Source organism: Saccopteryx bilineata, chromosome 4, assembly GCF_036850765.1.
Source record: "Saccopteryx bilineata isolate mSacBil1 chromosome 4, mSacBil1_pri_phased_curated, whole genome shotgun sequence".
NCBI lineage: Eukaryota > Metazoa > Chordata > Mammalia > Chiroptera > Emballonuridae > Saccopteryx > Saccopteryx bilineata.
In genome coordinates, this window is record NC_089493.1 from 72779462 (window position 1) to 72923640 (window position 144179).

Consider the following 144179-nt stretch of genomic DNA (forward strand, 5'->3'; position numbering starts at 1 on the left):
TCTGCCCCAGGGCTTGGTTATCTTGCTTCTTGGACAACCATCATGCATTGTACTTAGATATAATTTAGCCAACTATCAAGACATGCTGTGCACATAGGAACACACAATTGGTAGACAATCTTAAATGATAACCTGTGATGCTTAAGATCTGATTTCTATGTAACAACAGTTAAAACCAGTTTAATACACTACTTCGGATATATACTCATTTGGTCCTTACAATAAGGTGAGAACTATTGTAATTTCCATTTTATAAGGAAGAAAACCAGGTCACACCGAGAGTAATTGACTTACTCAAGGTCACACAGCTAGTGAGCAGTATGGCTGGGACTGAAGCCCAGGCATTGCAAACTCGCAGGCATTCTGACCCCAGAGTTCTCGTTCATCACCATCACGCTGTGCGGCCTCTCTGAACTCGGAGACCACGTTAGGTTCACAGTACAATCAATGGTCAACTCTGGGCATTTTTTGAGAACTGTTTACATAAAATATGTGTTAAAATTACTGCTAACTGAAGCTAATTTACGTTTGCACTCTGCCAACACAAGCACACACATAGTTTGATACAGATAAGTAATTATCTTTCAGTGCACAACAAATAAGCAATTTGGGCAAAAGTTTTGGGGTAAAAATAAAAAGATATAAAATATAAAAAGGGATTATCACAGTGTCTTGTATGTTAAACATTTGATCACACATATTACTGTTTCCTATTATTAATACATCATATGTCAGTATTATGAATTAATATGCAGTCTTTCCATAAGACTGTCATAGATGTAATTGTTTACTATGAAAATAAGTGGCAGAAATGTAAAATGCTGCCTCTCTCAGGGTGCCCCCTGGCCTTTGGATAGCTCCTTAAAATGACTTACATGACAATTTCTCTATATGCAATATGGATGCTAAAATTTTGTCTTTTTCAACATCACAATAATGTTGGGAGATAAAATAATTTTTAAATTAAAGCCCTTGAAATGACTATTTTAATAAAATACTGTGAGAGTTTCCATAAAAAACCATATTATATTTCACACTGTTACTCTAGGCTCTTCCTAGTAATCTACCATATTGAAGTAGCTTTGATGACCAAGAAGTAGCATATCCAATAAAGGTCATAAATTGATTTCAAGCTCATAAGAAGGGGAACGACTCACTCTCTCGTCTCCCTGTCTGCCCAGAGCCAGCTCCACGTGTGTGACATGAGCAGCCACGCAGACTCTACTCTCAGGAGGTGTGTGTGTGCCCTGCTGTCACTGTTCTGAAATTCTTAATCACTGATGAACAAGGGACCCTGCACTTTCATCCTGCACTAGGACCCACATGTGACAGAGCACCGTCTTCAGTCTGTAATGGCACCTGCCTCACCAGGTGGAGTGGGTTTGCTCGAGGAGAAGCGGCCCCTCCGCAGGTCTAGTGACTCCCACAGGGGGCATAAGCTCAACTTAGAACACAGAACTAATGACAGATTTCCAATAATGATTAGCTTGTTTATTATTACCACAAAGGACACCTATATTCTGGCAAGTGACTTAGTAAAAAACTAAGTTCATTTTGGGAGGGAGGCAGGGAGACCTAATTGGTGTCATAAACACCTGCCTCCACCAGGGAGAAGGGAGTTGGGTGAGATATTGCTGGGATACTGGGTGCTAAGAAGCACGTCCCATGCTCGGCTGCCCCCAGCTGGAACCGGTGGGACAAACGCAGACGGTCATGGGGGCTGCACGTCCTCACGGCCCTCGTCCTGGGTGGGGGCTGCATACAGACCTTCAGTGGACTTCCACCTCATATGTGGAGCTGCGCTTGTTTCATTGCCAGTTGTTTTTAAAAACAGCTTTATTGTGATATAATCCACATACTATGAAATTTATCCTTTTAAAGTACAATTCAACATTTTTTAAAGTAATTCACAGAGTTGTATAATCACCATCGTAATCAATTTTTCAGACTCCCTGCAAGCATTGTCTGAATCTAATGGGAACCTGCACCTTCATGGCTACGATGGTGGCAACTACTGGCCATATACCCAGCAATTCCACTCCTAGGCTTACGCCCAAGAAAAATGTAAACATAAATCCACACAAAACCTTGTGCATGAATATTCATAGTGGCATTATTTATAACAGTACTCACATAGAAAGGAGGAGGACTGCATTGTCCAGTCCTCCTCCCTACCCACCAGCCCCTGACAGTCACTGATCTACTCTGTGTCTCTGTAGATCTGCCTGTCCTAGACATTTTACATAAATAGAATCATACAACATTTGTCTTTTAGTCTCTGGCTTACTTTACTTAGAATAATAGTTTTGAAATCTATCCATGTTGTAGCATGCATCAATAATTTTTACTCCTTTTTATGGCTAAATAACATTCCATTGTATGGATATACCACATTTAACTTATCCATTCATCAGTTGATGGACATTTGGATGGTTTCTATGTGAGTACTGTTATAAATAATGCCACTATGAATATTCATGCACAAGGTTTTGTGTGGATTTATGTTTACATTTTTCTTGGGTGTAAGCCTAGGAGTGGAATTGCTGGGTATATGGCCAGTAGTCGCCACCATCGTAGCCATGAAGGTGCAGGTTCCCATTAGATTCAGACAGATGGTAAAGAAACAGTGGAGCCAAAAACTTGTGGGCTATTCCTTTATTCAAGTCCTGTACCAGCCAAGTAGCAAAACACACATAACTCACAAAGCTTCTGACACATTCTCTGGCTCCACAACCAGGAGAATCTTCTCTGTTTTTTTCTGGAATCAAAGTTAGGTGTTCCATTCCACCAGTCCCAAAGCCTCTTACCTCTGGTTCCCCAGCTTTTCCGTCAGTACTCTGCATTCTCTCTCTTTCCCTGCCATCTTGGCTTCTTTCTTCTCCAGCACACATTAGCAAGACAATGGCCCTTCCCAAGCAGGAAGGTAATTAGCCATTTCACAGATCACATACCTGGAAGCACCAATTTTTAACACTAGAAGTGAACAAACTCAAAAAATACAAATCTTACAAACTCATTTGCCCAACACTGGGTCATATAGTAAAGCCAGTAATTTTTCTACTTATCTACAAAAAGAAGACCCTGCTATCAGAATCACTAAAACTAAACTAGACATTTAATATGAAAATCCTTACGGGTCCATGTTAGATAAGTAGTAACATCTTTTATATTTAGATTCAAAACTTGGAGTCAGATGTGCTGGAAGAGCCATGGCATGAATGGCTTTATAATTAAGTAAACAGAACCCAGAAAAGGTATCATCCCTCTGCCCTCTAGCACAACTAGAGTAGATAATTAAGGATTTTTGCTCCACTTGCCAAAAATTGCATTTGGCATCTGTTCAAAATGATACTCTCTCCTGAGGCACTTTGGGAGGTCTGACCTGGCAGATACTTGCAGAAAAATATGCCGGAAATGAACCATATCCCTGTGTGTGTGCCTAGGAGAGGTTTTAAGAGAAGAGCTTTGGGAAGTTTGATGATCTAAACGGGCCCTTCAGGATTTATTTGTTAAAACCTAATTCCCAAGGTGATGATATGAGGAGGTGGGGCCTTTGAGAGATGATTAGGTTATGAAGGCAGGACCCTCATGAACAGGATAAGAGAGACCCAACTGAGCTCCCTTTCGCCTTTCACTATGTGAAGTTACAAGAAGGCTGCAACCCGAAGAGGCCCTCACCCAACCTTGCTGTAACCTGATCCCAGACTCCCAGCTGCCAGAACTGTGCGAACTGAATTTCTGTTGTTTATAAGCTACTCCATCTAAGGTATTTTGTTATCGCAGCACCAACAGACTGAGACAAAATGGGAGAGCGATTTGAGGAAAGAAGTTATGAAAAATAAGATGAGAACTCCTAAGGCAGTGTTGTCAGATGTTGGAGTGCACATGAATCACCTAAGTGTCTTAGTAAAATGCATATTCTGATGCAGTAGGCCTGGAAAGAGGCTCAGACACTGCACCTCTAACAAGTTCCCAGGAGATGTCAATGCTGCATGTCCATTGACTTGCATGTTGAGTAACAAGGCTCCATGGGACCCTGTGACAGCAGGAAGATAGACTAAGTGGCTTTCTTGACCTTGAGCAGTTCATGGTCCCCAATTTGATATCCTAAATTTGACTCCTGGGTTGTTTTCTAGGTAGGATAAAGCTTATTAGAGCTAAATATTTCACATTTAATAAACTGAGAGAACAGAAAGGAAGATATGAGCACCATAAGCCCAGATCTCTTCCTTATAGAATCAGCAAATCTCCTCTGGTCTTTCAATTCAATTCAGCTCAACAAGTTTGATTAAGTGACCACCTATCTGAAAGTTGGCAGATTTGTGGTATAGTGAAAGGCCGGGGTCAGACCAAAAATCAAGAATAATTGAAAATAAAGTTCAAAAGTGTAGTGTATTCTCCTGAAGAACATTAAGAGGCTATCTAATTTTAAAGCCACAGAATAAAAAGTATTAAAATGTCACTTCCCCAACTTCCCTCTCAGTCTCCCGGACACAACACAATGGCCTTCATGACCTTTATTCTTTGATTTCTCACTACTCTTTCCTCCTGTCTTGTCTACAAAGACTGTATTCTCCTCTCCTCCCTCACCTTTGGGTCAGGTACTAATTGGGTAGACACTGCTTCTCAGACTTTAAAGCACACACGAATCACCTGCGGTCTTGTTAAAACAGATTCTGACACAGTAGAGCGGGAGCAGCCCAAGACTCTGCATTTCTAACATGCATCTAGATCAGGGGTCCCCAAAATTTTTACACAGGGGGCCAGTTCACTGTCCCTCAGACCGTTGGAGGGCCGGACTATAAAAAAAACTATGAACAAATTTCTATGCACACTGCACATATCTTATTTTAAAGTAAAAAAAACAAAACGGGAACAAATACAATATTTAAAATAAAGAACAAGTAAATTTAAATCAACAAATTGACCAATATTTCAATGGGAACTATGCTCCTCTCACTGACCACCAATGAAAGAGGTGCCCCTTCCAAAAGTGCGGCGGGGGCCGGATAAATGGCCTAAGGGGGCCGCATGTGGCCCACGGGCCGTAGTTTGGGGACCCCTGATCTAGATGATGCTGATGTGTGCTCCACTCTGAGGAGCAAGCATTGAATTAGATTCTTAGCTTCTCTGCTTCTTTAATTTCTTCTTTTATTTCTTCTCCCCCTCCTTATCCTTCAAAGTGAGGGGGCAATAAATGCTGATGATATCTTTATCATCTGTAATAGCAATGACAGCGAATGCTACTTTTCTAAGGTTGGTAATACTATATGGAAGGCCTAGCACAGTGCAGACACCTGGTAGATGCTCAAATCATAATAGTTTATTTTATTCCACCCTTCTAGATGCCTTCTGGAGTCCTAGGCAGGCAGTTTTTGTAAGTGCAAGGGATAAATAAGCATTAATGATTGATATGAGAAGATATCCACAAAACGGATTTTCCCCCATTAAAACAGAAGCACACACTATGTAACTAATCACTGTGAGAAAGTACAACTATGTTGACTTAGAAACTGCATGAATTTGGGGTGACATCTTTTTAAGTTCAGGTCAGAATTTCAGGGAAACATAAAGAACCTCACCAAACTTTATTCCCTATCGAATATTAAGCTATTAAAGACTAAGGTAAGGAAAGTCAGATATTACCCACACAGCTTCTAGCCCTCGGTCTAAAGCTGAATTCTTCAGGTATCTGAATGTTTCTGATTCCCAACTGCCTTGCTTTCTTTGTGGTATGAGTACAAATGAAAAATGGGGTGACTGGTTGTGTAGCGGGGTGTCCACAGGCCTGAAGACCTTTATTTCCAATGGAGGAGACATTCTGACCTCTCGTTTAGGGTTCCTCAAGGCAGAAAGTCCCGAGACTTCAGTGATACCCAGTCATGAGTCTAATTTTATCAGGGACACTGGGGATCAAGATTCTTATATTATCGAATAGAGCACAAAAAGTCAAGCTAGCATAATTCTCAAACAAAGAGGGACTTTTAACAAGAAAGTTGCAGACATTACACATTCTCATTTCTCGTTGCACTCTGCTGTCCATCTTCTGGGAAAGAGGCACACAGACCATGGGGTAACTTGCTTAGAACAACAGACAATTGTCACAGTCTGTTTATTCCAACTGCTTCTGATGGGAAGGAAAATGGTTACATGGTGAAGTCAGAGGGTCTCGAGCACAGTCGGGGATTTTCCTCAGGATCTCCCACAAGGACTGGTATGTAATTGGAAGCATGATGTAAAGAAGAAAACTTGCTGGGTTATCCAGATCCCAGTCGCATCACTGCGTCTGTGACTGAGCACACTCTTTTATTTAAAAAATAATTTTTTTAAAGTGGTGAGCTGGACATAGAGCTTCAGTATTAACACAGATGATGAGGATGCAGAAGAAAGTAGAGAGGGTGCTTTGTCTTCTTCTTTTTTTTTTTTTTATATCTATAAATTTCTAAAGTTTTGACTTTTTTTTTTTTTAATAAATTTTTTTTAATGGTAATGGATGACATTAATAAATCAGGGTACATATATTCAAAGAAAACATGTCTAGGTTATTTTGTCATTAAATTATGTTGCGTACCCCTCGCCCAAAGTCAGATTGTCCTCCGCCACCCTCTATCTAGTTCTCTGTGCCCCTCCCCCTCCCCCTAACTCCCTCCCTCCCTCCCATGTCCTCCCTCCCCCCACCCCTGGTAACCACCACACTCTTGTCCATGTCTCTTAGTCTCATTTTTATGTTCCACCAATGTATGGAATCATGTAGTTCTTGTTTTTTTCTGATTTACTTATTTCACTCCGTATAATGTTATCAAGATCCCACCATTTTGCTGTAAATGATCTGATGTCATCATTTCTTATGGCTGAGTAGTATTCCATAGTGTATATGTGCCACATCTTCTTTATCCAGTCTTCTATTGAAGGGCTTTTTGGTTGTTTCCATGTCTTGGCCACTGTGAACAGTGCTGCAATGAACATGGGGCTACATGTGTCTTCACGTATCAATGTTTCTGAGGTTTTGGGGTATATACCCAGTAGAGGGATTGCTGGGTCATAAGGTAGTTCTATTTGCAGTTTTTTGAGGAACCACCATACTTTCCTCCATAATGGTTGTACTACTTTACAGTCCCACCAACAGTGAATGAGGGTTCCTTTTTCTCCACAGCCTCTCCAATATTTGCTATTACCCGTCTTGTTGATAATAGCTAATCTAACAGGGGTGAGGTGGTATCTCATTGTAGTTTTGATTTGCATTTCTCTAATAACTAATGAAGCTGAGCATCTTTTCATATATCTGTTGGCCATTTGTATCTCTTCCTGGGAGAAGTGTCTGTTCATGTCCTCTTCCCATTTTTTTATGGGATTGTTTGTTTGTTTGTTGTTGAGTTTTATGAGTTCTTTGTAAATTTTGGATATTAGGCCCTTATCTGAGCTGTTGTTTGAAAATATCAGTTCCCATTTAGTTGGCTGTCTGTTTATTTTTATATCAGTTTCTCTTGCTGAGCAAAAACTTTTTATTCTGATGTAGTCCCATTCATTTATCTTTGCCTTCACTTCTCTTGCCATTGGAGTCAAGTTCATAAAATGTTCTTTAAAACCCAGGTCCATGATTTTAGTACCTATGTCTTCTTCTATGTACTTTATTGTTTCAGGTCTTATATTTAGGTCTTTGATCCATTTTGAATTAATTTTAGTACACGGGGACAGGCTATAGTCGAGTTTCATTCTTTTGCATGTGGCTTTCCAGTTTTCCCAACACCATTTGTTGAAGAGGCTTTCTTTTCTCCATTGTATGTTGTTGGCCCCTTTATCAAATATTATTTGACCATATATATGTGGTTTTATTTCTGGGCTTTCTATTCTGTTCCATTGGTCTGAGTGTCTATTTTTCTGCCAATACCATGCTGTTTTGATTATCGTGGCCCTATAATATAGTTTAAAGTCAGGTATTGTAATGCCCCCAGCTTCATTCTTTTTCCTTAGGATTGTTTTGGCTATTCGGGGTTTTTTATAGTTCCATATAAATCTGATGATTTTTTGTTCCATTTCTTTAAAAAATCTCATAGGGATTTTGATGGGAATTGCATTAAATTTGTATATTGCTTTGGGTAATATGGCCATTTTGATTATATTTATTCTTCCTATCCAAGAACAAGGAATATTTTTCCATCTCATTGTATCTTTTTCGATTTCCCTTAACAATGCTTTGTAATTTTCATTATATAGGTCCTTTACGTTCTTTGTTATGTTTATTCCTAGGTATTTTATTTTTTTTGTTGCAATCGTGAAGGGGATTATTTTTTTGAGTTCGTTTTCTAATATTTCATTGTTGGCATACAGAAAGGCTATGGACTTTTGTATGTTAATTTTGTATCCTGCGACCTTACTGTATTGGTTTATTGTTTCTAATAATCTTTTTGTGGAGTCCTTCGGGTTTTCGATGTATAGGATCATATCATCAGCAAAAAGTGATAGCTTTACTGCTTCTTTTCCGATATGGATGCCTTTTATTTCTTTGTCTTGTCTGATTGCTCTGGCCAGAACTTCTAGCACCACGTTGAATAAGAGTGGAGAGAGTGGACAACCCTGTCTTGTTCCTGATTTAAGGTAGAAAGTCCTCAGTTTTATGCCGTTTAATAGGATGTTGGCTGATGGTTTATCATATATGGCCTTTATCATGTTGAGATATTTTCCTTCTATACCCATTTTGTTGAGAGTCTTAAACATAAAATTGTGTTGTATTTTATCAAAAGCCTTTTCTGCATCTATTGATAAGATCATGTGGTTTTTGTTCTTTGTTTTGTTGATATGGTGTATTACGTTAACCGTTTTGCGTATGTTGAACCATCCTTGAGATTCTGGGATGAATCCCACTTGATCATGATGTATTATTTTTTTAATATGTTGTTGTATTCGGTTTGCCAGTATTTTGTTTAGTATTTTAGCATCTGTATTCATTAGAGATATTGGTCTGTAGTTTTCTTTCTTTGTGCCATCCTTGCCAGGTTTTGGTATGAGGGTTATGTTGGCCTCATAAAATGTGTTTGGAAGTATTGCTTCTTCTTCAATTTTTTGGAAGACTTTGAGTAGAATAGGAACCAAGTCTTCTTTGAATCTTTGATAGAATTCACTAGTATAACCGTCTGGGCCTGGACTTTTATTTTTGGGGAGGTTTTTAATAGTTTTTTCTATTTCCTCCCTGCTGATTGGTCTGTTTAGGCTTTCTGCTTCTTCATGACTCAGTCTAGGAAGGTTGTATTGTTCTAGGAATTTATCCATTTCTTCTAGATTGTTGTATTTGGTGGCATATAATTTTTCATAGTATTCTACAATAATTCTTTGTATATCTATGATGTCTGAGGTGATCTCTCCTCTTTCATTTTGGATTTTATTTATTTGAGTCCTGTGCCTTTTTTCCTTGGTGAGTCTTGCCAAGGGTTTGTCAATTTTGTTGATCTTTTCAAAGAACCAGCTCCTTGTTTTATTGATTTTTTTCTATAGTTTTTCTGTTCTCTATTTCATTTATTTCTGCTCTGATTTTTATTATCTCCTTTCTTCGGCTGGTTTTGGGTTGTCTTTGTTCTTCTTTTTCTAGTTCCTTAAGGTGTGAAGTTAAGTGGTTTACTTCGGCTCTCTCTTGTTTGTTCATATAGGCCTGAAGTGATATGAACTTTCCTCTTATTACTGCTTTTGCTGCATCCCAGAGATTCTGATATGTCGTATTTTCATTTTCATTTGTCTGTATATATCTTTTGATCTCTGCGCTTATTTCTTCTTTGACCCATTCATTTTTAGAAGTATGTTGTTTAGTTTCCACATTTTTGTGGGATTTTCCCCCTCTTTTTTGCAGTTGAATTCTAGTTTCAAGGCTTTATGATCAGAAAATATGCTTGGTACAATTTCAATTTTTCTAAATTTGCTGATATTGTCTTTGTGGCCCAACATATGGTCAATTCTTGAGAATGTTCCATGTACACTAGAGAAAAATGTATAGTCTGTCGCTTTGGGATGAAGTGTCCTGTAGATGTCTATCATATCCAGGTGTTCTAGTATTTCGTTTAAGGCCACTATATCTTTATTGATTCTCTGTTTGAATGACCGATCTAGAGCCGTCAGCGGTGTATTGAGGTCTCCAATTATGATTGTATTTTTGTTAGTTTTTGTTTTAAGGTCAATAAGTAGCTGTCTTATATATTTTGGTGCTCCTTGGTTTGGTGCATATATATTAAGGATTGTTATGTCTTCTTGATTCAACTTCCCCTTAATCATTATGAAATGACCATTTTTGTCTCTGAGTACTTTTTCTGTCTTGTAGTCAGCATTATTAGATATGAGTATTGCAACGCCTGCTTTTTTTTGGGTGTTGTTTGCTTGGAGTATTGTTTTCCAGCCTTTCACTTTGAATTTGTTTTTATCCTTGTTGCTTAGATGTGTTTCTTGTAGGCAGCATATAGTTGGATTTTCTTTTTTAATCCATTCTGCTACTCTGTGTCTTTTTATTGGTAAGTTTAATCCATTTACATTTAGTGTAATTATTGACACTTGTGGGTTCCCTACTGCCATTTTATAAATTGCTTTCTGTTAGTTTTGTATCTAGTTTGATTCTTCTCTTTTGTTTTTCTATCATTTGTTTTTGTTTGTTTGTGTTCCATACTTCTTTCCTCAGTTGCTACCTTTTTTAAGTCAAGTGTTTTTGTGGTGGTTTTTTCAAGGGTGGTTACCATTAAGTAATGAAAAGGGTACCTACCATATTCATTGTAGTACCTAACTTATAAGTATTTCTGCACTTCATTGTCCTTTGCTACTGTTAATCTCCATCCTCTCCCCCCTTTTTTTCCTTTGTTGTCACAGTTTAAGTTTGGTTTTATTGTGTTCTTGGTGGAGCTGTTACTTGTGGTGTTCTTTTCTTTTGTTCTTTGAATCTGGTTGGAGAACCCCCTTTAGTATTTCCTGGAGTGGGGGCTTTCTGTTGATAAATTCTCTCATCTTTTCTGTATTTGTGAATGTTTTTATATCTCCTTCATACTTGAAGGATAGCTTTGATAGGTATAGTATTCTTGGCTGAAAGTTCCTCTCTTTCAGGGCTTTAAATATTGGGGTCCACTCTCTTCTAGCTTGTAGAGTTTCTGCTGAGAAGTCTGATGATAATCTAATAGGCCTTCCTTTATATGTTGTACTCTTCTTTTCCCTGGCTGCCTTGAGAATTTTTTCTTTGTCATTGGTTTGTGTCATCTTTATTATGATGTGCCTTGGAGTGGGTTTGTTGGGGTTAAGAAAACTCGGTGTTCTGTTTGCTTCTTGAATTTGAGGCTTTAGTTCTTTCCACAGGCTTGGGAAGTTCTCGTCTATTATTTGTTTGAGTATATTCTCCATTCCATTTTCTTTCTCTTCTCCCTCTGATATACCTATTATTCTTATGTTATTCTTTCTGATGGAGTCAGACAATTCCTGTAGGGCTTTCTCATTTTTTATTATTTTTGAGTCTCTTTCTTCTTCTCTCTGTTGTGCCTCAAGTTGTTTGTCTTCTATTTCACTAATCCTATCCTCAATCTGGGCTATTCTGTTAGCTAAGCTTGTTACCTCGTTTTTCAGCTCGTGAATTGAGTTTTTCATTTCTGTTTGATTTGTTTTAATAGTTTCAATTTCCTTGGTAATATATTCTTTGTGTTCATTGAGTTGTTTTCTGATCTCCCTATATTGCCTTTCTGTGTTTTCTTGTATATCTCTGAGTATTTTTAAGATTTCTATTTTAAATTCTCTGTCATTTAGCTCCAAGGCTTCCAATATGTTAAGTCTTTTCTCCATAGATTTTTCCACATCTATTTGTGTTACCTCTCTTTCTTTTGTATCCATAATATTTGATTTCCTCTTTCTTATTGGCATCTGAGGGTGGTCTTGTTGATAGCACTAATTAGAATTAATAAAGAGTAAAAAGTAAAAAATAAAAATAAAAAAAGGTAAAACACCCCACAAAAAAAAACAGTAATAATTTATTATTTCCCCCTTTTTTTCTTTCTTCTCTTTCCCTCCTCTCCCCTCCTCAGGGAAATATCGTGCCTATAATGGAGGGCCTGATTTGGGGTGAAGAGTTCAAGGGGCAAAAAAAGGGAGTAGTGACCTACTAAATGCAAAAAAAAAAAAAAAAAAAAAGGAAGAAAATTTTAAACAAGCATAAGATGATTTGCTTGTAAGTGATGGTCAACTAAGAGATATAATGAGAGGGATAAGAGGGAACCAGAAAAAAGGACCAAAAGAAGAATAATAAAGAAGAAAAAAATAAAAATAATAAGTAAAAATCTGTTGTATTAAGTGGAGCGAAGACTAAATACAATGGAGACCTTGGGTTGGGAGGACCCAAAATGCCACAAAAATAAACAAACAAGAAAAAAACAAAAACAAAAGCAAAAAAGAAAAATAAAGCCAAAAAAAGCCTTGAGTCCCAAATTAACTAATTTGTTCGTGATTGAGGATTAAATGGGAGGAAAGTAAAATGAGAAAAGAAAAAACGAATAGAAAGGAAAAAATAAGAAAAAGAGAAAAACGAAGGAAGAAATAAAAAAGGAAGAGAAAAAAACAAAATAAAGCAAATCAAAAAAAAAAACAAAAGAGGAGAGAGTGAGAGTTAAGTGTTTTGGAGTATAACCTTAAAGGAGGGTGAGGATGAAGAAGAGAAATAAAATGTAACAGTTATGGGTAGTGTAGTTCAAGAAAAGGGAAGCATAAGATGGGCAGAGAATAGAAGGACCGAGGTGGAGGAAATAAAGGCAATAAGATAGAAGAAACAAACAACAACAACAACAAAATTAGTGGAACAAGTTGTAAAGTCTGTGGATTTTTCTTGATTTTGAGAGATTAACTTCTTTCTTTTTCTTTTTTCTCCCTCTTCCTGGTCAGTGACTCTGTACCCCAGGCTCTGCCCCTGTGTCACACTTAGGTAGGGATTTGCAGTTGATGGGATTCTATGGCAATGTCATATAATTGGCTTTAGTCTTGCTGGTAGTCAAGGCTTGTTGGCGTTTGCAGGGTCCAACGATGAGAGAGTTTGCTTTCCTGGATTCTCTCTCCTAGTCCCCCCTTCCTGAATTAGCAGCCTGGTGATCCAGCTATAAGGCTGCAACTGCTTCTGCCTGGGTAGTAAGAGGCTCAAAGAGCTGGGAAATCCCCACTCTATCCCCACTCAGTGCAAGGCTTTGAGAAAGGCTCTGGCAGTCAGGGCCTCCAGTGTAATCAGGCGGGGGTGGGAGTCAATTGTTGTCAAGGTGACTGTTCAGCGCCTAGCATTCAGTTGGACCTCTCAACCCAGGCTTTCCACACTTTGTAGCCTGTTTTGGCTGGGAAGAAGAGGCACTAGTCTCTGCTTGCGACTAGTGTAGTATAGATCTTATTATCTGCCAAGTCCCTCTTGTTAGCGTTTATCCCTGAATATGGAGGCTCTATCAATCAGAAGTTGCCCCCGCCCCTTTAGCGAGAGGCACTAAAAAATATCACGCCTCTTGTCTTGGGTCGCTGAACTGAGAGAGATCTTATCAATTAGAACCGAGGGTGCGCAGATTTCATGTGTTAAGCTAATTTCAGTGATTGGGTCGCAGCTGTGCTCCCGAAGGTATTTTAGGCTGCCTGCGCGCGCCCCTCCCCCAACGCTTCATTGTTAGCTTGAATGGCTGGGTGAGGTGCCCCGCCCCCGGAGAGAATCTCCCAAGTAGAAGACCACCCTGGTGCCTCTCCCGCTCGCCCTGCCGCTGGTGGCTGAATCGCACCAGGCGCAGGATAATGGGGCACCCTGGGTGTGCGGAGGATAATGGGGCACCCTGGGTGTGCGGGCCAGTAAGGCGCTCTGGGCGTGTGGAATGCCCAGGGCACGCGCGCGAATGGGGTGCTTCGGGCACCGGTGGCTGGCGACTCTCACTCGCAGTGCGCCGGCCGCTGGGAACGTTAGCGGTGCTCGCTCTGCAACCGGAACGGGTGCACGCCCGCGGCTGCACACGGCTGCCGAGTGTGGGCTGACTCACCACAGGCGCACTCCCTCGCGGCTTGAATGAACGTCGCTGCGGTAGCTTCTTCCACACCTCGTCTCTCAGATTCAAGTGATAACAGTCCTTTCGCTTTCAGTTTGTGTGGAACTCCGGAATGCTCCGAGGATAAATTTTTCTGTTTCTAGTTGATAAATTTGTTGTGATTTAGGGGAGATCTGTCGGACGCACTGCTCATGGCGCCATTTCCGTGACGTCACTCTGCTTTGTCTTAAATCAGAGTTAGATGATATCACCTGCTGTATAAGGTTGAATCTCTATTTGATGAGTTCTATCCACTATGAGGCTGTTCCTTAGAGAGAAAGACAAGGTCTTAGGTTTCTTAAAAGTGAAGGAATTAAGAGCTACAGATTGGTAGTTACAGACTAGTCATGGGGATGTAAAGTACAGCATAAGGAATTTAGTCAAAAATATTATAATAACTATGGTGTTAGATGAGTACTAGATTTATCAGTATAATCACTTTATAAATCATACACGTGTCCAATACTGGGTTGTACACCTAAAACTAATATACTATTATATGTCAAACTGTAATTGAAAAATTAAAATATCATAAAATAAATAAAAATATTCTTAGGAGTCTTGGCAATTCCTAAACTATTCATTTTTTTATTATTTTAAAAATATTCACATACTTTGGGGGTATCATTTAGATAACTTTAATTGGATCATCCTAAGAAGTACCCAGATGGGAGCCCAGACTCTTGACTCTTCAACTAAATGCTCATGTGTCCTTGGGTACTTAGTTCAAATTTTTTAGACCTTTATGCATGAGAAAAAGATTAGTCTCTATTGCTGTTTTCAAATGTGTATTATGTGGAATAAGTGTCAGGCAAAAATAGGATTAATTGATCAAATATATATGGATGATGCTGAGTTAGGGCTAGTTTTCTCTGTTCTTGGAGTCTTTAATATGCTGATACACACATACTGGCATTGTAACCCTCCAAAAAGAGGTGAGAGGATGTTGTTTTCTGAAAAATATTTGACCACAGAGCTCTCTCCTTTGATCTTCCTCCCATTTTAGTAGCATCCTTTGGGACTTATATGAGAATGAACACGTTTTAGGAAATGATGGTCTAAATAATCTATATTTTATTTAACAGTTATTTTGCAAGGAAATTGGATAGTACTTCTCAAGTTGCCAACCTGGAGACCCTTTTCATGATCATGGTATCTCCCCTGCCAGGTAAGTATGGAGAAACTTTTCAGAAACTTTATACATGCATTAAAAAATTCCATTCCTCTCAGCTTTTTCATTGACCTAATATGAATTTGATGTCAATCATAAAACATGAATGAGTCCAATACTTTTATGTGCTGCATCTGAAATGAGTTTATCAGGCTCTAGAAACTGCTCTATTAATTTGTTGACCAAGAGAACATTTCTGCAGTTTAAACATTAGCTCTAAATATACTTGATCCAATGTTTTAGGCTGTTTTAGGAACATCAGATTGATTTCATGGCCAAGTCTATTACTACTCAAAAACTTCTTTTGAAAATGGTTCAGTAAAAAAAATAAAAAGAAAGAAAGAAAATGGTTCAGGAAAATAAAGATTAGACTTCACACTGGCTGTTTCAAAGAACATACACCGAGTATGCTGAAGTTCCTCAGAGACCACCATCTTGGTGGATTACAGAAGCGCAGAAGGGTCCAGCCAGGACAATTTCTAGTGGAAGAAATTGTGAAAGAACTTGGGTATTTGTCCTCAGAGGGTATCTCATTGTCTATGTGGGAAGAAGTGCTAGTCACAAACAGGTTATTACAGTAATTCAAACAGTGATGACTAACCATCTATTCATTTTAATTTCTTGGGTAATTGGTTACATCTATTAGCAGTCAGTCACATATTTAAAAGACTTTTCTCCATAAAAATCTTTCCTCTTGGGTGTGATGGTCAGCTAAGCCAGTAAGCACAGAGGATTTTGCCAACATCTTATATCAGTGATTTCAGACAGTTCAGGGATTGGCCATAAATATATACTTCCCCAAACAAGGTCTACAAAGGGACTCCTACTATTTTCTGACAAAAAACAATGCCAGAATGGTGTGTATTTTGCAATTAATTATATTTCATTGTTCAGCACAGCTTTATATCATTTACTTTGCTGTATTCACAATACCCTCAGAACACTGCAAATAGCGGGTTAATGTGCCATTTCAGAAGGGCTTGAGCAGCTGAGGCTAGCTTAGAGTTTGCAATAAAAGAGATCCCTTCTGAGAGCATGAGACTGATTTTTATGTGCCTTTCACATTTTCAACTTGGATTTAGCTAGACTACAAAATATTTACATTTTTCACAACGAACAAGTTCATATTTTGACAGATTGAACGTAAAGAGACTCCCCACTGTTTTTCGGTTTTCAAAAAACTGTTCAAACACCTACTTTTCTCTTACCACCACTATCACCACCGCTGCAGTCTAATAATCTACCTTTTGGAAAAGCAATCTGATGTGATCCATTCACAAGCTGAGGCAAAAAATGTGCTAGTGTGTCATCATAGAGAAGAATGATTTAATTCATATGATTCCTCCAGGGATAACAAAAATCAGTTCTAAAATGACAAAAAAGCACCGTTTTGGAGTTCTTTGTTGCTGAAAGTAATGCCACATTCATTTAAAATGTGTGTGATTCACGCAAAACTCACTTTGTAGACCTAACTGCCCATTACTTGAGCCCAGACTCTACAATTATACAACATTGTCAAAGGGAGAAATAGATAATGGATTTATTGTCTACAAGATCAGAGCAAGGGATTATAATACTTTATTTCATTCTTGAAGGTTAAACTTTTATTTCAGTGACTATAACATGCTATAAGAATTTTTAAGTTTTAACCTTTTAATAAATTATTAAAGATTTCAAACCCAGAACATAACACAATAGATATGTATGAACTATCCAGAATATACTTATATTAACATTTTTCTATGTTTCTTCAGATATGCCTTTTTCAAAGAAATGCTATGTTATAGATACAGTCAAATGCCTTCCACTGTTCCCCTCCTTCTCTCTGCAATGATGGCTTCTCCCTTGGAGTTGAATTGTATCACTGCAATTGTGTATTTTGAAATTTTACTATATATGTGTGTATGTCCCCAAATAATATCTACTTTTATTTTCTTACTTATTTAAAGGTTATACTAGTCTACTTTTTTAAAGCAACTTTGAGATAAATATTCCTACAAGATACAATTAATCAATTTGATGTGTACAAAATAATGATATTTTTAGTATATTCACAGATATTTGCAGTCATAATCAGTCAACTTTATAACATTTAATTACTTCAAAAAGAGACACCGTACCCTTTAGTTATCATTCCCTGTTCTTTAATGAAGCCTCCCCTACCCCACTAGTTTCTGTCTCTATTGATTTGACTATTCTGAACATTTCATATCAATGGGACCATATAATATGTGGCCTTTTGTGACTCGCTGCTTGAACATAGAGTAATGTTTCTAAGTTTTGTCCATGTTACAATTGTTCATTATGTGGATAAACCACAGTTTGTTTATTCATTCATCAGTTGATGAATGTATGAGTGGTTTTCATCTCTTGGCTGTTATAAACAATGTTATGAACATCCATGTATATATCATGTGGACAGATATTTTCATTTCTCTTGGGCATATTCCTAGGACACAAGATAGTTTTCCGATACATGCAGCTCTAGCTCATTGTAACTGCAGTAATTGTGCTGCTTTGTATTAATAAACCTTGGTTTATTTCTTTCTTCTCCTGCTAAAGGACAATTTGGTGGTGTTTGTTCCTTGCTTCTTCTGCTCACAGTTCTGTCCTTATAGATCCTTTCTTGTGCATGCACAAGGACATGCCAAGAAAAAACCTCCACAGGTGGAGGGTGAGCACATCTGGAATCTTTCTTTAATTTTTCTTTTTTCTTTTTTATTAATTTTTAGAGAGGAGAGAGAGTGAGAGAGAGAGAGAGAGAGAGAGAGAGAGAGAAGGGGGAGGGAGGAGCAGGAAGCATCAACTCCCATATGTGCCTTGACTAGGCAAGCCCAGGGTTTTGAACCGGCGACCTCAGCGTTCCAGGTCGACGCTTTATCCACTGCACCACCACAGGTCAGGCGGAATCTTTCTAATTGTTGACAAACAGTTCTCCAACATTGCTGCAAACATTTTCACATTTACCAACAAGATATAAATATTCTTATTTCTCCACATTTCCCCCCAAATCCGTGTTATCTGACAACTCTTATGTTGTGAGTGTGATGGGTGTGAAATGGTGTTTCATTAGTTTGCTTTAAAAATGCAATACACATTTCTCCGGTTATTAGAGAAGTTGCGTCCATTGCTATGTCTACCTTGATCATTCCCATTTCCTCTGCAGTAAATTGCCTTTTCATGGTCCTTGTGTTTTTTATTGTATTATAGTTTTTCTCATTCATTTGTAAGATCCCTTTTAGATATTAATTTTGTGTTATATAAAGACTGCAACATCTTCTGATCAAAATTATTTTCCCCAACTTTTGAAAAAAATATTTTTTTCAACTTTATTGAAATATATAATTAACATCTGTATTGTGTAAGTTTAAGGTGTACAATGCAATGATTTGATATGCATATATTGCAAAATAATTGCTATGATATGATTGAGTAACATATTCATCATTTCACATAATTTCCTATGTGTGTGTGTGTGTGTGTGTTAAGAACATTTAATATCTACTCTCTTGACCACTTCCAAATATAAATACAGTATTGATAACTATAGTTACCATGCTGTTTATTAGATTGCCAGACTTATTCTTCTGATAACTGGAAGTTTATACACTATGACTGACATCTTCCCAGTAAGAGGTGGATTAAGGTTGGTTGAGGCCCCAGGTGCAGAAGAAAATATTGAGCCCCTTATAAAAAAGAGAGAGACAGGGAAAATTAAAATACATGTTAACCATATTTTTAAATAAATAAAAAATATTATGTACTATTAATGTTAAAATTGCACATACAAAACCAAACTTGGTGTCATTAGAAAAAAGTGTAAGTTGGGGTTTTGCAGGGCCCTTCAGAAGTCGGGGCCCAGGGTGCACGCCTGGTGTGCCTGCCGTTTAAATCCACCTCTGTTCCCAGTCCCCTCCCCCTGCCACCAGCTTCCAAAACACTATTCTATTCTGTTTCTATGAGTTCAGCTTTTTCAGGTTTCATATAAGTGACATCATGGGGTACTAAGCATGAACCCTCAAGGTCCATCCATGTTCTCTCAGATGTTTCCCAACTTTTAAAATGCTTCTTATCACACATCGGTTTTAATTTTTAATACCAAATTCTCAGTTTTTCCTTTATAACATATATTTTGTATCTTAGTTTAAAAATTATCTCCTATTACAATTTTATTATTCTGTGTTTTTTTAATGCTAGGTTTTGCTTTTTTTACATTTAAGTTCTTAATTCATTTGATATTGTGTGCATATATTATCAAGGAATGAGTTAGGACTTTAATTTTACCTTATTCTATAAAGCCATCTATTTATATATCTAATTGTCCTAGTATCATGTATTAAATAGGCTATCCTTTTCTAATTGACTTGAAATGCTTCATTTGTCATACTTCAATATTGTGTGTGCAGGTGTGTGTGTGTAAATGAGGGAAGAAGGGAGGAAAAAGAGAGGAAGAGGGGACAGGGAAGGGAGAGGTTATTTCTGGGTTCTCTATTCTGCTCAATCTATCACTGTGCTAAAATCGTATTATTTACTTTAGCTTTTTTTTAATGTTTGACTTAGTTTAATGATAAGTTGCATCTCTGAATATATTTTAGGAAGAGTTTATATACCAACCAAGAATCCTTAAAGGAAGGTATTATCTGAGGTGAATTACAGAAATCTGTATAAGTGAACACATCTAGAAGAGAACTGTTTTTCTAATTATTAAACAAAAAAGTGCATTTCCTTACAGAAATGTAAAAAAATTATTTAATATATATTATATAATATATACACTGTACATATTATATTAATGTATAAGTTATATATAGATAAAAAAGCTGACAATTATTTCCAAATTTTGAAAATCATTCAATGGATTGGGTTCTCAACACAACAAATCAAACAAATACCTTAATGCTCATATCATACTTCAAGAATCACACAGACTGTTTACAACCCTCCTCCCCAAAAACTGAAACTCAGAGGCATTCTTAAGCATCACAGAAATATGCAGAGGCATGACACATTTGCTGACTGTATTGTAATAAAAAACTGTCTAAAGAAGCAGGTCCATTTTTGTCATAAGGTTTTACCCTGTGTACTTTAGCTTTATAGTCTTACAATCTAAGAAAGTAAATCCTTCCTATTTCTCTTCCTTTCTTCTTCATCTTCAAAATGACCATTTTGATCTTTTGCTATTTCCCATACTATATATATATATAGAATCAAATTATGGTTGTTAATGCTCACTTGTTAAGTTCCAGAAAAAGCCTGCTGGTGTTTTTATGGTAATTGTTTTAAATTAGGATTAATTTAGAGAAAACTGATTAACTTTAGACCTTCCTGAGATAAGTATACAATCTAAAGTTCAAAGTTGTAACCATTAAAAAAAAATAGAGATGGAATATATAACTTCCAAACTACTACAAAGGAAAAGGAAATAAAAAACCAAAGGCTAGTAAATTGGCATATTAGCAATCACCTACTATCTTTTGACGTGTTATTGTGCTTATTATTTTACTAGCACCTTTATTTTACAGACCCTACAAATTATCATTGGGATGAAATTAAGGAGGAAAAAGAGGCAAAGAAAAAATATGGTAAATTAGAAGAACAAATATTGTGAAAGAAACGAAGTCAGTAATCATAATTATTATAAGTGAAATAAATTCACCAGTTACAAGTTAAAACCCCTCAGACTGGACGCTTCTGGCTTTATTCCAGAGTCTGGGTCCCTATTCCCCTCTCACTTGGTTCAGGGGCCCTGCCTCCCACCCCGCGCAGAGCATTCCCCTCTCACTTGGTTCAGGGGCCCTGCCTCCCACCCCGCGCAGAGCATTCCCCTCTCACTTGGTTCAGGGGCCCTGCCTCCCACCCTGCACAGAGCATTAGGAGGCCCCCCTCAGCCCCACTCTCACAGTCCTGACCCAAGACGTACTTCCAACTCCTGTTTGACCTTTATTTGGGCAACTTGGTGTTCTTCTTCTTCCTTGTGAGTGAATTGCACATTTAAAATTTTTATTTCCTTGTTTATTTATGTATTTTTTGCAGCATTTCCCAAGGCTTTATAGCTGGAGGACTGTCATAGTATCTTCATTTGCTACCTTTCCATGGCCTCTCCTCCCACAGCAAGGTTTTACTGGCTAGCCTGGCCCTGCAGCAACATAGCCTATAAAGTCCTTAAAATACAGCAAGTTCTAAATGATTCAAGTTGATAGAACACATAGGTTGGCCAAACAACAGACACTGGAGAATTTGTGTGTAGTAGTGAGGGTTCTACAGAGAAACAGAACCAATAGGCTATAGATAGCTATGTAAGAGATTTACCATAGAAATTGGCTCACACAATTACGGAGGCCACAAAATCCCATGATCTTCTGTGTGGAGCTGGAGAACCAGAAAAGCTGGTGGCGTAATTCAGCCTGTAGACCCAGGTCTCCAGTCCGGGGACAGGAGAAGATGGATGTCAAGTTCACCCTTCCTCAGCCCTTTTGTTCTAGTCAGGCTGCCAACAAATTGAATGCTGTTTATTCACATGGGAAGAGCTTTATTCACTTTATTTTAATTCTGTCTACCACTTCACATGCTAAACTCTTCTGGAAACTTCTTCACAGACACACTTGGAAATAATGTTTTACCTGCTATCTGGGCATTCCTGAGAATAGTCGAGTTGACACATAAAATTAGCCATCACAGCATGATTCACCATTTCTAGAAATTATTTCTAAAACTATACCGCTCAGTAGAAAATATAATTATTGTTTAGTGAAACAGATGCAAAAATTTCTTCTTCATGGCCTCAGTAGTCAAAAAAAAAAATCATTCAAACGGTGTAGTATGGGGAATATAGGCTGCGAGGATCTGTTTATTGAAAACGTTGGCATTGATCAGCTCTCCAGCTGTTCAAACACAATGAGATGTGTTTCTCATCACTATGTATTTTGATATTTATTTTGAGAATAAAAAATTCTGATATATAAATAGCTATATAGAGAATATGTTCTTTATTTATGAAGATTTATTTTGTTTCCCATCACTATGAGGAAAGAATGTGGCTGAGTCAACACTGTGCCACATCCTGAATTGCTGGTCCAGGAAAAGATGAACACCATGAGAAAGGTGGATGCACACTCTGCAAACCTTCCTGGCAAAGCCAGTCCCTCTGCTGGGCAAGACTCACACCTGCTAGTTTAGAACCCTGGTCGGGGCCCTGGCCAGTTAGCTCAGCGGTAGAGCGTCGGCCTGGCGTGCGGGGGACCCGGGTTCGATTCCCGGCCAGGGCACATAGGAGAAGCGCCCATTTGCTTCTCCACCCCCACCTCCTTCCTCTCTGTCCCTCTCTTCCCCTCCCGCAGCCAAGGCTCCATTGGAGCAAAGATGGCCCGGGCGCTGGGGATGGCTCCTTGGCCTCTGCCCCAGGCGCTAGAGTGGCTCTGGTTTCGGCAGAGCGCCGCCTCGGAAGGGGCAGAGCATTGCCCCCTGGTGGGCAGAGCATCACCCCTGGTGGGCGTGCCGGGTGGATCCCGGTCAGGCGCATGCGGGAGTCTATCTGACTGTCTCTCCCTGTTTCCAGTGCGGCTTGCGAGCTACATGTGGCTCTTTGGCCCCTTAAGTGTGGCTCTTCCACAAAATACCACGTGCAGGTGCTACCTCGATAAGGAATGTACCTACCTATATAGTTTAAGTTTAAAAAATTGGGCTCTCAAAAGAAATTTCAATTGTTGTACTGTTGATATTTGGCTCTGTTGACTAATGAGTTTGCTGACCACTGGTTTAGAATAACGTGGAGACTTCCTTCTTTTCACAGTAGAAAGAGCACATTGCCTTTCTAAAATATTTAAGAAAAGAAAAAAAATTTTAAATAAGATAATCTCACCAAAATAATGTCTCTGAAACCCCCAGATTTTTAGTGTGGAAAACAAAATAAGCCTAGAGATATAGAGAATATGTATATATATTTTTGTTCTAGTCTTGTCCCATCCTTACATAGTCTTATATCTTGTGAATAAGTAAGCATTTCTTACTTGTATCCCTATCCTCGGCAGACAGGGCTTTACTCCTAAAAGATTTTGTGGAATATTGGACAAATAGCATTCATCTTATTTGGCTTTTGAAGCTGGGCCAGTTATATTAGTTGCATACCCAATAGCCATTTGCTCTTCTTTGCTCACAAATCTCTTTCATCCAGGTTTCTACCTTTTCCCCAGGTGGCTCTAGTGAAAATCCTGATGCATCCTAGTCAGTCAGCCCAGTCTTTTTTTCCTAGCCGGTGAGTGGGTCTGGAGGTGAGCACATAACCCAGCCAATGAGAATTAAGAGGAGATCTGGTGGGAGTTTTCTAGCAGGAGAATCCTACTTTATAAAAAAGACGAATGAGGGTAAACCACACTCTCTTTTGCACATGTCGTTGGTCAGTGAGGTTTGTAGTTTCGGAAGTCATCTTGCACATTTGAGAGGGTCTTGCCAAGGACAAGGCCAATATGCTGAGGTTGGCATTGGGGAAAGAAGAATGAACCAAGGTCCTGATACCCTTGAGTTGTTTCATGGAACCACCCCAGAGCCAACTTATTCTAGGACTTCTTGTTTTACATGTTGTGCTAGTTCTTATGGTTTACGTGAGGTTGGATTTTCTGATACATTTCAAGATGTTCTGTAACCAGTTCAAGTCATCCCAATTTGACAGGATAGCAGTCTTTAAGGGTCTTTGGTTTAATCACAACTCAACTGGTCTCTGTAAGACTTGAAGTCCAGGGGCAGAAAAGAGTTGAGAGATCTAACTTCCCAACGGGAGTAGGGATGATAGATGTGAAATGTGAGGAAACGGCTGTGTTAGGCTTGCTCACTGGTTTAGGGCTGCAAGCACTATGCCTGTTTGGTGTGTGAGCATGTGGCAGCACCACATATGTGTGGTCTATGTGAGGCTACAGGTGCTTTCCCTCGGTGGTGATATTCCCAGATTGCTCTCCTACCACTGTGAGGTGTGGTTTTCCTGCTCCCTTGCCCTTTACTGTGAAAAGCAGGCTTTTCTTTGCTTATTAGCTCTTTCCCTTTTTGTTTATTCGCTCACTGTAATGCCAGTGACCGAGGCCAGGCTGGTCCACATTGGATTCGGGCAGACAGTAGAGAAACTGTGGAGCCAGAAAGCGTTGGGCCATTCCGTTTAATAAAGTCTCACAATGGCAGACAAGCACACAGGCAGAGAAAACCTCTTCTTCAGCACACAAATAGCAAGAATGGCCCCTCACAGTGGAGGACAGGCAATCTGCCATCCACAATCCCCCATCTCTCTCGAGCACAAGCATCCATAGACTATATAGGCCACACACACGTGGTACTGCCATGCTCTCTTGCACCAATCAGGCAAAGGGCTTGCAGCTGGTAAACCAGCAAGCAAGCCTAACACAGCTGCCCCACACTCTCCTATCTTTGTGAGCCTCCAGTAAACGGGAATGGCCTGAACTGATGCTTTCCGGCTCCGCAGTTCCTCTACTGTCGGCCTGAATCCAGTGCAAACCTGCCTGGCCTCAAGCACCAGTATTACACACAGGCTGTTACAACAGGCTATTTCTAGAATTCTGAGGTGCAAAAAACTCCATTACCCGTTTCAACAGAATCTTCTAACGCTGCTGGAGGTACCCACTAACTGATGGTTTTGGTGTTCAGGCTGCTGTGTAATAGGGCTCTTGCCTGTAACAAAAGTACAAAATTCTCTGTTTTTCCCTTTTCTCCTGAGGTACAAACACTGCCCGCAATGCTCCACTCGGCAAGGAGGAAGGAGGGATGCAGAAAATCTGTTTATTTGGTGCCTTTGCCCCATGGCTACGGTGGCGTCTCAGAGGCTGAACCACTTGTTTTGCAATTAAAAACAAGCAGGAAGATTCCTTCAACTTTTCCTGAGTGAATAAGCCAGTACCAGTTCTAAGCAGCAGATGACGCCAGATAAAGAACCTGATCTTTTGTCTTGTTTCATTTGTTTGTTTGTTATGTTCTCTTAAAATGGAAAACAGCTGGTAGCTTCCAGCTGTGAAGCTGTGCTGGCCACACTGAGACAGGCCTGGATTCCAGTGCAGCAGGGAGAGGTTCACGTGAGAACGAAGGACTTGCTTCAGAATTTCCTTCCCGGGAAGACCATGCTCTAAAAACTCAGGACAAAATAGAAAAATACCCCAAGAGCAACGCATACCCATCCCTCCTGCCTACTCCTGCCTCCTTCCAGTCCAACAACAACCAAGGGAGCCTGGCTGCAAGTTGGATCCCAGTGTGCCCCGTCATCACAACTCTTCTGCATCTAGTTTTACTAAGACATGAAGTCATATCTTAACTAGTTGGCAGGGGAAGAATTGTGGGAGGGAGAATGGAGAAGGAATATTCTAGAACCCAGCAATCTGTTTCAGATTTCTATGGAGATTCAGAAAACGCAGCACTCCGTCACTACCTCTGCTGTCCCATAACTTCCCCTGGTGTTCACATCTGGGCTGCTGAGTCTGACTGAGGCTTGCTAGGTCCCTGGATCGAGCAATGGGGTTGGGAGTGGGAGGGAGGTTATTTTCTCACCTGTTAGGATCTCCCTCTAATAACAACTGGGAGGGGCTCTGATGGGATCTTGGACTCTTTCTCTGTTCTCAGCTTTTTGTGTGTGTGTGTGTGTCTGCATTAATCAACCGCTCTGTGCTTTAGTCACAACACGCTGGAGTCCAACAAAATACTTAGGATTTAGAAATCAAACAAAAAGATAATCACCCAGAAATCAGATTTAAAGCTACAGTGACTGAAGTTGCTTTGTTAGAGAAATAAAAGTGTTAAGAAGCTGTTTCTTCTAAGGTTACTAAATAGTTGTAGCTGGCACAAATAGGTTTGGGGCCCTTTGCACTGAGTGGGATAAAACCCACCTCACATGTGGAAACAGGCTACATTTACTTTGATTTCAAAGCTCTTGCAATTGCTCAGAAAATGGGTGTGGGGGAAACAGCTGTGCTAGGCTTGCTCACGGGTTTACAGGCTGCAAGCACTTTGCCTGAGGAATGAGTCTCTGTAAGGCTACAGGTGCTCTCCCTCCCTGCCGACTCTCCCAGATCCCTCTCCCGCCACTGCGAGGTTCAGTTTTCCTGATCCCTTGCCCTTCACTGTGAAAAGCAGGTTTTCCTTTATTTATTTGCTCACCTGTCTTTGGGAGCTGCCAATAAACAAGTAATGGCCCAACGCTGTTGGGCTCTGCAGTTCCTCCAATGTCTTTCGAATCCAATACGAACCTGCCTGTCCTCAACCACCAGAATTACATCGGGGAACAACCCCTCGCTGTGATTTGAAAGAATTGATGCTTTTCTTATTAATCACCATAGCTTCAAATAATATATCCTCACTTCTGGTGGATTTCAAATGTCACCCCCACTTTAGGAAAATGAGGAGACAAATGTGACATGGGAACTCAATGCAGGCAAAAAAAATTACTATGTATGTCACACTGTCATTTTACAAAGTGACTTTTTAAAATCAAAAATAAATAAATAAAGCCAGAAAAACCTCACAGTGACACATTAATGCCTCAACCTGGAACAATAAAGTTCCGTTAAAAACACTCGCCATTAGCCACCATCTGCTGCCGACAATTGGGGGTAATCTTTATGTCCTCTTGACGGCTTTACCTCGTTCTTTTGCCCTTTGATGAAGCCAAGACGCCAGTGGATTACTTAGTCAGGGGTAAGGATCCACAGCTTTTTAGGGCTTAGAGCTAGGTGACTAACATTTAAAAATCTGTTCAGGGTTTTCAAGACTGCATATTGAAATGAAGGAAGTTTACAAACTGTGTTCCCTTCCTCACTCACAATGCTCTGTTCCTGTCAGCATTTTCTGCACAAATCAAGAGGTAAAGTAGGCTCACTGACCATGATGTGTTTGAGAATTTAGGAATTCTTACTCTGCTCTGAAAAATGAGGCAAGTTGTGTGAGTCTCGATCAGAACTCCTCCAGCGCACCTACATTATTCATCCATTTGAGCTTGTACTCTTTGACTATTTAGTAAATGTAATTCTTGTTCAAACCAAAAGTAAACATTTTCTCTCTGTAATATTGTGGGTTAATAAAACTTAATAATAATAATAATAATAATAATAAGCAAGCTAAATGGCAGAGTCATGTGCTACCCCAGAATTTGGCAAAGAACAGAGTAAAGAACTAAGTTTCATTAAGATTCCCAGGGCATTGAGACCACTGTTTCCCATCTTTCAGATATAATCTTACTGCATATGGGGGCTATGATTAGAGAAAGAAATGCAGGTTAGGCAGAATATCTGACTGACCCAGGCTCGTCTTTTCTTTATGCCCTGTAGGGGTTTTCCCTATCTGGCTCTCTGTGATGGTACAAGTCATAAAATGTCCTTTGATTCTTCTAGAATAGTTCTTGTGCAGTTTTCGGTCCACATGGACTTCTTTGAGATAAAGTTCTTGCATTCTTCTGTGAACCCAGCTGTTGCAGCAGAAGAAGGAGACCATGGGCACAAAAAGCAGTCATGGGGCAGGTCGTTCCATCAGGAGTCTCCAAGCCCAGGGTAGTGCCCTCTGATGCACTCCAGTCATGGTTACTGGGGTTGTCGGGCCAGGGAAACTCTCCCCTTTCCCCTTTAGTTCTTCTGGCTGGTCAAAGAATACAAATGACATAAAGTTGACGAACAGGAGAAAATAAAAATTTAATATGTGTGCACAGGGAATTCACATAAGCATGAAAATTTCACAGATAGCGCAGCACAATGTGGTAAAAATGTCATTTTGGACAAAGGAGATGGAGATAGAAACTTACAGGTCGATGAGAAAGAGCGAACATTTGGCAAATAAATTCTAATAGGGCTGCCCAGAAACGATGGGACACAAAGAGGGGGTGTGCTTGGAGCCTCCCTGTCTGCCACACTTATTTCCGTGTGTAGGGGAGGCTCAGGGTCGCTTCCTGAAGCAGGGTTTTCTATTGGAATCTCTTTAGGTGGCTGAAGGAGAGGTAATAAACTCTTCCTGTGTTTGCTGGGCTTCGATTATTTTCAGCTCAAAGTAATCTGCATGCCAGGCCAAGATGGTATATTCTGGGGACATTCGTTCCCCACTCTAACAAGGTCATGCCCTTTTTCTTCATTTTTGGCTTCTGTCTCCTGGTGGTGCACTGAGAAGTAAACTGAGATTTGGGGGAACAGCAGTCAAAAATGGGGAGGAAGTAGGGTAGTGGTGAGCCTGGGTCAGCCCTCAGATTTATTTTCTTCCATTCACCCTTTTGCACTGTGGGGGCTAAAAAACATATTAATACCTTTCCTCCCACCTTCTAAGTCCTCTTGGCTAGGCTAATAATCAAATTAACAGAGACAGATTAACAGGAAAAAAAGCAAAGTTTAATACGTACATATGGGGAATTCACATAGGTGTGAGAATTCCAAAGACAGTGAGGCAACATTAGGTATATATTTTTGGACAAAGGAAAAGGGAGAGGGAGTAAAATTGGGTATTAGTTTCAGAAGTGAGTTGGAGAAAAGCAAAACCCGCATGGCAGGAAAGTCCTCACTGGGAACCTCGGAAACAGTAGGACACGGGGTACCTAGCTAACAGGCATGACCTCAAGCCCTCTTGTTTACCACACGTAATTCAAATTAGGCTAAGGTGGCACCCTAGGATTGCCTTCCTGAAGCAGGTTTCTCTGTCTGAATCTCTTAGGCAGGAAAGAGGGGAGGGTCAGGGGTTCTTTCTGAGTCCTGATTTTGAATAAACAGCTTAATCAATCTACCAAAAAGGTAGCTTTAGGGTGGCAACACTTTGGCCCCTTCAGCATTCTCCTTGTTCCTAACCTATAGACAGCATTTGTTCCCTTACTCTCAAAGGACCTTATAGTCTACTTTCCATTGAAACCAGTGAAGACATGAGCAGCATCACCTTAAATCTACCGGAGCACTCATGCTCTGCTGGGAGGAAGGTGCTCTTAATTCATACAAGGTACTTAAACTCCCTTTTCTTTTCAGTCTTTCTCTCTTCTTTTTTTAATCTTAGCCTGGCTGGTGAATCTCACCCAGACAAGAAATGCCACCTCATACTGTTCTGCAAGTAGTCTGGAGGACTCCAGAAACCGAGCAGATGCTATTCTAAAGTCTGTGACCCACTGCTCAAGGAATTGACGTACAGCCTATACTGGGCATTTTCCACAGATACACAAGTCACTGATCAGGACTCTCCTTCATTTAGTTGTATCATTTATGTTCTCTTAGGCAGCATGGAGAACCCATATCCAGAATAACTTGGATAATGGGGTTTCTTCCCAATCCCTTGGCCTGGTGGAGAATAAGAATGGTAGCTTTGACAGTTTGTGATATTGCTCAGACTCAAAGAATGCATCATCTCTGTGCAAATTAGTAATCATTGCTAATCCAAGGGAGAGGATATACTCAGGTTAGTTCTCATCATTGTGTCACAGGGTGAGGGTGCCATAGGGCAGGGCAATGGAGTTCCGGGTTGGGAGGACGGGGCTGGCAGGTCCCCACTTCGGGTCCCACACTTGGGCACTTGGGGAAGGGATAGTGCCCCCACTCCAGAGCCATATCGCTCAGTCACTGTCAGCGTCTCCAACTCCAGCTCCCCCAGGAGGAGCACACCCAGGTTCAGGTTGGGTGCAGCCAGATATTCCCACAACGGGAGCCGACTCAGCAGAGCAGAGTCGCCAGGAACTCAGGAGGACAGGTCAAAGAGTCTCCGTGGGAGTGGAGCCAGCCAAGTCCACAGGAGGGAGGCATGCACTTCCCCTCCCCCTCTGCTCCACAGCCAGCCACAAACGCAGGGCAGGGCGTAAGGAGGTAAGAGCCTCCCAAGGAGGTGTGCTTGAAGGTCCCAGCTCAGAGGAGCGCTCCCTTCCCTCCCTCCGCAGAGCTGAATTTAGCGGGGCGGGCCCGCGGAATTCAGGGGGGCAGATGGAGACAGCCTCTGGGCACTCCTTCCCCTTCCTGGGCAAGAGCCTCCCAGTGAGACGTGCTCCGAAGGTCCCAGCTGTGAGCAGCTCTCCCTCCCCCAGGGAACTGAGCTCAGTAGGGCGGGGCCCTGATGAAAGGCAGATCAAATGAGTCTCACAAATAGCGTGGGCTGAGCTTGCAGGGGAGCTAGGAGTCCGGTCCCCTCCACCTAGCCGCACCTGATTCCTGAACAAAAGCCTCCCAAGGAGAGCACTAAGGTCCCAGCTCTAAGTACCCCGTGCTGTTAATTGATAATAGTACAGTCATACTGGCCAGGGATTTTCCTGATTCAATCAGGTGGGCTAATTATGGTGATAATGCTCCACTGAATCCTGGAGGTCCCTTGCCGTGTCAGTTAAATCCCTTTAATTGTGGGATCCGGAAGAGATTCTGGGATCCTTAAGGAAGAGCTGGGGCAGCCACTTTAAGGCTGGTTGGAAAGGCTGTTTTTCAATTGGTATGAAAGAAGTATTTCAGTATTTCAATGGTGGATAGACCCCCGGAGCACCTACAGTACTTACAGCACTCAATGCTGTTTAGTTTTCCTTAATTGAAAGTCTTTTCCACTAACCAAAAAAAAAAAAAAAAAAAGGTACCAGTTATACCACCTCCTTTCCAACACAGACACATATATTTTACATATCCTACCATTTCGGCAATATACAACTTGTGCCATTTATTTTAGAATCAGACTATATCTACACGGAGTATCTTTGGAGCCTCTATCTAAAATGAACTCAGATAAAATTAGTTGAGATTGCAGTGTTCACTTGTATATATAACTCCTTTTCAAAGATTATTATTATAAAGAAAGAATATATTCTAAGGACCAGACAGCAACTCCTTTTGCATTTAAAAATAAAAAGTCTATTAACAGTGTAATAGAGTGAAATTATGTAAGAATCAAATATAGAAATTATTTACAGAGAGAGTTCATTTAATGAGATTGGCAAACCTTGAGTGAATAAATAAGTCATTACACAAATGTATAGCTGAAATTACTATCCAACATTTAAAATATTTGCACTGACTTAATGCAAATAATCCTCCTCCAATGGGGAAACTAACTGATTTGGGAGTTACACCCACTGAAAACATTTTCTGATCTCAAGTCCAATGTTATAATCATATTTTGCACACAAAGTCCATAGGATATGAATGAGATAATTGAGTTACTTCACCCAGATATATGCTTATAATAGCCCTATGAAATTGCCTCCAGGAATTAAATTTCATTGTAATGAAAGGTAACTTTTCTCATTATTATATCCCAAGCTTGAGGCAGTTAATCCTGAAAGTCTGTTCTCCATGAATAGGTGACAAGCAGCAGTCAATCGTCAAAGATGACAGGTAGAAATAGGATTGAGCCAATTTGACATAGCAGTTCTTCTCATATCCCAAACCTTGCGATTTTTTTGTGTTGTGTTTGAGTTATTTGCCAAGAAGGACTGAAGTCCTCTCCTCTGATAGACTTGTACCTTATACCAACTCTAATCTTAGAAGAAATAAGGAAAATTTACGGTGTTGAAAATGGCCCCTTTGTGACAATAGTATTGCTCAGGTTCAATATCTACTCAGTTTGAGAGCATTCCCTTAACTTCAAATATGCCAGTTCTTCACAAACCATTTCTCCTCTAGGGAATGGGAATATGGTCCAACCCAATATTATAGTTCCAGTGACAAGTTGATGGGGTGGATTTACTATAATTACAAGGTCCCCAAGCTTCAGGTTAAGACTTACTTCCTTGACTTGGGAGGACAAATGTCACTCTAGTTTGACATATTTCATCCTGGGGTGGGGCTAGGGGACATTTTCCTCTCTCTTTATTAGAACTAGCGTGGTTTAAGTGAGAACAACAATGATAATGGCCACAGATTGAGGTCCAAGAATAATCTCTCATAATATCTGAACCTTGCGCTTGACAGGGATTTTGAAGGCAGTTTGAAATATTTTCTATTCTAGTATAGGTGAGAAACTCTTTGCCATAATTCAGTCTATCTCGGAGGTTTTCTTACCCTCACCTTCTATAAACCATCCAGTAAAAGAGTTTGAGAAATGCCTTTGGTGGAGTATTTGTACTTCATTATATCTATCTTTGTTATACCTTTGTCATTTATTTTGTTGATTCATGAATCTTTAAGAGGTTGTCGTTTTCAAGTAGCTCAATCTACAGATGAAGAGACTGAGGACTCTGAGGGAGGAAACCCATTGTGAGAAACTGGATGAGCTGAAATTAGGTGTCAACATTCCTGATATTTAGTTGAGTTTATTATCACCCATGTCCCATCATACAATTCATCACTTAATAAAAGTCAAGTTATATCCCTGGCTGGGTTTCTCAGTGGATAGAGCATCCTCCTGGTAATCCCAAATTGTGAATTAAATCCCCAGTCAGGACACATAGGAGAAGCAACCAATAAGTGCACAACTAAATGGAACAACTAAGTGGAATGAATTGATGCTTCTCTCTCTCCCCCCCCTCCATTCCTTTCTCTCTCTCTCTCAAATCAATGGAAATTTTTTTTAAAAAATCAAGTTATAGTAAGAACTTTTAATCCACTGAGTGAGTAAAGAGTCTGGTAGGTAAATATCTATAACAGAGGAAGTAGAAGAATCTAGGGAGCAAATGATTCAACTTAACTTTGTCCCCAAAGCTCATGTACATACTTCTTTCAAATAATTTATTTTTATATACCAGGCACAATTTTATATCCAAAATGAGACATAAATAGAGTACGTTACCAATTTGAGGTTAACCAAAGGTAGGTCATGCTTAGAATTTTATTGGAAAGGAAATTGAAAACATGTGCTTGAAGTTACTCGAAAGACACTCATTGTTTGCTTCAGATGCTTCATGTCTCAAGTCTGTTCATGACCCAGGACTCTAAGCCATAGACACAACTATCACATATTAAGAATACAATTGAAGACTATTTTTCTACAGCAGCTCAGCAGACTGTTATTCTGTAGTTTTAATATATATATATATATATATATATATATATATATATGTCAGATCTTATCAGAACCTTTTATATAATAATGGAATTTAATGTTTTAGCTTTGAATTAAGGTAGAATATACATACAAGAAAGTATAATATATACATATAGTGTTTGGTTTGATGAATAGTCACAAATTGTATACATACACGTAAGCAATACCTAGTTTAAAAAAAAAACCCAGTACATTTCCTGCATCTTCTCAGACTCCTTTTCATCACTAACAAGCCCTCATTCTCCCCAACACTCTCCTGCCTTGTAACCACATACACTACATATACACTCCTGTTTTGTACTTATAAATGGAATGATGTTGCGTGTACTTTTCAGGGTGTTACACCTTTTGCTCAATCTTTGACTTGTAAGAATAACCCATATTGTTGCATGCATTTGTAATTGTACATCAATGATTCAATCAAATCATAATTTATGTAACCATTCTACTCCTGTTGGGTTTTTGGGTAGTTACCCTAAAGATTTTTTATGTGTTAAGTTGCTTGCAGAAGACATTAACTCAAAGTTGATAAAAATCACTTTTTAGAAGTGTGATATATTTCACTGAAGAAATTACTAGCTCACACTATGAAATATTTTTTCCAAAATCTAGTTTATGTTTTCCTGTGTGTATGTGTGTCTTTGAATTTACTGTCCTCCCAACCAACAGTTTCCACTGAGCCTTTCAGTGGCTAGAACCTTAGTCTGGCAGTAGGGAGCCTTCATACTACATGCTCCAATCAAAAGAAATGGCTGAATTATTCTGACAGTACTAAGCAGGTAATTCATTTCCCATGTCATTGCTCTTCAACTCCAGCTCATTAGCCAAGGCTTCTCAAGAACCCCAACTTGTTTGACCTGCTACCAGTTTCAGTCCATTTCAAGCTCTTCTGTATAAAATATGATCTTTTCAAAAGGAAGACACCTGGTCCCAGCAGGAGTGTTACTCACCAACTGCCAAGTCCTTTGTTACAGTGTCTAGAAACAAAATGATCTTTCCAACTGAATGTGTCTGTCGCCATGACTGCTGGCCTTGGGTTGACTGCCAACCTTTGGAACCAGAATGAGTCAGAGAAACATGGGAGGAAATAGATTTGATGAGTTATTGACACTGTGATTTTTGAAGCTAATTGTCTTTAAAGGAGGTACATTTAATTCCTCAGTGATCTCAGCATCTCTAGGGCTAGTTTCTTCTTTGTGATCTCAATTCTAGTGTATTTACTTCCTCTGGCTTATTTAAAAATTTTAAAAGAACTTTTATTACCTCTCAGTTTTTTTTCTCTAAAATACCTCTTTCATGAAGAAATGAACTTCTGATTGAGGTCCTGCTCTGTTTCAGTCCCGCCCCTCACAGCATGGGACGTCGAAGTCTTCCATCCATGGGGAAGGCATCTGTGTCACACACACGGGTCAGTCCCTTTGCAGACTGGGACCTTCATAGGAGGCTCCTCTTTCTAGCTTTATTTAACACTGTGTGTCAAGCCCATTTGATCATTAATGGGGTGCATGTTTTATACCAATCCACTTCTTCCTGATTGGAAATTATCAGTGTCTTCACAATTTCCACCTACCTGTTCTTCAGTCTTGAGGAAGAGGAGGGCTTCTGAAAGAGTCGGCTTTGTTTCTATCTCCACTGGGTTGTACCCAGAACATAGCCAGAGAGTTTTCAGGTTGAAGATTTTTTTTAACCATACAGTAGAGAATGTACACTAACAAAGAGAGCATTTTAATTAAAATTTTAAAATATTTTTCAAGATTTTTATTCTCTATTGAAGCATTTCTGAGAACTTTAAGATTTCAACCAGGGACTGTTATTTGATGTAATTGCTGTGGGTGGGATAAAAGCCACCCAGCTTGGTGCTTTAAGATAGGGTATTGAGAAAGGAAAACTTAACTATACTGAGGCATTCTGTAAATTGCAAAGCACAGCAAAAATGTATTGTTATTTTAATTGATGCTGAGGAATTAAATGTTTAAAAATTATCCTGGCCCTGGCTGGTTGGCTCAGCGGTAAAGCGTTGGCCTGGTGTGCGGGGAACCCGGGTTCGATTCCCGGCCAGGGCACATAGGAGAAGCGCCCATTTGCTTCTCCACCCCTGCCTCCTCCTTCCTCTCTGTCTCTCTCTTCCCCTCCCGCAGCCGAGGCTCCATTGGAGCAAAGATGGCCCGGGCACTGGGGATGGCTCCTTGGCCTCTGCCCCAGGTGCTAGAGTGGCTCTGGTCACGGCAGAGCGACGTCCTGGAGGGGCAGAGCATCGCCCCCTGGTGGGCAGAGCGTAGCCCCTGGTGGGTGTGCCGGGTGGATCCCGGTCGGGCACATGCGAGAGTCTGTCTGACTGTCTCTCCCCGTTTCCAGCTACAGAAAAATACAAAAAAAAAAAAAAAAAAAATTAAAAATTGTCCTAATAATTTCGGTGTTCTCCAGATTGAGTGTAGTCTTGAAAAACAGCGACTACCAGATTACAAAACAAAGATCTCACTACCCTTGTAGAAGCCCAGTGCTAATCTCTCCCTTTAAATTTACTTCCTCCAAAGGTAAATAACTTCCTGAGGGCTCTATCTTTGTATCCTACTTAATTAAAGCAACACTAATCATCAACTAATCAAGCTCTCTCTTAATAAACTATTGTATTCTAACAAGTCCAGTTTTGTTTATTTGTTTTTCCTCCTCCAGGGAGTACAAAGGCTGAGAAAAGGTAAGTACTGGTTTGAGGTCAGCAAAGGAGATTTATGGAAGAAAACTAACTAAACTACCAGGGGAATCAACTCTATTTAGCCATAAAGCATTTTCCCCCTGCAAGCTTGGGAAAGATTTCCAATTATTTACAAACAGATAACATTGTATAGCTCCCTCATCAGAAAACAACTAATTTGACAAAATTGCCTAGAAACCCATTAATTGTATAGCTCTGCTAAAAAATCCACCATGGGCCACCCTCTGTGGGATTTGCTAAAGACACGGTGCAGGGAGTTCCCCAGCAGCATTATGGAAGTCATGAAATAGGAAGCAGGAAATGGCGTATACCATTGATGTGCCAATGATATCAGTTGAAGAACTGGTTGTTGTTGTTGGTGGTGGTGGGGTGTGTATGTGTGTGTATGTGTGAAATATAGAGAGAGACCATAAACTGATGGTAAATATCCAGTATAAGTAAGTCTATGGGGAGTCAGTATTCCAGACCTTCTAATGTTGAATGGGTATTTTATTACAATCTGTTTAGGGACAGCTCAGTTTAGTGATCATTAGAGGAAGGCTTTTCTTCTGGTTCAATTTTTGGAAGTGAAAACTTATTTTCCTCATTTTAATGTTGATAAATGCCTGTTATAGTATGGTACAATTGGGAAGAAACTAAGCCATGCTAACCCTGAGACTCTGAGATCAAATAAATGACTCTAGTTTAGTGGTGCATATTTAAAATCCTACCAAACAACATTTTTTAAAGTTTAGATGACTTCTCAAAAATGAGAGAGACCTAGGTCATTTCTATGTTTTGGGGCTCTTAGTGTATTTTAAAACAAAAATAAATACCAAAATATTGCCCTAACAGGTTGGCTCAGCAGTAGAGTGTCAGCCCAGTGTGTGGGAGTCCTGGGTTTGATTTCAGGTCATGGCACAGAGGAGAAACAGCCATCTGGTTTTCCACCCTTTCCCCTTCTCTCTTTCTCTCCCTCTCCCGCAGCCATGGCTCAAATGGTGAATGATTCAAGCAAGTTGGCCCTGAAAGCTGAGGATGGCTCCATGGCCTTTCCTCAGGCACTAAAATAGCACAGTTGTCAAGCAACAGAGCAGCACCTCAGATGGGCAGAGCATCACTCCCTAGTGGGCTTGTCAGATGGAGCCTGGTTGGAGTGCATGCGGGAGTCTGTGTCTGCCTCCTCTCCTCTGACTGAATAAAATAAGTAATAATAAATATTACAAGATCTGCTACAGTTTAAAAATTTGCATTTAAGGTATTAGCATGTTCAACACAGAAAATATACTTTAATAAAACTGCTATTTCAAACATAATTAAAGGATTTATTTTAAAATTTAAATTGTCCTCTAAGTATTATAATCTGGTAACAAGACAAAAATTTTAAATTATTTGATGAAGGTAATCTTTTCTAGTCCGTTGGATCATCTCTGTAATTACGTATATATAAACAACTTTATTTGCAAATAATATCAGAAATTTAAATTTCAGGCAATCATTAAATGAAAGGCCTTGGCCACAAGAGTTTATGCCCCTTTCACCCTCCTGATAGGCCAAGATCACCTTTCTTCATTCAATTAGTTCACAATGCCGAGTCAGGTCTGGTCGTAGGGAGTGCTGGTAGGCAATAGGTGATTCTTATCAGTGGCTCTCCGTGGTAAGTCTGTGAACTGTCACCTGCTTCAGAATAATCTAGAATTTTTATTAAAAATTCACATTCTTGGGCTCCACTTTAGACATTCTGGGTTAATATCTTTGGGGTAGGTCTCAGGAATTTGCATTTATTATAATGCCTAAGTGATTTGGGGGCACAGAAATGTCTAAGAACCACTGAGTTATGAGGTTGGGATTGAGGGTAAAGGGGACTGATTTCAGATGTGACTAAAATTAGCTGTCTAAAACCATTATTCTGCTCACATTCAGTGTGAAAATGCCATCAAACATATTTTTATTAAGTACCTCATATCATTGGGGCAACCTGGATCACTTTGGTGGATTGGAAACCGCTAAGGACATTTTGCACTGACCTATCTTAAAATAATTAAAACACAAAACAAAACAAACAAACAAACAAAACAGCCTGGCTCTGCTCTCATGATGAAGCACACAGGCATCATCCTGGGACTAAAGAGCTCCTGATCTTTCCTGACTGGTGGGGTCTCACAGCCACTACCAGAAAAAGAATAAGCTTTTCTCCTGTTGAAAAAGCTCTAGAGAACCATAAAAAATGCCCGCACTTCACCATGCCTGGCAGGAATTAGCGCTGGGGGCTGTTTACAAAGAGACAAGCCTTGTGTGATGCATGCTGTCCCCTGGAACATAAACCAGAAGGGAGGGAGCTCTGGCCACCAATGACTCCAATAAGTTTGGTGCTGAGGTAGCCATCCCGGCTGGGGAAAGTCTGGGCTAAATCATTTCCTTGAATGAGGAAAAAGGAGAGAAAGCCTTATATATATTAACTGTTACTCTCATTGTTAGCAATAACCAGCAAATTAAGAGGCGATAGCATTTGCTAATTTTCTTTTTTAAAATTTATTTTTATTTTTAATGCATTGTGTTGACATAGTTTCAAGTGTCCCACACAATATAACACTCCCAACTCCCCTCCTCGTGCCCCCCAAGCCCCATGCAAAGCCTCTTTCCATTCCCACTTCAGCCTGCTCACACCCTCGTTCCCCTCCCTCCATCTCCCTTTTCCTTCTGGGACTTGCTACCTTGTCGTCTGTAGCTATGGATTATGTCTATATAGTTTGGCTAATCCCTTCACCCTCTTTGATTCCATCCCCTCTTCTCCCTTCCTTCTGACAGTGTATCATCTCTTTTGATAGGAGGTTGGTGCTACCTGGGTTGGTGCTGTTACCATGTCAAAACCAAGCTTTTTGAACCTAAAAAACTTATACATTGTGCTGACATTTATTTTGATTTTGAACATATTATAAAAGAAGATTTGGGGTATTGCTGAGAAATTATTGATTTCTTCATGTCCTCCCTTCCCACCGAAATCATTCGAAGCACAGTACACGTTACCTTTAGATAGTCTTCTTAGAGTCCTCTCTCCAACCAAGATGAATAGCTCACTTCTCTGCATTCTAGAAGCTTGTAATTTGCACCTCCTTATATCATTTACATCTCTCTGCCTTATAGGTAGTTGGTTCATGTTGTCCCCTCACGAGATAACTGCTTCTGGGACAGCAGAGCCCATGCCATCTCTGCTTCCCTATAAGCTGGTGTCATGAGTTGCAGTTCGCTAGTACTCATGAAACATTCACTAAATTAAAATATATTGTCCTCCAACAGAAGGCACACACTGGCAGGCCACAGGCCAGAAATATCTTTAAAATTTTGACATAATGGCCTATTGGCAGATTTCACATACCACCTTGGGTGTCTGGCATTCCTATGGCTATCAACAGCTGGAGGGGACATCCTCCCTCTAGTTTTTCACAGTTGCTTTTCCATAATGCACATATATTACCTTCCTGTCCTCTGTGCATAGTCTCTTTACAGAGGCACCATTGTCCTATCTGCTTCAAGGTGAGTGTCAAGTACTTCCAAAAATGAGGGCATGACAGCACTGATGGTGCCGGCGGTTCAGAACCAGACTGTTTACCTGGACAGACCATTTTCTAGGCAACTGCCTGGTAATTAGCTTGCTGTGCTCTAGCCCAGTCGTCCCCAACCTCTTTTGAGACACAGACCGATTTAACGTCAGAAAATATTTACACTGATCAGCCTTTAGGGTGGGATGGATAAATGTATCACGTGACCGAGACAAGCGTCAAGAGTGAGTCTTAGGCAGATGTCACAGAGGAAATCTGGTCATTTTTTAAAAATAAAACATCATTCAGACTTAAATATAAATAAAACGGAAATAATGTAAGTTATTTATTCTTTCTCTGCGGACCTGTACGAAATGGCCCATAGACCGGTACCGGTCCGCGGCCCCGGGGTTGGGGACCACTGCTCTATGATATAATTTAGTTTTCAAGGTGGTAAAATGTAATCTGATCATATTTTGGTTCATTGTTTAAAGCTTAATGGCTTCGTGGAATACCAATCAAGTTCACCTTGAGGTCAGTACAGATAAAATTAATAAAAACATTAACTGAGTTCTCATTTGTCTGAGTGTCCATTAGTGTTACACTTGTACAGTGTCTCCCTCCTTAATTATTCCTAGGAATCTATACAGGGGCTTGTAAGTTGACGAGGTTTCTCTACCTGAGGTCCCTTTCCGCCCACTTCCCACTTCTTCTCCTTGACCTGCTCCAGCCTGGCTCCTCTGCCACTGTGCTGGAGAATGGTTCAGATCTTGGCTTTCAGGGCACCCAATGCAGTGGCTATTTTTTCACTGCTCTTTGTATCTGATCTCTTGGCAATTCTGCTACTATTGACCATGCTCCCTTTTCTTAAAGCTCCCTTATTCTTTGGTGACTGTAATACCACACTTCCTGGTGGCTCTCTGGCTTCTCTTTGTCCAGAGTCTTCCCTTGAGTATTTTCCTCCACCTCGTGATTAATATTTGAGTCCTTTGTGGCTGAGTTCTGCTCCTCTTTTCTTATCATTCTATGCATTCTTCCTAAGAAACATATTCGTGTCCTGCACTTTAATTATTATTTATATGCTAGTGATTTTAAAGTACATGTATAGCCTATATCTTTTCTCTGGACTCTAGATCATGAAAGCCATTCTCTCCAGGGCATCTTCACTTGGATGTTTCGAGAGCATCTCAAGTTTAATTTATCCAAAAACAAACTCACACCTCCTCTCAAACTGGTCCTCTCTCAGGGTTGCCTAGCTAGTAAATATCATAGCCATTCACTTCAGCAAGTGAGAAAACTAGAAATCATCTACTTTCTCTGCTTTCCCACCAAATATTTGATGATCATCACCAAGCCAGGATATTCTGCATTTTAATTTTTTTTTTATTTTATTCATTCATTTTAGAGAGGAGAGAGGGAGAGAGAGAGAGAGAGAGAGGAGAGAGAGAAGGGGGGAAGAGCTGGAAGCATCAACTCCCATATGTGCCTTGACCAGGCAAGCCCAGGGTTTCGAACCGGCGACCTCAGCATTTCCAGGTCAACGCTTTATCCACTGCGCCACCACAGGTCAGGCGATATTCTGCATTTTAAATGTCTTGAAATGGCATTTGTTTCTTCCATCTATGTCATCCCATCTTCATCCAAGCTACCATTATCTATCACCTGACAACAACTTCAAAGATTTAACTGGCTTCCTCCTGTTCATTCTTACATAAAAACAGAGTAACACAAATGCTAATGTGACTAGGCTTAAAGGACCCTTTTAGTGGCTTCATATTGCTCTTAAAGATCAGAATCCTTGGGAAGGCTGTGCACAATCTAATTCTTTAGCCTCACTCATCAGTAGTCTCCCAGTACTCTCTGTGAGCCAGCCACACCCGACTTCCCCACATTTCTCGACGCTGCATAGTCCTTCTCACGACAGCACCTTCGCTCACAGAGTACCTTCTGTCCACATACCTGTTTCCAGACTTCCCTCTTCAGCTAGTTATTTCCATTTCTTCTTCAGTTGTCAGTTCAAACATCAGTACCCCAGAAAGTTTTTCTTCAATCACTTTAGAGTGTTTGCTCTGTAATGGCACTAATTATAGTTTATGATTATAAATTCCTTTTGTGACTCTGATTAATGTGTCTTCACCACTCTGTGTTTTTGCTCATTGTCCCTCATGGAGTCTCCCTGGCCTCTAAATAGTGCAGAGAATAGATATATATTTTTTAAAGGGTCAGAGGTGTTATTTCCAAATTACTGATCAGAAATATCTGATCTCTAAGTCCAGCCTAGCCAAACACCTTGTTATACTTCATCAGGTCTCTTCTCGTTTCAAAGCAAAACTATATTAATTGTCTATAGAACAAAGTTAATAGAAATGCTTTAACTGAAAAATAATAATAGATCTCTATGTGTATGGCTTCACATATCTCTACCCATATCCTAAATTTAAAATTCTTTGGTAATTTCAAAAAAGAGAGAGTCAGAGATGGGTGGTTACTGGCAGGATATTTTAATTTCTTCAGTAAGCCATTAAATGGAAATTGGGGACTATATTTTGACTGATTAAACACAACAAACAAATTGCACTGATATGCTTCTAAATTGCTACTATCATGATATTTAGTAATTGTATAGTGTAAATTATTATTCAGTAAATCTCTCTACATACCATGTGAGCCCAACAAAAATAGGCTAGATATAATAATTAGGTGAAAGTGTGATCATTACATGAAAATAAACTTGAGGCTTGTATCAATTTTGTGCTTATACATGGCCATCTTGGTCCTTATGTATTGCACTAATAATTATTCCATTACTTTAAAATTCCTTCTAAAGCATTTAATACGTACTTGAATTCACATTAAATTTCTACATCTGAGCCAAAGAAAACATGACCGGGGTTTAAATTTTTTCTAAAAAATTCCATTGTCTTACTGCATTCAATTTTCAATCATTGCTTTTCTAATTAAAAATGTCCTGATACGGTGGCCAATGAATGGTGACTTTTCCCTTTGGTCTGAAATACATTTTCAGCGGCACCTCTTGCCCAGGGAAGTGTCATGTGTTCTGTGCACTTGGCACCCCTAATTTGGATTGTTCCCAAACCACAACAGACCTTCGGTGAACACAACGTAAGACTCGGTTTTTGGTTAAAGCAGGTATTCTGGTTAAACTCTGGAGTTTGTTTCTGTTTGAAAACTGATTGATCCCTGACCTGTATGTAATGTGACGTCAGATGGAGTCAGTGCTGTGCCTCTCTTCTGAGCACTGGGGACCATTCAGAAATCAAATCTCCTAACACAATCAATGACTGTCATTTATCTTCCAAAGGCACATTTGACTAATCAGATTTTCTCATTTTCCTCTATCCTGACTTTCAACCATGCTCCCTAGTAAGATAGAGGGGAAACACAGAGCTCTCCTTTCAACTGCTTCCCGTACAATTAACATCAAAGAGAAACGAGTGACTCATAATCACAGATAAAAAATTAGCCAATTATATATACTGAAACTGGGACAAACAATCATGTCAATAAAATCGACTGGCACAGGAAGTCAGCCCATAAAACCAGGACATTTGGCAAAATGTAAGATTCTAGTCACTGCAGAATCTTACTCTCCTTCCAGCCTGTCATCCACAGCTGGACAAATGGACAATGGATAATGGAAACTTGAAATAAAAAGGGCATGGCTCTGGCAAGGGTCATTTAGAGCCAATTTATCCAGATGGGCTGTATGAGTTTGTGGAATGGACAAAAAGCACTTCCTTTTTTTCTCCCAAGCAAAACTTCACATAGAGGCCTTAACTTAGCAGCTTTGGGGACAGATGAATGTTATTTTTCAGACATAATTCTTTTTTCCCTGGCATATAATTTAGAGAGGAAAAGAGCCATTATTTTAAAAATTCAAATACTTAAATCTTTGAACACTGTTTGCCAGACACTGAGAATGAACAGCCCCTATGCAAAGAAACGACCAGCAGAAAGCACCACTGAGCCAGCCACTGCACCATCTTAACAAGGCATCGCTCTCTGAGTGTTCAGGGCACATGAGGTACATCCATCTGGACTGAGTCGACAGGCCATGGTGATCCAAAGTGACGGGTTCTATTGCTCCATGGTGTTTTCGTTCCAGTTGATTAGACACAGCTCCAGTTTTGACTAGTTTACAGATGGAGATGCTCAATGCATTTAAATTTGCAGTGATATTTTTATGGGGCTAGAAAATGAGATCTCCTTGGTTATCTGGACCCTGTGTGATATAAATAATAAGCTATAAACCTTGTTACCCCTTGTCTCCAAACTCCTCCCCAGGTGCTTAGAGAGATCTGTTAACTACAATATTTAAGGCCACTTAGAATACCATTTAACGCATTATCGCTACAGTAATGCACTCTTACCCTTACAAGGGAGCAGAATGGCTATTTATGTGGGCGTTGCCACATTGGCTTGGCCTCTGACACCCTTCTAACCATCCTCAGATATGCCATTTCAGAGGAGAATGGGCCCATGTATATTATCAGCTGTGAGGCTGGAAGGGGACTTGTTGTTATCTAAGGCATAAATCTGCAATCTTATAATTACAGTTTTTTTAAAAGCCCAAATGCCTAAAGAGCAAATTTCTAATAACCAAAAAACAACTGGGACACAGTACCTGAAAGCACCACTTGTTCTTTTTGCTTGTCATTGAGTTTATTTCTTTCCCGTTAAGACCAGAATGGCATTGGTAATCAAATGCCCTTATCTATCGGAGGGTGAGATGTGGAAGTGCTCAGTGCTCCTTGTCCTGTGTCCTTTTGGATCAGACTAAATGTTTCCTTGCACAGTGCCCTGAGGGCCAGCCGTGAGATATGGGGAATGGGTAGGCAACTTGTCAGATCAGGCCAGTGCCCACTGCTCCCAACTGGAGATGAGGAAGTGACCCATGCTTTGCGATGTCCCTGTGAAGGCCTGATGACCAGGCAGAGAGTAGTGGACATTGGAGTTGCATAGAAATGGCTTTGAAATTTAAATGTAACAGATTCCTGATCCCATTTATAAAGCATCAAAGCTAAGACTCAGATTTCACTGTTCTGAAAGACAGCAGGCCCCTACTGCATCAGTTGAAAAAAGAAAATCCCAAGATCAGCTAAATTCATATCCTTGGCAACTTCCTCTGCAGTTTTGTTTGTTTGTGTCTTGTGTTTCTCCCCTTTGCACCACTGATTAAGCTTAAGTCCACTGGGACTTGACAGGACTCTCCTGCCTGTAAGTGATTTTGAGAATGGCTACAAGACAACTGTGGGGAGATGGGTCTTTCAAAGGTGTTTCCTGGGTTGACTTCCCACAACAGGGGGCTCATGCAGCCTTTTATCAGTCCCACCTGAAGTTGGAGAGCGATCCCTGGGTGACCATGCCCATTTCCCTCTGGCATCTCTGCTGAGTGTTATGGTGACAAACACACTGAGTCTAGACAGTACCCTCCTGAATGGACAGAAGACTAATACCAGAGAGGTGGCCTGGGGCAGGGTCCCAGTATTAAAGTAAGTTTATGTTTGAGCTTCTCAGCTGCCCTTTTAGTGAGCACTGACTGAGGGTATGTGTGCAGATGGAAGGAGGAGGGTGTGGAGAGGAATGTTTATCACCCTCACTCTCCAGTTTTTAAAATAATTATTACACTTTTTTTTTCTTAGAAGTTTTAGGTTTAGAGAAAAATAAGTGAAAAGAACAAGGAGTTCCCATATGCACCCTCCGCTCCCCCCTCACCTTTCCCTATTGTTAATATCAAGTGTTAGTGGTATATTTGTTACAATCAGTAGGCCGATATTGATACATAATTATGAATTAAAGTCCATAGTGGACATTAGGGTTCATTCTTAGTGCTGTATGTATGTTCTATGGATACATTCAATATACATTCTGACAAGTATATTATGATGTGTATCCACCTCTCCAGAATTATACATAATAGTTTCACTACCCTAAGCCCTCTACTTTTTGTCTAGCCATTGCCTTCTCCTCCTCAACCCTGAGCAATGACTGGTCTTTTTGCTGTCTCTGTAGTTTTTCCTTTTCCAGATTGTGGTATAATTGAAACCATGCATTATGTACCTTTTTCAAATTGGCTTCTTTCACTTCATCATATGCAGTATGGTTCCTTTATGTCTTTGTAGCTTGATAGCTCTTTTCTTTCTATTGCCAAATAATATTCCATCATATGAAATTACCACAATTTGTGTATCCATTCACCTAGTAAAGCCTAGTGAAGTACATCTCAGCTGTTTCTAAGTCTTGGCAGTTATAAAAACAAACTTCTGTAAACATTTATATGTAAGTTTTGCATTGATGCAAGTTTTCTATTTTTCCATTTTTCACTATGAAACTTTGAGAATTTGGCGTAAATAAAACCTCAGCCCTGATTCATATGTTGTACCTTATAGGTCAAGGAAGAAAGACAAGTGTAATAACCGCACATCTTAGAAGTAGCATACTACTGGGAAATTATAGTTGTTGGATAAATATTGATTAAATGAACAACTGGCGGAAGACCCGGGTTCGATTCCTGGCCAGGGCACACAGGAGAAGCGCCCATTTGCTTCTCCACCCCTCCACTGCGCTTTCCTCTCTGTCTCTCTCTTCCCCTCCCGCAGCCAAGGCTCCATTGGAGCAAGGATAGCCCGGGCACTGGGGTTGGCTCCTTGGCCTCTGCCCCAGGCGCTAGAGTGGCTCTGGTCGCGGCAGAGCGACGCCCGGGAGGGGCAGAGCATCGCCCCCTGGTGGGCAGAGCGTCGCCCCTGGTGGGTGTGCCGGGTGGATCCCGGTCGGGCGCATGCGGGAGTCTGTCTGACTGTCTCTCCCTGTTTCCAGCTTCAGAAAAATGAAAAAAAAAAATAGAAAAAAATAATAATAAAATAAATGAACAACTGAATGATCAAATAATTAGATTTATTTTGGATATTATAGATTGAATTCTGTCCCTCAAAAGGCATATGTTGAAGACCTAACCCCCAATGTGATTGTATTTGGAGACGGACCTTTAAGGATATAATTAAAGTTAAATGAGGACATAAATGTAGATCCCTAATCTGATAAGACTGTTGTCTTCATAAGAAGAGGAAAGGCACCACACACAGAGAAAGGTCATGTGAGGACATAATGAAAATATTGCCTCTGCAATCCAGGAAGAAGGGGTCTTGCCTGAAACCAACCCTGGCACCTTGATCTTGTACTTTCAGCCTTTAGAACCATGAAAAAAAAAAAAAAGAATTCTTTGTTGGTTAAGTCATCCAGCCTGGTATTATGTCGCGACAACCCGAGAAAACTAATACATGGGATCTCTCTCCTATGGTATTGCTAGGAAGATTAAGTTAAAGAGATGGAGGGGAAGCTTTATCTATTCTACCCTTCCCCCAAGCCTTGCATAGGTGAGAGCTCATTTATTCCTAGACCCAGATGTGACTTTTTCCTGCAGTTAGTGCCAGAAGGGGCTGTAGTAATATATCTCTGATTATTGCCTTGGAATCAATTCCTAGATGCAGAATTCCTAAAGGTAGGATATCTGGGTTAAAGGGTATGCTCAGTCATAAAGATTGTTATGTGCTGTTCAATTTCCAACCACAACCATTTACACTTCTAGGAGGTTTTTAAAGTATTTATTTTACCACTTCTGGTTATTGTTACTATAAAAAAAACCCACAAAAGTTAAAAATCACATTAATTTCATAACAAAAAAACCCCCACTAATTTCAGATAAAGCACATCTGAACACTTTGAAAACTTGTATTTATTTGGGAATTATTGAAATAAAGTATTTTTTATGTATTTATGGTCATTTATTTTTCTCCTGTGACTAGCAATTCAGATCTTTTGTTCCTTTCACAAACTATGGATTCATATTTTCTTAAGCTAGAAGAAACCTTTATATATTGAGACTAACTCTATCTGCCACATGAACTGTACATTTCCAATGACTTCCTTTTGACAATTAATGGTATTTAGGTATTTTTACTGTGCAAACCTTTAAAATTTGTATGTTATACCATATATTTGATCTAGTCATTTTTGGTTTCTGCTTTAGCATCATGTTTAGTGATTCTCAGCCCTAGCAAGCTTAAATACAGTATATATTTTTCTCTAGTAGTTTGTTGTTTTAATTTTTGCAATTTAATCTTTACCATCCTGAAAATGACCTGTGCCTAAAGTACGCACCAGGATTCTTCTGAATCTTTTCCAAGATGTGTGAATCACCCTCCCTCTAGCTGACCCTTTCCTCTATTTTTCACTGACTGCTTGAGAAAATTCAAATTGAATTTGAAGATCTTCCATTAATAGAGGTCAAGGGAAGAGGAGAGCTAAGAAGAACGGGAAGAAAGAAAAAAGGAGATCTAGGGGAAATTTAGAAAAAAAACATTAGTTTTTCTGTCTTCTAAATGAGTAGGTTGGACAGGGTAACCTGTGAGTTCCTCTTCCAGCTCAGCGTGATAGGACTGGAGGATTCTGAGGGCAAAAGCCACAGCTCTCCTCTCATCTTTCTACCATGAGATTAGTGCACGCTAAGCAACTCCAAGCAGAAATGACTTCTAAGTTCGGGAAACGCTGGAACCCAAAAGGATCTTCAAGATCTTTTAACCTCAATTGGATCGTTTTGCTGAGAAGGACACTGGGTCCCGGGGAGTTAATGGATCTACCCCAGGCTTGAAACTGATCAGCAGCAGAGTTGGCCTAGGCTTTATACTCTTCTCCTCCCTCCCCCGCCTCCAGCTGCTTCTGTATCTTCCCTTGCCTTCCTTTCCTTTGTCACTTCTTTCAGTGTGAAATTTACTTCACTTTAATCATAACTGCTCCCATCCAGTGGAGTGACACTGTTTGACAGTGAACACTGAGAAAGCAGTTGACTTATACCAGGAAAATGTAATGGATAGAATCTCCCTCTTACGAAATTTATCACTTAAGGCCACTGTGCCTCAGCTCCCCTCGGGCATGCTAAAATATCTTCCCCGGGGAGCCAAGAGATCTTTCCACCACTCTTCCGAGAATCCGATTGTGACCAAAGCAAGAGACTCTTCCATTTTTGCCTAAAAGCAATGAAATAATTACCTATGTCCTTAATTTAAATTCTCACTGACAGCTCAGACGCAGCTGCCGCTGGAGGAAACGAGCTGACCTTCATGTCTATCAGCGCTGTAGAGACAACAGGGAATTTTATTGACCAGAGAGGATAATATGCATTAGGGAAGCGAAGCAAGGATGCTCTGACCTATCGGAATATAGTGCAGGGTCAAAGGGCACAGGATTAGAGCTGTGTGGTATCATTAGCGTAAATGCCAATTGTGTCCCTTTGTGTGCTCTGCTGCAGCACTCGCTTGTCCGTACCTTGGGGGCTGGCTAGAGAGTCTCTTTCAGCTACTCTTTGCTTATCTGTGGTATTGAGAAGAGCTCCCTGCCAGTCCCTCAGGGCTGCCTCTTGAAAAAAAGGAAAAGAACTGATTGCAACATCACAAATCCCAGAAATTCCATCTGCATATTTTCAAAGCCTCTGGTACATTAGGTCACTCCTTAGGGGGACCATTTACTGTATTTGCCTTAGAAATGAACCCTCAGAAATCACTCAAGGGAATGCCAATGAACAATTCTGTTTTCCCTTTTCCCCATCCATTGCCCTGCTAAGTGTCTCTAAAAAGCTCCTGTCTCTGGGGACACTTGTTCTTGGTAATATCAGGCCCCAGTCACTCATGAGACTCCTAGATATTTTTGTGGTTTATTTCTTTCCTCATTTTCCATGGATGTGAGGAAAGGGGCAGGCTCGGACCTATTATGAGCTCATCAGCGGTCCTGGGAACCAGCTGTCTTAGTGGCCTACCACTCTGTTCTAAGTGGCAAATGCTGGCCTATATTATTGATACACCCTTTCTCATTAGGTAGGCATTACTAGTGTCCCCATTTGGCAAATGAAGGAACTGAGACACAAAAAAGCCAAGTAACTTCCCAAGGCAATAGAGCGAGTTCTGAGGCAAACCCAGGCATTTTGACTCTCAAATTCCTGCCCTTAGTCAATGTTCTTTTCACCAGAAATCTCTCCTTCTTTCTCTCTCTCTCATTCTCCTTCTCTCCCTCTTTCCTTTCTTCCTTTTGCTTATATATTTTTTTAAAGAAAGCACTCTCAGCTCCAGAGTCATACAAATAAATGTTTGCCAGCTCCTGTTCTAATCTAAAGCATTAATTCTGATTGCATTACTAAGACTTTTAATTGCAACTAACAGAATAGCTAGACTAAAATGGCTTAAGCAAAGGGGAAAGGGTTTTACTGGAGCATGTCATAGAAATGTCCAGGAGACCCTGGTGGTTGGCAGGACTTGCCCTGAGGGTTACAGCTTTCTCCCCGAGGTTCCGAGTCTCTGAGTCTGTCAGCACTGTCCTCACCAGTGGGTGGCCATCAACCCCGTGTAGCTTCACTCATTGCACCAAAAATGCACAATCCTAGCCACCACACTTTTGCCCCACATCAGAAAAATCCCATCCAATGATTCTTTTGGAGAGTGAAAAAGCTTCCTTTTCAATAGCTCCCAGCAAAGATCTCGCATCTCACAGGCTCAAAGTGAGTGTTCTGTTCATCTATGAACTAATAACTGTAGCCCAGAAATGAACTTTTCTTACTATCCTAAGCTAATGTCACCTAAATATTATGGAATATGGACGAGGATTAGTTTCTCCATTGAAAATACAGGACTCTTTCTATGTGGCGTGTGGTCCACGGAGCAGCAGCAGCAGCACCAGTAGCAACAGCAGGGAGAAATGGGGTCTCAGGTCCCATCCAGACCTACTGCACCAGAATCTGTTTTCGCAAGACCTCCAGATGACTCATCTATGCATCCAAATCTGAAGCCCTGATTACTCTACTCAGAAAAGGGAACAGATGCTGAGCAGTAGCAATAGGTGACTGCTACACAAATTTCCTCGTGATGGTGTTAAATTGATTCTGACTGCAATTTCCACTGAGGTGATTACAAAATTAGTTGAGTAGTTATCATTAATCAGTTTGAATGTTTTCAATGACAAATAAGAATCTCTAGCTCAAAAGGCTTAAAGCATAAAGAGAAATAATTATCTAACATAAACTGTTACAACATAAGGTAGCTATTGAGTTTGTTCATATTTTTAATAACCTTTCCTTGAAAATTCAGTGGATCTCGGTATACAAAAGTCCATTGCTTTCCTATATGCCAACGACAAAACTTCAGAAAATGAATTCCAAAAAAAACCACACACACATACAAAAAACAACAACAACAACAAAAAAATCTATTCCTTTTACAATTGGAACAACAACAAAAAATAAAATACCTAGGAATAAACTTAACAAAAGATGTGAAGGACCCATATACTGAAAACTACAAAGCATTATTGAAAGAAATTGAAAAAGACACAATGAAATGGAAAAACAGTCCATGTTCATGGATTGGAAGAATCAACATAGATAAAATGGCCATATTACCCAAAGCAATATATAAATTTAATGCAATCCCCATCAAAATCCCAATGTCATTTTTTAAAGAAATACAACAAAAAAATCACTAGGTTTGTAACATGGAATCATAGAAAACCCTGAATAGCTAAAGCAATCCTGAGCAAAAAGAATGAAGCTGGAGGTATCACACTATCTGACTTTAAATTATACTATACAGCAGGGGTCTCAAACTCATGGCCCGCGGGCCGCATGCGGCCCGCCAAACAATTTTGTGCGGCCCGCAGACTAATCCACGAAGTTCAAAATATTTTGGATAAAATTAAGTAAGCCTAGGGGCCTACTTGTATTTTTCATTTCTCTAGCATCCTAGCTAGATATTAGCTTAGTTAATAGCAGTTGTGATGCGAACTACAGTTTCTGGTCGTTTTGTGACACTGAGTAAACTGCATGTATGATTGTGCTTGTTGTATTGATTTTTTTTGTTTGTTTGTTTTCAACTGCAGTGAGAAATGTGTTGCATAACAGTTGTCTTTTGTAGACCTAGTGTGGCCCGCCGAATGGCTGTGATCTTGCTCTGCGGCCCACATGCTGAGTTGAGTTTGAGACACCTGCTATACAGCCATGATAATCAAAACAGTGTGATATTGGCAGAAAAACAGACATACAGACCAATGGAACAGAACTGAGAGCCCAGATATTTTTATTATATGCAGCTTAAGTGTCTGTTTGTCGCTGATAGCTTATTGGTTACTTGCGTAACTGTACTAGCCAATGGGGTGAAGTTGCCACGGCTGAACGCAAATTGAGTGGGTCAGGGAGAAGGTGAACATTTGTTTGCATTGGCAATCATCTGCTTTTGAAACAATTTAAGGCTGAATGCAAATTGAGCGGGTCAGGGGGAAGGTGAACATTTGTTTGCATTGGTAACCATCTGTTTTACATAAAAACTACGTCTTAACGTAATTTCTTTTAAAAATGCCTCCTAGAAAATACAGCACTGAAGAGGAGAGAAAAGGAGCTAAAGCTGCACAAAAACAGCTTTCTCAACAAAAAGAAACCACTGAGCAGAGAAAGACAAGGCTTGCTTCAGTTGCAGAGCAAATGCGTCTTTCTCGGCAAAATGAGACTGATGAGCATAGAGAAACAAGGCTTGCCTCAGATGCAAGACAAAAAAGCCTGTCTTGACAAAATGAGTCCCTTGAACAAAGGCAGGAGAGAAATGCAAAAAAACGACAGAGTAATGCTGACCAAAATGCAAAAAGGATTAAAACAGTTTCAAACGGAGAAACTTTAATTTTTGAGCATTGCTCTGGTGACGTAAAATTAAAAATAATTGATGGTCCTCTGCAAGGTGAGCTTAAAAATGATGGAAAGATCTACACAAGAAATGTTGTGTACAAAGAGATCTTTGACATGTGAATTAACATTTTATTATTTAAATCACCTTTATTTATTGAGCTAGCGGTGGCTCTTAAGAAATGTACTGTAGGCCTGACCTGTGGTGGTGCAGTGTATAAAGCGTCGACCTGGAAATGCTGAGGTCGCCGGTTCGAAATCCTGGGCTTGCCTGGTCAAGGCACATATGGGAGTTGATGCTTCCTGCACCTCCCCCTTCTCTCTCTCTGTCTCTCTCTTCTCTCCCTCTCTCTCTCCTTTCTAAAATGAATAAAAAAAAAAATTATATAAAAAAAAAAAAAAAAAAGAAATGTACTGCCAGTGGTTTCCTTCATTGCACTCTACTTTAAGCAATTAAGCAAGTAGAAGGGGGAAACCCCGTGGGGCACTAAGCAAAGGGGCGTCCTTGCCGCCTGCCCTGGGTAATTCAGTTTGAATTAGCAGACACCTTTGCACAAATCATTTTAATTACAATTTATAATATCTAGAACAGCGGTCATTTCATATGACCGCCGGGCTTTCTAGTAAAACATATATATGGGCAAATCATCTTCGACAAAGGATCCAAAAACACACAATTGAGAAAAAAAAGCTTCTTCAAAATTAATCAAAGACCTAAAAACAAGATCTGAAACAATAAATTACACAGAAGAAAACATAGGTTCTAAACTCATGGACCTTGGCCATACAGCAATTTATGAATTTGACTCCAATGACAAGGGAAGTAAAGGCAAAAATAAATGAATGGGACTATATCAAACTAAAAAGCTTCTGCACAACAAAAGAAACTGACAACAAAACAAATGGGCAGCCAACTAAATGAGAGATGATATTTGCAAACATCAGCTCCTTTAAGGGGCTAATATTCAAAATATATAAAGAACTCACAAAGCTCAGCAACAAACAAGCAAACAATCCAATTAAAAAATGGGTGGAGGACCTGATCAGACACTTCTCCCAAGAGGACATACAAATGACCAACAGATATATGAAAAGATGCTTATCTTCACTAGCTATTCGAGAAATGTAAATCAAAACTACAATGAGATACCACCTCATACCTGTTAGATTGGCTATTATCAACAAGACAGGTAATAATAAGTGTTGGAGAGGGTGTGGAGAAAAAGAAACCCTCATTAACTGCTGGTGGGAATGTAAATCAGTACAACCATTATGGAAGAAAGTATGGTGGTTCCTCAAAAAATTAAGAACTACCATATGACCCAGCAATCCCTCTACTGGATATCTACCCCCAAAACTCAAAAACATAAAGACACATGCACCCCAATGTTCACTGCAGCATTATTCACAGTGACCAAAACATGGAAACAACCAAAGTGTCCCTCATTAGAGGATTGGATAAAGAAGATGTGGTACATATATACAAGGGAATACTACTCAGCCATAAGAAACGATGTAATATTACCATTTACAACAACATGGGTGGACCTTGAGAACATTATACTGAGAGAAATAATTAAATCAGAAAAAGCTAAGAACTGTATGATCTCACACATAGGTGGGATATAAAACTGAGACTCATGGATATAGATAAAAGTGAAGTGGTTACCAGGGGGAAGAGGATGTGGGGGAGGGGATGGAAAAGGGGATGGGGGAAGGAAGTAAAGAGGGACAAATATAAGATGACAGAAAATGATTTAACTTTGGGTGATGGGTATACAGTACGTCATAATCAACAGTCCAAATGCTATAGAAATGTTTATCTGAAACCCGTGTACTCTTATGGATCAATGTCACCCTATTAAATTTAGTTTTCTAAGTAAAATTTTAAAAAGAAGAAAATAAATTTGGTGAATCTTTCCTCACATTTCATTGGCAGTGTCTGCCATTCAGGCCCACCTCTAAACACCTCTCTTCATCACTGACTTGGCAATTCAGAGTGTATTTCTGACTCGTAAGAAGTAGTAAACGCCGTCACCAAATCAGGGCCCCACCAGTCAGCAAGGAAGAAAGACCACTGATACCCAGGGACTAGCTAGAGCATCTTTGCTGTATTTGTGGAACTTCCTAAGATTGCTACTACTTATTCCAGTACTTATGGTCGTATGCTTCATTTCTTTTTAATCAGTTGTTATTCTAAAGCTCTACCTTAAAATGATTAATGTTATTTGTTTACGTAACTTGTTTTAGTAAAATGAAACATGGACTATTTTTTATAAGAATGGAAAAATGGCTTCCAAACAGCAGGAAAAAAAAAAGTTGATAATAAGACTTCAAATTGCATGTGACAAAAGGTAAAATAAATAAAAAGGCACTTGACAATTATTTGTTTTGTGTTTGGGAAGCACAGTGTTCTTTTCCAAGGTCTGCAGTGGGGGGGGGGGTAGGGGGGGTGAGATTGTCTGTATCAACCAGGATCACTCAAGTTTTTGGCACTGTCCTATTTAAGCCCTGGGGACACATTTAAAATGTCGTGTAAGGTCTGCTTCACAATGACATTCTTCTGTAAGGGAGGGAGAAGAGTGTATGTGGTTGGTGTGAGAGTAAAACCAGCTACATTTGCGTGTCGCACAAGACAGTCGGAGGTGTTTTCACAACTTAGACTTGTTTTCCGTCATTAAGGCAAATAGCAAAACCTTTCTCAGTTTCCTAAGAGCAAGATCCAGCACCAGGGTGAATTAGAAGGCAGCTAATTATGCCCAGTGCCATGTTAATCCTCTATGGATGACATGAGTGTTTGTTAGGAAAGCGGGCGACAACCCCTGGTCCCCAAGGAGGCTGCAGCCAGTGAATGGCTCCCCTCTCTTCAGGGCTCTGTTTAATAAGGGGCTCTCCAGCCATCCTCAGCCCCCTGCCTGTGGCCTCCTGTCTGAGGTGGTAGGGGGCAGTGGGTGGTTTTGCACTGGCTTTATTTGGTTTCTGAATGGACAGTTTCCTCAGAATTTCTTTCGTTCTTATTTTATTAGCAATCGCCCTGTGCAGAGAGGAGTTTGGGACAAGTGTGGATGCTGGAAGGAGGTTATATAACAGCTTTCACAGGCTTCAGAATGGTCATGCTGGCACTTGACCAGACACCACTGGGTTTTACTCTTCAAGCCTGGTTGTTTTTGAACATTCTTCTTGGATTTTACAACAGAAGAAAGCATTTCCAGTGGGTCCTGTAGCTGCCAAGCCCTGTAGCAGGCCCTTTAAATGAAATAGCTCATTTATAGTGCTTTCAGTCACCCTTTGCAATGTATACTATTATCTCTATTTAAAATATAAGGAACTGAGGCTCAGAGAGAGAGCTGTGACTTGTTCGTAGTGGTAGATTCAGAGAGAAAACAGCTTTAATTGACACTGGAGTTCTGTTACCTGGGGCTTGTGCTCTTTACTGCCCAAGGCTCCGCCCTGTTCTTTGGGACACAGTGGCAGCCCCTGACAGAAGGAAGACATTAGAGAGAACTCAGAGCTGAGGAACGGAGGCTAAAATGTTGGAAACCACAAGCTCACAGACTGACCTTCAGGTGGTTGTCCCGGTGGCAGACCAAGAAACATAGCCTCACTTCTGTGCCCCAAGCCCTCACATTGTCGCATTATCGTTTGTGGTGGGTTCCTGCTCCTCCAGATGGGAGACATTTCTGCATTCATTACTGCATTCCCAGACCTAGTGGTGTCAAATGCATACCCAAAGAGCACCAACTGCATTTGAATAGATGGAGAGGAGAGGTGAGGGACACAGCAAAAAGCGGATCTCACTTTTTTTTTCTAAACATCTCTGAGTTTTAAAAGATAATATCTCTGAGCAAAGTACTAAACATCTCTGAGTTTTAAAAGATAATATCGGCTAGGTAGTTTTGTTTAGAGGATTAAATAAAGGAGACAAGGAATATAAATTGTTTAGCTCCGTCTCTGGAAGGGGCAGAGTTTTGATTAATGGTGGCTATCATCATCATAATGGCGTTTTGCCTATGTTGAAAATAGTATTTCACGGGTGTTTCTAATAGAGTAAGGCTCCTGGCTGCCTGGCTGCAGGAACCTTGGTCTGTTTCCTTAAGGCAAGAACACTCGTGTTTCATGACTAACAATAAAAGGAGTTTCTTGTCATTTGGTCACATACCTCTGCAGGTAGTGAGCCCAGAATTCTGACCATGGTGGGCAGCGCTTTCAAGGGTTTCTATTTTCCACACTGACTGCCTCTTCCACAGAAGAGATCTGTCACCTGGAGGTTGACTGCTCTCCTGTTCCTGACCTACCAGGGCCCTGTTATTTCAAGAAACAAGCATCGGAATATTCTTCTTCCGGGTAATAAACAGACTAACTAGTATTTTCCCCAATGAGATTTTTAAAACTAGAGATTTGTATGGCTCATTCAGAATCGTTTTACCAGAAGAGGCAGCCGTGGGGAAAATGACTTTAAAGGACACATGAAAGATGAACTCAGCCTGTCTTGGTGGTAACAGAAATATTGCTATTATTAATACCATGCACTCAGAGAGTGCTGCTTTCCCAAGGAGCTCAACGCCTTGCACATATATTATTTTACTTCTCCTTGGCACATGCAGGGGAAATAAAAGAAAGCAATGGGCAATCTTCAGAAAAACACTGTATGTAAAGTGCATCTGGGTTGAACTACAACCAAACCAGATCATCCCAGTCTGGTTGAAAGAGAATCGGTGAGTCATGTTCCCAGGAGCACCTGACCTCCTGTTTAATATCAGTGAATGCCTGGGAGGCAAGAGCTCCCTCTGAGTGAGACAGCTGCACCCATATCTTGAGAGGAGACAGTTTGCTGAGTCCCTGGGGCACCCAGCAGCCTTCGGGATCAACAACTGAACTGGGGGTCCCAGTGCCCCTTGGTCCTGTGTGACTTTCTTATTAAATGGCTGAGTCTAGTGTCTGCAGTTATTGTTTTGTTGGTCTTCACATCTTCTGATCTTCTCCAAAGGCCTTCGTAGAATTCTTCAGGTAGAGTCAGGAATGTTCCCCATTATACAGGACCTCTCCTTCTGAAGGATATTGGACACATTTAGGATTAGGCTGCAGAAGACGCCCTGAACTGAGCTCGCCCATTGCCCAACATTGGGAGAATCTCTGCAGGGTTGTACACCTAAGGCAATGTCTGCCTGTTCAGACATTTATTTCATGTTATACACTCTCAACCTTACAGCTGATCCAGAGCATGTTCCACTTAAGTACATCCTAACGGAAATTTGAGTCAGTGAAAAGTTAGCCACGAAAGACTACAGACACACTGGAGCCTATAGTGGAGGCCTCATTCCCATCTCTGTAGGTGATGGGAATTTTGAATGGAGTTAGAGGCATTTGGATTTAGCACTCCAACCACACCAATTATAGCGTTTCCTGTCAGGGCTGACCTTTGACGAGATTGCCTCAATTATAAAAGGTCAACATCTCCCTGTTCTGGCACAAACAAGTCCTGAGAAAGTGGTAAAATATAGCCAGATCAACCCATGGAGGCCTTTGACCTTTGCCATTCAGCAGTGACCCAAAGCTATCTGACACCTTTGTAACATAGCTGTTAAGTAGTTCTGACAGGCAAGGTATATGCTAGAAAATTAACATTTACATCTTAATATAACTATGTCATATGGGCTTTTTTATTAGCAATTGAAAACGTGTTTTCATAGCTAGTTAGTGGTTACTCCTAAATGAATTCATTCCAAAGGGCGTGCATTTCTCCATACAAAAGTTACAGTGCATTAGGGCAGTATTCGGTAGCATTAGAACTCATTTCTCCAGGTTGAAGGGACAATGGGCGGGGCATTTAGTTCTCAAGTTTCTGTTTTTCATCTTGCTGCCTTGACACAAACTATGAAGAGAAATTATATCCCCTGACATTACCTGTGAGGATAATAGTAACCCTTGACCAAGATGCAGTTCCAGATTGTGAAGCTCCATCTTTGTAAACTGCAGGACCCCATTTCTCAGCATCCAAAGAGTAGAAAAAAGACCAGGTTGAATGTTCTCTTCAGACGGATAAGACGAGGGACAACAGTTCAGCGAGAATAGTGAGCTGGGTCAGACTCTCCGCAATTCTGTGCAATTGCCTTCCCAGGCACGTAGTTCCTTCTGTGAACCAAATCTAGCTCTGTGTTTACACCAGTTTCAGAGAGATGTCCTTTCTGTCACCGGGTGGGAAAACTGGTTTATTATAGTCTAGAGGCACAAAATCAGACTGGGACTTAATTTTTTTTTCTGTATTTTTCTGTATTTTTCTGAAGCCGGAAACGGGGAGAGACAGTCAGACAGACTCCCGCATGCGCCTGACCAGGATCCACCCGGCACGCCCACCAGGGGGCGACGCTCTGCCCACAAGGGGGCAATGCTCTGCCCCTCCGGAGCGTTGCTCTGTTGAGATCAGAGCCACTCCAGCGCCTGGGGCAGAGGCCGAGGAGCCATCCCCAGAGCCCGGGCCATCTTTTCTCCAGTGGAGCCTTGGCTGCGGGAGGGGAAGAGAGAGACAGAGAGGAAGGAGAGGGGGAGGGGTGGAGAAGCAGATGGGCACTTCTCCTGTGTGCCCTGGCTGGGACTCGTACCCGGGACTTCTGCACACCAGGCGGACGCTCTACCACTGAGCCAACCGGCCAGGGCCTGGGACTTAATTTTGAAGCACATTTTCATGTAGCTTAGATTTTTTTCTTGTCAGGGAGGAGGCTGAAATTTTTAACTCTTGTGCCCTAGACCTTTAGCAGTTTAGCAGTTTGTTTGTTCTTTTTTCATTCCAGTTATCAGCTGAAGATTTTTTTTATATAAATAGTAATATTATCAGATTTATTTCCTAACTTTTCTCAGGATATGCTGGTGGCACCAGGAATCTTTCTGATATAGTTAAATATTTGTACTGCCTATTGGACAATCTTCTATTTCATAAAACTTGGACTTTATAGAACTTCAAATAGAGTGTTTAACTTCTGGGTCACAAGGTCTATGAATGGGTTGAAACCCTTATATTAACATGCAAGCAATTTTGAGTGGGTATATTTTTCTGGAGGGAAAGCTGATGTTCTTATCTGATTCTCAAAGCAGTTAGTGACCTAGACCATTTTAAAAACACTAATCTAGACCATTTCTTTAACTCTGCTTGCTGATAGCTGAGTGATAGAGATTATAAATGGAAAGAGAAGCAGTAAGAGGAGGTCTGTCAACAAAAAGAGAAGGTAATTCTTAGTCCCTTCAAAAGTATGAGGAGGGTAATCGTGGCCCTGGGGAGTAGCTCAGATGAAATACACTTTGGTCTTTGTGTCTGTGTTCTCGCTGCACCATAAGACTTCACCCCACCATTCTGTGCCGAGTTTCTTATAAAAAAGATTTGTCCAGAGAAGTACCTCACTTCATTCACATGTAATTTGGAATTTCACAGATTTCGCATCACCAGCAATAAAGGAAAGTTTTGTAAATTTGAATTGTGCTGCATGCTGGCAAGCAAGACACAATTTTACTTTCACTATATCAAAGGAACACCATTGCTATTACGCAAACTTCTGTGTAACTTAAGGGACAGCTGGAAATCACAAAGCAAATGAGAAATACCAGAACTCAAATAATACAACAGGAGGATATGGAAAAAAGAAAGGATACATAAAGTGAAAGAGAATTGCTTGAACTCTTCCTAAGTAATAAACTCACAGTTTAGAAAATAAAATTATAAAACAAGATATAAATGCTATGAAAAAGAAATACTCAGAGAACATAAAAAAAGAAGTCTCCTGAACAATAAACACAATTGACAAAGTAAAACAAATTAATAAAAGAATTAAATCTAAAATATTTCTTAGAAAATAGAGGAAACCAGGAAGAATGGGGGGAAATTCAAGAAAAAAATAAGACACATAAGGAAAAGAAACATCCAGGAAGTACGTATTGAATTAATAAACTTCCCAAAAGGAAAGAATTGAGAAAACAAAGTTAAGTAAATAATCAGTAAGAAAAGAGATGTTTCCGGAGCCATAATACTGGGATCTTCCAACTGAAAGGGAACACCAAGTGCTGACTCTAAATAATGGGAACTCTTAAATAGAACCTGTGCATTCAGAACACCAGGCATAATGCAAAGACCCACAACCCTTTCAGAAATTGTTTTTTAAACCTGCTAAGGAAAAAGAATACAACTGACATTAATCTTCTGAAAAGCAACTTTGGATGCTAAAAAACAATAGCAAGCAACTTTAAGGATTTGAGGAAAATGAGGTTCGACTTAAAATTTTATGCCTACTCAAGTGGAATGTCAGAACAGAAATCTTTTTTTCCATATCAAGGACTCAGAAAATGTACATCCAGTTGAGAAGAGGGGTGAATATACAGCAACAAGGGAGTTGTCAAAATTCAGTCACAACTTCGTCGGATGGGACCCCACTCCCACTGCCATGGAAGACTAACCATGCACCTTGTCTCACTGCTGCTACTGGCCCTCCCAGTTTGGCTGTGGAGTCTTCAGAAACTTAGTATCTGGCCACTGCCACCATCGCCTCCATCCCACCAGAGCAAATACTCCATGGTCTCCATTTCTTTGAGTCACTAGTTCTCAATTCAAAGTCCCAAGTAAGAGAATCTGATAGGTAGATCTTAAGTACTTTTTTTATGGTCTATAGGAGATTAGGAAAAAGTGGGCTGTAAGCATTTGGAACTGCCAATACAGGAACTTGAACTTTGAGCCTCTGAAGACTCATTCCATAGAAAATTCCCATACATAAAAAGAAAATATAGATTCTGAATAGAAAAATTGACAAATGTCTTCACAAGATAGCTTGGACATACTTGGTGATATTTTAAAAATCAAAATGCAAACTAAAATAAAGGAGACCATTGTGCTCCTTCTCTTTTGCAGACAAAGTACTATGTTTACTATCAACTTGCCTGTGTTTGCAAGACAAACAAGGTTGTCCATGTAAACAAGCTTGGCAATGCCAATGTGTAAGTGACTGAAGGGGGAAGAGAGGGTAGGAGCAATGGTGGGGGAAAAGGTAGGACACAAGTATCTTCATCTGACAACTCCAGTATCAAAAATTTATAGAAAGTCAATGGGACAAGACATAGCATATCATTTAAAGCCATAAAAAAAAAAAACAGTAGAAAAAATTTTGAGTGCAATCTAACTATTAAATGCTGGGAGCAGAAAAGAAGAAGGAGGCAGCTTAAGTGACCTAGATCTTCATCTTTGATTTTTGGAAGTCAATAAAAAAGTTTCTAAATTTAACAAATCAAGACATGGTGTTATCAGATACTTGAAGGTGCAGTGATAACCTCAAAACAACTGAAAATTGACGAGAGCTCAGATTGCTCTCTGGGAACGGGACAAGAATAGAGAGGTGGAAGGTAGGAAGTCCTGCTCTCGGTCATCACCTTTGGAGTTATTATGTGTATGTGTAACTTTAACTAAATTAACATGAAATTAAAAGTAGATAAATCAGCATCTTTGAAATGTAACCCAAATGAGATTTATTTATTTATGTATTTCTAAAATAGTTTAGAATGTTTTCCCTTCTTGATTTGTGTCATGCACACAATTAAAGACAAATGATTTATTTTAATTTTACTAAAAATTATTCCAATGAAGATAATTAAGAAACATGTTAAGTGTGGAATAGATGTGAGCTCAGTGTGAAATTTAAGATAAAGCATGTTTTTATATTTCTTCTGGCAAGTCTAGATTTCCATGGAGTTATTTTTTTCTCTCTCTCTTCTTGTGTGTATTGTTACCTCTTGAATTTCAATTTTAGAAGGCATCAGCAAAGATCTGCAATAGAGAACTATATTTTCCAACGAAACACCTTACTTTGACAGAAGTTGTGGTTTCACAGTTAATTCTTGTCTGCAGATCAATAGATTGCATAAATGGCAGATCAACCTTGACAAGATGGAACAAATACAGTCATTAGTGAAATCCTAACAATACAGAACAATCGACATTGAATTTAGGTCAGTTTGTTTGCTTTAAAACACTTTTTCTCTGTACTATTTCATACTTGACTAGTCCTTATTGCGTACTTGACATGTTTTGTAATTGTTCATAGACAATTTGGAATCTTTATAAAAAAAAAAAAAGAGTATTTACTTAGGAGATGTAAAAGGTCAAAATGGACAACACAGTTAACTTGAAGTTTTAAAACAGTACAATAAATAAAACTGCGTACATATTCTGAGATTTTGGAAAAATGCCTATGGCTAGAATATGAGGTAAGTGTCAGGGGCCAGTGGGAAGGGGAACAAGTCTACTAAAAGTATGGGACTAGAACATCATTCTGTCTTCAGAGGACAGGAACATCTGGATTTGGAGTTAGTATCTCACTAAAGAACATGCGGAAGGACAGATACAGAGAAACCAGTGACATGTTGGGACTCCTTTACAATAGAAACTTTAGATTTGACAAGCAATGACATTGGGCCACAAAGGACCTCTTTATGGATACAGGGTAGTACCTGTACTTCCTTTTAATCACACAAGGTCTTCCGTGAAACATCATCTAATGATCCTCCTTTGTGGTTCTAAGAAAGACAAAACAGTTTTAGACATATTTTATTTTCTGGGAAGTTAACAGACTTACTCTATTTCTACTGAATCTCTTTTACAGACTACTGTATGGGAAATTTAGGAAGGACTTAGGTGTTTCTTGGTAGAGTATACTTTTCTCACCAACTAGACAGTACCAACTAATTTAGTTTTTATAAATTTCCCGAAAAGATCATGCTTACCAGTAAGATGCTTTCTAGTATTCCCACTTTTACCTAATGTTCTCTCTCAGTGTCAGGTCGGAATTCTGAAACACTTTTATAAAATTTGAGAAGAAGCATGGAAGACAAATACAAAGCTTGCTAGGTGGTCTCAGGGTCTCCGTGTTTAATTCTGTTACATTGAGGTGAGCACATGTTCTCCTGCTCATCCCTTAGGCAGTCCTGCTCAGAACCAACCAGGATTACTTCCTCCCCTTGGACATAACCTCGGCCATCAAAAGAATCTCTTTGATGTTTTTTTTAAGATCTTATTTGCTACCCTGGACTAGGTATCCCCCTTAGTTCCTGTTGCTTATGTAGGAGAGGTACAGAAGACTGCTCCTTCTCATCTCCGAGAAGGGCTGTGACTATTCCTACCTACTTCTCACATACCCTTGACCTCCACCCCATCACTGACACTTTTTCATCGTAGTGTGAGCAACTTGCTAAGACCAAAGTCCTTGGACTTTCCTGATGCAGCTCTTGATTTTTCTTCCCACTGCTCCTTTGTCTGCTTTCTTCCACTCAGTGAATACGTCTTCACCTTTCCAAGTGAGCAATCTTTGATCTCGATTTTTTTATCTCACAGTCTATCCAATTTATTGCAAGTTTTATAGATTTTACTTTGAGTTCATCCACTGTCTACACCTATATTCCCTCAAGTTTAAATACTCACAACACTTTCCCTGACAACACTAGACTCATAGTGTTCCTGGGAGTCCACCCTGCACCTTTCTGCTAGAATAATCATAAAAAAAAAGTGTTGATTTCATCATGTCACTGTTGAGCTTAAAATCATTCAATTGGCAGTCAGTACACTTAAAGTCTCAATTTCTGAACCTGATGTACAGAACCCTCATGTGGCCCCTGACCCTTCTCCATCTTCATCTTGGCCCCTGATTTCCACGTTTGGATTATATTAGCTTTTTTTCATTTAGTTGAATGTGGCCGAGTTCTTTCTCGCTTTGAGGTCTTCACACAGCTGAGAAGTTCTTTCTCCCAGTCTTCACCTGGACGATTCTTTTCTACCTTTAGAGCTTCCCTTTAATGCCACTTCCTTGAAGATGATATCTATGGCTCTTTCTATAAACTCATATATGTGGCTAATGTTGTATTTTTGTAGGACAACACTGCTCATAGGGCAGACAGACACTTACAGATGTGGCAAATGCAAGGCTGCCCGAACCCCTACTTTATCCTTACCTACTGCAGCCTTTCCCCAGTCCTGCCAGCCCAGGCCCCTTGCTCTCTGCATTTTGCAACATGTCTTGGACTTGTTCTTATGAATGTCCAACCAAATCTCATAGTTTTATGTGGCTTCTCAGTTAATACTCAGGTCTCAGAATTGCATTTGAGAATTCTCTCATGATGCAGAAGTTGACCCTAGTTATGCTAAGCTCCAGTCATTTAAACATTCAACAAACATTTTTATAGCAACTACATGCAGTATGTTAAGTATTAGGAATAGAAAAATGAGTGTGGCAAAATACCCCCCTGCATGGAGATCATATTTGACTAGAGTGACAGATATTAAACAAACATACATACACACATGCACATATATTACCATATTGGTACAAGTTGTGATCAATTCTGTGCTAGAAATTGTATTGACTGGAGGATCTACAACTTTAGAACCTCTAGTAACTATATTTCAAAAGGATAAAAAGATAATTTTAATAAAATATTTTTATCTAATATATAGAAAATACTGCTTTTCAACATGTAATCAGTATAGACAATTAATGAGGTATTGTGCATTCTTTTTTCATACAAATTTTCAAAATCCACAGTGCACTTTACACACACAGCATATCTCAATTCAGACCAGCCATATATGGCTCAATAATCATATATGGCTAATAGCTACCATATCGGATGGAGGAGACATACAGGTTCTCAGAGGCTTATTGGTGCTGACCATGAACTTGTCTTAATATTCTCTCAGTGGGATTTTATCACTCAGGTAGGACATGACTCCTTGAATGGTACACTCCTGACAATTTTATTTCCATTCAAGGCTGAAGGAGGTGGGTAAAGCTGACACGGGGAAGAGGGACTGTTGTGTTGCTCCAGTGTACAGAACTAGAACTGAATTGCAAGGAGGCAGATTGTACTCAGAACTTCAAACAATGAGAACTTTCAGGAAACAAAAGAGATGCCCTGTCTTGCACTCCTTGCTTTCGGAAGAGCCAAGGAGAGGCGGATGCCCACTTGGGCTAGGATTCAACAATTCAGCAAAGGCTTCTATCAGAGGCTCTCTCAAGTTCCTTTGAATCATGAGATTCTGTAATTGAATTAAAGTTGAAACATTCTTCCAACAAAACATAGTTTCTTTTTTTTCTTTTTGAGCCGTCATTTAGAAGTCATTAGAAAATGACTTTTGAAAGCGTTTTATTTTCAGAGAAAACAAGTTTTTATCTATAGCTACATATACAAAGAAAATTTGAGAGTTGTCAGCCATTCAAATAATTTTAGAGAAAAAATAACGGAAACATGGGAGTGGGGGTAAAAAGAAATCACCTCCTTAACCCTCTTGTCTTGACTTGTTTTGTTAGTGCAAACTAGACCTAAATGAATTTCTATCCTATATGACATATTGGACTCATCTGCGCTGTTTTTTGGCTGAATGATGTATGCTAGTAAGGCAGCTCATTTTTTAAATGCAATTCTAACTACACATTATGAAATTAGATAATATTTGTAAATAGACAAATTTTCTATATTCTGAAACTCATTAGGACTGGGACAGGCCCACTTACTGTAGTCTCCTCTCCCCAAATGTTAGAGTAAAGCATTATGCTTTCTGCTTGTGCAGGAATAGCCTTACTGACTCCTGGGCCCAGCTGGTGCTGAGCCCTCTCTTCCCTGATGCCAGGAAGGCAGAACTGCTAGCAATTCTTCCCACTTTAACCTGGGAGACAAAAAAAAAAAAAAATGAACTCTTTATTTTTCTTTAAATGGGTGAAAATAAATAAATAAATTTGAGACTATAAAGAAGTCTGGGATAATGTATTTTGTAATGATAGGTATTACATAATTGTATTTATTTATTTTAAATGACTAAGGTTAAGGTTGTCTCTGGAAATGTACAAATTTTCTTTAATTTTAGTATTTTGTTGTCATTATTTTCAATGTACAAGTGCTTCTTATATGTGTGGATAGTCTGTTGTTAACTCTGTCTTCTGAAATCTATTCTCCATGTACTCCACATCTTCATTCACGCCCTGCCTGCAGCCCCATACGCGCACACTGCCTCACACATGGGTGCGTGGGATCATGTGAGTACACGCACGCGCGCGCGCGCACACACACACACGCACGCGCGCACACCCAGAGCAACAGAGAATTCTGCTCTGTTAAGGCAACAAATATGCTCTCTGTGTCCCCACATGAGGTAACAGAGTGCCCTTGGCTCTCTTTATCTCTTCCGAGGCTCTTTCTGTCCTATCGGTTACCAGATTCCTCTCGGGCTGAGTTCAAAGCCTTTAGTTCCGTGCTCAAAGAGTAGCTCTGGCCCTAGAAGAAGCTACAGCGTGCTAAATGGTATCCTTGTCCTATTTAGAAAGAATTTTATTCAGGTGAAAGTGGAGAGTTCTTCCCTTTTTTAACCTCACCCTTTAATTCACTTATCTATTCATTTGTTCTTTTAGTAAAGATTGTTTCGGAACACCCCCTTCATGCCAGCCACCCCACGAGGAAAGTAAACCCATTTCATGCCCTACTTAGTCCACGAGTGAGCAGGGGACACAGTCATCAAAGCACTGACTTCACTACAACCTTACACTTTAGGTAGTGGACAAATGTGCAGAGGGTCACGCAATGGGCATGCTGGGGAGGGAATGACAGTGTCTGCTCGCTGCCCACGAGAAGTGGCATTTGATCCAGACCTTGAAGAATGCTGTGCACTCCTGGCACTTGGCCAAGGGTGGGGAGCTGCAGTCCAGGCAGGGCGGACAAAGCAGGGGAGCACGGGGCACGTGTGGGGGCGACAGATGGCACGAAATGACTGAGCAGTGGAGTCAAGGCCGCAAAGCCAGGAGTGGGCACACTGTGCAGAGCACATGGGCTGCCCCTGCCCTGGGAACTTTTATACTTCCCTCTTGACTTTTGGAACATTTTTAAATTCTTAGCCTAAAGATGGAGACCAGGGAGTCTTCCAGAACAATAGATTGATTGGAAACTGTGAAAAAAAAATCAGGTTGCATTTGCATGGCAGAGGCTTCTTCTACCTTCCCATCCCTTTCTCCCTCCCTCTATAAAATAACAAGAATGCATGTTTTTGTAATGATTTTGTAAACAATAGTGCATAAACACCCAGACATAGTGAAATTCGGGTGCCACTCTGTGCTAGTTTTCTATTCAAAAACAAAATGCCGTTATCTCATAGACATAAAATGTTACTAAGCCTCTGTGCCCGTTAGGAACCACCCATGGGCCAACTCTGCCATGGAGTGTTCTGGAGATTGCTGAGTAGAATGTCAGAATTCAAGAGACCTCAAAGCCCTATTGTGACCAAACATCCTTCTGCATGAATGGGTATGTTCACACTCAGGCCTGTGACCACCATCCCTAGATGATTATTTAGTCTTTACAAACCAGCATGGTCATAAGATTGTTTTCTTCTTAAGTGAGACTATAGATGCCATGGGAAAGCAGGAAAATCAAATGTGAAATCTGTACCCTGCATAGGATGTGATATCTGAAAAGTCAACACAATGGAAAATAACTGATGAATACTGTTGGCTCTGGTGAGCTGGCACTCAGATCATAAGAACCAAGGCCACATTAGTATGCCAGGCAAACTAGACCAAACAGAGCGGCCAAGCTCTTTTGTACATACAAACATAGCCAAGATGCCCACAATAAATAGTCTCTTGCCCTGACTTTTGATAAAGCACTTCCTTGTACATAAGCTTAATTCTAAACCCTTGTGGTTGATGTAAGCCTTTAAAGTGGGTAGCAGGCATCCAGACTTGCATGCTCATAGTCATAAACATCTTTCTGAGCTCACATAAGTCCGTCGCAGAAACACGTTCATGCATTTCAGAAAGAGATGTAAGCAATCAATGCTTTTGGCAAACTTAAGTTTCTTATACATACTTAAACTACTTTCTCCAAACTCTCTCAAATCTGTGCTAACTTTTCTCCAGTATAATCTACTATCCCATTATCGATCCTTACCCCATCTCTACCACTCATTCACAATGTTTGTGACGTGTTCTCCACTTGCTCAAGCTGTTCTCCTTCTCTTAAAAAGTCAACCCCTTCTTCTCTCATCTAAATCCTATCTCTCAAGCCTTTCTGGCTCTGGTTTTGTTTTTTTTTTTCACATTATATAGAACTCTTTCTCTAGAAAACACAAATAACTCCTTTCATTTTCATTTTAGTAAACAGTTATTGAGCACCTGCTTTGTGACACTACTATGTGCTGTGAAGAGAGCAGAGGTACCCTGTCCAGATAGCTCGGTCAGTTGGAGCATCATCCAGAAGCACAGAGATTGCTGGTTTGATCCCTGGTCAGGGCACAGACAGGAACAATACAGGAACAGCTTGATGTTCCTCTGTTTCTCTTTCCCTGCCTCTCTCTCTCAAAAAAAAAAAAAAAAAAAAAATACAAACGTAGATTATGGTTCCTGTCCAAAATAGACTACAATTTAAAGAAGATATTAGTGAAGTGGACAAGTATACCAGTAAGGCAGGGTGAAATAAGTGCTAAATCAAGGTTGAAACGCTGTGTTTGGGGAACCCTAAGGAAAATGGGTCTGGCTGACTACAGCAGCGACTTTCACCGTTTGTCATCTCATGGCACACATAAACTAATTACTAACATTCTGTGGCACACCACAAAATATTTTTTGCTGATCTGACAAAAAAAAGTAGTTATAATTTCAAATCATTCACACCAGATAGCTATTGTTGTATTCGCTGTTATTTTTTTATTTGACAACCTAAGGGAAAAGAGGTCAGTGCCTCTGACTAAATCAGGGGTCCCCAAACTGTTTACACAGGGGGCCAGTTCACCGTCCCTCAGACTGTTGGAGGGCCGAACTATTAAAAAGAACTATGAACAAATCCCTATGCACACTGCACACATCTTATTTTAAAATAAAAAAACAAAACGGGAACAAATACAATATTTAAAATAAAGAACAAGTAAATTTAAATCAACAAACTGACCAGTATTTCAATGGGAACTATACTCCTCTCACTGACCACCAATGAAAGAGGTGCCCCTTCCAGAAGTGCGGCAGGGTGGATAAATGGCCTCAGGGGACCGCATGTGGCCCACAGGCCGTAGTTTGGGAACCCCTGGACTAAATGGTCAGGTATTGCATGTTTTAAAAACTCTTGTGCAGCCTGACCAGGCAGTGGCGCAGTAGATGGAGCGTCGGACTGGGATGCAGAGGACCCAGGTTCGAGACCCCGAGGTTGCTAGCTTGAGCGCGGGTTCATCTGGTTTGAGCAAAAGCTCACTAGCTTGGACCCAAGCTCGCTGGCTCGAGCAAGGGGTTACTTGGTCTGCTGAAGGCCTGCAGTCAGGGCACATGTGAGAAAGCAATCAATGAACAACTAAGGTGTCGCAACGAGAAACTGATAATTGATGCTTCTCATCTCTCTCCGTTCCTGTCTGTCTATCCCTGTCTATCCCTCTCTCTGTTCCTGAAAAAAAAAAACCCAAAAAATAAATAAAATAAAAACTCTTTTGCACAGTGGTGTACCACAGCATGCTGGTTGAAAATCTCTGGACTAGAGAGATGAGCGAGATCAAAGGGGGTTGTTACATTTGAACTGAACCTAGCTGAATGTGACTGACCTTTGATTTCTGATCGTTTCTAGCACTTGTATTTTGCACCACAGAATTTAATTAAATACAAGGTGACAGTCTCTTAAAATACATGACTTTTTTCAGGCCCAATTTTGTCAACCAGGGGCAGGTCTGGTCTGCTTGGCAGAGAGTAGACCCCCCTAGTGCGAGCCCAGTCATCTTTCTATTCTTGTATTCCTCAGGCACACAGCATGTGCTCAATTAACCCCGGCTGGGTCACAGACACTTCATTACCATCCTGATAAGTATCCACAGATTTGGTTACTTCAAACAATCTGAAGAACCTGAGACCTCCTTTAAAACAGGGCATGTTGGTTAGAATCATAATAGGCACTGAGATGTATCTCAAAATACTACTGTTCTCTTTAAAGTTGTTGCCAGGTAGAGTCCGCCTAATGTCCTTAAAGGACTCTCTGCAAATGCCTCTTTAGAGATATTGAGGTCTTGGACACTAAATTTAGAAGCAAAGTAACCTGATGTTGGTGGCTGAATGTCACCTGGTCCAGAGCACAGCCAACACAGCCCTAGTGCGACCAGAGGTGAGAAGCCTTCAGAGCAAGTGGACAAAGCCCACATGGCAAATATGGGCAGTCCCTGCCGCCTCCAATTCCAGGCTGAAGCGACAGGTTATCACAAAAGCATTTTTCTTTTTTTACCATGAACTTAGTGTTTAGTCTACGCCTGTTCAGTTACATGATAAGCTGTGTATGGTCTCAGGAAACTGGTTTCTTGACTGCTGTTTTTTCTTAGGAGTTGTTATAACCAATCTTCTTACTTGATAGAATTGTTGGAAAGAATGGATGAACCGTGGCAATCCCAAACAGGAGGCAGTCAATTCCACAGTCACCTCACAATGAGGATGACAGGGCCATGTTAGTCTCAAGTGAATGCAGTATTCTCAGGTGGCTCCTTGCCTGTGTCACTTCCCTCAACCTTTAGAAGTCAGCAAAGCCATATCTTGGTGTGTCAGACATCAGTATATGACAAGTCCGTCTGCCTCTCCCCTTTTCACAATGGCTCAGAATTGATGGCCAGCCACTAGAATGTCTCATCACCCTATCTTTCAAGATTTCAGCTTTGCTGTAGTGCAGCAGTGCCCTTTGGATAAGGAAGCCTCACCATCTAAGGACTTGATTCTCTCGACTGTTAGCTTGTGTTCAAGGATGTTCATTTCCTGGGCATGGCACTAAGCAGTTTTAGCAAACGCTGATACAACTGTAGCAATTTTCCCCAATTTGTTTCCGACAAAGAACTCTCTTCAAAATTGAGTTGGCTTCTTTTCTTTTGTTCAAAAAGTAAACACAATTAGCTAGTAAACACAATTAGCCTCATTAACCTCAGTTTCTGTTTCATAACTGAAAATTAGCCTACAATCACTGGTTTGCTGGAAAGCGCAGTTGTAATTAGGCTTTAACTGACTGATAGGAAGAATCTGCCTCTTCTTTAATTTCTCTGACATCTTAGTGCATAGGAAAACATGTTAGAACCCTCCCACACTGGCACTGGGGCTGGGAGTAAAAATAAATCAGAGGTTTAAATCAAGCATCTCAAGCTAAGACATGATAACCGATATTCATGCACAAGGAAATTGGAGACAAGGATGCATTTGTCAAAGAAGCAATGATGAAAAGGTAGATACCGTGAAATCTGTTCCCAACACGACTTCTAACACGTCCACAGAAGGTTGCTAGTATGCTGATGAATCTATCACCCATAGGCTTAAGTGAAATGATTATTCACACAACACACACACACACACACACACACACACAGATTGGGAAAAAAGTAGTTGCTCTCTTGGAACAGGTGAAGAATCACTGTCTCTGCAGTGAAATCCACATCATTAACCAGTGTTACAGTGCACTTCATGTGGGCAAGAGAAGAAGTCACATTTCATGAGCAAGCCTGGCACTCATTCCTTGTGCAGGCTAGCAATTGAAGGCTGAAATGCCAGGTTTCGTGATCAGATAGCTAGGGCAACAAGTTACATTGGGAAACTCTATGCCATCATCCCTCCAATGACTGGTAGCCTAAAGAGAGTGTCCAGTACAGGAAGGATGAGGACGTTCATTTTCTTTTACTCAACAGTCAGTCTTTTGAGATAAAGGGAAGGTAAGTTGAAGTCATTCAGCCGGGTCTTTAGGTCTGAGTGGAACGGAGTGTGGTCAGGGAGCCAGGCCATGATAGGCATCCATCTGCTGGAGCCCAGAAAACAGTCACTATGGAGAAGCCAACATTGTGTTTTTGTTTTTCTTCCAGTCTCTTTAAAGGGGATTCGTTATTTATTAGTTATTTATTATTTTTATGGCACCTACTTCCTGGATTTGTCACTGAGGTGGCAAGTCAAGGGCGCTACTGAAATGCGCACTTCTGGGTTATTGGCTTTGGGGGAGGGCTCATGACTGAGGAATATCTCAGTGCTCAGAAGCTAAGGCTAGTGAGACTGTGTGTGGTGTGTGTGTGTTTGTGTGTGTGTGTGTGTGTGTGTGTGGTGAAGGGCAGCCCTAGGCTGACACATGGATGACTCTAAATAAAGCTCATGGTATAGTGGTGTCCCAAAGTAAGAGGTGGAAGACCTATGTGTGGCATGTATCTCTTTTTTTATTAGCCTCAGTTTCCCCTTGAAGAAATGAGGAGCTTAAAGGTTATAATCCCTAAGACCCATCTCATTCTGGCACTCTCTGAGTGGACACTAAGCAAAACTATAATCTCCAGCCTGCCAAACAAGTTCTAGATTCCTTAACATTGACACAATGTCTTTCTTTGTCCTCTTCACTTCCTCCGTATGCTACTTGTTCTCTTAACTCCCACTAAAGGCTCTTAAGTTCTGAGTTGTTTCTCTATGGATTTAGACAATGCCCAATGGCAGGCATAGGCTCAGGAACTGTGAAACATCTCCCTGCCAGTGTGGACTCTGGCTAGAGGGCTATGAAATGGTGCTGAGCTGTTTTGTCATACTGTCCAAACTGCAAATGAGAAATTTTATAATTTAAAATGAAGTTCTCCTGTGTCATTCCCCACACCACTTATTAAGCTTCATAATAGTAAAATAAAAGAGTCACTGAAATCAGAAAATAATCCAGGGCAATAAAGTAGCTTTTATTAGGCACCTAAGGCATCAGATGCAAATAAAGTAATAAGAGAAGAAATTAATATTATTTTCTCTGTACTTGCTGGAGAAAGTGGTGCATGACACTTGACTGAGTTACAATATCTTTGAAACATCTTTCTTATTCTCTTCAGCATTGCTTATGCAAAAGGCTCTGTCTATGCAATAACAAAGTTGGAAATGGTCACGGGGTTAGGCCAGATAACTGGATCTAATTACTGACAGTTTCTTGATAGCAGTATCTGAGAATTCAGTTTGAAGAATTCGCAGAAATATACCATTTGGGCACCAATATATTTCAAAGAATGACACTGAGACTCTTACTTGTAGGGATATGTTTTTGCATAGCTGTCCCTCACCCTATTCTACCTTCTCTGGCCTCACAGCCATATGCTTTCACCGTTCCAGTTTCTGTTCATTTCAAACAAGCATCACATAGCCCACAAAAAAGTGGAAAGAGCCTGAGGGTGGTTATTTTAACAAGACACTCAGCACAGGGACCTCCCTCTTCCTCTGGCAGTCAGTTTTTTTGTATGTTTCTTTTGGGTAATTGAACACAGAAAGGTCACCTAGCATCCTGGCAATTACAGGAAGTGCGACTGGGAAACATAAAATAAAAGCAAACAATTTATATGAGAACATCAACACTGTTTTTGTTTTGCTTCCACTTTCTTTAGATGACATTAGTTATTTATTGATTATTCATATGCCATTTACTTCCTCAAAGATTTCTGAAGCAGACCAATGTGATAGCATCCCAGAACACTGCAGGCTCCTAAATTTAATTTCTTGGCAAAATAACAAGCCACTACAAAAATCTGAGTTGAGTACTTGTAAGTGCCAGTGAAATTAAAAAAAAAATTCTCAGTAAAAACATCTGTATTCACTTGTTCCAGTCCTCTGTTCTACCATCCAGTCATGTTATCTTCTTGGCAAGAAAGTATTTACTTCCTTACTCTACTTAGCTGCATGAATTAAAACAGGTGCAACTATAAGATTGGACTCTTTCCATATCTTGTACCTTCTTAGCCAGCTAAGGAGGAGAGCACACTGTATTCCACAGCCTCAGCATCTAAGGGGACTTATGTCGGAAAGCACTCCCTTTCAAAAGGGCCACTTGTCTAGAGGATAGCTACCCCTCACCCCCAGATAACTTCTTATAGTTAATATCATGAGAATGGTCATTTTGAAATTCTGAGCCCTTTTCATTAAACTGAGATGTGGTCATTCTGTGGTTATATCTTGGACATTTTTTTATGACTTTATTCATACTATTCCTTTTGCATCAAATGCTCCCATTTATACTGCCTGTCATAATCCTCAGTCCTCCTCATCCTTCATGACTTTGCTGAAAGATAACTAACTATTGAAGTCTTTGGTATCAGTTATCAAGTGTCACAATGAAACAGAGTAATAAATAACCGATGTAATACCATACTACAGTAGATATTTGTTTTGTCCTCACATGTCTATAGGTAAGCTGCATAGTTCTTAGGGTCTCAATTGTGTCCACCCATGTGTCTTCAGACAGCTATGTGATGGCAGAAAGATCAGCTAATCTTGGCTGAGCTCTCTTAGATTTCAGGGGGTTGTCTGGCTATGAGGTAACATGAGGCAACCTTAGCTGAGACAACTGTGATTCCTTTCACACTACCTCATATCCTCCAGCAGGTTAGCTTGGGCTTGGTCTCATGGTGGTGACATGGTTGTGAAATAAAGAGAAAATGTGCAAAGCCCATTGAATCTTAGGCTCAGAACTGGCATACCATCACTTTCGCTGCTTTCTATTGACCAAAGCAAGCCATAGGCAAACAGTTTCAAAAGGGTGAGAATCTAGACTCTACTCTGTAGGAAAGAAACTCTAAAATCACATTGCAATGGGTGTGCATATGAAGAATGAAGACCTGCGAGACTTTTTGCAGTCAATCTACCACATCTTTTCTGTTTGCCTCATTTGAAGTAGCTTTTGATTGTGCTTATTTTTACTGTTTTGATAGCAATTTTAAAATATAGCATTATTTGGGTGCTTGCTTTATCTCATTCATTCTTTGAGCCTCAAACTGACTCCCCCCCCCCATTTTTTTTAAGTGAGAAGAGGAGAGATGGTGAGACAGACTCTCACATGCACCTGACTGGGATCCACCCAGCAACCACCGTGTGGGGCTGATGCTCAAACCAATCAAGCCACCTGCTGCAAGACAGGAAGAGAGAGTGAAGGGAGAGAGGGGAAGAGAAGCAGATGGTTGCTTCTCTTGTGTGGCCTGACAGGGAATCAAACTCAGGACATCCATATGCCAGACCAATGCTCTATCCACTGAGCTAACTGGCCAGGGTATGACTCACCCCTTTTAAACATTAGGCTTATTTAAGAATGGAAACAATCTGCAAATAAGTCTAGATAGAAATACATAATCACACAGAATTTTAAATCTGAAATGACCTTAAAAGTTTATTTCATCATCCTGTACTGTAGTAGTGTGTAGCTGCCCTAAATAGAAAGTCAATTTTAAAAACTGTCTCAAAATGCAGATCCCCCAACTCAGTGAATTCCTGTTGAAAACTATGCACTATCTACATATCTTAACACATCAGCTTTTATTCTCCAATTTCTTAGCACACAGAGAAGAGCGATTTTCCTATCTGCATCTCAGCCTATGTCTGCCTTCCTCTTGTCACTATGACTCAGCTACACACTTCATCGATGACAATGATACCTGCTTAGCTTTCCAAGCTGGGAACAGAGCCTGAGTGCTAACAACAATACTTTGCCCATAATAGGTACCAATAACTGCTTGTTGAATACATGGTTGCAGGATATTTCTTCTTCCTTGGTCTCATGATCCTATCTAATCAAGGGTTTCCTGTGAGAATTCCTACATGATCCTCTGGGAATTCTGGCTTCTTTGATGACTTTTTTGTCTTCCTTCCCAAAACATGGCTCCCAAGGGAGTCAGTCCACCTCAGCCCTTCAGAGCACACGGAGAGCCCATCTGCTCGCCCCCCTTCCATCCAGCCTTCGGTATTTTAGGAAGACAAAGCCAACCCAGAGGTATGTGTGGGAGGGTGTGAACTGTGCTCTCAAGGAAAAGAGAAGATTGGGCTCCATATTGATTCGTTCATTTTCAAAGCTCTTCACGCTGAAGAATGGAATTTAATTAATATTTCAGGTTTTTAATGCCACTTGTTCTCACCATGACATTTCCTGTCACCATTGATTTGAGTTCTGGGTTTATAGAACTCAGTATTAAAGGAGGTCTCTTATAATCAGTATATGCCCTCATAGTTTTTCTAGTTTGGTTGAATATCCTAGCCAAATCATTGAGACAAAAGAGCCCTTTAAAAAGAAAAATCTTTCACCCAGGAAACAGGTCTTTTTTTTTTTTCTTAAGCTTTGCTTAATCTGTAATTCTGTGCCTTTTATTGTTAGCTGTACAATATTTACAACATAATTTATCTTTCAGATTCTCCTTGATTTATTTTCTTTGAATTAGTTCCTGTGATGATTTATTTTATGTGTCAACTTAACAATCATAGGGTACCCAGATATTTGGGCACCATAATAAAGATTAATTCTGGGTGTCTGAAAGGATTAGCATTTGTCTGTAGACTGGGTAAAGCAGATTGTCCTGCTTACTGCTTTGGGCATCATCCAATTTGTTGAAGGCCTGAAGAGGACAAAGAAGTAGAGGGCAGGACAATTTACTCTCTGTCTGACTGAGATGACACATTGGTCTTTTGCCTTCAGGCTGGGACTTCTACCTTCAGTGCTCTTGGTTCAGGCCGTAGGATTCATATTGGAAGTTACACACCAGCTCTCCTGAGTCTCCAGCTCGCAGGCAACAGATTGTGTGAGCCACTTCTTTATATTAACCCTTTGAGTAGTATGAACGTTCATGTACGTCCTTGTGCCTCCTGACCATCCAGAGTACGATCACACGTGTGTAAGGCAACATTCAAAAAAAAGGCAAACGTATGTCCTTCTTGTTTCCATAAATTGGTTCTCAGATAAACATGATTTTAAGTTAATAAAACTGTAACTGGAACTAATTTCATTTTTTTTTTAGTAAAAACCCTCCTGAGGCATGGCACAATTTTATTTTTGTAAGTTAACAGGAAAAAACAGCCAAAATACCCTGTACATACAAATATATACACAAACATTTATTTATAAAAGCCAGCTCTTTGGAATATACACTGTAATTTAATTTTTTGAAAAAAAAAAAACCCTCACTCCCAGGGGTCAGCAAGCATGAAAAAAAACTCACTACTCAAAGGGTTAAATTTCATTATCCACTTGATTTCGTGTCTCTGGAAAACCCTAGTACAGGCCCTCAGGGTGATACAACTATGGCTCTGTGATGTTAGGATAACCAATGTCTGGCCCCTTCTGGCAGTTCCTCTTCTACTGCCAGCATTTCTCTATCAACAGAAATTGATAGAGAAATTAAATTGCTAGTCCTGCACACCTTCTCACCTTTCAGAATGGTCTGTTATTCTCTATGGTTTCCAAGGTTCTTTCTTTCCTCAACTCAAGTCTTCCTTGAAACTTAGTCTTTCTTATCAGAAAAGGAAAGCTCTCCACTTTGCTTTTTCTAAAAGGGGAAAAACAAATGTCCTCCTTTCTAAAATAATTTACATTCTTTTCCATAATCAAGCTCTATTTGAAATTTTATATAGTATTTTCAGAAGCCTGGCTAGAGGCCCTGGCAGGTGGCTCAGCGCATAGAGCGTCTGCCCAGCGTATGGATGTCTGGGGTTAGATTCCCGGTCAGGGTACAGAGCAGAAGCAACTACCTGCTTTTCTTCTCCCCCTCTCACAGCTGGTGGCTCGGTTAGTTCGAGTGTCACCATTGCTCCAGGTGCTGAGGACCGCTGAGTACTTGAGCATCGGACGGACCCAGATGCAGTTGCCGGGTGGATCTTGGTAGGGGTGCATATTGGAATTTGTCTCTCTATCTCTTCATCTCTTACTGAAAAAAAAAAAAATGGGCTAGAGTTACTAGACCTGCAATTTAGAGTGATAAATTAATAGCTGAAATCTCTGCCACGGTTTCTTCCAAAATGTTTCAAAATCAAACCTAAAAGATAACCTTAAAGTAACTTTTTACCCTAAAATTATTTACTCCTAATACTGACCCAGAGATTTCACCTAATAATAAAGACTTCTCTGTTTTTCTTTATTTGCCTTTATCCTTTGAAAGAAACTTTTATTCTTCAGGTAGTTGAAACAACATTTATTGAGCAACTGCTGGACGACTGGCACTTGTGTTTGGAGCTGAGGGTCCAGCAGCGAAGGCCCTCGGGCTGCACAAGGAACATGGTGTCACTCCCGCCAGGACCCGGGCCCGATCCGACTGGGGAGGCTGGGCTGGCCTCTCCCACTTTCATCTTGCTCCCTCAAATTCCAGAGTGATGTTGAGCACTGCATGTTCATCCAGTTACTGAATAAGATAGGGAACAGGTTTCTTTCTTGTTAGGATGCAATTTGGAATGAAATATGGTCATATATATTTTTTTTCCTTCACCACCATTTTTGAATATGAGGCTGTAACTATTCTGAACTTGACACTTCATCACATGGAGAGCAGTGTGGTCTTTGTACCAACAACTGTGTATGCTCCCATACTTTTTCTGGCTGGAATTGTCCCCTTCTAAAGTTTATATTTCTCTCATCCACCAGCCTTTCCCATGAACTCTCAGGCACAGAATTTATTTTAATTTTCTGTAATCTCACTTTCCTAACACCAAGAAAGAATCCACCTATCTCTATGAGGACTGCTGACCTTTTGCTTCTTATCAGCTTGACATAGTTTTATCTTTGGTCTTCAGTTTTTACGCAGTTCTTTGGCCTGGGGTCTTTTCACCTAGTTTTGCACCCTGACTACCAAATTTGACTTCTCAGACCCCCCACCTCCCTCCTTCCCCCAGGCTCCTCTGCCTTTCTCTGCAGGGTCTGCTCTCTGCTTCGCTGCCTGGGTTCCAGCTTCTCTTGGACTCAGTGCGCTTACTTTTCTGCCCTTATCCGCCTCCTTCTCCTGCCTGGGCTCCCTGAATTACTCTTCTCTTACCTGACTGTGCAAAACAGAATATCCAGAGACTGGAAAGCCTCCTGACTCACCCCAGCCCGTCGCTGGTCCCTGTCACCCACTCACTGCATTCCACTCATCCACTGAGACTCACGTGACAGTCAGTGTTCACAGCAGGTTGATTTTGTTGGACAATACTGCGAGAAATATTGGCAATGATGTATGGCTTCTCCTAGGCACAGTGTCCCCTGCTCCCTACCTTCTCTTTCCTGGACACTAGGAACATACTGTGCCATGCAAGAGATTGTTGAACATTTGTATAATATTTTAACAGTTCCAAACTTACAGAAAAGTTACAAGAAAAGTAGAAAAACCTCCATATGCTCGATCCATAGCCCCACTCAGTTTTGCTGAAAGTCTCAGCAATATTCCTTGCAGCAGAAGGTCCACATGAGGATTGCCCATTAAGCCTGATGTCAGTCCCTCTAGTCTTCCAACCTGGAATGGCCCATAGTCTTCCCTAACCTCCATTACTTTGACATTTTCAAAAATTGCAGACTGGTCATTTCGGGAAATGTTCCTCAATTTGAGTTCTTGAGCACTTCTTCATGATTAACCCCCCCCCCCCATTATGTATTTTATGGAGAGAATATCCAAGATGCTGTAGTTCACTCCGACGCATCCTGTCCAGTGGCATGTGATGTCTGTGTGTCCTACAAATGGTGCTGCTAACTTGGATCACTTACTTGCGATGGTGTCTGCCAAGTTTTACCACTATAAAATAACCTTTTTTTTCTTGGTAATTAATAAATATATTGTGGGTGATACTTTCAGACTATATAAAATCCTATTCCTCATCCAATTTCACCTACAGATTTCAGCAAGTTTTGGTATGTTTTTTGCCTGAATAATAACTTTGATGGAAATGGTGGATTTCCAGTACCATCATTTCTTTACATGTATTAGTTGATTTTTGATTTAAGAATTAACTGAAATTCATTAATATATTTATGCATGTCAGTGTAGACTCATAGCTTGCTATTTTATTCAACATGCAATATATTCTCATATTATTTATTTTAAAGTTCAATTTGTCCATGTTTGGCCAGTGGAACTTTTGGCATGTCTCCATCATTCTGTCACAAAAAGACGATGTTCCACACTCACCTTGTTCTTTGTCTGACCCAGCCCTGGGGAATCAGTCATTTATATAGATGTATATAAGTATATGTGTTTGTGTGTGTATACATGTACATACACATGTTTATACATGCATATATGTGTGAACACACACACACAAACACACACACATCCTATATTTTATTCTCTATCTTTTTAACTACATTGGACACCCTGAGTGCTCACTGATACGTCTAATTTCAATCCAACACCACGGGGTTATTCTAGCTTCCCTCCTTTCTATATTTATACCTCCTTTCTCTGATAGTGAGAAGCCTGGCTCCCAATGCCGCCACCTCCTTTTATGTAACCGTTCTCCTGACCCACCAGGCTGCCAGCCTCCTTTTTGCATGCCTGCCCCTTGCTTGGGCCTGCTTCCTTCTGATCACCTACATATTTGGAGCTGCTTGAATGGCATTTTGATAAAGGAAGGAAATAAAACATTTTTTTTAACCAAGGGAAGAGAAAGAGCAAAAGAATAGTGCTGAGTATTTACCCAAACTACATTCGTTATTTTTCTCTCTCTTTGAACTTAGAGACAATTGCTTCTTTACAATTTGTATAATTATACTAAATAATTAAAAAAGACATCTTTAACCATTTTCTCTAATACTTTTATTTTGTTGAAAGCATGCGTTGTTTCTACAAACAGTCACTATTCCATTGTCTTTGAGGATGGATAGGAATAGGAGACACCAGTTTAGCGCTGTGAGGAGAATAATTTCCGTTTTGATCAAAATGGGTTGTTAGGCTGAACAAACAAACATCCCCTAAATCTCAGTGGTTTACCACAATGAATGTTGAGTTCTTGTTCATGCTCTGTACCCAAAGCAGGTAAAAAGAGAGGTATCTCAAAGTCCTAGACGTAAAGAAGTTTCATTTCTAAATGTGTCTCCATGGTTGCAAGAAGTGACTGTGATTAATTGCATGCTCTTTCTACCAGGAAGTGAACCACATCATTTCTTCTCACATGTCATTGGCCAAAGCAAATTACATGACCACACTTCCCAGGAGGTAGAGAAGTGCATCCTCTACCATGTATCTTGAAAGAGGAAAAATATGAAACAGTCGGAAAAGAGCAGGGATGACTCCCACTGTGTCCTTTGACATGGCACAAAGGCCAATGCTCTGCTTTGGCTCACCTTTTACTACCAGGCTGAGTTTCTAGTGTTTCTATTTCTTTAACTCAAAGCAGGAAAACCTAGCTCATGTGATTATGATTTTAAAAAATACTAAAAGTGTTTTACAAATGTAAATACTATAAGAAGCAGGAGAGCATCATAACTATAATTTTTAATATAATGTCCCCAAATGGCAGGTAACTTTCCTGAAAGCTACATAATCCAGTAGATCGTATACTCCAGATGTGGAGGAAGACACTCTTTTTTTATGATTTTAAAAGTTGTAAGTGTTTAGTGTTGATCATCTGCCCAATACAAAAATATACACATAAGAAAATACTAAAACCCACATTTCAAAACAGAACAATGTTTACTTTTTGATATTTATCTTTCCAGTCTTTTTTCTGTGTATAGTTTAAGTTGAAATTATGTACAATATTTATATTCAAAATTTAAAAGTATGTGCAATATTTTCCTACCTTAAACTTGGAAATATTTTCTTAAACTTTAAATATTCTGTCATATAATTACAATTTTTTAAATACTGCTCTTCAAAGCTACACAATATTTTATAATTAAGTGAACAAGCATCTACCATTGGGCATCTAGATTGTTTTCGCACACGACACTCATGGTTATTTAACTCTGCTGAAGATGAAAGCATCTCCTGCTGCCACACTGCACCAGTCCTGGGCCTCAGATTCATTCATTCCTTATCCCCCTCTGCTCTGCTGCGTGCTGCAGGTCCGGGGCCATTTGGCTGCTGGCTGAGTTCACTGCATGGAAGGTACTAACAGAAGGTTGCAGGACAGAGGAAAGGAAGATGCTCGCTGTTTCTTCACTTCCACTCTGCCTTGGATGGTTTCTGTGGCAGCAGTCACGCCTCCTCCTCGGCTCCAGCTTTCAGCATCCCCGCTTCCATGACCAACTCCTTGGCTCAAGTAAACACGCCCTCCTTTCCTGGTCTCTCTTACCTAAGTTGAGGAAGTGGCTTCCTGCTATTGCTCATCTCTACATTATCTCATTATCCCTGGTGCTCAGCTGTTTCTTCACTGGGGTTGCCAACTCACTGCATTAAATTCTCTCTGATGGAAAGACAGGGAGGGGCCAAAATAAGTTTCCAGTTGTTTGTACAGAAAATAATACAATAATTAATAAATGATAATGCCAGAATAAACTCTGTTTCACGTACTCACAACTGCAAACTTTCTACTGCCTCACTCTATACTTGAAAAGGTTTATGCTTTCCTGGCTAGATGCCCGTTCATTCACACATCAGGCTACTATGGTTTCAATCACATTTTTTTCTCCCCAACCCTGGCTTGTTATTGGTGATACCTAGTTTAAGAAACAGAAACCCATTAAAACTAGTAAGTAGTTCAAACAGACAAACAGAAAGGAGGCAGCCACTGAAAGGATAAATAAGCAGCACAAATCACTCACAGGTAAGAAGTGCAGCTGGGCCTGACCAGGCAGTGGCACAGTGGATTAGAGCATTGGACTGGGATGCGGAAGGACCCAGGTTCGAGACCCCGAGGTCGCCAGCTTGAGCGCAGGCTCATCTGGTTTGAGCAAAAAGCTCACCAGCTTGGACCCAAGGTCACTGGTTCGAGCAAAGGGTTACTCGGTCTGCTGAAGGCCACGGTCAAGGCACATGTGAGAAAGCAATCAATGAACAACTAAGGTGTCACAACGAAAAACTGATGATTGATGCTTTTCATCTCTCTCCATTCCTGCCTGTCTGTCTCTGACTCTCTCTCTGTCTCTGTAAAAAAAAACAAAAAACAAAAAAAAAAAAAACAAAACAAAACAGAAGTGCAGTTGGGAGTTATGAGGGAGTGAAACATGAAAATGCTCCCCTTCTTCCTTTCTCTCTGCAGAACAGAGTAAGCATGAGAGAAAGGTGTACCTGCCCTTAGCCCCAAATCCACATAACTGCTCCAACCCAGTGGCCAGCACTGACTAAGTTTCTCCATTTCATATCAAGCCTCACTGGTCTCTGGTGTCTTAAACTCAAGCAATCAGCTGTTAACAGAAGTAAGGTGTGAACAAGGTCACATGCTCTACTGCATACTCAGCTGGAGGGGGTGGGACAGAGTCCCACCAGGGGAAGGGCCAGCACCTGACTCACATGTCTCCTTCAACACCTATTATTTAGTGATGCTAAAAGCTATATGAACTTTCTATCTGGAAATATGGTGCATCACTGTTACAGAGAAGTCTCTCCCAATACAGAACACATAAAACTGCAGGATAAATTATAAAAGAACAATGACAACATCCTTTTAGTTTATGGCTGAGCAGGCAGTCAAGTTTGGAAAACCACTGGTGCCTGAAATGAAGACGAGTCTCCTAGGAGAGGAGTGAGGGCAATTGATCAAGGGATGGATAACAAGTATTGGCATTGGTAATGTTTTATTATATAAGCCTGTTGGTGAGTATAAAAGCATTTGCTTTTTTATTGTTATTTAAACTAAATTAAATACATAGACTTGCATATATGATATACTTAGTGAAGTAAAGTCACATATATATAAAACCTGGAAGGACTTCTAAACCTCAGTTCATAATTGACCAAAGCTTAATTTTGAAAGAATGAAGATTTTAAAATGTGTTTCCCTTGCTCTATTTCTTTTACTGCTGCCACAGAAAATCATTTATAGCTACAAATCTCCAAGTTTTCTTTACTCTAATATGAAAATTCTTCATAGAATGACCGCTCTGAAATGTCTCTTTCTGCTGACTCCTGTGGTGGAAGGTTACTAAAAATTTTCTTATCTGTTTGATGAAAAGAAAGTCATCTGTGAGACTCTTTCTTAGGACTTTAAGAGTCTTGATTCCACCATAGTCATTTTCTGTGTCACAACATCAAGCCAACCAATGGCGGCAGCAGCTGTGGATGAAAAGGGTTCATTTCTCATCTCGCTTGAATTTTGCTGTTTAATGTTTAATTCTTGCTGCAAGTGAACTCACCAGGCAAGATGTGTCCGGGAGGCATGGGGCTTTCCGAGAGTCACTCCCTGCCAGTGCCTAGTCTGCTTGCTCCCTTTGTCTGGAGTCTAAATGTCTATCCTCCAGCCTCCCATTCAGTCTCTTTTTAGTAATGTTGAGAGAAAGTTGCCTCTTAATCTTCCCAATAATTGGAATATTACCAAAGCCTCTGCTTTTATATCAGTACTAGTTCCCCAGGACAACAGTAGGTTCCTCATTTTAAGTGTTAATTATTATTATTTTTAATCTGTCATCAACCATATCTGCACTTCTCTTTCTATTAACTACAGTTGAAAGTCAGGTCAGGCTCTGCTGTCAGTCATGGTCACAGACTCTCCAGTTTAGGTGGCCAAGTGTCCCTCAAAACATGGCGTCTTTCCAGTTTCCCCAGGAACAGCTTTTCCCCAAGGTTTTCCCTCTTGCCACTTGCTTCCACGTGGCATTTGCAGTGGCATGCTGCAGGGGAATTTGAACAGCTAGTGAGAGCTGATTATTAAATATTCAGTAACTTAGTAAGCCACTTGTTAAGCCATTGGTAGTTTCACATTAGGCATGATGGGAGTATTTATACCATGGAAATGAGCAAATACTCTAAATCAGGCTTCCCCGGTCCTCAGAGAGTCAGTTTCCCAACACACCACTACATTTGGGTAATTAAAACAAAAATGATTAAAGTAAAAAGATATTTTTGTGAAGATGAATAATCAGAAAAATTGTATTATTGAAAACACTTAGAGTGACGTCACGGAAATGGCGCCGTGAGCAGCGCGTCCGACAGATCTCCCCTAAATCACAACAAATTTATCAACTAGAAACAGAAAAATTTATCCTCGGAGCATTCCGGAGTTCCACACAAACTGAAAGCGAAAGGACTGTTATCACTTGAATCTGAGAGACGGTGTGGAGGAAGCTACCGCAGCGACGTTCATTCAAGCCGCGAGGGAGTGCGCCTGTGGTGAGTCAGCCCACACTCGGGAGCCGCGAGCAGCCGCTGGCGCGCGCCCGGTACAGTTGCAGAGCGAGAACCGCCCACACTCGGGAGCCGCGAGCAGCCGCGGGCGCGCGCCCGGTCTGGTTGCAGAGCGAGCAGCGCCCACACTCTGGAGCGGCGAGCAGCCGCTGGCGCGCACCCGGTACGGTTGCAGAGCGAGCACCGCTAACGTTCCCAGTGGCCCGTGCACTGCGAGTGAGAGTCGCCAGCCACCGGTGCCCGGAGCACCCCATTCGCACGCGTGCCCTGGGCATTCCACACGCCCAGAGCGCCCTACTGGCCCGCACACCCAGGGTGCCCCATTATCCTGCGCCTGGTGCGATCCAGCCGCCAGCAGCAGGGGCTAGCGGGAGAGACACCAGGGTGGTCTTCTACTTGGGAGATTCTCTCCAGGGGCGGGGCACCTCACCCAGCCATTCAAGCTAACAATCAAGCGTTGGGGGAGGGGCGCGCGCAGGCAGCCTAAAATACCTTCGGGAGCACAGCTGCGACCCAATCACTGAAATTAGCTTAACCCATGAAATCTGCGCACCCTCGGTTCTAATTGATAAGATCTCTCTCAGTTCAGCGACCCAAGACAAGAGGCGTGATATTTTTTAGTGCCTCTCGCTAAAGGGGCGGGGGCAACTTCTGATTGATAGAGCCTCCATATTCAGGGATAAACGCTAACAAGAGGGACTTGGCAGATAATAAGATCTATACTACACTAGTCGCAAGCAGAGACTAGTGCCTCTTCTTCCCAGCCAAAACAGGCTACAAAGTGTGGAAGGCCTGGGTTGAGAGGTCCAACTGAATGCTAGGCGCTGAACAGTCACCTTGACAACAATTGACTCCCACCCCCGCCTGATTACACTGGAGGCCCTGACTGCCAGAGCCTTTCCCAAAGCCTTGCACTGAGTGGGGATAGAGTGGGGATTTCCCAGCTCTTTGAGCCTCTTACTCCCCAGGCAGAAGCAGTTGCAGCCTTATAGCTGGATCACCAGGCTGCTAATTCAGGAAGGGGGGACTAGGAGAGAGAATCCAGGAAAGCAAACTCTCTCATCGTTGGACCCTGCAAACGCCAACAAGCCTTGACTACCAGCAAGACTAAAGCCAATTATATGACATTGCCATAGAATCCCATCAACTGCAAATCCCTACCTAAGTGTGACACAGGGGCAGAGCCTGGGGTACAGAGTCACCGACCAGGAAGAGGGAGAGAAAAGAAAAAGGAAGAAGTTAACCTCTCAAAATCAAGAAAAATCCACAGACTTTACAACTTGTTCCACTAATTTTTTTGTTGTTGTTGTTTGTTTCTTCTATCTTATTGCCTTTATTTCCTCCACCTCGGTCCTTCTATTCTCTGCCCATCTTATGCTTCCCTTTTCTTGAACTACACTACCCATAACTGTTACATTTTATTTCTCTTCTTCATCCTCACCCTCCTTTAAGGTTATACTCCAAAACACTTAACTCTCACTCTCTCCTCTTTTGTTTTGTTTTTTTTTTGATTTGCTTTATTTTGTTTTTTTCTCTTCCTTTTTTATTTCTTCCTTCGTTTTTCTCTTTTTCTTATTTTTTCCTTTCTATTCGTTTTTTCTTTTCTCGTTTTACTTTCCTCCCATTTAATCCTCAATCACGAACAAATTAGTTAATTTGGGACTCAAGACTTTTTTAGGCTTTATTTTTCTTTTTTGCTTTTGTTTTTGTTTTTTTCTTGTTTGTTTATTTTTGTGGCATTTTGGGTCCTCCCAACACAAGGTCCATTGTATTTAGTCTTCGCTCCACTTACTACAACAGATTTTTACTTATTATTTTTATTTTTTTCTTCTTTATTATTCTTTTTTTGGTCCTTTTTTCTGGTTCCCTCTTATCCCTCTCATTCTATCTCTTAGTTGACCATCACTTACAAGCAAATCATCTTATGCTTGTCTAAAATTTTCTTCCGTTTTTTGGGGGGTTTTTTTTGCATTTAGTAGGTCCCTACTCCCTTTTTTTGCCCCTTGAACTCTTCACCCCAAATCAGGCCCTCCGTTATAGGCACGATATTTCCCTGAGGAGGGGAGAGGAGGGAAAGAGAAGAAAGAATAAAAGGGGGAAATAATAAATTATTACTGTTTTTTTTGTGTGTGGGATGTTTTACCCTTTTTTTTTTTTTTTTTACTTTTTACTCTTTATTAATTCTAATTAGTGCTATCAACAAGACCACCCTCAGATGCCAATAAGAAAGAGGAAATCGAATATTATGGATACAAAAGAAAGAGAGGTAACACAAATAGATGTGGAAAAATCTATGGAGAAAAGACTTAACATATTGGAAGCCTTGGAGCTAAATGACAGAGAATTTAAAATAGAAATCTTAAAAATACTCAGAGATATACAAGAAAACACAGAAAGGCAATATAGGGAGATCAGAAAACAACTCAATGAACACAAAGAATATATTACCAAGGAAATTGAAACTATTAAAACAAATCAAACAGAAATGAAAAACTCAATTCACGAGCTGAAAAACGAGGTAACAAGCTTAGCTAACAGAACAGCCCAGATTGAGGATAGGATTAGTGAAATAGAAGACAAACAACTTGAGGCACAACAGAGAGAAGAAGAAAGAGACTCAAAAATAATAAAAAATGAGAAAGCCCTACAGGAATTGTCTGACTCCATCAGAAAGAATAACATAAGAATAATAGGTATATCAGAGGGAGAAGAGAAAGAAAATGGAATGGAGAATATACTCAAACAAATAATAGACGAGAACTTCCCAAGCCTGTGGAAAGAACTAAAGCCTCAAATTCAAGAAGCAAACAGAACACCGAGTTTTCTTAACCCCAACAAACCCACTCCAAGGCACATCATAATAAAGATGACACAAACCAATGACAAAGAAAAAATTCTCAAGGCAGCCAGGGAAAAGAAGAGTACAACATATAAAGGAAGGCCTATTAGATTATCATCAGATTTCTCAGCAGAAACTCTACAAGCTAGAAGAGAGTGGACCCCAATATTTAAAGCCCTGAAAGAGAGGAACTTTCAGCCAAGAATACTATACCCATCAAAGCTATCCTTCAAGTATGAAGGAGATATAAAAACATTCACAAATACAGAAAAGATGAGAGAATTTATCAACAGAAAGCCCCCACTCCAGGAAATACTAAAGGGGGTTTTCCAACCAGATTCAAAGAACAAAAGAAAACAACACCACAAGTAACAGCTCCACCAAGAACACAATAAAACCAAACTTAAACTGTGACAACAAAGGAAAAAAAGGGGGGAGAGGATGGAGATTAACAGTAGCAAAGGACGATGAAGTGCAGAAATACTTATAAGTTAGGTACTACAATGAATATGGTAGGTACCCTTTTCATTACTTAATGGTAACCACCCTTGAAAAAACCACCACAAAAACAGTTGACTTAAAAAAGGTAGCAACTGAGGAAAGAAGTATGGAACACAAACAAACAAAAACAAATGATAGAAAAACAAAAGAGAAGAATCAAACTAGATACAAAACTAACAGAAAGCAATTTATAAAATGGCAGTAGGGAACCCACAAGTGTCAATAATTACACTAAATGTAAATGGATTAAACTTACCAATAAAAAGACACAGAGTAGCAGAATGGATTAAAAAAGAAAATCCAACTATATGCTGCCTACAAGAAACACATCTAAGCAACAAGGATAAAAACAAATTCAAAGTGAAAGGCTGGAAAACAATACTCCAAGCAAACAACACCCAAAAAAAAGCAGGCGTAGCAATACTCATATCTAATAATGCTGACTACAAGACAGAAAAAAGTACTCAGAGACAAAAATGGTCATTTCATAATGATTAAGGGGAAGTTGAATCAAGAAGACATAACAATCCTTAATATATATGCACCAAACCAAGGAGCACCAAAATATATAAGACAGCTACTTATTGACCTTAAAACAAAAACTAACAAAAATACAATCATACTTGGAGACCTCAATACACCGCTGACGGCTCTAGATCGGTCATCCAAACAGAGAATCAATAAAGATATAGTGGCCTTAAACGAAATACTAGAACACCTGGATATGATAGACATCTACAGGACACTTCATCCTAAAGCGACAGACTATACATTTTTCTCTAGTGTACATGGAACATTCTCAAGAATTGACCATATGTTGGGCCACAAAGACAATATCAGCAAATTTAGAAAAATTGAAATTGTACCAAGCATATTTTCTGATCATAAAGCCTTGAAACTAGAATTCAACTGCAAAAAAGAGGGGGAAAAACCCACAAAAATGTGGAAACTAAACAACATACTTCTAAAAAATGAATGGGTCAAAGAAGAAATAAGCGCAGAGATCAAAAGATATATACAGACAAATGAAAATGAAAATACGACATATCAGAATCTCTGGGATGCAGCAAAAGCAGTAATAAGAGGAAAGTTCATATCACTTCAGGCCTATATGAACAAACAAGAGAGAGCCGAAGTAAACCACTTAACTTCACACCTTAAGGAACTAGAAAAAGAAGAACAAAGACAACCCAAAACCAGCCGAAGAAAGGAGATAATAAAAATCAGAGCAGAAATAAATGAAATAGAGAACAGAAAAACTATAGAAAAAAATCAATAAAACAAGGAGCTGGTTCTTTGAAAAGATCAACAAAATTGACAAACCCTTGGCAAGACTCACCAACGAAAAAAGGCACAGGACTCAAATAAATAAAATCCAAAATGAAAGAGGAGAGATCACCACAGACATCATAGATATACAAAGAATTATTGTAGAATACTATGAAAAATTATATGCCACCAAATACAACAATCTAGAAGAAATGGATAAATTCCTAGAACAATACAACCTTCCTAGACTGAGTCATGAAGAAGCAGAAAGCCTAAACAGACCAATCAGCAGGGAGGAAATAGAAAAAACTATTAAAAACCTCCCCAAAAATAAAAGTCCAGGCCCAGACGGTTATACTAGTGAATTCTATTAAACATTCAAAGAAGACTTGGTTCCTATTCTACTCAAAGTCTTCCAAAAAATTGAAGAAGAAGCAATACTTCCAAACACATTTTATGAGGCCAACATAACCCTCATACCAAAACCAGGCAAGGATGGCACAAAAAAAGAAAACTACAGACCAATATCTCTAATGAATACAGATGCTAAAATACTAAACAAAATACTGGCAAACCGAATACAACAACATATTAAAAAAATAATACATCATGATCAAGTGGGATTCATCCCAGAATCTCAAGGATGGTTCAACATACGCAAAACGGTTAACGTAATACACCATATCAACAAAACAAAGAACAAAAACCACATGATCTTATCAATAGATGCAGAAAAGACTTACAATAAAATACAACACAATTTTATGTTTAAGACTCTCAACAAAATGGGTATAGAAGGAAAATATCTCAACATGATAAAGGCCATATATGATAAACCATCAGCCAACATCCTATTAAACGGCATAAAACTGAGGACTTTCTACCTTAAATCAGGAACAAGACAGGGTTGTCCACTCTCTCCACTCTTATTTAACGTGGTGCTAGAAGTTCTGGCCAGAGCAATCAGACAAGACAAAGAAATAAAAAGCATCCATATCGGAAAAGAAGAAGTAAAGGTATCACTTTTTGCTGATGATATCATCCTATACATCGAAAACCTGCAGGACTCTACAAAAAGATTATTAGAAACAATAAACCAATACAGTAAGGTCGCAGGATACAAAATTAACATACAAAAGTCCATAGCCTTTCTATATGCCAACAATGAAATATTAGAAAACGAACTCAAAAAAATAATCCCCTTCACGATTGCAACAAAAAAAATAAAATACCTAGGAATAAACATAACAAAAAATGTAAAGGACCTATATAATGAAAATTACAAAGCATTGTTAAGGGAAATCGAAAAAGATACAATGAGATGGAAAAGTATTTCTTGTTCTTGGATAGGAAGAATAAATATAATCAAAATGGCCATATTACCCAAAGCAATATACAAATTTAATGCAATTCCCATCAAAATCCCTATGAGATTTTTTAAAGAATTGGAACAAAAAATCATCAGATTTATATGGAACTATAAAAAACCCCGAATAGCCAAAACAATCCTAAGGAAAAAGAATGAAGCTGGGGGCATTACAATACCTGACTTTAAACTATATTATAGGGCCACGATAATCAAAACAGCATGGTATTGGCAGAAAAATAGACACTCAGACCAATGGAACAGAATAGAAAGCCCAGAAATAAAACCACATATATATAGTCAAATAATCTTTGATAAAGGGGCCAACAACATACAATGGAGAAAAGAAAGCCTCTTCAACAAATGGTGTTGGGAAAACTGGAAAGCCACATGCAAAAGAATGAAACTCGACTACAGCCTGTCCCCGTGTACTAAAATTAATTCAAAATGGATCAAAGACCTAAATATAAGACCTGAAACAATAAAGTACATAGAAGAAGACATAGGTACTAAAATCATGGACCTGGGTTTTAAAGAACATTTTATGAACTTGACTCCAATGGCAAGAGAAGTGAAGGCAAAGATAAATGAATGGGACTACATCAGAATAAAAAGTTTTTGCTCAGCAAGAGAAACTGATATAAAAATAAACAGACAGCCAACTAAATGGGAAATGATATTTTCAAACAACAGCTCAGATAAGGGCCTAATATCCAAAATTTACAAAGAACTCATAAAACTCAACAACAAACAAACAAACAATCTCATAAAAAAATGGGAAGAGGACATGAACAGACACTTCTCCCAGGAAGAGATACAAATGGCCAACAGATATATGAAAAGATGCTCAGCTTCATTAGTTATTAGAGAAATGCAAATCAAAACTACAATGAGATACCACCTCACCCCTGTTAGATTAGCTATTATCAACAAGACGGGTAATAGCAAATGTTGGAGAGGTTATGGAGAAAAAGGAACCCTCATTCACTGTTGGTGGGACTGTAAAGTAGTACAACCATTATGGAGGAAAGTATGGTGGTTCCTCAAAAAACTGCAAATAGAACTACCTTATGACCCAGCAATCCCTCTACTGGGTATATACCCCAAAACCTCAGAAACATTGATACGTGAAGACACATGTAGCCCCATGTTCATTGCAGCACTGTTCACAGTGGCCAAGACATGGAAACAACCAAAAAGCCCTTCAATAGAAGACTGGATAAAGAAGATGTGGCACATATACACTATGGAATACTACTCAGCCATAAGAAATGATGACATCAGATCATTTACAGCAAAATGGTGGGATCTTGATAACATTATAAGGAGTGAAATAAGCAAATCAGAAAAAAACAAGAACTACATGATTCCATACATTGGTGAAACATAAAAATGAGACTAAGAGACATGGACAAGAGTGTGGTGGTTACCAGGGGTGGGGGGAGGGAGGACATGGGAGGGAGGGAGGGAGAGAGTTAGGGGGAGGGGGAGGGGCACAGAGAACTAGATAGAGGGTGGCGGAGGACAATCTGACTTTGGGCGAGGGGTACGCAACATAATTTAATGACAAAATAACCTAGACATGTTTTCTTTGAATATATGTACCCTCATTTATTAATGTCATCCCATTACCATTAATAAAAATTTATTTAAAAAAAAAAAAAAAGAAAAAGAAAACACTTAGAAAATATTCTTTAAAATGTTGTCATCAAAAAAGTCACCAAACAGGTAAACCAATATTTTCTAAAGAAAACAAAAAATCTTAAATATAAAAGAAATGGATTGATAAACTAGACTTTATCAAATTTAAAACTTCTTAAAAAAACACTGTTAAGAAAATGAAAAGGAAAACCATAGACTAGAGAATATATTTATGAATGGCAAAGAGCTTGTATCTGGAATATACAAAATTTATTACAAATAAATGATAGAGAGATGACTTAATGAAATGAGAAAAATATTTGAACAGACACTTCTCAAATGAAAACATGCAAATGGCTGATAATTACATGATAAAAAGGTTCAACAGCCTCACCATCAGGGAAATGAAAACTGAAATCACAATGAGATGCCATTTCACATCTACTAGAACGACTGAGATTGAAGAATATGTCCAGGATGTGGAGCCACCAGGGTGCTCATACTCTGCTGCTGAAATGAAAAATGTAGTGGCCATTTTGGAAAACTGTTTGGCAGTTCCTAATAATGTTAAACATACATCTATCTACTGTTTGATCTACTCTAACCCTAGAGAAATGAGAACATATCCACAAAAAGATTTGCACAGAATCTTTATAGTTGCCTTATTCATAATAGTCCCAAATTGGAAACTACCCGAATGTCCATCACAGGAGAAGGAATGGACAAAATCTGGTACATTTCATTCATATAGTGGAACATGACTCAACAATAAAATAAGTAAATCATTTACACATGTAGCCTCATAGATGGATATGAAAACTTGTTGAACAGAAGAATCAGACACCAAGGACTACATACAGTGTGCTTCTAGTTACACGAAGGGGTTTTTTTGTTTGTTTGTTTTGTTTGTTTGTTTGTTTTTAACAGAGACAGAAAGAGTCAGAGAGAGGGATAGATAGGGACAGACAGACAGGAACAGAGAGAGATGAGAAGCATCAATCATCAGTTTTTTTGTTTGTTTGTTTGTTTTGTATTTTTCTGAAGCTGGAAACGGGGAGAGACAGTCAGACAGACTCCCGCATGCGCCCGACTGGTATCCACCCGGCACACCCACCAGGGGGCGACGCTCTGCCCACCAGGGGGCAATGCTCTGCCCCTCCGGGGCGTCGCTCTGCTGCTACCAGAGCCACTCCAGCACCTGGGGCAGAGGCCAAGGAGCCATCCCCAGCGCCCGGGCCATCTTTGCTCCAATGGAGCCTCCCTGCGGGAGGGGAAGAGAGAGACAGAGAGGAAGGAGAGGGGGAGGGATGGAGAGGCAGATGGGCGCTTCTCCTGTGTGCCCTGGCCGGGAATCGAACCCGGGACTTCTGCACGCCAGGCCGACGCTCTACCACTGAGCCAACCGGCCAGGGCCAATCATCAGTTTTTCATTACGACACCTTAGTTGCTCATTGATTGCTTTCTCATATGTGCCTTGACCGTGGGCCTTCAGCAGACCTAGTAACCCCTTGCTCGAGCCAGCGACCTTGGGTCCAAGCTGGTGAGCTTTTGCTCAAACCAGATGAGCCCGCGCTCAAACTGGCAACCTTGGGGTCTCGAACCTGGGTCTTTCTGTATCCCAGTCCGATGCTCTATCCACTGCGCCACCACCTGGTCAGGCTACATGAAGTTTAATGACAGATAAAACTAACCTTTGAAATCAGAACTGGCAGGGGGTAGAGGTGGGTGGAAATAACTGGAAAAGGACACAAGTCAACTTTTTTGGATGATGAAAATATCCCATGTCTGGATTAAGGAAGCGGTTACACAAGTGTATACGTTTATCAAAATTCATTATCTGAATGTAGATCCAGCTTAATAATAATATATAAAAAGAATTTTTTTAAAATCTTGTCCCCAAATAGCAACTTAAGAATGCAGCCAAAATGAAATCATTTCATCAAGTCTTAGGACAGTGAAGAAGGAACATTTTTTCTGGTTTAATGATGGAAAATGTATATCACCAGATGATAATCACACAGAGTCCAACCATAAGGCAAAAGGAACAGGGAGCAGAAAATAATTTCACCTTATACCATTACACATTTAGCATGATAGTATACAAAAGCTCTCCACTAATTATTTTATTCCAGCTTACCGGACTCTCAGGAATGGTAGTTTCCTTTCTGCCCCCCCCCCTTTTATTAAAGCAGTTTGGCCTGTTTCCTCAGATTGGTGGAAGTAATAAATTCAATAAATCATCGTAGCCTCCCACGCTCCTTGGCTTGGCGCGAAGCTGCTGACAGGCTGCTGATCGCTGTGCAGCCACGGAGATTGTGCGAGAAGATTCAAGGAGAGGAGTTACATAGCTGAGAATGTCTGCCTGGGAATTTGGGGGAACAGTATAGCCAACTAGCTCAGTGATTCTGAAACTGATGTGGCTATTGCCCTGCTGTGCATGTTGGGTACCACTGGACTCACAGAGTGAAATGATTTGTGTCTCTCATCACTGCAAGTGGCACTTTATGGTCCTGGGACATGGTATCCTCCAGTCCTCGACTTTTGGGCTAGCTTTGCTTTTATTACTAAGGTAGGATGGCTCCAGCCCATTCCTCAAGTTGACTGTCACACCTTTAGTGGACATTTCTGAGAATTCCTGAGTGGTTCCCCATGGGTCCTGTTGTCACCTGTGAGCACTCTCTTCTAACCGGGCTTGGTTTCTCGGCCCTCTTCGGCCTCTGGCGTTCTGGGACCTGCAATGTGAGCACAGCCCACCCAAAGTGGCATTGTCACCATGTGGACCCTGACATTAATGGTCCATCAAGCTCTTCTGAAGCCTGGAGAAACACAGAGAGGGATTGTAGCAGGGAGGGCAAACAGACTGGCCCTGGCTGGAGAACATCAGAGCTGTGGAGCTCTCGGCGGGGGCTCCCCTCACTGGAAGTCCTCTCGTGGGAGCACTGTCCTCGGGGGCCTCCCTCTCCTCCTCGCTGCTCCCCATCCATGCTCTTCTTAGTGAACCCCTCCCCTCCACCCTTCTCCTCGCTCTGTTCCTGAGGCTGGCACGGAGGAAGTGAACGCCTCACACACAGTCAGTTAGGTTCTTTTGTCCCAACAGCCCTATTCGAGGCCATGTCCTGGCCTCCCTGACCAACACCCCTTAAAATGAAAGAGAAGTATCTGCCTGCCCTCGCTCACAATTTCTGCACACACAGGCATCCTACCCACTCGTCTGAAAAGTAGTTTTCCTTCCTGTTATTCCATTTATTATCATCTTTGCATTATTTCCTTAATGTTGGTGCCATGCGGGCTCGCTGTTTGCAGAAGCTCAGCACTCGAGGCGCACAGTCTAACCCAGGGTCAGCTGGCAGGGGGCAGAGGACACAGCGACTCCGTGCGCTGCCTCCATGTCCTCTAGCCTGGCTGTCAAGCCAGTTTTTCCTTTTTTATTTTTTGGGTCTTACTTTAATTTCCCCTGTTTTACGAGCTCTCAGATTAGATGAGTTAGTGTCTGCCTCTGTCACCGAGGGCCCTTCCTCTAGGCCGGCAAGGCCCATGCAGACGAACTGTGGTCACCACTAGGCAGCACAGAGTCCACGTGTTTGTATTAAATGCTTTGTAGCTGGCCAATCACCTTCACACCAGTTCTCCTCTCGGATCCTATGTGGGTCTGCCAGAGGAATCGAGGTCCTCCTTTCTGCTAAGAGGATCCTTAGCGAATGCTTCCCGACCACTGTTTTCTGAACCCTGTTCTCCCAAAGCAGTTTTGGAATAAGCTTTGCCAATTTTTTTGTATGTGAAATAAAAATCCACCAAGGCCATTTGCTCTTAGTTCCTTGTATCAACTACCCTTGATTTTTACCATGTGACAACATTTCCCTCCATAAGACTTCGGACCCATCCATGAGGCTGGACCGGGGAACGGGGGTCACCCATGGCTGCCTGGCTCGATGGGCCTGCAGGCTTGCAGACTGAAGCCAACTGTAAACAAACTGGGATTAGCAATTTCAAACAGGCTTAACAAAAAGGATAACTATTTATAATAGAAAAAAATTCTGCTGATCAGAGCACTCTCAGACTGCCTTCCTGCATTCTCCCATGCCTTTGTCCTCCTTTCCTGGTACCGTGCTGTAGTATTTGTCAAAAAGCTGGACGTGAACACGGGGCCTCTGAAATTCTGAGTTTACTAGCCTACTGTCTTCCTTGCACGACAAAGAATTAAGAAACTGATGCTGAAAATGAAAATGTTCACTTTTCTACAATGGCAACTGTGCACCAGAAGAGACAGAAACAGTCAAGTCTCTCTCTCTCTTTGTATTTTTTTTTAATAGGTAACACTAAGAATTTCAGACATACAGCTCAGCTTGGGGCAACTTTAAAAGGCCGCCACCGGATCCCCACCAAGATAAACAGCCCCCAGGCTGAGGCACTGCACATCAGATACAAGAGGTGACTAGGGCTGACAATAGGAAAAGAGGAGAGACGCTTTTACAAAAAATGGCGTAATTTGATTCCGCAAGAAAAGAAAAGTCAAAGTGAGGGCTGTGCTCCTGCTTCTCCCCCTTGCTTGCTTCTCTGAGTGGAAGCATTGATAAGCTTAGTGCTTATTAAGACGAAATCAGAATGAGAGACAGACAGAGAAACTGCCTGGATGATACCGCTGGAGACTTGCAGTGTGGGGGGTTCCAGCCGGCCCATTTGTTTCAAGGCAGGAGATTTAGGGAGTGTTGGGGCACCATTCTGCCTTGTTCAGCTGCAGAAGGAAGGAAGGCCAGGTGTACACAGCGAAAATAGAAGGTATGGTCCAAGATGATGCAAACAGGTCCATCTTTTTTTTCTTTTCATTTAGAAATTAAATTTAATGGGGTGACACTGATCAATAAGAGTACATAGGTTTCAGGTAAACATCTCTATAGCATTTGGACTATTGATTGTGTTGTGTGCCCATCATCCAAAGTCAAATCATTTTCTGTCACTGTATATTTGTCCCTCTTCACTACCGGCCTTCATCCCCACAAGTCCATTCTTTCAATTCAACAAATACTGAACGCTTGTGTGCCCAGCACTGTGCTTGATATGGAAAATATTTATAAGCCTCAATAGTAGATTCTGCTCTTAACACCTTTTTAATTTAATCTCTCCAAAGGTGAACTGGAGCTCATCTTTGTGAGTGAAGTCCAGAAGGCTGAGACCGCCTCGAGGGGTTCGAATGGATCAGATGCTAGCAATAGTTAAAGTCTCTTTAGGAGGGTCATTTCTGAGTCCCTGCAGCGGGGTTGCTGCAGGGATTTTAGGGTCCAGTCTAACCCACTCTAATTTAGAAGTTGTTTATCTTTCCCTTTTCTTCCCAATATTCTAAGAGACTCTGACTTGGTTGAATCACACTGGCATCATTTATGTGAAACACTAACCAAATTTCTTTCCTACATTTGACCTCAGTTTCTCCATATGTGTTATCATCGAATCATCTAGTAAGTTATTCAGAGTCTCTTGGCAGAGGTTCCGGGCACTTATAAGCTAGGGCGTGTTTGTTTCAAGTCCTTATGGTTCTGTCCTCCCGATCTGTCAGTCAAGTGTGTCTGCTTAATATCTTTATATGTTATATCTATAATGGTGCCTTATTGAAAAAAAAATCCATGGAGATGCTCACCTGTGTAATAGTCTCTTTTCCGGTTACTTGGCATTACTTTCTGTTTAATGAATACAAAGATTTTAGAAATATTGTGCATTTTAATTTAAGTTCAGGACAGAGCGACATTAGAAAAATCTTCCGAAATTCTTCCCTTTGAAAAAGAAATCTCACTGAGTGATGCTACAAGCAGCTGTAGGTGGCCATGTTACCTTCATTGTCATATTATCCCCATTGTTTTTTTTAAGCTTAGCAGTGTGTGTGTGCATGAGTATGCGTGTGTATATATGTTTGGTTAGAAAGTGGAAATGGACATAAAACTAGGCATTTTTGTAGAAATTAGGCAGTTACTACTATATCAACTCATAATGACTCCTTCGTAGAGTCAAAGCACATCATTTGAAAATTAAAAAAAATAGCCACCTCGCCTGACCAGGCAGTGGCGCAGTGGATAGAGCATCAGACTGAGATGCAGAGGACCCAGGTTCGAGACCCTGAGGTTGCCAGCTTGAGTGCAGGCTCATCTGGTTTGAGCAAGGCTCACCAGCTTGAGCCCAAGGCCGCTGGTTTGAGCAAGGGATCACTCGGTCTGCTGTAGCCCCCCCCCCCCCCAGTCAAGGCACACATGAGAAAGCAATCAATGAACAACTAAAGTGCCACAACGAAAAACATGATTGATGCTTCTCATCTCTCTCTGTTCCTGTTTGTCTGTCCCTATCTATCCCTCTCTCTGACTCTCTCTCTGTCTCTGTAAAAAAAAAAAATGTCACCTCATTGAGCAAGCAGATGTATTTGTTTAGGTGAAGCATCGGAGAGTTACCTGACCCATCCAGCTATCCAGATGGCAAAAGACAAGGCCTCACATATATACCAGCCCCAGGAATAACTCAGAAATCTCTGCCACCCACAGCCCAGGGCTCTGAAAACAAAGTGAATCACTTCTGAGAAAGACAATGACTTGTTTACTTTTCACTGAATTGAAAATTGAAGATACTTTATAATAAGATCTGGGAAAATTTGCCAGATGTTTCATTTCACTGTGTTCTTCTGGCAGGTCTACAAGATACAATGCTGAGGAAGGCTAATAAATCAAGGTAGGTATGAAAAGCCTAGGGACAGAATTCATAAAAGCTTGAACTGTGGGAGGACACCTTTTCTGTAGCTGCTAGAATATAGAATTTTCTTACTTTTTGATCCTGTAGAGGCAAGCTAATATAAACCATAGATCTCACTTTTACTCATTTTTCTCTCTCCCCTCCTTTCCTCCTTCTTCTCTTCCTTCTGCTCTGATTTTTTCCAATCAAAAAATCTCTAAACCCAGAATAGGAAAATCTATCTTTTAAATTACTTAAAAAGTCTGATTGCATAAATATATAACCATTGCTTTGAATACAGCGTCAACTTGAGAACTTTTTCTTTTGGCCCAAAGAAAGTACACAGGAACAAATGCTGAGATGCTATAAAACCACAAATTCATTTTGCCAGAGACAAGCACTGAATGGAAAGGTTTTGGTCCATGTTCTTTTTCTTTCTTTTCAGATTTTTGAGGTGCTAATGAACTGCGACATTAACTAGAGGAACATTGGTTCAGACTTTATCATCTGTTACTTTGGACTGCTGTCTGTATCACAGTGACCACAATCCCAGTTGTCATAGTTACTACATAACCAATTACCCCAAAATTTAGTGGCTTAAAACAACAAACACATTATCTCACAATTTCTGTTGGTCAGAAATTTGGGAGTGGTCTGGCTCAGGAGCTCTCATGAGGCTGTAGTCAGGATGCTGGCTGGGGCTACAGGCAATGAATGCTTGACTGAGGCTGGAAGATCTGCTTTCCAGATGGTGTACTCACGTGGCTATTGGCAGGAAGCCTCTGCTCCTTACTGTGCGGACCTCTCTGTAGGCTGCCTGAGAGTCCTCATGACAGGGCAGCTGACTTCCCCCAGAATGAGTGCCCCAAGTGAGAGAGTGAAAGAGAACAAGCATTAAGCCACAGTACCTTCTATGATCTAGTCTCCAAAGTCACACACTCTGTGCTTTATTCTATCTGTTAGAAATAAGTCACATAGTCCAGGCCATAGTCAAGGGGAGGGAAATTAGTTTCCATTTCTGAAAGAGAAGTCTATCAAAGAATCTTTAGCTATATCCTAAAATCATCTCACTAGTTAAATAGAAGTTCTAATTTGTGCAGTTGATAGGGAGATTTCAATAAACACCATGCATAATGAAGTAGAACCAGAAGAAGAAGGAGAAGAAGAAAGAGAAGGAGGAGGAAGAGAAGAGAAGGAGGAGGAGGAGGAGGAGGAGGAGGAGGAGGAGGAGGGGGAGGAGGAAGAGGAGAAGGAGGAGGAGGGGAGGGGAGGAAGAAGAAAAAGAAAGGGAGGAGGAGGAGGAAAAGGAGAAAGAAGAGGAAGAAGAGAAAAAAGAAAGAAAGAAAGAAAGAAAGAAAGAAAGAAAGAAAGAAAGAAAAAGAGAAAAGTACAACTGTATTTATGTCATTATATAACGTGTTCTACCAACTTCTTTCCCAAACCCCATCCTCACCCCTTATCCCTAATCTCTTATTCTGACACTGCTAGTGTATTTAACTTCTCCTTAATTACAATTGTTAATCTTACAATTGTTGAGTCTTACAACAGCCTCAAATTCTTAAGAAAAAGAACCCAACACAGGAAGAAGCCCATACCTCGGAAGCCTAGAGTTATAAGAAAAGATAAGAATCTATGAATTAGAAATAAAAGTAAAGTTATATGTAAAGAGAGAAAATTTTCACATATGTGGTCCTTTTTTATCTGATGTTTCCTAGAGTTCTGGGAGACATTGCTAAGACCTCTCAGAGGATATCTTTGGTTCCTTCTAAGGACAGGAGTAGGCAATCTCACTTATGTGGGGCCCGCATAGCTGATTTCCATTCATCACTCCTCTGTAGCCAGTCGGAGTTTCTCCAGCCCAACGCTTCCAGCCTCTGTTGAAGCATAATCACAGTACTAAATCACTCTCTGCCCATTATTACCTAACGTCTACCTATGGACATCTTTATATCCCACCAGGAAGTCTGTGCTGATCTGTTTTGATCAGCCATTCACCGACTTCCTTTCATGCTTACAACAGGCAAGAAAAGGGGCTTCAGGGACTACCAGTTTGCACAGCGCAGTCAGTCCTAATGGCCTTATCACTCGGCTACCTGCTCTTCCTTCCCAAAGGGAACACCAGTTAGTGTATGTGAGCCAGAGAGTCTGGCTGAGCCATCCTATTACTGTTTTATATAAAGCACTTACTGAATTTCTAGAGGGAAAAGGGATCTCCAAGGGGACTTATCTCATTAAACTGCAGCCCGCTCCGCGAGCAGCCTGTGAGGATCTGAGAGGTGGTGCGCTGACAGGCTGGACCTTTGGGGGTCTTGGTGATGCTAATGTACTAACCTTTGAGCACATGGGCTGCTAGAGGGGGAATAACCTCAGAGGGAAAAAAGGAAAATGTGCTTCTCTTTTTTGTTGCATTTAATAGGATTGAAGTTGAAACAAAGACATTTTTATAGGGAAATAAAAATATGCCCAGTATCAAAGCATCTAGGTTTTTATACCTAAAAAATTCTTTATGATTTGTCTGTTTTTCTTTCTTTTTTTTTTTTTTTAATAAAGAAAATCCTTTTTCTGTCTCTGTCACATTATTATAGGATTCTCCACTTTAGATAGATAAAGATAATGGCTTCTGGCTATGTGGTCTTTTAAAAGCCAGAGAAGAAACAAAAGAAATTTCTTTAAAAGGCCTCTGGCCACAGTGCCTTTCAACCTCAGTTTAGGTTTATACTAACCGTTCGTAGGGACCCTCTAGAAAATAACATTCTGCTGAGGAAGCGCCACAGAACACAAGCCAGCTCCCAGGCTGAAAGGACGCTGTCTGCAGAGAAGCTGGGAATCGCCTTTGCAAAGGTTTCCAGAGCAGACCGACACGTCTGGATGCAATGAACTTCATGTGCCACTTGAGTCTGCCGCCAGGGCTAGTTCTGCAGGAAGAGGAGAAGGAAGTCCCTGGCACAGTGGAAGCCAGTTAAGGTATCATGTCCCAATGCCATTTTTCCCCCAGAATGGGGTTGGCAAGCTTCTACTTCACCCACTTATGCGCTGTTCAACACAAAGAGGAGGAGTCCAATTCTTTTTCTTCTTCCATGGGGGAAGGATGGTTAAATAAATACTTACACTAGGAAGTCTGAGGAGTGTGTGTGTGTGTGTGTGTGTGTGTGTGTGTGTGTGTGTGATAGTAGATTGTGCCCATGGGGTAATACCACTTTCCAGTGTCTGAGAACACCTGGATATCTATCCGATCTGACCTCAGCAAGGAACAAAATGCTTTCTGGCCTTTCTTCCCCAGGATTTAAGTTCTTCCTATGATGACCATATATAGAGCCATAGTCATTAGGACTAAAAGCAAATATTCTGATACTCCTCCTTTAAGACATTTGGTAGAAACACTTTCCCCCACTCACTTTGAAATGAGTTGTGGCCATCTGACTTGCTTTGCTTACTAAAATGTGAGTGGAAATACCTTTGCCACTTCCTGTTGAAGCTTTCAGAGTTAAGTATAATTCACCACCTCTTGTTATCTGCCAAGGTGATTGGCAACGGTTCGGTGATGGCTGCTTCCAAAGTGAGGATAACTTGGAGCAGAGCCCCCCCCCCCAAACCCTTAATGGACCAGTAGGGAGAGTGAGAAATAGACTTTTACTGTTATAAGCCACTAAGATAATTGACTTATTAATTACTGCAGCATAGCCTACCTATCCTGTCCTACCTGATTCTCACAATCCCCTCTGGGAAGAGGCGGGCTTTTAGCTTCCACTGAGAGTATGTTTCATGAAAGAATCTATATTTGTAGTTCACAGAAACATCTCTTTATGAAGGTTTGGAAAAGTCTTTCTCACTTCCAGTCCAGGAAAATTTATATTATCTAGGCCACAGGACAAAACCAAGTTTCCATAAAAATTTAGCTATGTATGACTTTGCCGTCAAAGGGTAGAGAATTAACCAATTTTTAAATTGCTTTGTTAAAGTTTATGACTAAACTAACATATCTTTCTTCCTAGGCCTGCATGTAAACCAAAACCTCTAAAACATATGTACATAAGCTAGTCCCACTCTTGTCTGAATAAATTTCATTCCTTGGACAGAATGGGGCTGGAAGATCATGAGCTAATAATCATGATTCAACAGTGATGAAACCTGGTGGCATTCTTATCTAGAGCATAATTATTTTCTTAATGAACTCGTACTTACCTCTGCCCTCTGCAGGAGAGACTTTGGGAAAGGGCTACCTTAGAACCCATAGAGTAAACAAAGGGTTATAAACAATGGCCTGTCACAATTTTATTCTGATCAAATGGGCAGTAGGAAGTATTGTGTGTGAAGTCTTTACAGTAAGGTTCAGTATATGAACCTATCATATAATAATCATACCTTGCCTAATCAAGCTCTGATTGCGATTATTTTAAAAATAAGAAAGAAAATAAAAACTTGGATATGTATGGAATTATCAGCCTGGGTTCCCAGAACAGAGCTGCAGGCGGAGTTTCAAAGCTAGTAATGCCCTAGGGAATACATTTCAGGGCATAGAGAGGAAGGCTGAGAAGCAGGAAAAGCAAGTCAAAGGTGGTGGTTCTGGAGCAGGCCACAGCTCCGCAAGAGGACACAGCTGATTGCTCTCGGAGCTCTGGAAATGGCCTGAGGAATCAGTGCTCCGCAGAGCAGCCATGTTGAAGGGAGGACTGCAGCGGTGGTTTCCTGCTGACTTCTTTCTGCCCACTGCCTCTTGTCAGTCAGGTGTTGTCTCACTGGGTGTTAATTCTTCCTCCACCCTCTAGAGCCCCCAGACTGTGTTTTCAGCCTTTTGGGAAAGGGCTGACCCCCAACCTCATGTCCTGGTGCTTTATCCACGCCCCCAAATGAGGAAGACCTGAGATCCAAAAAGGTCTGCACGGGGCACTTGAGCTGCTGCCAGTCCAGTAGTGACAGGAAGTTGGGTGGCAGCAGCCAGGACTCTCCACTGAGCAAAATTCAAGACCCCGGGACATGTAGGGCAGGGCGATCTGGAGCGGTGCATAGACTGAGTCCAACGCAGGTGCTCCGTCTTTAATTGTAAAAAGTATGATGTGTCTACATGGAGGTAATGATTACAGTCCTTAAATTTGTTTTATACATGGGCAATTCGATACCTGGAATTATGGATGAGTTTTAACCTGCTCTGGAGAACAGTGAAGCTTCTCAGAGGAAAACAGTGTGAATAAGGTTGACAATGAGGATATTACAAGCTGAGTCAGAACTGGTATTCCTCAAATGCCCAGACTGTTGGAGATCACAAGGCCCAGTAAACCTCCTGGAAATTTTGAGAGGGAGACCTATGTGTCAGTTTTGCAAAAGCATTCAGTAAGTCTTTTGTGGGAAACTTTTCAAAGAGAAAAGGTTAGAAATGATACTCATTGCAGCCAAGTAGGGCTTGACAGCCTGCCTGTACTACACACTCAAATAAATAAGCAGTCAAGGCCTTAGATGACTCGTCACTGAATTAGTTTGAATAGTAGGTTATGTTTACTTGGTACCAGAAATCACCCAAATATCCAAACTGTGGCCATTACATACACCAGGGAGTATGACTTATGAGAACATTTTCTAAGATACAAGATGATCTGGAGGCAAAGGTCTGTGTGGTCATGGGTGTTTGGAAATGCTTCTGCTATCTTCTGCTATGTTCGTTGCCTTGTCTCAGAACCGCTAAGTAACATAAAAACTCCAGCATGTCTTGAAAAGGCTGCCTTTTCCTAGCCTTTCCCAAACTTATTTCCTCATAGACCACTACTTTTTGCATAACAATTATCCACCTTCCAAGAAACTGGCAGACTGTGTTTCCTTAGAAAACACTTAGGCAAACTCAAGTCTGTGGAGAAAGACAGTGTTGTTGAAAGATACTTTTTACAATTAGGAAGGAGTTCTGGGGGCCGGGAACCCAAGAATTGTGCTCTCCAACATTTTCCAAGTTAATCTGTCACTTTAACATTAACCTCATCCAGCCTTTGTTTTTCAAATAAAGATGAGAGCATGATCACCAGGAAGACCAGATGCAGACATTGATGTGAAGGCATTCTGGAAAATTAAAAGGGAAGGAAAAACAAATGAACTCTCTTCCTCGGATTAATGTCGTGGTCCGTCGTGGTCCACGATTGATTTGATAAGCACTCTCCTTTTTACAAACGAGTCTCAAGCTGATCTGAGCAGGTCCTCCTGCCTTTCCAGCAGGCTCTCACGTAGCTCTGCAAATGCAGAGAGAGCAGAGGAGAGCAGGTGTGGAGTGCTTGCCAGGGTGGAAGGAAGCCCCACTGCCAGGTTCCCACCAAAAACTAGGTCCTTAGAACACTTGACTCAAAACCAGTTCTTTGAAGGCATTAAGTGCTGAGTAAATATCAGCTAACTACACATGTGGCTTCTCTGCTTAAGAGATAGGAAACGAACAATTGAGTTTGGGGTCCACCCTATTCACATATCTCTTCCTGCATATATGTATCTCTTCCTGCAGCTTTCTTCTGGGTGAAAATGAAGACAAAAAAGGAGGGGGGGGGTGAACCATAAACTCCTAGAATGGCAGAACAGGAAGGGAATTTGGAGCTCATCTTTTCCTTATTTTCATTTGACAGAGGAATAAATCGAGACCCAAAAGCTACACCAACTTATGTCTGGTCAAAATGACTCGAGAGTGGAGCTGGACCCAGTTCCTCTTCCCTCCAAGCCAGTGCTCCTCCATCACTATGAAGCCTCATTTCTTCCTCCCCCGGGTCTGCAAACATTACTTCCAGAGACCCACTAGCCCCTTAAATGGAAATAAACCACAGAGAAAATGTGTCAGGAATTACATAAAACCTCCAAAGGGTAGCCATGCAGCAAAGCAGTCTGCCTACCAGCTAAAATGGCTTTGCAAGTAGGGGGCTATACGGATGAGAGACTGAGGAGAGATAAGCTCAATCAGGCTGGGTTTCTTAGGAGCAGAGCCTGCCAGACACAGGGTGGGGCAGGGGAGAAACCTTCAAGGGTGCCGTCTTGGGTGAGGACTTGTTGGGGTCCTGTCCATGGGCGAAAGGTTCTGGAGCACATATCACACAGAACAGTTGTCCCTCTTTAGGTAAGAAGGTCGGCTTTTCCGTGCCTGTCAGGAGGCACTGGCTGGGAGGCCTCTGGGGAGAGAGCCTATCTTCCCAGGCAAGGCCAGTCCGTCCTCTGAGGGCGGTGCTCTGGGGGAGGCTGCGGCTGTGAGTCATTAGCAGCCACCTCTCACAGCAGATGGGGTCAGGCACCCACGGGCTGGTAAAGGGGACCTGATCCAGCTGCCATAGCATCTACCGTGTGGGCAGATTGCAGGTGCAAGGGAGGGAAAAATGTTAGCAGTGGGCAGAGAAAAAGCCACGCCTGTTATCACTCACTTGGAAATGGGCATTTCCCAGACCCGACAAGGCTGGACAAAACATGCAACCGTGTTCATCCGTCAGCAGGCCATAGTTGTCTTTGTGTTTTCTTGTGGTCATGGTCAAAGAACTATGACCTGCTCAGGTTCACATTTCTTACACTGCAATCTAAGCAAAGGCAGCAAAGAGAAGAGCTGGCACGATGATATCCCTGCTGCTCTGGCCTATCCTGATCTCCATGCTGCCCCAGCGAAGCAAGCCAGAACTTCCCCATTCTGTAGGGAAAGGACCACTGTGGCTAGTACTCTTGGAATCAAAACAGGGCGTGGTACTCCCTGCCTTGATAAATTGCACAGTATTTTTCTCTCCCTTCTAAGTTTTCCTTGGTATGCGAACTTGTAGCTGCAGGACAAATGAGTTCGTGGAGATGGTACTATTATTTTATGTGCATAAATGTGTGTCAACAGTTCTCTAAAAAACAAACTGATCTTAGCATACTGTGAAGAAAATATGAATTCGTCACTTCGGAGAGACTGGGCCGTGATGTTGTGACATAGCATTTTATTGTTGGGAAAAGCTTTGTTCAATTTTCTTATTTAGGGGATGGATTCTGGGTGAGGAAGGGGAAGGGATTAAGCAAAGAAAAGAACTTAGAGACACAGGCAACAGTGTGGGGATTGCAGGAAGGGAAGGAGGGTGTGGGGCGCTAGAAGAGGGTGAAGGGGAGATAGATGGTGATGGAAGGAGATTGACTTGGGGTGGTGAACACACAGTGCAGTGTACAGATGATGCATTGCAAAGTTGTGCACCTGAAACCTGTATAATTTTATTAACTAATATCACCCCAATAAATTCAATAGAATTTAAAAAAAGAAACTGAGACCCAGAGAAATGGAAACAACTCAGCCCAAAGCACAGAATTATTTCATATAAGTATCATTCTGTAAAAACAAACACAAAACCTTTGAGGTTTCTCTTGAGAGCCAAAGTGCCACACCTTGCCCTGTGAGCCAGACACGCTAAGTCTGAGGCCCCAGCAGCTGCCGTTCAGGGGCACAGTGCACCACGGACGGCTCACTGCATGCTTTACCTGTGCTCCAAGTGAAGTCAGCAGAGGGTACTGGAGGATGCCAGGAGACAGCGGTAATGAGGTTGGCCTGGGGGAACTGGGGAGAAGTCTTTGCGGAGGTGGGAAGATTTATGTTGGCAATTAGAGGATGAATCAGATTTTGAAATTAAGGAAAGAGAAGAAGAAGAAGGGTAAAGGAGGCACCTCTACAAAATGCACAGCCTGGATAAAGGCAGAGAGGGAAAGGCAAGGCACCAGTGGATCTGCAGGCTGCTCAAGGGGACTGGAATGGACTGCAGAGGGGAGACAGTGTGGGAGCCGCAGGCCTGCAAACTGCACCTGGACAGAGGCAGGAGATGAAATGAAGAAGATTGGACTGCCAGAGCAGATGTGACCCATGAGCAGCGATTTAAAGAGCGAAGATTAGGGCCTCTTAACTACAAAATCTCTCTCTAACTCTATCTAGCACCCTTTTCAGCCCTACTGCTTAAAATTCACTCTTCGGGATTTATTCCTTTGAGTATTGAAGATATCTTTTCCTTAAGTAAGCTCCATTAAAATGCAATGCCTCTGAGTGAGATAAGTGTAATCCATCAGGTAATTCCTTCATAAATTTGTTGACAAGTAAATGACAGCTAGCTGAAAACAAGCTCTGGAAGAAAGAAAACAGAAGAGGCACGTGTGGAGAGAAAGTTGGGTGCCGAGAGAGAGAAAAAAAAAAAGGTGCTGAGAGAAGAGATTTCAAAATTGTGCCTGTGGCTCTCCCTGCCTGAGAATGGTATGTACAGGCCAGATATGGGGTCAAAGGTAACTTTATCTGGCCTAGAGACTGGTGGGTGGTGCCCAGGTCCCAGTTCTGAAGGGGAATGCAGCATGTGTAGACAAGGAAGTTTCTTCAGCCAATGGCCTCAGGCAACGAAAATGCAGTTTCTGAGCATTTTCATCTACTGGATTTGTGGAGGAGAGGGGAGGAGGGCTGGTTCTTGTAAGGCTCTAGTTTCCCTTCTGCTTATGGGGAAACATGAGGGATACAACTCCAGATTTGGATATTTTTAGTCTCTGTAATCTGGTACAAGCTTTACATTAAACTTGCTCAGCCATCTCTAGGATACAAATTACACTTACTTCCAAATTTGGATGCCTATTCCGTTATAAAAATGCCGCATTGCTTCTAAGTGGCAGAGCAAGGCTCTTGAAGTCACTTCTGTTATAAAATCATAATCTGCCTATAGTAGCCAGCCCCAAAGGTAGTGCCAATACTCATGCCCTGTTACTCTTCCCTCCCACAGGGAACAGGGTCAACTTGTGTAAGCAACAGGACATTACAGAAAGGACTGAATGTGATTTCTGAGTCAAAAAAGTCAATGTGGTTTACAGTATAAATTCTTGGGTCACTGACACTGTGTGAAGTGAGATGACATGTCATGAGGACTTAGGTAGCCTATGGAGAGACCAATGTAGTGAAGACATAAGGCCTCCTGCCAATAGCCATGTGACTGAGTCATCCCACATTTGCAAGTTGATCCTCTGGCTCCATCAAGACTTCAAAGGGCTGTACACCCAACATCGCTTGACTGAAACCTCATGAGATACCCTTAGCCACTTCCATTCCTGATCCTAAAATGCTATGGATAATAGGTGTTTATTATTTTAAGTTTCTAAGTTAAAAATATATATATATGTTACAGCAGAAATCTATTATACTGACTAATATAATAAATTTGGGGTAAAATGTAGAACACTGGGGACCAATATGTATTACTTTAGAATATAGGAAAGATATGGATTTCTCTAAACATATCACAATCCTAAGAGGGCTTTCCAATGATCTAGGGGCCTGAATGAGCCACCAAAATAATTGGAGACTGTTTCTATGTAGATTTATTTCTCATCAAAATGCTAGATGGATATAAAGGAAAATAGGCATGTCCTGTAGGTCTGATATTCAGGAACAACTATTGAGAGTTATGTCCAGATGAAAAATGAAGAGAAGTAATAATCACTTGGGAAATCTAGAGGCTTAAATAACATTACGGTCAACCTTGTTTTCCCATGAAATGGAAAATGAAATACAAAGTTGGGTGGGGGATGATTTACCCTGGGGATATGTAGCCAATTTAGTGAAAGCATGATTAAGATAGCACACCCTAACTAAAACATGAACTTGGCCTCCTGCCCCTATAGGTAATATTCCAGCTGGTCTCAATAGAAGCAGTTCCATTCAAAGATTATCATTAAACAGAAGAAAACTTCCCTGGCTGGCAGTTTGGTAGGTTGGAATATCATCCAGTTATGCCAGTGTTGCCAGTTCAATCCCTGGTCAGGGCACCTACAGGAAACAACCATTGAAATGCTTAAATAAGTGGAGCAACAAATTGATGTTTCTTGCTGTCTCTCTCTAAAAATCAATCAATCAATAAAAAAATAAACAGAAGAGAACTAGTATGTCATGTCTTAATTTTTGTGGTGAGAAAGAGAGGACGGAACATAAGCAAAGACAGATACATGGTCAATATTCCTTCTCCTAAATTTAGTAATTGCACTCACTTTTCTTTTGAAAAACAAACTCACTCTCATTTCTTGTGGCTCTGATGTGATTACCAATCATTCTCTCCCTTTTCCTGCCTGAGATATGTGACCCAAATCTGCACAATCAGAATAGTCATTTATGAAGTCAGACTGACAGCCTCAAAAGGAAGGGCACGTGACTGAGTCTCGGCCAGTCAGCATCTTTCCATGGAACTTCTCTATTGGTACTCTGAGAAAGGTGCTCTTCTCTTAACTGTGCTGCTAAGCGCTGGAATATGAGTCTTGAATTAGTGGCAGCCATCATTGCAACCACTTGCAAAGAACTTAACAAATAAATGGAGACTTAAAGACAGCAGTTGAGATCCTAGATGTTCCTAAGAATTATATTGCTGTTGGAGTTTTTAGTAATATGAATAAATAAATACACCTTTACCCTAAGCTAAGTGAAGTTGAATGTTTATCATTTGCAGCCAAGAAAGTACAAATGAATTCATTACCACAGAAAACAGAAAAGTTCACAAGATTAGTTCCTTAGAGTCTCAGAGAAATGAAAGATGGCATAGACTTTCTGGAAGAAAAAAAAAACTCAAAAAGAAATAAGGAAGATCAAAGAAAAGGTGATGAGACAGCTGAAAAGTTGAAAAGTGAGCCAACAGAGCACAAAAAAGAAATTGAAGAGAAAAATCAAACTATTGCAAAGAAGAAAATCACAAAAAGAAAATACAAAAAGGAAAAAGAAATTGGATGTAAATATTGTCAAAAACATGTACAAGTCTGAAGAAATTATCATTTGAAAATCACAAGATATATATTTAAAATAAAATTTTTAAAAAATGAATTAAAGTAATTATGGGAGGTATACATGTCATATACATGTATATACATACACATTTATAACATATGTTATGTATATGTTATATGCATATTACATATATTTATATAGATTGTATTCATGAATAATAATAATAATTAATATTTATATTATGCTTATATGACAGGTATTTTCTAAGGCCTTATTAACCATTTGAGTGTTACGAATGTTCATGTACATTCTCATGCCTCCTGACCATCTAGAGTATGATCAATTTGTTTTAAAAATGTCTAAGGCAACATTTAAAAAAAGCAAATGACTGTTCTTCTTGTTTCCATAAATTGATTATCAAACAAACATGATTTTAAGTTAATAAAACTGGAACTAATTTTATTTTTTGAAAGAAAATTAACTCCCAGGGGTCAGCGAGCATGAAAAAAACTCACTACTCAAAGGGTTAACTCATTCATTCTTTTGGATTTTTTAATTTTTTCATTGATTAGAGAGAGAGAAGAGAAGCATCAACTCATTGTTTCACTCAGTTGTTCCATTTAGTGGTGTATTCATAGATTGTTTCTCATATGTGCCCTGACCAAGAGTCAAACCGTGACCTCTGGCACAGAGGCCCGACATTTTATCCACTGACCCACCCAGCCAGAATGCTCATTTATTATTTATAAAATCCTTATGAAAGTTGATGTCTATTTCATAGGTATTATGGACTAAATGTTGTCTCCCTCAAATTCATAGGTGAAAGCATCAATCCCCAGTGTGCCTATATTTGTAGATAAGGTCTCTAAGAGAATAATTAAGGTTAAATGAGGTCAGAAGGGTGGAGCCCTGATCCAACAGAATTAGTGTCATTTAAAGATACTCCAGAGAGCTTGTGTTGGTCAAATAAGTTTTTAAATATGATATATATTTGCTTGCTTATAGTTTGCATTGGGTGTGGGGGACAGGCTGTAAGTAAGCAGAGTGGTTATTGCCCAAGGCTTAGTTTTAAGACTAAGCTTTTCCCCACACCCTTGACTGCATGATGTGGGGTGGTGCACTCTCATGAGGAATCCCATTATGCCTTAGATAAGTGACTTTGTATCAGAGACTTCCTTGTTTGTATATTGGATTAAGGATTTTGATTTCTATACTATAAAGTGGGGCAGACCGGGAGCTTGCTCTCTTGATTCCTGAGATTAGCATTAGAGAGGAGAGCAGAGTAAGGCCATGTGAAGGAGGCCAGGAGAAGCAGCCAAGATGGCGGAGTGTTGAAGGAGAAGTCAGTTTGTGCAGAGTTTGTGCAGAGAGAAGGAAGAAGATGGAGAACAGAGGTGAATAAGTCTGGTGAGCTAGGAACTTTGATTCTAGGAAACTCAGATAAGTCAGTAGCTTTGTGAGCACTGAATGAGTGGGTTTTGGAGCCCAGTGTGTGTTTTTACTTGCCCGCCGGGTGCAAGCTAGGATTAAAGCTAATGGCCCACCAGTTATTGGCTCCATTGTTTCATTACCATCTGTCCAAATCTAATGTGAACCTGCATTGGCCAGGCGGCTGTGATGGTGGTCGCGTCTACTGGCTTTACAGCTTGCTTTTATTTTATATCCGTTTTTCTGTTGAAATGATGTTCTCTGTTACTAACTTTCTAAGTGACCTTGGATGAGTGGCCTCACTGACATTTGAAACCTAGAGTCTGGCTCCAGGGTCCACGTTCTATTTTTTTTATATATATATATATTTTTCTGAAGCTGGAAATGGGGAGAGACAGTCAGACAGACTCCCACATGCACCCGACCAGGATCCACCTGGCACGCCCACCAGGGGGCGACACTCTGCCCACCAGGGGGAGATGCTCTGCCCCTCCGGGGCATCGCTCCGTTGAGACCAGAGCCACCCCAGCGCCTGGGGCAGAGGCCAAGGAGCCATTCCCAGCGCCCAGGCCATCTTTGCTCCAATGGAGCCTCGCTGCAGGAGGGGAAGAGAGAGACAGAGAGGAAGGAGAGGGGGAGGGGTGGAGAAGCAGATGGGCGCCTCTCCTGTGTGCCCTGGCTGGGAATCGAACCCGGGACTTCTGCACGCCAGGTCAATGCTCCACCACTGAGCCAACCGGCCAGGGCCCAGGGTCCACGTTCTAAATGTCTATGTTATAGCCCTAGTTGAATAGCTCAGGTGGTTAGAATATCATCCTAATATGTAAAGATATGGGTTTGATCGCTGGTCAGGACATGTATAGGAACAAATAGTTGTTTCTGTGTGTCTGTCTGTCTCTCTCAAATCAATAAAAATAGATAAATAAATAAATAAACTGCTATACTATAGAGCCTATCACATTTATATGCTATTCGGCCTCTTGTATTCAAAGATATTATAAAATTTTTAACCTAATGTTAGTAGTAATAATAAAAATGGCATTTACAGTGTATCAGGCTATCCAAAATAGCACACTGTGTCAGCAGAAGCTAATACAAAACTATTTACATCAAAATAATACATGATAAAGGATAAAAAATAGTCTTAGAACATCCAACAAATTAAAAGTACAAGAAAAATGATCTCAAACATTTTAATGACATTTAATAGTAAAGTAAAATTGATCAGAAATTTGAAAAATTTTATATGAGAAATTATTTGGGGCCTTGGCCAATGGTTCAGTGGATAGACCATCAGCCTGGCGTATGGATGTCCCTAGTTCAATTCCCAGTCAGTGTATACAGGAGCAGCGACTATCTGCTTCTCTGCCCTTTTTCTTCCTCTCTCCCTCTTCCCTTCTGGGAGCCAGTGGTTTGACTGGTTCAAGCGTGGCCCCTGGCTCTGAGGATAGCTCCATTGGAGTGCATCAGCCTAATGCACTAAAAATAGCTTGGTTCTCAAGCATCGGCCCCAGACAGGAATGGCCAGGTGGATCCCAATCAGGGCATAAGAAGGAGTCTGCTTATCTTCCCTCCTCTCACCTAAAATAAATAAATAATAATAATAATGATTTTGTTTTTAAATGTTTATGTTTACCTTAATTTATATTTTTGAAACAAACATATTTATATATTATGTGAAAATTACATTGTATGTTGAATCCCTTGGTTCACTACTATCAGCAGAATACTAATTTATCTGAAAATCTTAATTATAAAAGCATAAAATGTGATTTGCCTAAAGTACAAAAAATAAATGCATAGTACTTTATCAATTAAGCAGGCGTTTATTTTATTACTTACTTAAATATTGAAATATTGTATTGAATACATCAGTAGGAACAAAAATAATGATGTTCTCTTGTCTATGATATTTCTCAATGTTTGGCCAGATTATAAAAACTAAGGTTTTAATGGGCACACAACACCAACAGTCCAAATGCTATAGCAATGTTTACCTGAAACTTACGTACTTTTATTGATCAATGTCACCCTATTATATTTAATTTGTAGGTAAAACAAACACATGAACAAAACAAAAACCAAGCCTCCGTCTTCTTTGGAAAGCAGGGAAAAGAAAAAGAGAAGGAGCCCCTCGGGAGTAGAAACAAAACAAAACAAAAACCTAGAGCAGGGGTCCCCAAACTTTACACAGGGGGCCAGTTCAATGTCCCTCAGACCATTGGAGGGCCAGACTATAAAAAAAACTAGGAACAAATCCCTATGCACACTGCACATATCTTATTTTAAAGTAAAAATACAAAATGGGAACAAATATAATATTTAAAACAAAGAACAAGTAAATTTAAATCATCAAACTGACCAGTATTTCAATGGGAACCATGCTCCTCTCACTGACCACCAATGAAAGAGGTGCCCCTTCCGGAAGTGCGGCGGGGGCCGGATAAATGGCCTCAGGGGGCCGTAGTTTGGGGACCCCTGAACTAGAGTTTACCATGTTTTTCAATTTTGTTGTTATGATGGTATGTTTGTCAAGGTAGAAAAATTCAAATTTAATTTAACAGTGAGCATTTATAGCACTTAAATGTTTAGGCACAGGGTAAGTGAGTTTTTATTTTTACTGTTGCCAGAGACCTTACAAATGTTAGGAACAGACTTTACAGCATAAATAATAAACAAGGAGATGGAGAGAAAAAGTTGATGCTAATTTCCTTACAATTATAATAATAAATCAATAAACACTGCTTAAGTCAAAATACAGAGGTTTTCTTTTTTCCTTTTGAATAATTCTCACTATCTTAATGCTATCCATAATCTTCACTTTCAAATATGAGGCATCCTTTAGAAGCTTTAAAAGATTGTATGTAAAGGTCATTATATTTGTTTTTTATTTGCTAGTATTCTGTTAACCTTTACATAATTTAACTTAAAATATTTTGATAAAAGTAGCAGTAACTTCATTTCTGTGAAGTTTGCTCCCAAACCTCCCAGTGATCTGTATATAGATCGCTGTAAAGATGTGTCCTCAAGGTCCCTGATGCCCCTGATAGAGGCTATTTCTATTGGGGAGCCTTCGTGTGATTTTCTTACTTTGCTCTTTGTACTCTTTATTGCTTGACATTTTTTTTTCTACCAGTAGCTACCATTTAAAAAAAAAAAAAGAATAAATAAAAGTGCATGTAGATACGTGTGCTTAGAGAAAATAAAGGCAATTCTATTAGCTACACCTATGAGGGACCAACAACTGTTTGACGATTTGCTGAAGTAGATTCTCTGGTTTGATGGTATCAGCCTCTATCATTTCATTCAGATTCTACTTGAAGTGATTTGCATCTTCTTGCTGATTTGCACAGCACCATATGCTGCCCCGACTGAATCTTCGCACAGTTGAAATAATTCCTTTTGACAGGATAACTACTATTGCAGCATGTCTACCGAACTGGGGGAAATCTGTAATCAAATTAAGAAAGCCGTAAGTAGACAATTAGGTTTACCCACCGCCAAACGCTGGCACTAATCTGTTCAGGATGTCTAGAGAGCCTGTGGTTGGGAAGGGCTTGAGGGCCACTTAGAATATTACTGCAGTGTGAACATGGGGCCTCCTGGAGACTCATATTCATAAGCAGCTTAGGCCTTACTGGTAGCATTAAATACTGATTTTTGCCATATTTTGAAAAATAAAAACCTTTTAGTTCAGGCCTCAAATTGGCTTTTCTGTTTAGCCTGGTAGCCTCATGCATTAGTTTAATTACCTTGTGTTTAATTATTGTGTCCTAGGTTTATGTTTAGTTATCTGACAGAAAGATCCAGGTGCAAATTCCATAATGTAGAGCTTAGAATGTCCTTCCTGCCCTCCAACCCTGCCTCCTCCCCTCTGCCTCCCTTCTGTGCTGACAATGGACAGAACAAGCCACTTCGATATGTTGCAGAGTGGAGATTCCACAATTAATCTCAGAGAGTCCTGCTTACCTGGGCTGGCCAAAAGACACTAGTAATGCCTTTACATTCAGAAACCTCCCCCTTTTTCTCCATCAGCACAAGGGACTCCTAGACTCCTCAGAAAATTGCTGCTTTCTCCCCTTCCCAAAATGTGTTTCTGAACAGAGCGGAGACCCTCCCCCACAAGGCAAGCTGAAGTATCTCGTAAAAAATCACTCTGCTGATGATGGAGATGCCAGAGGTCAGAGTTCCACTGGATGATTCCTTTGGGAGTAAGCGAAACTTCTGTTCTGAAGGGAGTGAGCCATTCAAAATGGTGCCACAGAGGCGGGCCTCCTTTTTCATGTCTCCTGAAGTTAGAGAGAGAGAGAGAAAAAAAAACCCTCAAAGTGTAATTGTGGGGTCTGATGGCTTTTTTTATAACCTGGGTCTTTAGAAGCAGTCAATTAAGGTTTACCTGCTGGAGCATTTGCAAAACAAATCAATATCTCATTTATTAAAAATTAGAAGCCCATAAGCTTCTAATATACAAGTGAAAAGCAGGAGAGCAGTGTAGCGATGAAGGCTTGGGGGGACTAGGGGAGAAAAGCATAACACAGAGTTATGACTTTAAATATACCGCTCAAGATCAGGGTGTTGTCACGCCGCACTGCATGGTACTAGCATAATCGAGTTTGCCTGCTTTTAGATTTTGAGCCGTCGTCTGCAGTTTGGTTTGAACTGTATTCCGTTTCTCCTCAACCCTAGGCCCTAGCCCTGAGAGCAGGAGCAGGAGTCCCAGAGGCTAGAGAGGGTAAGCAGACTGCTGGTTTGTTCTGGGATGGCATAGAAAAACACGGAGGTCTGGGAACTTTATTTATTGAACTTTCCATTTGTTATCTGGATGAAAGAAAAAAAAATAAAATAAAAGACTTCTATGAAAAGTAACCTCACAGGATGAGCTGATCATAAAGTCCTCACTGGAAGGAAGGTCCCGATGGGTAGTCATGCCTCAGACCTATCACCTCTTGAGTGAAAGGTTTTAAGCAAGCCCTGTCCATCATTTCTGTCCACCCAGGTGAACACACCTTTGATATGAGCCACCCTCCATAGATCACATAATCTTGTCAACTATCCTGTAATTCCTTCTTTTTATTTATTTATTTATTTTTATTTTTAACAGAGACAGAGAGAGAGTCAGAGAGAGGGATAGATAGGGATAGACAGACAGGAGTGGAGAGATGAGAAGCATCAATCATTAGTTTTTTGTTGTGCTTTGCGGCACCTTAGTTGTTCATTGATTGCTCTCTCATATGTGCCTTGACTGAGGGCCTTCAGCAGACCGAGTAACCCCTTGCTGGAGCCAGTGACCTTGGGTCTAATCCGGAGAGCTTTTGCTCAAACCAGATGAGCCTGCGCTCAAGCTGGCGACCTCGGGGTCTTGCCTGGGTCCTTCCACATCCCAGTCCGAGGCTCTATCCACTGCACCACCGCCTGGTCAGGCTATCCTGTAATTCGATGTTTGCTTTGCTTCTCCCACCTCCATGGGATCTTATTTTGTTCCCTCCTTAATTTCAAATACATAAAAGATGCTGCAAAATTGTTACTCTTGATTCCATGGACTGGAGCTGGTCTGCCAGAAATTTTGTGCTGGTCTGTGAAATAGTTAACCACCCTGATGTTGTATGAAGATTATAGAGTCTGTAATCACTGGGTTGTATAATTGATATATTTTTCCCATTTGCCTCTACTGAACATGACATACATCTGTTGTCACACTTCTCTCTTTGTTATTATGAATTTGAAAATCTCTTGCTCCTAAATTACTGCAAGCTCCTTGCAAGTAGAACGTGTGCCTTACTTGCTTTGAACCTCTGGCACGGTTTGTGGTTAAGAGAAGCCTTTAATGAATGGTTGATGAACTAACAACCTGGCCATTTATCTGGATCTTAAGGCCAAGGTCCATTTAGGTAGGATGACCCTCACATCCACTGTTTCCAAGCTACATGGACTATTTCCTTCTCTAAGACAATGTGCTCAATGTTGTCCTCTCAGAATGGGGGTAAAAGTGTAAGGCGTTCTAGAGCATTGGAGATTTTACTCCTTGGCATATGTCATCATTTGGCTCAAATGAAGTCGCATAAATATTCTCTTATAGGTTTGGACAATTCTAACAGCAACTGGATTTTTGAATGCTTTTCTTCACCCAAGAAGTCCCCCTCCAAAATAAAAAACACACACACACAAAAAAAAACAACTTTCTCTCCACTTGCTTCTGCCATAACCATCCATTCATATTTCTCAAATAACCTTGCCTGCCCGTTCCACAGCTAAATCTCTGATTGGCTCGTTATGCTCAAACCTTTAGCCACAGGTTCTCAAACTGGACTATGCACTTGAATCACCTGGAAAGTTTTAGAAAACATTGATGCCTTCGTCCCACTCCTAAAAGACTGATGTAACTGGTATAGGGTACAGGTTGGGCATTAGGATTCTTAAACCCCCTCAGTGATTCTGATGTGCAGCTGAGTTTGAGAACCACTGCTGTAAGTTGGTGTTTCTCCAACTGTGGTCCTCGGACCAGCAGCGTCAGGGTTCCCTGAAAGCTTATCCACCACCACCACCCTAATCCACTAGGTCGAGGCTCTAACTGTGCCCTGACTGGTCTCTCTGCTATACAGCAGAGTGATCTCTTTAGAAACATTTCTCCAATTATCACCACAGTCCTCATTTCAAAATATTCAAATGGCTTTTAAAGAAAATCCAAAGAGGGCATGGTAAATATTGGCCTCTCCCTCTCTGACTTCACTTCTTCCTGATCATTTGCTTCACTTCCTCTACTCCAGCCACATGGGCTCACCCCACCTGTGGGCCTCCTACCTGATTATTCTCTCCGGCCAACACTCGCATCCTCCAGAGGGTTGAATGGCTGCCTTCCTCTACTAAAACCTAAACCCAAGGATCTTGTCTTCAGAGAGGCCTTCCCGTGACCACACTATCTGAAGCAATTCTCTTCACAACCTAGCAATACTGCACTGTCTAGACCTATCACTATCTGAATTACCTTGTTAATGTTCTTTTTGTTTATTCCTTGTTCTTAATGTTCTTCTAATTTATGTTCTTGTTCCACTAGAACATAAATTCTGGGGAGCAACAATCTCGTCTGTTATGTTCATGTATAAAAGGCCCTCCATAACTTGAATAGAATAGTTGCAGGAGAGATGATCAACCCTATCTTCATTTCCATGTTAATTCACTTAGTTTTATTACACTTCTGAAAATAAGAAGAGTTCACAAAAATAGCTATGTGGTTGGAAAATGCCATATAAATAGATCCAAGCTTGAACTGTTGATCATAACTCCAGCAATGACATTAATCATGACTACTCGTTTCCCCCTCGGAACAGTAGCTCAAGGTGCAGAACTCAAAGAACATCCCTAATGATAATGAACGGGGCAGCAGAGTCATATGAAAAGGACAAAATGAGGTTGAGTCTACAAATTCACTGATTTTTCCAAGAAAGGAAACATTTACCTTTCATTTGGATGTATAATAGTTTACGCACTATCAGAGCTAGTGTCCCATGGAGACAGAGTGAGCTATATATCCCAATGTAGAAAAACTGATCTATATGGGATGTCTAAATCCTTAACTTGAGGGCAGAAAGCTTGGAGAACATGTTTAAAACTATGCCATATGTTGTCCAATTAATAAATTATGGCCAAAAAGACGTACAACAACCTAAGAAATAAAGAGACATTTGATAACAGTGTTTATCCTACCTACTTTATGTATCTCCCAATGTTGGAAAACAAAAGTTATTGCCCTGGCCGGTTGGCTCAGCGGTAGAGCGTCGGCCTAGCGTGCGGAGGACCCGGGTTCGATTCCCGGCCAGGGCACATAGGAGAAGCGCCCATTTGCTTCTCCACCCCTCCGCCGCGCCTTCCTCTCTGTCTCTCTCTTCCCCTCCCGCAGCCAAGGCTCCATTGGAGCAAAGATGGCCCGGGCGCTGGGGATGGCTCTGTGGCCTCTGCCCCAGGCGCTAGAGTGGCTCTGGTCGCAACATGGCGACACCCAGGAGGGTCGCAACATGGCGACGCCCAGGATGGGCAGAGCATCGCCCCCTGGTGGGCAGAGCGTCGCCCCCTGGTGGGCGTGCCGGGTGGATCCCGGTCGGGCGCATGCGGGAGTCTGTCTGACTGTCTCTCCCTGTTTCTAGCTTCAGAAAAATGCAAAAAAAAAAAAAAAAAGAAAACAAAATATTTTGTTTTCCTTTACCTCCTCTACACTAATTCACACCCACTGGTCTAAAAATGAGTACTACATTGATTCCTCTGTTTCCAACTGAGATTTCTTTTCTGGAATTTTGCCCTTCCTGACTATTATTTCCATAATCCAAGTGAATATTAAACAAATTAACAAAAGAATGAACAATCTTATTGAGGTAAAACTGACATACAGTAAACTACATATATTTGATACATTTGGTATATGTATACAGCTATAAAATGATCACCATTAGAGCGTCAGCCTGGTGTGTGGAAGTCCCGGGTTCGATTCCGGGGCTCGATTCCCAGGCAGGGCACACAGGAGAGTGCACCCATCTGCTTCTCCACCCCTCCCCCTCTCTTTCCTCTCTGTCTCTCTCTTCCCCTCCCACAGCTGAGGCTCCATTGGAGCAAAAGATGGCCCGGGTGCTGGGAATGGCTCCTTGGCCTCTGCCCCAGGCACTAGAGTGGCTCTGGTCGCGACAGAGCAACGCCCCAGATGGGCAGAACACCGCCCCTGGTGGGCGTGCCGGGTGGATCCCGGTCGGGCGCATGCGGGAGTCTGTCTGACTGCCTCCCCGTTTCCAGCTTCAGAAAAGTACAAAAAAAAAAAAAAAATGATCACCATTATCAAAATAATGAACATAAACATCACCTCCAAAAGTTTTCTAGTCCCTCTTTGTAATTCCTTCCACCCCTCTTCCATCCCCAGGGAAACACTGATCTGCTTACATAGTAGATTATATTGCATTTTCTAGAATTTATATAGAAAATCATTCATATGTACTCATTAACTGACTTCTTTCACTCTCCGTAGTTATTTTGAGATTCATCCATGTCATTGCATGTTTCAGTGATTCATTTCTTTTTATCTCTGAAAAGTATTCCATTGTGTGAATAAACCAGAGTTTATCTATTCACTTGTTGATGGACATTTGGCTTGTTTCTAGTTTAGGACTATTACTAAAAAAGCTCCTGTAAAGATTTGCATATGGTTTAATATCTCTTGTATAAAAACCTAGTTGTGGAACGTTTAACTTTTTAAGAAACTGTAACAGCTTCCAAAATGGTATTCTAACTCACATTTCTACCTGCAGTGGATGAGTTCCAGCTGCTCCACATCCTTGCCAGAACTTGGTAGGGCCAGTCTTCATACTTTTAGCCATTCTAATATGAGTACTTAGTTCAGGACATCATTACAGCACACCTGCATCATTGCAGTCTCCTGGCCTCTGCTCTCTTCCATAACTTGTCTGTATGCTATACTTTAAGACCCTATTCAGGTCTACGATCTTCCCACATTTCTTATCACTGTGGACAAAAATGAGTTCTGTACTGAGACTGAAGTTCCAGTGAGGAAATTAACCTCACAGTAAAGAAAGTAACCTAATTATAAATTTCTAACTGGGCAGGTTATAGTGGTTAGTGTGGCCCCGGCATATAACTTCTCCCTGTTTTTTTTACTTTAAATAACGTTTTTATTTTTTAATTATATTTGACATGTGATTAAACTTATATAAAACTAAGTGATTACCCTGATAAATCTAATACCCATCTGACACCATACATAGTTATTAGAATATTATTGACTATATTCCCTGTGCTGTATTTTACATCCCCATAACTATTCTGTAAGTACCAATTTGTAAATACTTCTTAACCCCTTCACTTTTTTCACCCATCCTCCTCCAACCCTCTTCCCATCTGGCAACCATTAAAATGTTCTCTGTATTTATGAGTCTGCTTACGAGTTCTGCTTGTTCATTTATTTTGTTGTTGTTGTTTTCTAGATTTATTTTGTCTGATGTAAGTATTGCTATACCAGTTTTTTTTTAATCTGTTTGTTTCCATTCTTTTGAAATATCTTTTTCCATCCCTTTACTTTCAGTCTGTGTCTTTTGATCTGAAGTGAGTCTCTTGTAGACAATATAGGGAAGGGTCTTCTTTTGTTATCCATTTAGTCTTCATATGTTTTTGATTGGAATATTAATTTCATTTTCATGTAAAGTAATTGTTGATAGATATGTATTTATTGTCACTCAATTATTTATATTTTTTACCTTTTTTTTCTTTCTTCTTATTAAAGACAACTCTTTAACATTTCTTGTAATACTGGTTTAGTGGTGATGAACTCCTTTAGCCTTTTCTTATCTGGAGAGCTTGTTATCTGTCCTTTGATTCTAAATGATAGTTTTGCTGGGTACTCTAAATTCTTTAGTAAAAAGTTTATCTTTGTCTTAAGCAATCTGTGTATTGTTTTCTTAGGTTAACACACTTTTGAAATGGCTCTTTTCAGACCTGCCAAGAAAATCCAAAATCTTGCTAACTCTCCTGTAATACCCACCTTGTTTCCCCCACCTTTATTTAATCTTTCTTATATTCGCTCCTTAATTCCAAATGTATAAAAGAAGTATTTGAGATCTTGCTCCTGGGCAATGTCATTGGTTTTAGCTCAAATAAACTCTTTTTTTTTCTTTACAGAGACAGAGAGAGAGTCAGAGAGAGGGATAGACAGGGACAGACAGACAGAAATGGAGAGATGAGAAGCATCAATCATTAGTTTTTCATTGCGTGTTGCAACACCTTAGTTGTTCATTGATTGTTTTCTCATATGTGCCTTGACTGCAGGCCTTCAGCAGACCGAGTAACCCCTTGCTAGAGCTAGCAACCTTGGGCTCAAGCTGGTGAGCTTTTCAGCTCAAACCAGATGAGCCTGCACTCAAGCTGGCGACCTCAGGGTCTCGAATCTGGGTCTTCCACATCCCAGTCCAATGCTCTATCCACTGCGCCACTGCCTGGTCAGGCCCAAATAAACTCTTATAAAGATTCTCTGTAGGTTTGGATATTTTTTTAAGTTTAAGATCTAATTGCTTTACTCAACAATTCATGAATCGGCAGCATCTCATCTAGTAAACAGAAAGGGAGCACTCAAAGAAACTATGAACTCCCACTGAATTTGTCACTCCCTCCTCAGTTTATAATATATGACATCCATATATTATAAAAGACATACCTTCTGGGTGCTCCTAATATACATCTATAATAATATAATATAGTCAGGCCTGACCTGTGATGGCACAGTGGATAAATCGTCGACCTGAAATGCTGAGGTCACCGGTTCAAAACCCTGCACTTGTCTGGTCAAGGCACATATGGGAGTTAATGCTTCCTGCTCCTCCCCCCTTTCTCCCTCTCTTTCTCTCTCTCTCTCTCTCTCATCTCTCCTCTCTCCTCTCTAAAATGAATAAATAAAAAAAGGTTTAAAAAAAATGATATAGTTATATAACTCAATAACAAAAAGTAATCTTATTTAAAAAAAGGCAGAGAACTTGAATAGACATTTTTCTAAAGACATACAAATAGCTAACAGGTACATGAAAAGATGCTCAATATCTCTAATCATCAGGGAAATGCAAGCCAAAACCACACCTGCCTGAATGGCTATTATAAAAAAAGGTAAGAGAAAACAAATATTGGTAAGGATGTGGAGAAAAGAAGACCTTTGTACACTATTGGTGGGAATATAAATTGGTGCAGCTACTATGAGAAAGGGTATGAAGGTTTCTAAAAATATTAAAAATAGAATCACTGTATGATCCATCAATCCTACTTTCAGGTATATATCTGAAGGAAATGAAATCACTATCTTGAAGAGATATTTATACTCTTATATTTATTGCCAAGACATGGAGACAACCTGATTCTGTTGACAAATGAATGAAGAAAGAAGATGTGATACACACACACACACACACACACACACACAGAATATTATTCAACCATAAAAAATAAGGAACAAGATAGATGAACCATTAGAGCATTATATGTAAAATGCCAGAGAAAGCCTAACACTGTATGAGTTACTTATATGTGGAATCTTTTTAGCTCAAATAAACTCTTTAACATTTCTTGTAATACTGGTTTAGTGGTGATGAACTCCTTTAGCCTTTTCTTATCTGGAGAGCTTGTTATCTGTCCTTTGATTCTAAATGATAGTTTTGCTATGAGAAAACTCATAGAGACAGAGAGTAGAGTGGGAGAAATGAGGAGATGTTAATCAAAGGGTAAAAACTCCCAGTTATAAGATGAATAAGTTCTGGGGATCTACTGTACACCATGCTGGCTACAGCTAACAATACTGTATTATATACCTGAAAGTTGATATGAAGAGTAGATAGATCTTAAATGTCTTACCATACACACAAAAAATAGTAATTCTGTGAGGTATTATTATGGTAACTATTTCATACACTTTAAACATACATAATGTTATATGATAATTATATCTCAATAAAACCTAGTAACATTTAATAATTTTCAGATATCCTACATATTCAACTTCTAGCTAAACAATGGCTCATGGTCTTTTACTCAGTTTGATTTTCTTTTCAAGAAATGAATTAACTTTTAATAATGTTATCTGAGAGATATAATTTTAGAAAAGGGGTGGTTAAATTGGTTATTAATACTTTTATTTTTTTTAAATAGCTTTTTTATATATTAGAGGAGAGAAAGAGAGGAAAAGAGAGATGAGAAACATCAACTCATAGTTGCATCACTATAGTTGTTCATTGATTGCTTCTCATATGTATCTTGACAGGGGGGTCTAGCTGAGTCAGTGACCCCTTGCTCAAGCCAGCAACCTTTGGGCTCAAACCAGTGACCATAAAATCATGTGATGATCCTGCGTTCAAGCTGGCGACCTTGCAATCAAGCTGGCAAGCCCGTGCTCAAAGCGATGACCTTGAGTTTCAAATCTGAGACTTGTGCATTCCAGATAAATGCTCTATCCACTGCATCACCATAGGTCAGAGTAATCTTTTTCTTGAATATAACCATATACATGTTTGTTTTATGTATCTTCACCAGCCAGAGAGAACATTTTTCTCTTACATTGGAATATTTACTTAATAAGATTTGAAATTTAAACAATTTATTCACCCCCTCAGTAACATAGTTGTTGTCCTTAAATAGTACATCAAATATAACAGATTTTTTTTTTACTTTTATGAAAAAATTATCCTAAAATGGTGAAAGAAAAGCAAACATTAAACCAAGCATTGCCTCAAGTCCACTGGAATTCACAAAAACTATTAAAAGTTTTTACCGCATTAGCAGATACTGAGTTTCTCTACCACTAAAATTGAATTTTATAGTAAGTATACTTCAATAGATGGTATTTCAATAATGGCATAATCTTGTTGGATATATAGTGGTTCAGTTAAGTTTGTTGTATGGTTAAAATTTTCAACATAAAAAGCTGGAGAAGAAGGAGGAGGAGAAAAAGTAAGAAGATCAAATAGCTTCTCTTTATTAATTTCTCCCCTTCATAAAAGTGCCATTTATAGTGAAATACAATATTCATATTTCTGAGAAATAAACTAAAAGAGGCAGCTAGCACAAGATGACTATAAATGATGCTTTCATTAATGATTTTCTTTCCTTTCAAGTTTCACGTTAACAATTTAAACACTTATAACTCAAGGGTAAGAGATTCCTAGGGGTGCTCAGCCCCAATTTCCAGCCTGAAGCTGGATCATTCTATGGGTGCCCCCAGGGTCCTCCACAAAAGCCTGTAACTAACTGGAGCTCAGGAGCACAGTAAGTACCTCTCCCTACTGGGACTGAAATACAAAGTGTACGAGTGGAGAAGTCAGGTAGATGGAGTGGCATAGAAGAGGACTTTTTTTGCATCACTCTTTCATTGTTTTCACCTTTTCTTTCACTAAGTCAGGTGTCAGTAGCTTGCTGATGTTTTTAGCTCTGTTCACTAAAAAACAAACACAAAACATCCTATCTGTGCAATGTGCCCATCCCAGGCTTCACCAGCCAGAGAGCAGATTGAGTTTGAATAACCAACTCTCAGTGGCTCCAAGCCCCTAACATATTAAGAGCATACCCTGCCCCACCATCCCCAGGGTAACTGGCCAACTGGCTGGGGAGGATCGTTCTTATTTTCTAAGCTTGCGCTCCATATTTCACGGAGACTTTGCAGTCCTTCCTTGGGATATCTGGATATAGACCTCTCTGATTCTAGAATGCAGCTCTTGTTTCTGTTGCTGTTGCGTGAACCCCACAGGAATTGATTAAGGGTTATTCATGAGAAGAAAACTGGAGCACTATCACCAGCCTGGATGTGGAAGGCAGGGCTGGTGGGGATGGAAAACAGGATTTCTCACAGAAATGCAGCTTGAAGCCTTAAAATGTCACAAGAACCAGTGATCTAGCCATTTTCTGGTTTCTGGGTGGGGGACTCTGAGCTTAGACCAGCAGCCCCCAGGGCAGCAGTTCCTCAGAGGTCCGGCTCCAAGGTGGAAACGTGATTAAGTCAGTACAGTAGCGAGTACTGCAGTCACCTGAGGTCTAGAGTGTGTGCTAGATATGTTTAGGGCAACATGTTGGAAGGGTGGGAAAGGACATCATTTTCACATTGGAAAGGAATCAAAGTTCTGAGAGCAAGATTACATGAGCAGCCGTCATGTATTTAAGGAGATGGCCTTTCAAAACACGCACATGCACGCACGAGTGCTCAAATACACACAGCATTAGTGTAGCTGGATGCAGGTCACTAGCCGCGGCCACCATCACAGCTGCCTGACTTTTGCAGGTTTGCATTTAATTCGGGCAGACAGTAATGAAACTGTGGAGCCAAGAACTGGTAGGCCATTACTTTTATTCTTAGCTCACACTCAGCAAGTGAGTAAACACAAACACACTGGGCTCCAAAACCCACTCATTCAGCGCTCACAAAGCTACTGACACATCCGGTTTTCCTAGAAAGGCCCCCACCAGTCTTATCCCCTCTGGTTCCCCATCTCCTTCTTCTCTTTACACAAACTGGCTTCTCCGTCAGTACTCGACCATCTTAACTAACTCTTCTCCTCCAACCACATGGCGTCTCTTCCCTGGAACAACGTGGTCTCCTCCTCTTTCTACAAAAATGTAGTCTCCTTTCTTCTCAAAATGGCCTCCTAGCTCCTCCTTTTAAAACTTTTTGGCACGAAAGTCCCTCCTCCTGTACACATTAATATAACCAAGCCCTTTCCCCAAGCAAGAAGGTAATTAACTGTATCACATGAGGGCATAGTCACATTAACAGCAGCCATTTTTAACAATAAGAGTGAGCAAAACCAGAAAATATATATTTTACAAACTCATTTGCCCAACACTGGATGTAGCAGATTAGGGATGGGAACAAATTCTGTGACGCACTTCCCACAGAGAGTGGGGCCTCTGCCTTCCCCGTGAATCTGGCTGACCTGTCAGTAACAGAGAGGACGGGGAGGAGGAGAGGCCTGTGTGTGACAGAGAGGACAGGGAGGAGGTGAGTCCTGTGTGTGACAGAGAGGACAGGGAGGAGGTGAGGCCTGTGTGTGACAGAGAGGACAGGGAGGAGGTGAGTCCTGTGTGTGACAGAGAGGACAGGGAGGAAGTGAGGCCTGTGTGTGACAGAGAGGACAGGGAGGAGGTGAGGCCTGTGTGTGACAGAGAGGACAGGGAGGAGGAGAGGCCTGTGTGTGACAGAGAGGACGGGGAGGAGGTGAGGCCTATGTGTGACAGAGAGGATGGGGAGGAAGAGAGACCTGTGTGTGACAGAGAGGATGGAGAGGAGGTGAGGCCTGTGAGTGACAGAGAGGACGGGAATGAGGTGAGGCCTGTGAGTGACAGAGAGGACGGGGAGGAGGTGAGGCCTGTGTGTGACAGAGAGGACGGGGAGGAGGAGAGACCTGTGTGTGACAGAGAGGACGGGGAGGAGGAGAGACCTGTGTGTGACAGAGAGGACGGGGAGGAGGAGAGACCTGTGTGTGACAGAGAGGATGGGGAGGAGGAGAGGCCTATGTGTGACAGAGAGGACAGGGAGGAGGAGAGGCCTGTGTGTGACAGAGAGGACGAGGAGGAGGTGAGGCCTGTGTGTGAAAGAGAGGACGGGGAGGAGGTGAGGCCTGTGAGTGACAGAGAGGACGGGGAGGAGGTGAGGCCTGTGAGTGACAGAGAGGACGGGGAGGAGGTGAGGCCTGTGTGTGACAGAGAGGACGGGGAGGAGGTGAGGCCTGTGAGTGACAGAGAGGACGGGGAGGAGGTGAGGCCTGTGAGTGACAGAGAGGACGGGGAGGAGGTGAGGCCTGTGAGTGACAGAGAGGACGGGGAGGAGGTGAGGCCTGTGTGTGACAGAGAGGACGGGGAGGAGGTGAGGCCTGTGTGTGACAGAGAGGACGGGGAGGAGGTGAGGCCTGTGAGTGACAGAGAGGACGGGGAGGAGGTGAGGCCTGTGAGTGACAGAGAGGACGGGGAGGAGGTGAGGCCTGTGAGTGACAGAGAGGACGGGGAGGAGGTGAGGCCTGTGTGTGACAGAGAGGACGGGGAGGAGGTGAGGCCTATGTGTGACAGAGAGGACGGGGAGGAGGTGAGGCCTGTGTGTGACAGAGAGGACGGGGAGGAGGTGAGGCCTATGTGTGACAGAGAGGACGGGGAGGAGGAGAGGCCTATGTGTGACAGAGAGGACGGGGAGGAGGTGAGGCCTGTGTGTGACAGAGAGGACGGGGAGGAGGAGAGGCCTGTGTGTGACAGAGCGGACGGGGAGGAGGAGAGGCCTGTGTGTGACAGAGAGGACGGGGAGGAGGTGAGGCCTGTGTGTGACAGAGAGGACGGGGAGGAGGTGAGGCCTGTGTGTGACAGAGAGGACGGGGAGGAGGTGAGTCTACACCAGACCGGCCCATGGCCTCAGCCAACTGGCAAGTTCTGCCCGACCTCTGGGAGTGTTGCTCCACCCATAAGAAGTCCAACTACCCTGTTTGAGAACCTATGCGGGGAGGCCCCAAGACCACACAGAGAGGGAGAAGCCCGGCTGAGTCCAGTCACATCCCTGTCATGGCCAGGGCATGTGAGTGGAGCCTCTGGTCCCTCCACATGAACCCAGTCCCCCAGCTGAATACCACAGTGCCCTCAACTAGCTCTACATGGTACAGAGAAATTGGCCAATTCCTGACCTATAGACAATTGTCGTTGTTTTAATTTACTGAGTTGGAGAATGCAGCCATAGGGTCTTGGAGGACTGGATAAGGGCACATTCTGTAGGAACCCTCAACCTATGTTTACAACTCTTATTCTTATTACAAGCAATATCTAGGCCTTGTTTCTTGTCTGTCCCTCCTCATCAGACTCTTTTCCACTGGATATAGAACTTCTGGGGCCCTCAGGAGTACACTTACCCTGGGACCAACCAGGATCATTAGACAAGTTTTTAACTTTTTCCCTACTAGCAATTGTAGGTATGATGATTACATGTAAAGAGATACATTCAAAATATTGGATCTGCATTTGCTGTCCAACCACGATATCCTATTATACTTACTTTAGTAACTGCCATGATTGTTCTTTTCTTTTTTAATTTTTATTAATTTTATATAGAGAAAGAATTAGAGAGAAACATTAATTTGTTGTTCCACTTATTATGCATTCATTGGTTGATTCTTTTATGTGTGCTGACTGCGGATCAAATCTGTAACCTTGGCATATGAGGACAATGCTCTAAATCACTGGTCCCCAACCCCCGGGCCATGGACCAGTACTGGTCCATGTGCCATTTGGTACCGGTCTGCAGAGAAAGAATAAATAACTTACATTATTTCCATTTTATTTATATTTAAGTCTGAACAATGTTTTATTTTTAAAAAATGACCAGATTCCTTCTGTTACATCCGTCTAACACTCACTCTTGACGCTTGTCTCGGTCACGTGATACATTTATCTGTCCCACCCTAAAGGCCAGTCCGTGAAAATATTTTCTGACATTAAACCCGTCCATGGCCAAAGAAAGGTTGGAGACCACTGCTCTAAACCAACTGAGCTACTCAACCAGGGCCCATGATTGTTATTTTAAAATTTAAAAAAAAGTTAAGATATTAAGATTGAATAGGAGGGAGACCTGAAGATGGCAGTGGAGTAGGCGGACACACAGACACCCAGCTCTCACCACCAAACTGGAATACAAATCAATTTAGGAAAAATCAGCATGAAAAACCAACTCTGGACTACAAGAACAGCTCTCAAAAACCAAGGAGCAAAGAAGAAGCCACAACAAACTGGGTAGGGAGTGCCTGAATCTCCCCTGCTTACAGGAATGGAGGGGAAGGGTGAGGCTGAGAGCCCAGAGGGGATCTCACCCCAGGGAAAAGAGCAGAAAATACTGCTCACAGGCACTTGCTTGGCGACCAGGGAGCGAGGTGTGTTGAAAAGACCTGCTTATCTCCCAAGTGGAAAGGAAAGAGAGAGAAACAGACTGTGAGGGGCTAAGCAATGCAGGAGACGATCTAAAAAAAAGCTGACTCATCCATGCTGGAGGCGGCCATAGCTGGGGGAGGGACTGATCCTTCCCCACAAAATAGTACTGAACTGCTTCTGGATCAGAGATCTCCAGACATCTCTCCAGCTCCAATCAGCACAACAAGACACAGCTGAAAACAAGAAGTGGGGAGTAGGGGCAGTAACTCAGGTCTCCATGGAGATCTGAGATACACCTCCCCCTACTGAAGCTGAGAAAACACCCTGACCCCAGAGAGATTAGTTGGTGAAAGAGGCCTTCAGAGTCTCAGGTTACACCTACCGCATTCCTGGATACAGTTTCAAAGAAGCCCCCTGCTGAGATCAGTAAACAAGACTATCACCTGTTAAGAAAACAAACGAATCAAGACTTCAAAGCTGCCCAAATCCGAAAGTGGATTACAAATAATAGCTGATACCAACTGAAGAAGACCTAGAAATAACACAATTGAAAACTGGAGGCAGACAACACCAAGCCTAGATTCAACCAACTCTACAAAGGAAACACAGACAATGAGAAGACAAAAAAGTGCAATCCAAATGAAACCTTCAGGAGATGAACTGAGTGATATAAAAATAATCAAACTTCCAGATGTGGAGTTCAAAATAATGATTGTAAGGATGCTTAGGGATCTTAGAACAACAATGGATGGTCATTATGAACACCTAAATAAAGAAATAGCAAGTATAAAAAAGAATCAGTCGGAGATGACAAATACAATATCAGAAGTAAAGACCACAATGGAAGGAATTAAAAACAGGATAGATAGAGCTGAGGATCGAATCAGCAAGTTAGAGGACAACTGGAATAAAGGCATGAAAGCAGAGAAGAAGAAAGAAAAGAGACTCAAAAAGTCTGAGAAAACTCTTAGAGAGCTCTGTGACAACATGAAGAGAAATAACATCCGCATCATAGGGGTTCCTGAAGAAGAAGAAAAAGAACAAGGGATAGAGACTTTGTTCAATCATATCATAGCTGAAAACTTCCCTAAATCAATGCAGGAGAAACTCTCACAAGTTCAAGAAGCACAGAGGACTCCATTAAAGAGAAACCCAAAGAAACCTACACCAAGACACATCATAATTATTCAATAAAATACCAAAGCTAAGCGATAAAGAGAAAATATTAAAAGCTGCAAGAGGAAAAAAAAGCTACCACCTACAAAGAAGCCCCAATAAGGATGACATCAGACTTCTCAACAGAAACACTTGAGGCCAGAAGGGAATGGCAAGAAATATTCAAAGTAATGCAGAACAAGAACCTACAACCAAGACTACTTTATCCAGCAAGGCTATCGTTTAAAATCAAAGGAGAAATAAAAAGCTTCCCAGACAAAAAACAACTCAAGAAATTTATTACAATCAAACCAACACTGCAGGAAATGTTAAGGGGCCTGTTGTAAACAGATCAAAGTGGGGAAAAATATAGCAAAAAAGGAATACAGCTTTAAAGAATAAAATGGCAATAAACAACTACATATCAATAATAACCTTAAACGTAAATGGATTAAATGACCCAATCAAAAGACATAGGGTAGCTGCGTGGATAAGAAAACAGGACCCGTACATATGCTGTCTACAAGAGACACACCTTAAAACAAAAGATACACATAGATTGAAGGTAAAAGGATGGAAAAAACCATTTCCTGCAAATGGAAATGAAAAAAAAGCTGGGGTAGCAATACTTATATCAGACAAATTGGACTTTAAAACAAAGGATATAGTAAGAGATAAAGAAGGCCACTATGTAATGATAAAAGGAGTAATCCAACAGGAAGATATAACTATTATAAATATCTATGCACCTAATATAGGAGCACCTAAATATATAAAGCAGACTTTGATGGATTTAAAGGGCGAGATCAACAGCAATACTATAATAGTAGGGGATTTCAATACTCCACTAACATCACCAGATAGATCCTCAAGAAAGAAAATTAACAAAGAAACAGCAGACTTATTGGACACACTAGATCAACTCGATTTAATAGATATTTCAGAACCTTTCACCCTAAAGCAGTAGAATATACATTCTTTTCAAGTGCTCATGGTACATTCTCTAGGATAGACCACATGTTAGGGCATAAAAGTAGTCTCAACAAATTTAAAAAGATTGAAATCATATCAAGCACTTTCTCTGATCACAATGGCATGAAACTAAAAATGAATCACAACAGAAAAGCTCAAAAATTCTCAAACACATGGAAACTAAATAGCAGGTTGTTAAATAACAAATGGATTAAGAATGAGATCAAAGAAGAAATAAAAAAATTCTTAGAAATGACAATGAGCATACAACAACTCAAAATTTATGGGACATAGCAAAAGCAGTACTGAGAGGGAAGTTCATAGCACTTCAGGCACACTTTAAGAAGCTAGAAAAAGCTCAAATAAACCACCTAACCCTGCATCTAAAAGAACTAGAAAAAGAACAGCAAGTAAAGCCCAAATGTAGTAGAAGGAAGGAAATAATATACATCAGAGCAGAAATAAATGACGTAGAGGCTAAGGAAACAATACAGAGGATCAATGAAACTAGGAGCTGGTTCTTTGAAAAGGTAAACAAGATTGATGAACCTTTAACTAGAATCACCAAGAAAAAGAGGGAGAGGACTCAAATAAATAAAATTAGAAACGAGAGTGGAGAAATAACAATGGACACAACAGAAATAGAAAATATTGCAAGAAAATATTATGAAGAACTATATGCCAGAAAACTAGACAACTTAGATGAAATGGAAAAATTCTTTGAAACATACAATCTTCCAAAAATCATTCTGGAAGAATCAGAAAACCTAAACAGATCGATTACACCAAATGAGATTGAAACAGTTATCAAAAAACTCCCAACAAAGAAAAGTCCGGGGCCTGATGGCTTCACAACTGAATTCTACCAAATATTCAAAGAAGAACTAACTTCTATCCTTCTCAAACTATTTCAAAAAATTCAAGAGGAAGGAAGACTTCCAAGCTCCTTTTATGAGGTGAGCATAATTCTGATTCCAAAACCAGGCAAAGACAACACAAAGAAAGAAAATTATAGGCCAATATCTCTGATGAATATAGATGCTAAAATCCTCAACAAAATATTAGCAAACCGGATCCAACAATATATGGAAAAAATCATACACCATGATCAAGTGGTATTTATTCCAGGGAGGCAAGGCTGGTACAATATTCATAAATCAATCAATGTGATTCGTCACATAAACAAAAAGGAGAAAAACCATATGATAATTTCAATAGATATAGAAAAAACATTTGATAAAATCCAGCACCCATTCATGATCAAAACTCTCAGCAAAGTGGGAATACAGGGAACATACCTCAACGTGATAAAAGCCATCTATGAGAAAACCACAGCCATCATACTCAATGGGAAAAAATTAGAAGCAATCCCCTTAAGATCAGGAACAAGGCAGGGGTGCCCCCTTTCACCACTCTTATTTAACATAGTCCTGGAAGTCCTAGCCATAGCAATCAGACAAGAAGAAGAAATGAAAGGCATTCAAGTTGGAAAAGAAGAAGTAAAAGTATCATTATTTGCAGATGATATGATATTGTATATAGAAAACCTTAAAGTCTCAGTAAAAAAACTACTGGACCTGATAAATGAATTCAGCAAAGTGGCAGGATATAAAATCAATACTCAGAAATCAGAGGCATTTTTATACACCAAAAATGAACAGTCAGAAAGAGAAATTAAGGAAACAATCACCTTCACTATTACAACCAAAAAAATAAAGTACCTAAGAGTAAACTTAACCAAGGAGACTAAAGACTTGTACTCGGAAAATTACAAAGCATTGATAAAAGAAATCAAGGAAGATACAAACAAGTGGAAGCATATACCGTGCTCATGGTTAGAAAGAATAAACATCATTAAAATGTCTATATTACCCAAAGCAATCTATAAATTCAACGCAATACCAATTAAAATACCAATGGCATACTTCAAAGATATAGATCACATATTACAAAAATTTATATGGAACCAAAAAAGAAAACGAATAGCCTCAGCAATCTTAAAAAAGAAGAATAAAGTGGGAGGTATCATACACTTCCTGATATCAAGTTATACTACAAGGCCATTGTACTCAAAACAGCCTGGTACTGGCATAAGAACAGGCATATAGATCAATGGAACAGAACAGAAAACCCAGAAATAAACCCACAGCTCTATGGACTACTGATATTTGACAAAGGAGGTAAGGAAATACAATGGAGTAAAGACAGCCTCTTTAACAAATGGTGTTGGGAAAATTGGACAGCTACCTGCAAAAAAATGAAACTAGATCACCAGCTTACACCACTCACAAAAATAAACTCAAAATGGATAAAAGACTTAAATGTAGGCCGTGAAACCATAAGCATCTTAGAAGAAAACATAGGCAGTAAGCTCTCGGACATCTCTCGGAGCAATATATTTGCTGATTTATCTCCACGGGGAAGTGAAATAAAGGACAGGATAAACAAATGGGACTATATAAAACTAAAAAGCTTTTGCATAGCTAAAGACAATAAGAACAGAATAAAAAGACAAACTACACAATAGGAGAACATATTTGACAATATGTCTGATAAGGGGTTAATAATCAAAATTTATAAAGAACTTGTAAATCTCAACACCAGGAAGACAAACAATCCAATCCAAAAGTGGGAAAAAGAAATGAATAGACACTTTTCCAAAGAGGACATACAGATGGCCAATAGGCTCAACATCACTAATCATTAGAGAAATGCAAATTAAAACCACAATGAGATATCACCTCACACCAGCCAGAATGGCGCTGATCAACAAAACAACACAGAATAAGTGCTGGCGAGGATGTGGAGAAAAGGGAACCCTCCTGCACTGCTGGTGGGAATGCAGACTGGTGCAGCCACTGTGGAAAACAGTATGGAGATTCCTCAAAAAACTGAAAATTGAATTGCCTTTTGACCCAGCTATCTCACTTTTAGGAATATACCCCAAGAACACCATAGAATGGTTCCAAAAGGAGAAATGCACCCCCATGTTTGTGGCAGCATTGTTTACAATAGCGAAGATCTGGAAACAGCCCAAGTGTCCGTCAGAGGACGAGTGGATTAAAAAGCTTTGGTACATATATACTATGGAGTACTACTCAGCCATAAGAAATGATGACATTGGATCATTTACAATAACATGAATGAACCTTGATAACATTATATGGAGTGAAATAAGTAAATAAGAAAAAACTAAGAACTATATGAATCCATATATAGATGGGACATAAAAATGAGACCCAGAGACATGAACAGGAATGTGATGGCAATGGGGTGGGGGAGTGGGGGAGGGGGGAGGGGGCAAGGAAGGAGAGAGGGGGTGGGGGAGGGGAGGGGCACAAAGAAAACCAGATAGAAGGTGACAGAAGACAATTTGACTTTGGGTGAGGGGTATACAGCACAATCAAATGTCAAAATAGTCTGGAGATGTTTTCTCTCAACATATGTACCCTGATTTATCAATGTCACTGCATTAAATTTAATAATAAAATATATAAACTGAAAAAAAAGATTGAATAGGAGGTAAAAAAGTAAGTATTTTTAATTTTTTTCTTTAAGAATTTTAGAGGAAGGAAATATATAAAAATATCTAAAACCTGTGTTTTATTTCAGGATATAAATCCTGAAGTTCCCAATTATTATTCTCTGCTAGAACTATATTTTCCTCATTTTCTCTTTCTTTGTCGCTGCTATAATTGGCATTCTTAACTTGGATCTTTAGTTCCTTTAGCTCTGAGTCAGATGCCAAGAACACCTTTTCAAACTGGTTCCCAGGGTGTTGGCATTGATGTGCTATACTAGGGCATAAGTATGATGTTCAGTGATGCAGAGTTCTTTCTATTCTAAGGGATACATTTAACCGTTTATAGAGCAGCAAGGAACAGCCTAATCTTCCCCTGCTGACAAACTGAATGTTGCCGAGATGTTTCTAGTTCATGTCACTGATGCTCAGTGATCAGCTGAGTTCTGGTGCGGCTTACAGCAGGCAGGAGCTTACTGGATACCGGATTTCCAAACGGCCTTTTCATTAGATGTGAGCATGATGAGACCTTTTCTTAGCTGGCTAAAGCTTTGAGAAGGGCTCAGGAATTTTCTATGTCAAAGGTGTCATATTCCATTTTATCAGGGGATTTTTATTTTCTGATCATCTCACATCAAGTTGTAAGGTGTTTAGGAAAAGGATAAAAAAGACATCAAATCTGACTGAAGAGGAATTGAATGGGTTGGTTAGGGCTTACTGTTTCAAGTTATAGAAAAACTAGGGTGGCCATATGATTTATAATCCAGACTTTAAGAATGAAAGGACTCGTGGTGATAATTTTTTCAGGTCAACAGGTATAAAGTCTGACTGTCTTAGGCAAACAGGGCACATTCCACCCTTAAAATATCCCTATTCACCTAGATTTAAGAAATAAAGGGCCCACAAAACAACAACTCATCCAGTTTCTTTTAATGTTTGTGCTCTGCCTTCTGTATAGTAGCTTAATCCTAGGACTGTTTCTTCCTGTGGTCATGGGATGGACGCCAGTAGCAACTGGAGCCCCGTGTGGCTTCTTTCACATTCAGCAACAGGGAGAGCGTTTGTGCCCCAGCATTCCAAGTAGGAATTTCAAGGTTCAGACACTATGTCACATGCTCACCACTATATAAACAACATGACTAAGAAATGGAATGCCTTGACTGGGTTCAACCAAGAAGGGGCCTGCCATTGGAGCCGTGAGTGGGTTAGTTCTTCACAAGAACTGGGGCAGTTTGGGAATGAGTGGCTTTCTTTTCTATTAAAATGTGGGAAATAATAGTGGTGATGGAAGAATGTCCAGCCTAAGAAAAAGTCTTATAACAATTCATTTGAGCCAAGTAAGTGGACCATAATTACCAGGAAGGAAAATGAAAGTGGATGGAGAAAATGCTCCAGAGAATGTAGTTTTGCGGCTTATTTTCTATATTAGAATCAGGGGAGGGGACGTGGGAAGGTTCCATGCAATTCCCTTGGTGGTAGATTAGGGAATCTCTGAGACTGCGTAAAAAGCAACAAGGAGAGACACATAGTTCTTCGACAAGGGCGGGTGCAGGACCCAGAGCTGGTATGTGGGTGACGAGATAACAGCGTGATCTTGTGCTCTGCGCCTCAGCTTGTTCCTTCAAGAGGTCTGGGAAGAAATTACGCTGTCATTTCAAAGGTATGTTATCTTAGATGCACAAAGACAATAAACAATTTTAAAGCAAAATTTAAAAGAAAAAGACCTTTGTCAAGGTACCTAAAGACCAAGGACATAACTACCCATCACGACCCACTTTTAGGACCTTTTCTATTCAGACCTCCCTGAGTGGTTACTTTGGTCTCTGGGTTTGTCAGCCTACCCAGTGGGACTCCCCTGAGCTTATCAGGTTGAGTAAGTGGCTCTTTCATCATCCGCATTAAGAAAAGAGATGAATATTGCATAGGTAAACAGCAAATATCTGCTCTATTGGAAACAACCTGAATTTTAATAAAGTGAGTTATTTTATGCTGTGGAAGTTCACGGGGGTAGGGGTGTTCCTAGATATAAATCCAGGTTTTGTCACTTAATAGACTTTGTACAAATAGTTTAATGTAAATCTCATTTTCCCAACTTGGAAAATAAGATAATAGTTACTTCCTTACACGGTTACTATGGGATTACATAAGATAATACATGCCAGGCGCTTCTAAGATTGTCTGGCAGATAATAAGTGCTTAAAAAAATACATATTAGCCTCTTTTGTAGTCGTTATTTAAGTGATTCTTGAGGGAAATATTGGTGGGAATTGGTAAAGAAATGCTAAGGCCTGGACACTAGAGAGCTCTGCTCGCCTGACTGAGGGGAAACACAGGCGGCAGAAACAAGAACGCGAGAGAGGAGCAGAGTGAGGGTGCTTTAGGGAGAGGAGCAGGGGGATCCCAACTAAGCCAACGAATAAGTCAGGTTTTAGAAACTTTTAAACGGTTCTGTCCAAGGTGAGCCTGTCATTCTTAAACATTACAACAGACTCTTTTCAGAGCCTTTTCCAGTGTTTCATGATCAATAAATTCTCCCTTATATTCAAGATAAATCCCTCTGGTTGTCACGTAAGCCTGTTTTATGTCTTCACACAGGATAAAACATGGGTAATGGTTTAGCAGACCTGGAGAGCTAAGATGGAGCTTTAGAGATGCTGCAGAGGGAGAGTGACAGGCCTTGGTGGCACTCGTGTCTCAGCGACAGGGAGAACAGCGTCGTGTCAGATGCAGGCCTGTGATAGCGAACATGAAAGACAAGGGAGACAGTGGTATCTCTGACAAAGGGGGTGAGGTCGGTCTGCTAGATTAGAGTTGGATTTATAAATACAAGATATTACCAGAGCTTTGATAGTAAAATCAAAATGGTGCCAGAATAGTGAAGAAGACATTGTCTCTTTCTCTCTGTCCCGTAGCAGATAAGTAGGCAGTTCAAAACAGAGGGAGGGGGAAATCAACAATGGGAACTTGTAGCAATCTGTACACATTCTGGCAAAGTTTACTCATTAGAATAATATCAAAATAGATATTATCAGCCCTGGCCGGTTGGCTCAGTAGTAGAGTATGTGGAGTCCTGAGTTTGATTCTCTGTCAGGGACAAAGGTAAAGCAACTATCTGTGTCTCCACCTCTCCCCCTTCTCTCTCTCTCTGTCTCTCTCTATCTTCCCCTCCTGCAGCCATGGCTCAATTGGTTAGAATGCATTGGACAGAATGCATTGGACCAGGGAGCTAAGGGTGGCTCTATGGAGCTTCCATCTCAGGTGCTAAAAATAGCTCAGTTGTGAGTATGGCCCCAGATGGGCAGAGCATCAGCCCCAGACAGGGGTTGCAATGCTGGGGTTCAAATAATTTAACAACCAGTTCTGTGCCCTAATGATTGTTTTGAGTATAAAAGAATGAAACAGTTCTTTGCCCTAATGACTGTTTTGAGTATAAAAGAATGATATATTGAAAGGTTGTTTATTATTTCATGCATTTAATACTTAATTAGAACAATAAAATAGGTACACAGAACTAGATCATAAGAGTTTTAAAATATTAATGAAAAATATTAAATAATATCTTACAAAAAAACAACAAAACAGTTATTTAAGATTTTTTCATATTGCTTCTTGATTGGCGTCCTCACTTGCAATTTTTTTCACCTGTGGATGGAATGGACATTATTACAGGTGCTTAGAATACACCATTGTGCAGATGAACATTATAAAAGAGTAAGAATGTAAATCTGATTTTTACATTGGGCAGCTGCCCAGGTGCCCACCTTAGAGAGAACTCTGATTACAAGTGCCATTTTAACAACCAGTTGGCCAAATTCAACAACAAATTAGGCATCGGTTCTGCTGAACAGATGCGAACTGGCTGACTCTCACCACTGGGGTGCTGTCGGGTAGATCGTGGGTTGGGGCACAAGCCTGTCTCTCTATCTCCTCTTCTCTCACTTGAAAAAAAAAGAGGATATTATCAAGTTCTACTTTGTGGTGTGTGTAGGAGTGAGGCTGGAGGTTAGAAGTTGGCTTTTCTTTGTCTTCCAGAGACTTTGATAAGAAAGTGGTAGTTTATTGCACCCATGGTCAATCAAATGAGCCTTCTACCTATAAATACAGTCTGCCCAATTATAGCCACATGTGTAGCCAATTTAGGTTTTATTTTTCTGTGTTTCCCTGTGGATTTTAGGGGAGACTAGTCTTTTGTATTGAAAAAGAAATTATATATATTTTTTATTCTGTTATCAAGAAAAGACAAACTATATTATCCAAATTTTGGTTGCTTATTAACATACTTATTAATATATATTAAGTATAATTCTCCAAAACTTAAATACATTACAAAGATTATCTGATGTTTTATAAGCACTTTATTTAACTTACTATACACAGAACACTTGGTAATCATTTTGCATTAAAAATAATGAAGATTAAGGGTCTGCCTCTGAAGTTTGCATTTTGATTTGGAAAGTAGAAATATCTAGTTATATTACTGATAGAAAATTAATCCTAAAGAGGATTGTGTCCCTCAGGAAAAATATTTTTAAAAAGTTGTGTTTTTACTTCTGTTTTTGCTTTCCCAGTATATTGTGCTTGTGTCACAAATTGTGGAATTTTCTTATATTACTATCTTATCTCCATTATCAAATTGATGGCAAATAATATGCTTTTTCTCCCCACAAATAATAGCTGTTTAAAAGCTTGTTGCAAAAGAATAAATAAATGAATCTATTACACTTGAGAAAATAATTCAGGGTCCTGAATTAGTTCCTGAGAAGCATTGAAATTTTATGTGGATTGATGCAAATTAATGGACACAATAAAGTTGCCCTTTATGTTTTAAAATATATCTAACCCTAATTTATTAATATGCTTTAGAATTTAATTCTTGCTTAACCACTTGGCCTACTACTGTCCACTAGTCTCAGTTATTTAACAACTTAAACTGACAATAAGTAAGTAAATGAAAGCACCCTAATGTTATACAGGTATCTTCTTTCTAAGTGCCAATTATATGCCTCAACATTCCTTTCAATTTGAATGTGCTAGTAAGAATCAAATTACACTGGTTTATAGTTGATGGAATTACAGAAGAAAATTTCTCTCCTACATACTTATTAGACCTCAATAAGTGTTCCTTTGCAATCTGTTGCTATTCAATTACCAAATAATAACTGTCTTAATGAATCTAATTGAAATGCTTGTTTCCGACACTATCATACACAGTAAAGGAGATTTCACTTGGAATGTTGCCACTGGATGGGGCCTGACTTGTTTATCCAGAAAGAAGTGACTTCACCGGGAAGAGGTTCACAATTGCAAAAGCTCTTGCAGAGTTAAGAACATTCCCTTCTCTATTGTTCATATATCATAAACCTTAAGTACCTCCACAAAACCTTGCTATTTCAGCCCACGTTTACATGAACACTCACACAATCATTTGGTCTGCATTATTCCTTATAATAAAAAATGCTGGTTTAGCCTGACCAGGCTGTGGTGCAGTGGATAGAGCATTGGACTGGGACACAGAGGACCCAGGTTCAAAACCCTGAGGTCACCGGTTGAGCACAGGCTGACAAGCTTGAGTGCTTGGTCGCTGGCTTAAGCCCATGGTCGCTGGCTTAAGCAAATGATTATTTGCTCTGCTGTAGCCACCCCCCCCCCCCAATCAAGGCACATATGAGAAAGCAGTCAATGAACAACTAAGGTGCCACAACAAAGAATTGATGCTTCTCATCTCTCCCTTCCTGTCTATCTCTATCTGTCCCTCTCTCTGTCTCTCAGTTTCTGTCACACACACAAAAAAATATTGGTTTACCTTTCCTCGATCTGAAGACAGATAATGATAAAAATTAAAATATGTATAATATGTAAAGGGATACTTTCCAGTACCAGTGCTACCTAAACACTTTACGTATAGAAACTCATTTAATCCCCACAAACTCCCTAAAATGGATATTTACTGTTCTTATATTCCTCTAACAAATGAATGAACTGAGGATAGTTAATTTTTTGAAGAAGGACAAATTCATACAGTTTATAGGTAAAAAATGGCAGAGACAGTGGTGTAACCCATGTCAACTGACTCCCACTGCAAAAGGAACACTTGAAATTAACGTTACAACAAAGAAGGGACTAAATCCTGAGCCCTAATCTTGTGCACTTTGATCTAAGCCATGCTGCATTCTTTAAAAACAACATAATAGTTTCAAAACAAAAATAAAACAATAAAACCTCTTGAATTAGATGTTCTGTGAAAAAGTCAATTCACCTTTTTTTAACTTTTGTTTCAACAACTAAGTTTTATTATTATTATTATTATTATTATTATTATTACTGATTTTAGAAAGAGAGGAAAGGGGAGGGAGAGAGAGAGAAAGAGAAAGAGAGACATCAATTTGTTGTTCCACTTATCTATGCATTCGTTGGTTGATTCCTATATGTGCCCTGACCAGGGATGGAACTCACAACCACAGCATATTGAGTCAGCGCTCTAACCAAGTGAGTTACCTGGCCAGGACAATCAGCAACTGAGTCTTAAAACTTTTTTATCTCAAGGTCTCAAGATGATTGACTTTGTTTGAAAGAATGTACAAGAGGATAGCCCAGAACATACCACCATGTTTATTTACTTTAAGAAAAAGCTTAAATCTTATTGGCTCAAACACAAAAGTAAGATTGATTCAGAGGATTGCAGATCCCTGATCATTTATAATTTTTCTGCAGACACGCTGATGCTACCCCATTTCAAACTACCCTTGGAAAACTGGCATAACCGCATAGTTGCTGACACAGATGTACTAAGCCCACACACCCACTGAGAGTTAAGTTGGCCTCAGCAGGATGTTGTCCTGCTCAGGTTGTGTCCTCAAAGTGATGCTGATGGACACATCCCACAGTCTAGCTCTGGGACATATGCTGCATAGATTTTCTTCTCCAGATATGATGCTGTGGTCGGGTGACATCTCAGTGACGACAAAGATTTCTGGTGGAACAATTCCATGTCTCTATGGAACTAATGAGGATTTTAGATTTAAAAAACACCTATCTTACCAGAATAAAAACAATACTTTCTATATAAATGATCTAGGTTTGCTGAAGCATCCCCTTCTCACTTACACAAGTGTGGTTTTTATTTTTAACCACTGGTCCATCTCAGCAGTGATGGTGTCATGGCTCCTGCAATGAAGAGCCAGAAAGGGAGTTTGCTCAGCCTGTTCCTATCCCATGTTGTAATCTCTGCAATATTCTTCTCGTTTTAAATTGTTGTGTCTTTTTGCAGACATCCAGGCTGGTCCATGCCAAATACAGGGGCTTTAAGATTCCTTTTGCATTCACTTAGGAACAATTTTTAAAGAGCAAAGCTCATATCTAGCTAGTTAATATAGTAGGAAAATCATGGAGACTTTGAAAATCACATGATATAAGTAAGTTATTTACCCTCTTCGAAAGCCTAAGTTCCGGCCCTGGCCTGTTGGCTCAGTGGTAGAGCATCGACCTGGCGTGCAAGAGTTCCGGGTTCGATTCCCAGCCAGGGCACACAGGAGAAGCGCCCATCTGCTTCTCCATCCCTCCCCCTCTCCTTC